This window comes from Neovison vison, chromosome 7 (genome assembly GCF_020171115.1).
Source record: "Neovison vison isolate M4711 chromosome 7, ASM_NN_V1, whole genome shotgun sequence".
In the NCBI taxonomy this organism is placed as follows: Eukaryota; Metazoa; Chordata; class Mammalia; order Carnivora; family Mustelidae; genus Neogale; species Neogale vison.
The window spans coordinates 27,814,949-27,934,789 of NC_058097.1; the positions used below are offsets into that span (position 1 = coordinate 27,814,949).

A 119,841-nucleotide genomic window follows, 5' to 3' on the forward strand; every position below is an offset into this window, starting at 1 on the left:
GAGCCTCCTTCTCAGCAATTAAAACCAGAGGTCTTCCAAGGTCAGGAGCCAAGGAGTCAGACACCTGGTGACAAAGTCAAGTCAGTGAGGACACCGAGGAGAAAAGATGTTTGCCTAACGGGACATAGACTGATCCAACCCTCCATAAACCTACACTGGGTGCCTGATATGTGCCAGGCATATCCCCACTGGGGCTAGAGTGTTGAGTGAGACACGCCCTCCACCAGTGGTAAGCAGACACACCATAAGCCGACATCCACACAAGTGTGTAGTTGGTGACAAATCTGAAAATCTCACTTAGGGAGAGTCAGGTGTTTCATGTAAGTACAACAGGGGAACCTAACTGAGATGGGTATCTTAGGAGATTCTCTCTGGAGAAAGGATGGATTGAAGTTAACCAGATGATAGGTAGGGAGAGTATTGTAATACATCATTTGAAGGAGGCACTTTTACTTTTTTAAAAAGAATTTATATAAATAGATAGTTTTTTAATGTACACATATATATATTTGTTTATTTAATTGAGAGAGAGAGAGAGCTCAAGTAGGCAGAGAAGCAGGCAGAGGGAGAGGGACAAGCAGGTTCCCCACTGAACAAGGAGCCCAATTCTGGGCTTAATCCCAGAGTTGAAGGCAGACACTTAATGGACTGAGCCACCCAGGCGTCCCATAATTTACTTTTTATATCATATTAAAATTTAGTATTTAAGTTAATGTTTATAGAATTATCTATTCATTTATAATATTTATTTAAAATGGTAATATATTTAACATAATCTGATATTTAATTTAATTCATATGATAACTACATAATCCGTATTCTATCCATGTTATTTACCAGGGTAATTAGTTTTTCTTGGTGATTGCTTCAGGATTACATGTGAAGTGCATAGAGTAGGAGAGTTTCTGAAATGTCAGTAATGTGTTTTTCTGGGTCAGAGATCTCCAACTCCTAGCCTCAATGTGGCCCCCAGAAATGCTTTGTTTAGCCCACAGGTGTCAAACATGTTTTGGATTTAGTTTCCAATTAATATAAAATCAGGGGAATTTCACTTTAGAAGCCATGTTTCTAGCCCCTCCAGAGAAAAAGAACGAAAAGGGGAAGAAGAGGAGGAGAGGGGATAGAAGAAATCTGGCAACACTGGAACTGCGTTCCAGCCTGGTAACCAGGGCTTCTGATAGCCCATACATCACCTTCGTACAAATTAGAAAGTATCCTTTCTTCAAAACCTTCTACAGGCATCTTCCAGGAAATCATCATCTCATCATTGATAGAGATCTACATCTGTGATGTGAGCAGTACCTCCTCTGGACTAATGCTCTTGTGCAGTACACAACCTGCACAACTGTTCTCAGTGACCCTGATGGAACAACCTTTAAGAACTGAGTAGTGTCCACCCCTTTAACTTTTTTCACAGTCCTCACTATTCTCCTTTGTGGGAAAGATTTGGTTTGTCTCCAGAGTTTTGTTGGATTTGATTTGATTTAGTGACTCAGGTCTAAGATTGTAAGGGCGGGGGGGAAATTTTCTTTAAAAGTGAAGTTATTTAATTTGTCTTGTGCCTGGGTCCATTTCACTCATTGATATTGCCTGACTCCCAAAGATGTTAAGGTTTGGACCCCTGGCCTCTCATTTTATGGAAACCTATGGAGATGTGAAGGAATTCACTGAAAATCACTCAGCGAATTAGTAGCAAGTCAAACCCAGACCTCGAATCTCTGTCTTTCCAGATCAGGACTCTTTCTGCCATGCTCCCTGTCTCCTTCAGCGTAGGGTCCAAATCTGTTGGAGTGTCTCTGGCTTTGGTGGTTGAGGAAGGGCTGATCAACAGTACTTGGGGCATTTTCTGGCTCTAGGAAGAGGAACCAAGCTACACACAAGCAAGCTGGAAATTCAGTTGCCTCTGCAGCTGCAGAAGGCTAATTTCTACACTGATATTTGGCTAAACTAACAGCTAGAAAACACCACTCAACTCATTTTTTAAAATACTATCATATTAAATGACATTACACTTATTTATATACTGCACGCAGTCCCGGCATCCTCAAATACGGTTCTAATTTTGGTAGGTGTCTTGCAAGAGGGAGCATATTTCCAACGCATCTAGATACAGGGCCCTCTTGCCTTATTCCTGTCCATGTGCCATCAGATGTTGTATTGGGTTAAAGCTGAAATATAAATGCTATTTGGTATCCTGCTTTTTTTTTTCCATTTAATTCAGGGTTTCCTATCAGAGGTGTAAGTAGAGGAATCACCCCAGAGGGCTTTTCCAAAATTCCACTGCTCAAGCTGTTCCCCAGTCCAACCAAACCAGAAACTTTTTGGATTGGACCTAGAAACACATGTTTCCCCTTTTTAGGCATTAGATGCTCCCCCCCCCCTGATTAAGAAGTGCTGAGTAGTCACAGCATGATATATGCATTCCAAGTTGCTGGAGGATCTTCAGAGAATCAGCTTTTCATATCTGTCTGATGTAGATGTATCCCCATCTCCAGCCAGTAGCCTGCTCCTGGGACATTTATGGATAGAATTTGATGAGCAGCTTTGGGAATGAGTACTTTTACTTTGTGAAATTATTCCTGCCATCTGGATCTGCAGAAGATGGACCCAGTCACAGACCATGCCCTTTTTAAATTGCCCTTAAAAAAAAACAACCCAAACTTTATTTGTTTATTTGAGAGAGATTGAGAGAGAGAGAGAGAGAGAGAGAGAGAGAACGCACACACAGAGGGAGAGGGAGAAGCAGGCTCCCTACTGAGTAGAAAGCCCAAAGCAGGGCTTGATCCCAGGACTCCCCAATCATGACCTGAGCCGAAAGCAGACGCTTAACTGACAGAGCCACCCAGGGGCCCCTAAATTGCTCTTCTTATGTTCTACAAATTCACTTCCCCAAAGGGTCCCTTCACTTCTTTCTCATCAACAACACAGATGCATGCATTTCCCACTCACCTCTGTTGTCTCACCACTGTAAAAACAGAAAATACTTATATACTTTCTTATTGTAAATTAAACAACTTCCTTTTTTCCATGCTTCTTTCCCACTCCCCACCCCCCTTACAATCTTGGACCTGAATCCCTAAATCAAATCAAATCCAACAAAACTCTGGAGACAAACCAAATCTTTGTCTGTGAATTCCCTACTGTGCAGCAGAGGGCAGCATTATAAAAGGGGAAAAACTGCTCTCCTCCCCTCTGAGGCTCCTGAGATGCTGGTGACGTGATACTGTACAACTTCGAAGGTTAAAAACAAAAACAACAACAACAAAATGGTTAAATTATAAACCAGTACTACTTATCATCGTTGCTTTTCTCTGTAGCACTTGGAAAAGGGCCAATTCCAGCCCATTACCTGCAAAGTCTGACTCGGATGACTACATTCGCAGGCAGAGCAGAGGTTGGGACCTATAGGCTTTTTTCTTTCCTAATTTTTGTACTTCCCAATTGGGGCCCGAGGAGCCCGCCTGAGATGGGCAGGAAAGGGTCCCTTCCCTGGTGACTCCCTGTGACTGCTCCCCTCCCCTCGAGGGCCCTTTACACTCTGACCTTTCTGGCAGACCACAAAGCCCAGCTCCCCGCCCTTTGACACTACTGCAGGTCCCAGGTGGGCAGAGGTGGGAGAGGGGGTGTATCCACAAAGCAGGTGGTGACAGGTTTCTATCGCTGCTGCGTAGTCATTATTTGTGTGAATATGCCAAAATCTATTCATTCTACTGGTGCTGGGCATTAGGAGAATTTCCAGTTTCAGGTTATTATGAAAAGAGTTGCCACAAATACTTTAGAACATGTCTTTTAATGACTATGTGCATGCATTGCTCTTGGATATTTACCTGGGAGTGGCTTTGCTGGGTCACCAGCACATGTCAACTTTAGTAGGCACTCCACGAGTTTTCCGAAGTGGTCGTGCAGACTTGTACCAGCAGAGTAAGAAATTTCTTGCTCTTCCATGTTGTTGTTGACACTTGATATTTTTCTAAAGGATTCTTTTCACTTTTATCCTTATTTGTTACTTTGTTTCCTTGCTTTATAGTTTGCTATAAAGCAGCAATTGATTTCCAAAAGTTGCATTCCTGTGGACCACTGATGGTCGGTTAGTAATAGAAGGGCAGGGTTAGGTGACCGGCATTGGCTTCATCAAGGGTCACTCTGACTGCGCCATTTCCTTGAACTTCAGGGAACATTTTCCTTTTGACACTCAGATTTCTGGACGGAAACCACACTATGCTGATGTTAGCCAGGCTCTTTAGAGGCTCTGTTGTAATCAAGTGATCGGATTCCCCAGATTCAACCAGATCTGGGACTAGCAGAGGCAGAGCACATGTGGGAACTTTGGTTTGGGGGATAAATCTCAGAAGGGAGAGCTGCACTCCCATGTGCATAATAGGGGGGTAGCTGCACCCCACTTTCACAGGTACCCAGTAGCTTTAAATCCAGAGGGTTTTCTGCTGCCTCCACTGTGAATGTGTTAATCTGAGTGCGTGTGTATGTGTGGGGGGTCCCTCCTCATGCATAGATTTTTCCCTTTTTCTGCTCTAAAGGCAGTTGTCACTCCTCTGTCCACCTTCTCACTTCTAAAATACTGATGTCATTATCATTTCCTCTTCCGTTCTGTATGTACACATGCTTGTGCCTTCCAAGAGTTTATCTTATGGGCTTTTGTGGGGAGAGGGTGGAAAGAAATGCAGTTTCTGGTCCCTCTGTCATAGGAAGTGGCAAAAATGCTTTTTAGGTGAACAAATGAAAAATATATGTGTTTCTCCATGTTTGACAGCAACATAGCTTTCCATAGTTGGAATACTTGATCGCGTATTTGGGCAGTCACTATAGCTGGTCTCTCCAATTACATCACAGTTTTTGCTACTGTCAGTGTCACGGAGGCAGACGTTCTGATGCACACAACTTCGGGCTCATTCAGAATTATTCCTGATTAGAGAATAGTGTGGACAGGAGGCATGCCGCTTGGCAGTGTTTGGATGGATTCTGCCAAAATTGGCCCCAAGAAAGCTTGTCGTAGTTTCTCACTCATAGCGATCATTCTTGTTTTTCCCGTACTCTTGTCCATACTTGGCACAACTGCGAACACAGCAGTAGTAGAAGTCCTTGCCATTTTGATCAGGACCATTTGAGAGTCGGCCTGTAATTTGCATGTCTTGAGGTTGGTGTTTCTTGGTATGTTGAAATGACGTTTTCTTGGTTTGTTGAAACATATGTTTCATATGGTATGTTGAAACATATGGTATGTTGAAACGACATTTTACATGAGAGGCCCCTGGAACTTAGGTGCCGCAGTGAAGGGGGTTGACTGACTCATCCTTCCCTCTACCACTTGCTGGTGTTCACCCCTGATTTGCTCCATAGAAAGACATGTAGGCACAGGAAGGATAGTGACTTGGGGATGAGGTTGCGATGCCCCACCCCAGCTGTCAACCAGTCGTTAGGCATTCTGAAGGTTTCATGGCCCCTCAGGACCTTCTAAAGTGAGAACCGAGAATCAGCCTTGATAGGTCTTCGATTTGGGCAAACCTTTGTGCAGTCCAGCATTTCAGAGAAGCTGATGTCACTGTTCTTGCTGAGAGGCCTGTGGGAGCCTGGTGGGCAAGCTTCCTCAGGCAGAGATCTTAGCTTTCTCTGGAGAGAACTCACCTCCCAGCTCCCAGTGACGATTTAGGAGGAACCCTCTTGACCTCTCCAGTGGCTTGCCTGTTTCTGTCAGATTCTACTTTCGGAAACACCCTTTCTCTCTTGTCACTCCCAGGATTAAAGACTTTCAAGGGCTCCCTATTGTCCAGGGTGAAAGCCAGCTCCCCTTAGATTATCATTCAAGCCTTCTGTCCTCCTTTTGCCCTTCTGGCCCAAGTGACCTCCTCCAGAAGCCTCCAGAACTACCTTGCCCCAGTGCTGACATGCTCTCTTCTTTGCTGTTTCAAATCATGCTCACCTCTTAACGTCTTGCCTAATCAGAAGTCATGGACGGATTGGACATTCATAGACATAAACCCTAACAATGCTCAGCATAAGAAAACACATAAAACTCTTCTCTCATTCAAGGTTACTGTATCACCCAGATGTCTATAATACAATCTATAATAATGATTTGAGTTTGCTGGACCGTTTTCAGAATATAATTCAATCTTAACTTCCTGGGCTTCCATTTTTATGCGTCTTTCTGATTCACCCTTTCTCCTTCTTTACTCTTAAGGGGCTGAAGGAAACCTCTATAGAGTAGCCCAAGCAAGCAGGAACTAGGTTTACAATCAGGCTATCAGAATTTAAATAAAAGAAATATAGATGCTATTGTTTACCAAAGTATAGTACACTTATTCCCGGAGTTCTGCAAGATGATTTCTGATGGTGCACAAATAAACTTTAGAGCATTATATGATGGTTATGTCTTTATTTTGCTAGGTGTTAAGGAAAAAAATCCCTAGTATCTAATTGATGATTTAATGGATATTATTATTTGTGGTAGGCATTGCCATTAAAATCTGTCCAACCTCCTTCGGCGCACAACCAGACCCTGTCTCCTGGCTTTCCTTACAATTATCTTGGCCAGGCTGCTACGTTCTTTCCAATGGACTGTGAGTAGAGGTGAGGAGGGCCACAGCCAGGCCTGGCCCAACCCCCCCCACCCCCACCCCGTTCACTCCTCTGTGCTAATTCCAGCTGACTAGAACTGGCACCCAGGACAACATGAGAAACTATGAGTTAAAGATGGTAAAGCTGCCATGTTCTAGATCAGGAGTCAGCAAACTGGCCCATGGGCCAAATCCAGCGGGCCACCTGTTTTTCAAATAAAGTTTTATTGAAACACAGCCGTGTCCATTTGCCCAGGTGTTATCTATGGCTGCTTTTTGCTACAATAGCAGATTGAACAGTTGCCACAGAGACCATATGACCCACAAAGCCTCAAGTATTTACTACTTGGCCCTTTACAGAAAACCTTGACTGACCCCTTGTTTAGATCATTGGAGGCGCAGCACCACGTTTCTTTACATCAGCCGAAATAAGCCCCTGACATTCTGGGACGGTTTGCTACCACGGGTTACCCAACTCTTACCATGTATTCTTCCTCAGCAGAAGCTAAAGTAGGCAGTCCAGTGGGATTGCCTGATGGGGATGGCATGAATGTTGCCAGCTGGAGATGAGACATCTCCTGTGGTTTGTGCATTGTGCAATGACCCCTTATGTCCATGGCGAGTGAAGCCTCCCCCAGGTCAAACTTTCCCACAGGTGCTCTGCCCCAGTCAATCCTAGGACATGGCTTATAGTTCTCTGAGGGCTTGTTCTAGTAGGTGCTCTCCGTGTGTCTGTTGAGGACTTTGTTGGGGAGGTTTGGGGGGAGTTATTAGACCTCTAATAACTTGGAGGTCTCAGGGATGTCTTCTCCCCTAAGATCTGTCTAAACGCTTGAGAGCAAAGGCCAGTTTCTAGGACTTTACCCCTCAGACCATCTAGCTCCATGTGAGAAGCTGTAGGGAGTTTCCCAGGGGAAAAACAGTTAACGCAGCCAACCACCACGGAAGCAAGAAGAGCTGTGTTATGTACAGAGCTGATGGGATGCAAGCAGACCATATACGTTAAGCAAAACTGAGGTGTGATGGCGTGATCTAATGGCATGGTGAGCTCGAACTTTACCTATTACTCTGCGCAATCATCATGAGCCAGTAATGGGTTTCCAGGCTGCAGCCAGACATGGCAAGGTCTGGGAGTGGCTGCCTCTGTTTGCACAACTGGCTAATGTCTCAAGCAGGTGTGTGATTAAATAGTGGGATCAGGAGAAGAATCCCTTCCTCCTTCTATATTTTGCAAAGACAGCATTCTCCAGGTTTTTTTAGGCTGAGAACCAGGGCTTTGTTCCCAGGCTGCACAGATGAGCTGGTCAGGGCAACAGGTATAATGGTTTTGTGTGTGTGTGTGTGTGTGTGTGTGTGTGTGTTTGGTGTGCTACGTGGTTAGAAACAGTCTCGTCTGCTTAGGAAGACAAGACAGATTGTCCCGTGAAGATAGAGATATGGGGTCTTCTTTCTTAGGGTAGTCTTTATGACTCCTGTTTCTTTCCCAGGTGGAAGGGAGGAGCCCCAGCCCGTGTCATTCAACCAAGCGGTCACCTCTGGGGACTGACTCTAGCACTGTCACTAAGACCTCACCCCTAATCCCAGTGCTCCCCTTACTGGCCTACCACAGTGCAAATGAGTGCAAATTATCCTTTTTTGAAATAAGGTCTCTAGATTCGTTTCATTTCATTTCAGCTCTAACCCATGGCCTTGGCCAAGAACCCATGAGCTTTTCTGAGTGTCATGTGCTTTGTGGCTGCTAGCTGCTCAGTTCTCTTGAATGTTGACATTGCTCTGACCGGACAAGCGCAGGCTTGCCAAAGGACCCCAGGAGAGTAGTTCAAGCGTAGAGAAGGCATAGCTGCCCTTTGATCGCACCAGCCTGGAGACCTGACCTGCCACCCTGCTTCACATCTACTTCCTTTCCACTGACAAAAATACATCTCATGTCTCCAGTTAAAGGTAGAAGGCTTGGGGCCTGTGATACCCGGCCAGCCAGTGACTTCTCTGCCACAAGTCTGTCTCTGCTGGGAGAGGGCCACCATGAAGGCTGAGCCAGCAGCATGTCTAGTCACTCCCTGTCCCAGGAACCCTAGCACTCCCATTTCCATTCATCCTCCCACGCAGCCCAGGGAATGGTCCGGGAGGGGTCAGCTGGGAGGTGTGGGTGCTTTGAAGGGTGGAGATGGAGAGGCACTTAGGGAGAGAAACCATAGGCGCTCACTCACAGGTAAATCGAGCATGCATTTAGGGCACTGACGAAGTCGGTTTGTCAATAAGGTTTGGACAGCACAGCAAACTGGTTAAGAGCGTGGTCTGGGGGGCGCCTGGGTGGCTCAGTGGGTTAAAGCCGCTGCCTTCGGCTCAGGTCATGATCTCAGGGTCCTGGGATCGAGTCCTGCATCGGGCTCCCTGCTCAGCGGGGAGCCTGCTTCCTCCTCTATCTCTGTCTGTCTGCTTGTGATCTCTCTCTGTCAAATAAATACTTTAAAAAAAAAAAAAGAGTATGGTCTGGAATGTTACACAGCATTTGTTCAATTCCCAGCTCTTCCTAAACTTATGTTCTTTGCCTGAGTGAGTCCCAAGAGATAGGGGTATCAATTTACAGGGTTCCTTTGAGAACCGAAGGGAGGGACTGCATACAAAGCACTCTGCCCCTTGTTTGCCACACAGTGAGCCCTCAATAAATATTCATCACACGAATGCCTGAAGGAGTAGAGGTGGAAAATATAAATAAGTAAAAACACAATACGACAGCCAGAAAATGGTTGTAACATAAAATAGATGTATCACCTTCCAGGATTTTTTTTTCTACACAAAGATATGTTTTTACTAAAATGGGATATTATACATGACTGGATTTTTAAGTATTTATTTTATTGAAAGTTAATTCACGGGGCTCCTGAGGGGGCTCAGTCAGTTAATTGTCCAACGCTCAATTTTGGCTCAGGTCCTGTTCTCAGGGTGTTGGGAGTGAGGCCCCCATCAGGCTCCAGGCTCAGGGCAGAGACGGCTTGTCCCTCTCCCTCCCCCTCAACTTCTCCCTCCCACCAATAAATAAATAAATAAATAAAATCTTAAAGATAATGCACATACCATAAATTCATTTTTTAAGTTTTTATTAAGTTAAATATATTTTACTAAGTTAAATTATTGAGTTAAAATTTAACTTAAATTTTTTAAGTGTACAATTCAGTGTTTTTTTGTAATATATTCCCATAATTGCATAACCATCAGTGCAATCTAAGCCCAGAACATCTCACCACTTTCATCACTCATCACTCATCGTCACATGGGTAGGAAGCCTCCTACCCATTATCAGTCATTCCTCATGCCCCTCTTCTGTGCCCCAAGCAACCTCTGATCTTTTTGTCTCCATGCATTTGCTTATTCTGGGCTTTTCATATAAATAAAATCCTATAGCCCGTAGCTTTCTGTGTCTGGTTTCTCTCATTAGTGACCGGTTTTCCTGGCCCATCCATGTTGTAGCAAGTGTCCGTACTTTGTTTCTTTTCACGGCTGAATAATATTCCATTGGGTAGCTAGATCACACTTTGTCTATCCATTCATCAGTTGATGGTCATTTGGGTTGTTCCCACTTTGGGGTATTAGGAATAATGCTGTTATTTGTGTCTTGTTTTTGAATGGCTCTGTTCTTGGTTACCTCAGGTATATACCCAAGAGTGGAATTGCTGAGAATATAGTAACTCTGTGTTTGATTTTTGAGGAACCACTAAACATCTCCTATAAAGCGACCTCAAGTATTTTAGAACCTCCTTTTCTCCCTTCACAAGAGATCATGACTGTCTGTCCTTGTCAGTGAATGGGGTGTTCATCAGTAGTCTGAATGAATGCAGAGTATTCTCTTAGCCAGCTGTACCAGACTGTGTTGAAGGAATTCCCTTCTGTTGGACATTCAGTGATTCTATGAAACAGGCTTTGAGCAGTTTCATCATTCTTGTGCCTCCAGCAGACACATGACACTTTCCCAGGTATACCCAGAGCACTTTGTATACCTCTGTTTTGGGGTTTTGCATTGCGCAGTGGCCCACCACCTGTATACTACATGCTGAGCTCTGTAAGCAGAAGGAATATCCCTTGAGTTCATCTCTGTATCCATACTACGTAGCATCTCGTCAGACACTGGTAAATAGAGAATGAATGAATAAATGGGATATTGAGTACATGGAATGATGGATGGATGATTAGAGCTAGGGACTGTGGAGATCTGGAGTTCATTTGCTGTGAAAATATTCTGTCCAAAGATCCCCGCCTGGAGAAAGAATGCATTCCCTGAACCTGGAGGTGTGTGACAAGAGGCTGAGTGGCTTGGCGGGAATATTGTAAGGTTAATTTAGACATCAAAAGGCAACCGGATAGGGCACCTGGGTGGCTCAGTCAGTTAAGCATCTGACTCTTGGTTTTGGCTCAGGTCATGATCTTTTTGTTCATGGGATCGAGCCCCACATGGGGCTTGAAGATTCTCTCCCTCTGTTCCTCCCCTCACTCATTTTTTTTCTCTCTCTCTCCCCAAAATAAATCATTTTTTTTTTTAAAGGGAGGTGGGGGGATCTGGATGAATTTAAGGTGTTTCCAAACTTGAGAACACAGAACTATATGGAAAAGAAGCCCAAACAGCTGAGACAGATTTGTCCTGAGTTGCCCAGCAGCTGGCGGTTGTTCTAATTTTCAAGCTTGTTCTGAGAACCCTGGACCAAAGCCTCCCCCTCCTGAAAGGCATCGGTCTGGTCCTGCCTGCCGTGGGAAATTCAAAGGGCTCTCAGGTTAGAGTTCTGCAAGGGAGAAGCCTTTATGTAATACGCTGCTGGACCAGTCTGGGGCTCTCCGTAATCAGAAACTCTGGCCTGGCTTTGGAGGAAAAAGGGTAAACTCTGGGTGGGCGTGGCCAAGAGCTGTGGGGCGGTGGCTCACGGAGTAGGGCAATGGGGCGGGACTGAACAGACTCTTTTAAGTGGTGTAAACAGCTTGAAGCGCTGGAGCTGCAGCCTGTTCACGATGTGGCTCTCCGCTCTGGTCCTGACCTCCCTTGCCATTTCCATAGCTTGGGGTGAGTCCTTCTGAAATAAAATAGCGGGGTGTGTTTGGAAATCCTTGCCCAGGCGTGAAGTGGGAGGTGGACGGGAACGAGGTAGGGGAGATGCGTGGAGAGGAAGGGTATGGCGGGTCCAGTTCTGCTGCAGCCAGTGCCCTCTGGACTTCACCCCTTTGGTGCCCAGCCAGTCCCTGTAAACCTGAGAGCCGGGGGAGCACGAACACTCCCAGACTGCAGCTGCGTGCTCCCGGAGCAGGGCAGACAGCTAACCTCATGCTTCCTGGATGGGGATTCTAGAGAGCTCAGTTTGTTTTCTGCCTGATTATTCGTCTGTGCATGGCCAAATCAGGGAGAGTGGCTTAGCAGAATATTAACAGGAGTATCCCAGGCTTTCTGCAAGTGGCATTAGGCCTCTTCACCTTTAGGGAAATCCTGTATTACTATAGTAACGGAAAAGTGAAAGTCCTCCAATTTGTTTGGGCTACAATAACAGGGACTAATGGGGAGGTCTTTCCTAAAAGCAAAGTGGCTTAATGCAACTTGCAGAAAGCCCAGGATATGTTGCTTTGTGCCATTTCGGCTTAGGAAAAGTTTCGTAGGAATGCTCCCCATTCGGATGTCAGGCAGGGGACCTGGATGAACTGTGGACCCAGAGAGTGTAGGTTTGAATCCCAGCCCAGCACTTACTGGCCAGCTGTCCTTAGGCATTGTGCCTAAGGTTTCTGTGCCTTGGTGTCCCCCTCTCTAACATGGGAATGATGGCAGTTGTCATTGGGCTGTTGTAAGGATAAAACAGGTTGTTTCTAAAGAGCGCCTAGTATGGAAAGTGTAAATAAAGAATTTATAAATGAAGGAGTTGTTTTAAAAGGTAGTAGTAGAAAACTTGGTGTGCGGTGAGGCCAACAGATCAGGAGCCAATGGCCAGGACTTGTTACTCACAGCTCCCGGGAGGAGGACGCATGCCCACCACAGTCCTGCACACTGAGGTGATGCTCAAGGTGGGTTAGAAGAGGAGGGAGGAGGGAGGAATTTCGTGCAAGAGCCCTTATTGTGGTTACCTGGGGAAGGAAGAGGTGAGACAGGATATGCAGGTTCAGGACTAGCAAACTAACCAATTTCAGTGAGTTCTAGGGCACGAAGGCTTCTCACAGTTTTTGGGTCTCTGGCCCTGGAGTGATTAGGGCAGGATGGTAGTGGCTTGGCCTGGGATGGCCTGGTAAAGAAGGTGTTTTGGGTACAGGCTCTGCATACTGGAAGGGAAGTTGATTCCTATCACTGGAATTGGCTAACTCCGAGAGGGCAGTCCCTCCAGGGTCATCAAGGCCCCAGAGGTCAAGCGTCAAGTGTACACAAAATAAAGCCCATGATTACTATAAGAGCATAGCAAGGGGCCCCAGAATGCATCTATGCCCCTTTATAGGCAGGCAAACGGACTCAGAGAGGGAAATGGACTTGCCCAAGGTCCACTAAAATCATACTCTAGAATCTGTCTGTGGCTTGTGAATGGACAGCCAGGGCTGGGACCCTCAGAACTGGGAAGGCCCAGGCCACATGTGCACTTCACCTTCTTTCTGATGGTGACTTTGTCAGAAACCTGGGACCGAATGTGAGGGCAGAGTAAGAACCAAAGGAGGAGTGGGTTATTCCCTTACTACCGATTACCCCCTGGCAAGGCTATCCCATTTCCCACTGTAGAAAGTCCATGCTGGCTCTCTCCATTTCCTCAGCTTTCTCATCTATAAAATGGGCATCTTGTGAAGTCGAATTTAAGTGAACCAGAATGCAAATCTGGTGCATAGTCAGTGCTCAGCATTCAAAGCTTACCTGCGTACGGATGTCATGTGGCATAAACATTACGTGTGTGCTTATGTAACACGACAAGTGCGGACTGCTCCTGGAGCCGTGACTGCTCTGCCTCTCACCCCGCCCACCCGCTTCCTCACCCTGGCCCCTTGGGCTCCTGTCCACCCCGTCTCTCCTGCAGGTTACCATTCCATCTCCTTCTGTAAGACTAAATCTGGATCACCCTTTCTTGTTCCGCCCGCACACTTTGGCGGAGAGGTTGACCTTTTGTCTGGGTCCACAAGGGAGCAGCTGGCGTGGTGCCAGGCTAGAAACCATTTCCGATAAGGAACCATACACACAGAGGCTGCCAGGGCAGGATGAGGGAAGACTTGGAGGAGGGCCATGATCGAGAGTCTGAGGGCTCACTTGCACAGCAGGATGAACCAGGACTGGGGTGGAAGGGACAGCCCAGGAGGAAGGGACAGCTCAGTGGGGAAGGACCACCAGCCCCACAAGGATGGGACAGGTGGGAACCAGACCCCCAGGTTCTGTCCCCCGCCCCAGAAGCCCCTGCTCAGAATCCCATAGAGATAATGCATGTCACTCTTGCATACTCTAGGACTGTTAACTGCTATATGTGTACCCCCCAAAGAAAGCCCCAGACCCTAGCCTAGTACTAAGGCCCTTCCCAGACTTGAGCCTCTTTCACAATACAGGCTGCTGTCCGCTCCCCGTTGACTCCCTCTGGCTCCTGTGGGCCCTTCGCTCTTCCTCAGGCCAGCCTTGCATTTTGCTCCCAGAGCCTAGCCTCTGCTCTGCCTCACACCTTTATCCCCCCACCCCCTGCCTTCTACCTCCTGCTGTCAGCTCCCTCCTCCCTCCCACTGCCAGTCCCAGCTCCAAGGGCACCACCTCCACCATGCCACCAATGCGGAGGCCTCCCTGCCTCTTCTGACCCTTGTGGTACTGGTACCTCTCTGGGGACTCCGGCGCCTGCCTTCCCACCCAGTAGGGGCAAGTGTGTTTGTAGCTCATGCTCCCTACATGGTTCAGAAATTCTGAGAGGAGGGACAGCCTCTTATTCATGTTCTACACCAGTGTGCAGCTTAGCACCTGAGGCCTACTGGCCAGTTATTTCCAGAAGCTTCTAGGAGTGACAACCAAATGCCTTGTTCCCCTCAGCAGCTCTCCTTCTTGCATTTCTTTTTAACTTGATGCTATTATACCTCCATTTCCAATTGGCTCCTCTAGATAGCCCCAAGTAAGGAATGACAGTTAACCTCAAGCTTAACTGAGGTCCTGAGGGTTTAGGTGACTCTTTCAAGGTCCCTGCTCAAGGTGGAGACCCACTGGGAGTCCAGGTCAGAACTTTTGGGCTGATGTGTCCTCTTTCCTCTGGATGTCCAGGGGGGCACCCATCCTCACCGCCTGTGGTGGACACTGTGCAAGGCAAGGTCTTGGGCAAGTACGTCAGCTTAGAAGGATTTGCACAGCCTGTGGCCGTCTTCCTGGGAGTCCCTTTTGCCAGGCCTCCTCTGGGGTCCCTGAGATTTGCTCCGCCACAGCCCGCAGAGCCATGGAACTACGTGAAGAACACCACTGCTTACCCTCCCATGTAAGTTGGCGTCTCTCGGGGGGATGCTGGCCTCAAAGTGATGCAGGAAGCGTCCAGGGCAACTTGATGAGTGGCTTTGTTCTGAAATTTTCAAGCTGTTGTAAATCTTTTTTTTTTTTTTTAAGATTTTATTTATTTATTTATTTGACAGAGATCACAAGTAGGCAGAGAGGCAGGCAGAGAGAGAGGGAGAGGCAGGCTCCCCTCTGAGCAGAGAGCCTGATGCGGGGCTCGATCCCAGGACCCCAGGACCATGACCTGAGCTGAAGGCAGAGGCTTTAATCCACTGAGCCACCCAGGCGCCCCATAAATCTTTTAATACCTTCTAGAATAGAGCATTCTAGAGCTCTATTCAACAAACATTTACTGAGCACGTTCTAGGTTTCCTAGGATCCACGAACGAACAGAAAAGTATCCCTACCTTCACGGAGCTTGCATTCTAGCAGGGAGATGGATGGCAAAGAAAAAATATGCAAATCAGTCAATAAATTATGCAATACGTTAGACCATGATAAGTGGGAGAAAATTAGAAGTTGACCAAGTGAGGGACGTAGAAGTAACAATTCTCCTGTCTGGACCTTTGCCAAAGCTGGGGAGCGGGGCTAGACCAAGAGTTGTGTAAGTGGGGAGAGCTTTGGGGAGTTGACTTAAAAGTTCTTAGCTCCCCAGTGTGTCAAAGTACCTAGTCATGAGCAGAGCAATGGCTGGTGTGTCCCAATCACCCTGACCAAGTTGGACAAAGTAGCCAATATCTACCTCCTCCAGATACCTCAGAAGCCTATATATATCCATTATGACCTTATTCACCTCAGCAAGGCATTCTGGAAATTTCTAGGGTCTTACTCCTTGCTGCCTTCCCTTCTTTTCTTCTTCCTCCCTTCCTCCCTCCCTTCCTTCCTTCCTTTTGTTTTAAAAAATAGTGTTTGCTCTTTTTATTTCCTGACTGCCAATGTAATACATACATATTGCAGAAAAGGAGGAAGTACGGGTAAGGAAAGATAAGAAAATGAAAATCACATACAATTCCTCCACCGACAGAGAGAACTGCTGTTCATATTTTAGGTTCTGTTTTTCTAGTCTTTTATCTGTTGGATATTTTCTTCCTTAAAAATAGAATCCATGAGATTTTGCACTCAATTTCAGTGTGTGGGTCCCCCCACACCCCACCAACCACCACCAACCAACACAGAGAAAAAAATCTCCAACACCAGCTGTGTGTCCTACAATTCAACTAATTCCTACACTGCTCTGCCTGGAGATAGAGTCAGATCCTATAGGTTAAGGATTCGACCCCACAAGACACTTTCTGCATCTGATGCCAATTACAAGTCCAAGTTGCTATCTATGCTTGACTTTGGCTATAAGTCAAAGGTTCCTATGACTCCCTCCTTGGGTTCCATTAATTTGCTGAGTCACAGAACTCAGAAAACTGGTTTGTTCACTACATCACCAGTTCATTACAAAGGTTATTAGGGCATATGAATCAAGAGCCAGATGAAGAGATCCATGGGGTAAGGTCCTGAATAAAGGAGCTTCTGTCCTAGAGTTGGGGGTCCTGCACAGTGGCCATGAAAGCTTTCTGGTTCACCAACTTGGAAACTCGCAGCATCCTGTCCTGTGGTTTTTTAAGGAGGCTTTGTTATGTAGCCATGATTGATGAAACCAGGGGCATTGGCCACCATTCAACCCCTAGCCCCATCTTGCTCCCCAGAGGTCAGGGAGGCAGAACTGAAAGTTTACTGGAGGGTTCATGTGGCAACCAGCCCCTAGCCTTAAGTGTGATCAAAAGTCACCTTATTAACATAATAAAGATATCTTTATTGTTTCCTTCACAGAGGAAATTCCACGGATTTTTAGGGATCCTGTGGCCGAAATGGAATGGAGGCTGAATATGTATTTATTATAAATCACAGTATCACATCATACAATACAGATAGTTTGGATGCCTGCTTTGCTCATTTATAAATCTAGCAGGAATATTATTCTATGTCATTAGATATCACAGCTGGACTTGTAATGGCTGTATTACATTGACTCTTGGATTATAATCTATTTACCCCATCTCTTATTTGGGTTCATTAAGTTCTTGATGTTTTTGATAGTACAGATACACTCTGATGAATATCCTGAGTTAAATCTTTATGTACGCCCATGAATATTTTTGGGCAAGTTTGAAGAAATGTCATGAATATGCACCTTCTGTTTACATTTCCCTCCAGAAATGTTCCAGCGACACTCCTTCCATCTGAAAACCTTCACTCCCCAGATCTTTGGCAATGCTTGGGGTTATTAAAAAATGCTTTTTTGGGGCACCTGGGTGGCTCGGTGGGTTAAGCCTCTGCTTTCAGCTCAGGTCATGGTCTCAGGGTCCTGGGATCAAGCCCTACATCAGGCTCTCTGCTTAGCCTGCTTCCCCCTCTCTCGGCCTGCCTCTCTGCCTACTTGTGATCTCTCTCTCTCTGTCAAATAAATAAATGAAATCTTTAAAAAAAATGCTTTTTGGCTATTGGATAGGCAAAACAATAATAATTCTCATTATAATTATGTGTAATTTTGCTATTTATTCCACATTTATTTGAACACTAGTGACCTTGACCTCTTTTCCCCTTTCTTGACATTTGATTTTCTTCTTTTAAGACTGTTAGGCTCCTTGCCCTGGTGATCAGGGGAACGTTCCCTTAGGATGGAAATTAAGGAGTCATTATTGGAGACTCTGATTCTGCCACTTGCCAGCAGAGTGACTCAGTGACCTCATTTACAAACTGGGGGCAGTGATACCTGCATTCTGGTACCTTGAGATCCAGAAATGTTCCTTATAGTGTCCCTTGAAATATCGTGCACTACATAGTATAGATCTTTCTGGCTGTGTGACCTTGGGTAGGTTCTCAAACCTCTCGGTACCTTAGTAAAAATGGGGGTAATTATAGATTCTATATTAGGGAGTGTGCCATGTTGATGAAGTTCTAGAACCTAGGTGAGGTTCGGAGCCGACGGCTAAAGAAAGAATTCTTAAGACGTCTCTGGTGCAAAAAGGTGGTTTATTAGAGCACGGGGACAGAGCACGGGGACAGGACCCGTGGGCAGGCAGAGATGCGGCCGCCCAGGGCCTGTGAGGAGTGTCTGGTTATATACATAGGAGTTGGGTAGGTGAGGACAAAGGGGGTGATGTTAGTCTCTAAGGAATTTTGGAAGCAAGGTCTGCAGGACCTTGAGGGGCTAGTTATTGTTGGGAGAAAGGTTATTTATTACTAGTAATAAAAATCTTCTTGTGAGTCCCTTTAGATGTGTATCAATGGGCCATATGCTTGGGAATGATTCTCGACATTATCTTGGAGATCTAGAGATAAAGCTTCACATTTCTCCTATCAAGTGTCCTAGTTAGTGAGGTTTGGGTTTAGAAGAAATTTAACTTTATTTACATTTCTTTTTACCTCCGCCTCCTTTGGTTTCTTATGGAGGGGAGGGTGGCATTAGGGCTTGAGGAACTGAGTTATGTATCCTTGGAGATTGGGCTACTGATAAGGTAGCTTCTTTGTTTGTAAATCTCAGGGACATTTGCAAACAAAGGGAGACTCCTGCCTTACAGGACTGTGATCTCTGCAATATAACCATTTGTTCTTCTTTCAGGGCAGTCAGGGGTGCCTGAGGAATGTCACACATATTACTAAGGGGAGTGGGTGGAGAGGGGGTGCAAGGCGCCAGCCCCTACTCCCTCCTCAGCCAGCCTCCTGCTCCCTCATCAAAACGACAGACATTTAGGCACTACAAAAGGTCAGGGATGAAATATTTTGTTGGGCAGTATCAGGAGAACTGTGTTCTAGTCCTATCACACTCGCTAATCTTCTGGGTGACCTTGGGTGAATTCCCTGCCTGATTTGGTTTGAATCTGCCAGGTCAGTGTGAGGGAAGTGATTTTTATAAGGGTCATATAGTCCTGACATGCTAAGAATCTACCCATCCCAGGCAAACACTATTGGTTTTCCCAATAACAGACCTTAAAGACCTGACACAGATTAAAACTGGTAAGGTTGGGGTGCCTGGGTGGCTCAGTGGGTTAAGGCCTCTGTCTTCTGCTTGGGTCATGATCCCGGGGTCCTGGGATCAAAGCCCCGACTCGGGCTCTTTGCTCAGCGGGGAGCCTGTTTCCCTTCCTCTCTCTGCCTTCCTCTCTGCTTACTTGTGATCTCTATCAAATAAATAAATAATAATCTTAAAAAAAAATTGGTAAGATTTATGAACCTCCCAACATGCCAGGTACTCTATGTACTAACTTACTTAATCCTCACATTGATGAGGGAGCAGGAGGCTGGCTGAGGAGGGAGTAGGGGCTGGCGCCTTGCACCCCCTCTCCACCCACTCCCCTTAGTAATATGTGTGACATTCCTCAGGCACCCCTGACTGCCCTGAAAGAAGAACAAATGGTTATATTGCAGAGATCACAGTCCTGTAAGGCAGGAGTCTCCCTTTGTTTGCAAATGTCCCTGAGATTTACAAACAAAGAAGCTACCTTATCAGTAGCCCAATCTCCAAGGATACATAACTCAGTTCCTCAAGCCCTAATGCCACCCTCCCCTCCATAAGAAACCAAAGGAGGCGGAGGTAAAAAGAAATGTAAATAAAGTTAAATTTCTTCTAAACCCAAACCTCACTAACTAGGACACTTGATAGGAGAAATGTGAAGCTTTATCTCTAGATCTCCAAGATAATGTCGAGAATCATTCCCAAGCATATGGCCCATTGATACACATCTAAAGGGACTCACAAGAAGATTTTTATTACTAGTAATAAATAACCTTTCTCCCAACAATAACTAGCCCCTCAAGGTCCTGCAGACCTTGCTTCCAAAATTCCTTAGAGACTAACATCACCCCCTTTGTCCTCACCTACCCAACTCCTATGTATATAACCAGACACTCCTCACAGGCCCTGGGCGGCCGCATCTCTGCCTGCCCACGGGTCCTGTCCCCGTGCTCTGTCCCCGTGCTCTAATAAACCACCTTTTTGCACCAGAGACGTCTTAAGAATTCTTTCTTTAGCCGTCGGCTCCGAACCTCACCCCACTGAACCTCACCTAGGTTCGAGAACTTCATCAGTTTGAGTGACTTCCCAGGGATTATGGAAGTCTGCCATGGACTAGAACATGCTGACCTGGTGGCAGACACATTTGCCTGGAACAGAGAGCTGGCGTGTATCAAGGGTATGCAGGAGATAGGCCTCGCCCAGGTGGTTAGCTTATGGGTGGTCTCCTGTCCTTGACCCAGGGCATCTCAAAGGCTCAGGGAAGGGGACAGGTACCAAGCCTTCTTACTATCTAGACACAGCCGTGGGAGACCTTAGTGAGCCTCAGGGTTCCCCCGCTCCAAACCCCACCCATGCACCTAAAAAACCTCCTAACCATCCCAGTATCTCCAGCCTGGTAGGAACAACTCTATTTATCAGCCTGAAGTCCAAGGCCCAGGGCACCGCAGGAGGTATCTTGCTCAGCTCTGAGCCGAACTCAGAACTTCTTCTTTGCCCCTCTCCCCAGGTGCTCCCAGGATGCAATGGGGGGGCAGGTGCTCTCCGAGCTCTTTACCAACAGAAAGGAGAATATTGCTCTCAAGTTTTCTGAAGACTGCCTTTATCTAAATATTTACACTCCCGCTGACTTGACAAAGAAAAGCCGGCTGCCAGTAAGTAGAAGGTTCTAGCACTGAGGGTCTTCTGGTGTAGACTAGAAGGGGGTGAAGACAGCTTGGGTGGGGCGTCATTTCAGAGACCTCAGTGCTTCCTGTTCCCACCACAGCCAGACCTTAGGACCACAAGAAACGCAAGCTTTCCATACCTCAGTTTCCCCTAGGGACAGACCTCCGGGGGAATTTGCTGTACCACTGTCATGCCCACTGTAATTTTTCCAAATCGTTTCTTGATAATAGGAGAACCAAAACGGTGACTTTAGAGATAAGCCATCCTTTACAGGTAGACAGATTGAGGCCCAGAAAGGGGAAGGTGAGATCACACGGTGGGATTGGCAGGACCAGGGCCGAGGCCTTCTGAATTTCAGACCAGTGCCCTTTGACACAGACCAGGAGGTGAGTCTGTGGGAGGCCTTTCCTCAGCACAGTAAGATGCTTCTCTCACAAGCTCCAGGGTCACCTGAGAGATGTTAGGGGCAGAGCCTGGGGCAATCTGAGAAGTTCATTCTTTTGCCTCTGGCCAAATACTTGGGAATTTATCGTAGCTAATTTCCTTCCCTGATTGTCTTTGGCACGACTGATGACCCCATGAGTCAGCATTTCTAGAATAAAGGAAGCCCAGAGATGGGGCAAATTCTAGACTCAAGCTGGGGCTTGGAGATGTCCAGGAAAAGGAGGTGATCCCCAGGGTGGAGAGGTGGGGGGGATGTTTGCACCCAGCCATCTCCTGGCAGGATGCCCAGGAGTGGGGGAGGGCATCTGTGAATCTGTGAGCACTCAGTCCTCTGTTCTCACATTCTTCTGTTACATACTTCCTGCCCCTGTGTGCAGAGCTGCAATTGGGGGTTAAGGCAAAGGAGGGACTTAAAAAACCACCAAAAAACAAAACAAAACAAAACAAGAACAAAATCCACAAAAAAACCCCAAAAAACAAAAAACAAAAAAAAACCATCATCAGATACCCTTGGCTTTGGAGGGCCCTACCATCTGGGATGCTTTCTTCAGGAAGTCATTGCTGACCAACCCTCATCTCAGCCTTCACTCAGATGACTGCTAACTCGGTCCTTCCACCCAGACAGAGGCAGGGACCAGAGGCGGAGGAGGAACAAGGCGAGAACCTCTCCATATGGACACAGGCTCTGGATCTACTGAGTCTGGGCTTACATCCCGGTTCTGCCTTTTACCAGCAAAGGGGCCTGGCTCTGTTTCCAGAACTGGGCTAATCACGCATGAGTACCAGTGATGCGCATCACTTTGCGGGCTTTGTCTCAGTGGCTGGCGAGGGCACAAAGCAAGTACTCCCGAGGCATTAGTTATAGTCAAAGGGAAGATCTTACTCCTCTCCTAACAGCAGTTCCATTGCACCCTGGCCAATGGCTGCAGTGGGCTGGGTGCCTCAGTGGGTGGACTCCAGAGCCAGACTGCATGGGCTCAAGTCCTACTTCCGCGACTTATTAAGCTGCGTGACCTCAGGCAGGTTTCTTGTCTGTTAATGGGGCCGTATTAGTCCCTATGGCGTGGAATGCTACTTGGCACATAGTTTGTATTACAAATTCCCCTTTTTTTAAATGAATAAAATGATTACAGCATAATTATTTTAGCTGCTCTTCCCTCCTGGCTACATGAGCTCTTACAATGCCAGAGCCAAGCGTGATGAATTCCTATATCTACCCTCATCCTCGATTCTAAACACTGTCTTTGGCATAGAGTAGGTCCTCAGATCCTATTAGTGAGATGACTGAAGAATTACTGGAGGAGGTGGCTTTTAGGCTGGGCTTTGGAGGACGGGTGGGCTTTGGGGATGCGGAGGAGGCAGAAAGGACAGCATATTCAAAAGCGATCCCACTGGGGGCACGTGTGCTTCTCAGGAAAGTCCCTCGGGCAGGCGAGCAGTTCAATTCACCGTACAAGGTATCACTAAGATGAAGCCGAAACACGGGGCTGTGGCAGCGGAGGAGGCTGGGCTGTGGGACGGGCTCAGGCATGAGGGCGATGGGAGTGTTGGGGAGAAGATGGCACTCTTTGCCGTGACTGTTCCCATGATGAAGTTCTGAAGCATGAGCTTCACTGGCCTGGCGCTGGGGACCCAGGCGGGGGCAGCCAGGGTGTCCTGGCTGGAGCAGTGGCCTGGGCCCCAGTTGGGAGGAGTGGGGAGAAGAGCAAATGCCTGTTCTAACTTTGCTGGGGACAGGTCACTTCTGGTAATGGCCTCCTTGAGCCACGGCTAAGAGGTCGGCGACCAAACCAGACAACCTCTTGAGGTCCTGCCCAGCGCTGCTTCCCCTCACCAGTACGGTTGCTTCCTTCCTGCCCAGGTGATGGTGTGGATCCACGGAGGGGGTCTGGTGGTGGGCGGAGCGTCAACCTATGATGGGCTGGCCCTCTCTGCCCATGAAAACGTCGTGGTGGTGGTCATTCAGTACCGCCTGGGCATCTGGGGATTCTTCAGGTAAGATTCTGCACAGTCCTCACTGCACCTTGCCCCACCCCCCAATCAAAGTGAGGGTGCTAGATATTCAGCTCTGGCCAGGTCAGCCCTCAAAGGGATCTTTGCCAGGTTCCCTAGGAAAGCACCCAAGTCCTTTCCTCACTGGGCTCTACTTATCTTCTCCATCCCCAGCCACACTGGGCTACTTGCTTTGGAGATTTTGCAGGTCCTCTTCCCTCTACCTGGAATGCCTATTCTACCTGACGAACTCCTATGCATTCTGCAAGGCCCAACCCAAATGTCACCCCCTCTGAAATGCCCCCGTCTTCTTCACTTGTGCTGTTCCAGCATATCGCACACCTTGTGGAGACAGCCTATAGCAGCACTTAGAGACTTATGCATCCGACATGGCGGGAAGGGAAGGAAAGAGCATACTCGGGGCAGGAATTTGGTGCGTTTTTCTGGGTGATGGAACTGGGTGTCTGGAGCTGAAGACTGTCCAGCGGACAGCCCTCCTGGGCACCAGCCGCAGTGCCCCGACCCTGAGATGGCTGCTGGGCTGGATTGGGGGGGGTGGACTTCTCATAGGAAAGACCCCCTCCCCTCCGGCCCCGGGCTGGAGGAGGATTATCCCAAGCGAGTCCTATCTTGGGGCATGGTGCCTTCTTGGGGATACCTCTTCTCTCCCACCTCCAGTCCGTCTCTCTGCTCCCCATTAAGGTAAAAATGCTATATGGCTGCTCCCTGTGGCTCCTGCTCCCAGTTTGTCCTCTGCCCAGTGTCCCAACAGCTTTTGGGCCAACCTTGGGAGCAGCCACACACGATTCCTTGCATGTGATCCTCTGGCGTCTGTGTGCATCTTTCTCCACCTCCGAGGTTCCCTGGGTGACCTCAGGAGCCACGTTCCAAGCTCCCTATTTCAGCCCCTGCTTCGCCTTTGAAACCCAGATGTACCTCATTAACTACCACCTTGTACCTGATGCTACCTCCACTGAACGTCTGAAGGGTACCTCACCCTCCAGGGGGACAGATTTAACCTTTGACTCCCACTGCTCCTTCCCCCAACTTTCCTACTTTGCCAACAGCGCCTCCTGCCGGCTTCTGGCAGACCCCTCGCGCCTGCTTCCAACTGCTCTGGATAGACTTGTGGTCAGCCTTGACTTCTTTTTCTCACCTCATCACATCAGGGTCAGCAAATCCTCTTGGTTCCACCTTTAAAATATATTCAGAATCCAACCACTTCTCACCTCCTCCCTTATGCCCCCTAATCAAAGCCCTCTGTGCCTCTCTCCCAGATGATTGTAAAAACCACCTACTTTTATAACCTGCTAATTTGATGCTGGGTCTCATCTACGCAGCAGCCAGAATGACCACTTAAGACATAAAAGGAATTTTGTCATAGGCCGTGAAATGACTTCCCACATTACTAGCAATGACATCAAAGTTTTTACCAAGGCCCACAGAGTCCTTTAGCTGCTGTACTACACTCACTTTTGTCCACTGGACCACAGGACCTTTGCACTGGCTGTTTCTTCAGCCTGGGATTCCCTTCTTTGGATATTTGCAAGGCTCATATGTTCGTTCATTCAGGTCTCTATTCAAATACTACCACCTCCAAGAGGCCTTTCTTGGTCCTGTTATCTGAAATAGGACCCCAGTCTTTTCCCTTACCCGATTTTATTTTTCCTGGAAGTACTTTCACTACCTGATATTATTTTCTGTATTTATCCATTTGTTTGTAATCTGTAGTGTGAGCCTCTGTATAGTCAGAGATTTGGCATGTTTAGTTCTCAGATGTGCTCCTAGCTCTTAGAACAGTGTTTTGCACAAAGCAGATGCTCAGTAAATAGATGCCGATTGAGTAAATGTAGAACCCTACAACAGAACAATGCCACCAGAACGGAAGACAGAAGAAGACCCTTGTGTCAGGGCTGTAGAAGACTGGTCTTTTTCTAGAAGGCTCACCTAGAGTCCCCCAGCCCCATCTGTGGTCCTGACAACCCTGCCATGTGGTCTATGCTCCCACCCCTTCCCTGTTCCTACAGCACAGGGGACGAACACAGCCGAGGAAACTGGGGTCACTTGGACCAGTTGGCTGCACTTCGTTGGGTCCAGGAGAACATTGCCAACTTTGGAGGGAATCCAGGTTCTGTAACCATATTTGGAGAGTCAGCAGGAGGTGAAAGCGTCTCTGTTCTTGTAAGTGTTCCTGGCCCTGATATATCTGCTGATGGGACCCCTTGGAGCCTTTGGACCAGTTGGCAGCTTGATTTACAAGACCTGGACTCAGGGCTGACCCGGTCTGCACAGCATCAGTTGGTGGAGAGCTAATGGCGGAGCTCTCCTTGGCCCCCAGGAAGCTCAGATCCCAGGCTAGCATCCTAGGGCCTTGAGAATCTCCAGCCACAGCTCCAGCAATGATACACCTCCTCTACCATGGTTGAGTGCATGCTCTCTCGCTCGCGCTCGCTCTCTCTCCTTCCCATCGTTTTAGCATTAGGACTCGCTTCACTTCTCCTAGAGAGTAGGGTGGGTATAGATTATGAGAAAGAGTTGGACAAAGGGTCATTGTTCAGCTGGAAGCCAGATCTGCAAGTCAAGGGACATCGGCACCAAGAACAGGTCAGGGGCCTCCTGTGAGGACAGCTGCCTCTGGGACTGAGAAGTGGGGCTGGGTGGAGGGAGGGACAGGGAGGCCTGGGACAGCAGTGGTGCTGTGAGCACCTGGGGCTCCTGGGGGCCTGGTGTGGGGAGTGCGGCTGGGGGAGCCACTGAGGGCAGCAGAGATGGGAATGGGATGAGGAAGTGCTGGAAGCCAGAAGCTCTCCAGCTCCCTCACTGTTGAGCAGACGGTCAGTGCTATTACTGCTTTTAACGTATGTATTTGTTTCCATGTCCAATACTCAGAGGAAAAAGCTTTTACAGTTTATCAAGTGGAGAAAAAGGAAAAGTGCAGATAAGCCCAAAGACGAAAAGAGTCCTCCATAGTCCCATTACCTAGGGAAGCTCACCACAGACATTTTGAGACTTATTTTTCTAGTGTTTTCCCCATGACTCATTTCTGTCTATTTATCCATCTGTCATCTGTCTACCTGTTTTGAGATTTTTTAAAAAGTGATTTTATTTATTTGAGAGAGAGAGAGAGTCAGAGAGAGCTTGGTAGTGGGGTGAGGAGCAGAGGGAGAAGCAGACTCCGCACTGAGTGGGGAGCCCAATGTGGGACTCCATCCCAGGACTCTGGGCTCATGACCTGAGCTGAAGGCAGACGCTTTAATGACTGAGCCCCCCAGGCGCCCCACCTGTCTTAAGATTCTTTTTAAAAACCTTTCTTAGTGGGACGCCTGGGTGGCTCAGTTGGTTAAGCAGCTGCCTTCGGCCCGGGTCATGATCCCAGCGTCCTGGGATCGAGTCCCACATCGGGCTCCTTGCTCGGCGGGGAGCCTGCTTCTGCCTCTGCCTGCCATTCTGTCTGCCTGTGCTCGCTCGCTCTCCCTCTCTCTCTCTGACAAATAAATAAAAAATCTTAAAAAAAAAAAACAAAAAACCTTTCTTAGCATATCCTATAACAGAAACATTTCCCTAAACATTACTCTTCCATTACTATCATTTTGTTGTAGATTCCATGGTATTCCGTGGTAGAGATCTGCATGGTATTCCACAGCAAAAATGAAAAATCCTTCATTTCCTCAATGTCATAATATTGGAACCTTGGGTTATTTCCAATTATATTATAAACATTATGAGCATTCTTGGAAATCATCATGCATCTCCATGATCACTCTTCTTAGGATAAATCCTGAGTAGTAGAGATGGGGAATCAGAACTGTGTCTTTAAAGGGCAGCTGGCAGTTGCCGCCCTGTCTCGAGACCTCTGATTGTCACAGTGGGCACACGCGCCACGCTTCCCGTGCTTCCCTCGCTCTGTGCTGCTGGCGCCCTCCAGCACGGCTTCTCTTGGAGGAGCGGGCCCCAGCGTCAGCCTGGGAATAGGGCGAGGCCCTGGTGAGGACCTGCCACATTCCCTGGGTGCCTGGGTCTCCAGGGGGACGGTCCAGACCAGAGTTAAGGCTGAGGTGATTCTTGAAACCCCTCCCCATGAGCATAAACTCTCTTCCTGTCCACTGTCCTGCCAGGTGCTGTCTCCCCTGGCCAAGAACCTTTTCCACCGGGCCATCTCGGAGAGCGGCGTGGCCCTCACAGCTGCCCTGGTTAGGAAAGACATGAAGGAAATAGCTCAGGTAGGTCGCACGCAGGACCACTGCCACACCCTTGGCTCTGCTGTTCTGGAATCTTCAGGGGCCTTTCTTGACATGGGATCCGGCAGGCATCCTCAAGGAATCATGGAAGTGACAGCAGTTGAGTGCAAGGGGAAGGAGACACCTCGGCCAGTCTCCCAGTTTTACCAGAGCTGGGACTTGAACACGTGACTCTGGACTGCCAGTGCAGTGCACTGTCCCCTGAGCATTCTACCCAAAGTGCACCTAGGGCAGGGCAGTGGGTGGGGGGCACCAGGCCACATAGTGGGCAGCGGGCTGTCACCGTGGACTGGTCTCTCTCAGGGTCTGAGTTCTGGTTAACCCACTTACAGTATGTGGGCCTGCAGTGGCCCCCCACTTAAGTGTCTCATGGCTGGGCTTGGTTCCGGGAATTCATTCATTTCATTCATTCATCACGTAATTTTGATAAAGCCAGACATCTAGTATCCTCATGAAGTTTCCATTCCATTGGAGGAGACAAATTAATCATTTCATAATCACACAGATTATAAAATCTCAAGTGACAAGAGCAATAAAGCAGAGATATCTGATATCGTAAGGGAATCCACAAGGAGCACTTAATCTTAATGTGAGCATGAGGTTATCATGGAAGGCTTCCTGAAAGGAAATGTGCAAACAGGCAGTGTGTTCTGGATTCAGCGCTCTTAAACCCCACCCCACTCTCCCTCCCTTTCGACTCTCAGCTCTGAGATCATTTTGCCCATTTTACAGAGATACGGTCACAGAGACAGACCTTATTTAATTTGGCACGCCTGGGACGTAGGACTCCCACCTGCTGGTCTAGAGGATGTTCTGCTCCCCTCTGCTGCCCTTAGAAGTGAAGGTTGGGGTAGAATTCCTCTTTATTGATTGGAGGGAAGGGACGTGGCTCTTGAGTTCTGCTCTTGCTTGTGATCTCTACAGCAAATTGCTGTCTTTGCTGGGTGTAAAGCCACCACCTCGGCTGTCCTTGTTCACTGCTTGCGCCAGAAGACGGAAGATGAGCTCTTGGAGACGTCGCTGAAATTGGTAGGCGTATCCACTCTCGGGACCACACAAGCCCCCCACCCTGTGCACTTGGGCCCAGGCTCCATTATTTGGCTGTCCCTTTGCCCCTGCCCTAGAAAACTGTCTGGGACAGTGTTTCTGGCCCCCAGGGAACAGTGTCAGCCTTTGGATCTGAATAGGAATTTCTTTTTTTTTTTTTTTAATATGAAGTATCGCAAACATTTGCGAAGTTGTGAAACAACACAATGAACAAATAGTATAGTGATCTCTCACCTCAACCGAAACTTACTGTTTTCCCATTCTTGTTTCCAAATGTGTGTTAAAGAAATTAAGTATCACATAGTCCCAGAGGTACGTACTATTCTGAATTTTGAGGATAGGATATTATGAACAAAGATTCTAAGGAAGATTGTCATAATATATCTTGCTTAATTTAGAAACTACCTCAGTGATAACCCAGTGGTGGTCCATTTATCTAACTTTTTCTGAGACTGCCTCAGTTGTGGTTCTAGAGTTACTATACATGCACCCACTCATCCAGCCAGTCAGCCATCAGTCCACTCATCATCTTATTATCCATCTGTTCATCTGCCAGGCTATCCAGTTTATCGGTATTCTTTAATCAGTTTAATATCCATCCATCCATAAATTTTATTCAGCCATAACTTCCATTCATTTCCATCATCTGGGTGTCATCCAAACACCGTATATCTTCACCCCATCATTCAACTGTCCAGAATCAATGATCCATCCATCACCCAGTCAGCTAGTTATTATTCATCTGTCTACCAGTCCATCCAGTTCATCCACACTCTGTGTATTGACCAACTCCATCCATCATCTAGCCATCCATCCATCCCTCCCTCCCTCCCTCCATCCATCCATCCATCCATCCATCTATCCTTCCATTCATCCATCCATCCAGTCTTCCTTCCATTCATCCATCCTTCCTTTCATCCATCCATCCATCCCTCCCTCCCTTCCTCCATTCATCCATCCTTCCATCCACCCACCCAGTCACACATCCATCCAACCCTCTCTCCATCCCTCCCTCATCCCTCCACCCATCCACCCAGTCACCCATCCCTCAATCCCTCTATCCATCCCTCCATCCCTCCATCCATCCCTCCATCGATCCTGACATTAATCAGATATAATTTCAGCGGACAAGGAACTATTCAAGGAGGAATGCACTCACAGACTTTGTGGACTAAGAGTGGTGGGAGTATAGAGAGAGGAAATTCCCATAACAGTCAGCAGGAGTGCTTCCTAGAGGTGGCGGCATTTGAGGACTGATGGATGGCTATGACAGTGTGTCATCACAAGGACACCCAGAGAATACAGCAGGAAGGCCCAATGGGAATTTTTCCTTCTCTGGGGAAAGGGTGTGACTGTGAGTTCAGACATATCCTGAGCCCCTGGACACTCTGTTGGGAACCTCGGCTCCTGGAGAGACTCCTGGACCCTGGGGCCAGGCCTCTGGCATTAGCCTCTGCTCAGTTTCCTGGTTGGATTCCAATGTGGACTTGGGCTTGGATCTTGTTTTCTTGGGCTCAAATAAGGTGAGTAGTGCATGCAAAGAATGAAAACACAACCACGTCTGATTCCTTGAAAGAGGCAGGTTTATTTCAGCAATTCTCCATTGGCTTAAGAGGACCAGCTTAGAAGAGTTGGTGATATTGAGGAAAGCCAGAGGACTTAGGGCCATAACCCATAACAAGGAGTGCCCGACTGGTCCCTGGATGCATACCGGCCAGACCTAGTAGCTACAGTGCAATGTTACAATCAGTGCACTCTTCAGCCGATATATAAGAGAACCATAGGACTGGGTGAGTTTCAGTGATCTTGTGTAAGTCAGGACTTACTGATGCAGGATGAGGAAACTCATCTCAAAGTACCTTGAGTGCAAAAAGAAATGTAACAAAATCTTTAGGTAACTAACTGAAAACAAAACTGTGGTTCAGGAGAACATGGTTTTAGGTATGGCTGGATCCAGGTGTACATATGCTACTACTAAAAATGTATCTGCTCCATCCCTCGCCCCCCCCCTTTTTTTTTCTCTCAGTGTTGGCTTCACTCTTGGGCAAATTTGTTCCCAAGGGAGGGTAAAGTCAGTTACAGCATCTAGACTTACCTTCTATCTGTTTAGACACTGTTCACAATAATTCCAGCAGAAATTTTGGGGTAAAGTCTATTGGATTCATGTGGGTGTATGCCAATACCTGAACTAAATCCCTGTGGTCAGGGAGATGGGGCACCACGGGTCACATATAGATGCCTGGATTTGTGAGTGAGACTGGGGGAAAGGGAGGTACCCCAAAGGGTGACTAGTGTCACCCAGGGGGACAAGTAGGGAAGCGGATGGAGGGCAGCACAGGCAGGAACAGCAGACAGATGGCTTCTCCAGCACCCCCACCCCCATCCCACACCTCCACCTGTGCCCCTGCCCAGGGGAGCCAGTATCCTGCCCACTTCCTCTTGGCCCAGCCAGGGTGGCACCGAGAGGGAGAACCTGACACCTTTAGCACTCCGCTCACAAAGACTGGCTTTTGTCCCCGGAAGCCTTCTCACATACACCCTCTCCCTTTGTCTTCACAGAAATTTTTTGCCCTTGATATGTTTGGAGACCCCAGAGAGGTAAGGACAATGGGTTTCTTGATTACAGGTTTTAAGTCCTGACACATTTACGCTCCAGTTAAATATGAATGAAAAAAATCTTCTGTTGGGCTCATGGTAGTAAACACAAGGGTGTTTACTATACTGAGGCCCAGAGAGGGCTGGCTCCTTGCTGGGATAACACAGCCAGGGTGACCAGATGTGAGACTGGAATGGGTTCTCTTGACTCAGCCCAGGGCTTCCAGTTACCAACTCTATGTCCCTTGGGTCCAGCCTACACCCTACTTCTTATTTACATTTCCCATTCCCAAAAAAATCCCTGGGGAAAGGACTGGACTAGAAACTTCCACTATGGGGTGGTGGTGATAGCTGATGAGGAGTTTCTTCAAGAACCTTCCCTGAGGAGCCTAGGACTTTCCTGGGAAACTGCAGGGTTGACAAGCTGTCCAAGCTACATGATTTGGAGGGCCCTCTGGAAAGGGCCGAGAATCTCAGTCCTGAGGACACCACCCCCCAGCCACACCCAGAACCCCAGGAGCCTCCCTATCTCCTTCCTCCTCCTCTCGTGCCTTCCAGCACCTTGACAGATTCTGAGACGTTATCTCTGCCACACCTCACAGTTCTGTGCTCTCTGCTCTGTCCTGGGGATACTGGCACCTACCTTAAAGGGCGTCGTGACAATTCACTGAGATTCATTCAGCAAAGATTTCATTAGCACCTACTGTGTGGGGACCTGATTCAGAAGCTGGGGAAATAGCAATAAAATAGGCAAAACAAAGATAACGCCCTGCCCTCTCGGAGTGAAAGGAGGGTACAGTAACAAACAAGATATGTTGTGTGTTTGGTGATGGTCCTCGCTATGGAGAAAGAGAAAGGAATGGGGATAGGGTTTGCAGTGGTTTGGATTTGCATAGTGAGATCAGGTAATGGCTCAAACAAGAAGGTGACACTGGGACCAAGTTCTGGAGGTGGCGGGGAAGGCAGCTGTCAGGAAAACTGGAGGAAGAGTGTTCCAGGTAGAGGGAACAGTAGTTGCAAAAGTCCTGTGGCAGGAGGTCATTGTGGGTGGTGTGGAAGGAGTTGGGGGAGGGGACAGGCCTGGGAATGAAAAGGAAAGAGAGGTATGGGTGGTCCCTTTAAAGGACTCAGAGTTTGATTTCAAGTGAGATGGGGAGTCTTGGGAGGGTTTTGAACAGAGGAGGGAGTTGACCGTGGGTTTACAAAAGGGCTTTTGATTGCTGCTTGAGATTGAAAGTAGGGAAGGGTAGGGTAGCCCCAGGGAGACCAGCTGTGAGGCCCCTGAGCTGTGGCAGATGGGCCGTGGCAGCCTATGCTGGGCGCATAGCAGGGGGGATGGTGAGACGGGGCCAGAATCTGGGTAATTTTGAAGTCATGGCTGGGGGAGTTTGCTAATGGACAGGATGAGGGGCGGAAGAGAAAGGGGAGGATGGAGCATGGCCCCCGGGGTTTTGATTTCAGCCTGGTGGTGCCTGAGGCCCACCCCCCAGGGCAGCCCCTCGTGAGCACTGTGGAAGGCAGCTGTGGTGTTGCTCTGCGTCTCACGAGTGCCAATCAGCCCCACTGGGTCAGCTCGGGGCTTGTGGTCTCTCTGTGGTGCTTCTACAGTTGGACTCTCTTCTCCTCCCCATCCTTGCCCCATGATGCTGCCAGACTGGACCCTTGTAAGCATAGGTCAGGGCACGTCACCTCCTCGAAAGGCTGGTCTTCCTTACAAGACCAGTGCCCTCGCCCCCAGAACCCAGCTGCGCGGCTGCTGTGTGCTGGGCATCGTGCAGAAAATGCCCTGCACCGCCTGATCCCCCTAGGCCATGCCTAGACCAGAGGAGGCTTTGAGTCAGAGTCACATGATAGAGCTTTTCCTGTGGCCACCAGAAATGGCCCATCATTCATTGGCCCTTGCAGAGTGGACACAAGTCCCTGAAGCCACAGGGGCTCCAAGCCTGGGTGTCATAGGGTTCTACCTGCCATCTGGTGGTGGGAAATAAGGCACATCTGGTGTGTGGAGCTGGGAACATGGCTCGTGGAGCTGGTGTCTAAGTGAGGGCTGGGCAGCACTGCCCACGGGTCCTATCTGACGTGCACGGGGTGACCTCTGGGGCCCAGGTACTGTGCTGAGCGTTCTTTGTGGGTCCAGGCTCTTCATCCCCACAACTACCCACCTTACAGATGATGAACCTGAAGCACAAACAGGTGAAATAAGGTCCCAAGTTACCAGTTAGTCGGTGGCAGAGTCAGGATTCGAGTCCAGACAGGGCGGCTCCCAAACCCACGCTCTTAATAACTACATGCGTGGTCCAGAATGCAGCGTAACCGCACCCAGAGCCCGTGTCCCAGACGCTGTCACAGGAGTCAGGTGCCACTGACTCTGGCCCCATGTGAGTAATTTTCATCGAATTTCACCAAAATGAGGACTTTTTCAGTGTAAGGCGAGACTATCCCTGATGCTTTTATTCATGAGTGATGGGGAACTCACTACCTCCTCGATGCGAACTGTTGTTAATCAGTAGCAGGTTATGTTTAAAGATTTTATTTATTTATTTATTTATGTTAGAGATAGAAAGAGAGAGAGCAAGGACGGGGGAGGAGCAGAGGGAGAAGGACAAGCGGATTCCATGCTGACTGTGGAGCCTGACTTTGGGGCTCAATCCCAGGACCTAATTGGCTTCAGCTGAAATCGAGAGTCAGACGCTTAACCCGCTGAGCCACCCAGGTGCGCCCAGTAGCAGCTTCTGTTTAAATGGAGATCCCTAAATAGAGTCAATCCTTATTGATGGTGAATTCCGAACTGGTGAGTTCATCAGCTCTCTTAAATGTGTGTGTAACCCCAAAATCAATGCTTGTGGCATTTTTGCCAGCATTCACGGGCATGCAGGGAGTGACAAAAAGCGTAGTGACAAAGAGCGTAGGCTCTTGATCAAGATCAAACACGGCCACCCTCTGTTGTCTCCCATCTCACACTATTAACTGGTGTCCTCTTCACAGTCTATGTAGGGCCCCATTTTCCGCACTTTTACGCTTTCTCTTGATGGTTTCACTGTTGAAGATGGCCCATGGGCACAGCACTGAGGTGTTATTCCCTGCAACAAGGCTGTGGTGTGCCTCATGGAGAAAAGTCATGTGTTAGATCAGCCTTATTCAGGGTGGCTCACAGGGCCCTGGGCCGTGAGCTCAGTGGTAATGGGTCGGTGAGGCCACCATGCAGGAAAAGGAAGGGGTAACTTGCCAGTCTAAGGCTTCTTGGGCAAGGGCTAGAGTAACACCTAGTGTGTGAGGAAGCTGCAGGAGATCAGCTACACTTGGGGTTTGTGAGATGACAGCGGATCACGGATAACATGGTCACGAGGCTGAAGGTCAAGGAAGCTCTGTTCACGTTACCCAGGCCCCAGGAAAATGGTGCACCCTTCTCAGCTGGTGTCTTATGAATAAACACTGCACAGGATTCATTGTTTGTGAGCAATGCATGTTACATCAGGTGCCTTGAAACACACATAAAACAGGATTGACAAAAACATGACCAGGTGCTTGCAGGAACCTGACATTATATGTCCCCTAGGAGCCGTGGCTCAGCACCTGCTAATTCAGAGTTCACGGTGGCTTTTATAGAAATGAACTAGCACGGACACCAGAGCTGAATGTAGATACAGAGATCATACAGGCAAACATGTACTTCAAATTGAGATATAGAAATATGTACATATATATTTTATGTTTTTATGTTAAAATCATATAAAATGTATGTTTATAAATTTTAATACTAAAATATATACATATAATTATATATTTTATATATTTATAAATTTTATATATTTAATTTAATGTATACTTATATGTATATAAATATATAGAAATAGGGGCACCTGGGTAGCTCAGTCAGTTAAGTATCTGCCTTTGGCTCGAGTCATGATCCAGGGTTCTGGGATAGAGCCCCACATCAGGCTCCCTGCTCCGTGGGGAGTCTGCTTCTCTCTCTCCCTCTGCTGCTCCCCCTGCTTGTGTGCTCTTTCTGTCAAATAAATAAATAAAATCTTTAAAATATATATATATGAAAATATGTTTATATGTATACTTTCATTTTTTTAGAGAGGGAGCACACAAGGAAGGAGGTGGTGGGGTGGGGCAGAAGGAGTGGGAGAGAGAGAGAATCTTAAGCAAGCTCCATGCCCAGTGCAGAGCCCAGTGCGGGGCTTGATCTCACCACCCTGAGATCATGACCTGAGCTGAAATCAGGAGTCCAATGCCCAACAGACTGAGCCACCCAGACTCCCCTGTGTATTTCAATTTGAGTGAGTTTTGCACCCATCACCTTACCGCTGCTAGTTCCTGAGTCAATGTTCTGCCCTCTGGGGTCACGTACACTTGGTCCCCTTTGTTCGGGAGCTAGAGTTCTGTGGCCACCACCTGTGGCCGTGCAGGTCTGGGATGTTGGCTTCCAGCTCAGACTGTGGAGAAGGGCACATGGATGTGGCCCCTAGAGGGGAAGCCCAGACACCATGATGCCATCCTCCCCAGAGCCATCCCTTCCTGCCCACGGTCGTTGATGGCGTGCTGCTGCCAAAGATGCCTGAAGAGATTCTGGCTGAAAAGAAATTCAACTCCGTGCCCTACATCATCGGAATCAACAAGCATGAGTTTGGCTGGCTTCTTCCAATGGTGAGAACGTGGGGTCCCCTCCATCCTCCTCCTGTGCCCAATGTGTCACCCCCTCATCTCTGCTTCAGGGCTCCTCCTTCTCCGGAGCTGCCCCTGAATCCAGAGCAGCTGTCCCCTTCACGCGAGTTGACATTTCAAAGGGGAGCTTCTCTAAGATGGCCCAAGTGTCACCTGGGGACCCCTGTCCCCACACTATCTATTGTCTTCTGATCTAAATCCCTGATATGTGGGTGCCAGGAGGGCCTGTGGGGATGATTGCCGGGCAGACACATGTCTGTCTGACAGGGTGCGACACAGCGACCCCAGAGTCAGGTCTCCCCACTCCCACAGAACCCGGGAGAGGAAGGAGGCTTCCTGGCTGAATGTCTGCATTTCAAGGAGTGGCTCTCAGGTCCTGGGGGAAATGGTTTGGGTGGTAGATTATATCTCAGAGAGGGAGAAGGATTAGGGATTGCATGCTCTCTAAGGTAGGGGGCTCAGGGACCTTTCAAGCTATTGCCAGGATTTGGCCAGAACAAACAGTAAATTCCCCTGGTTCCAGGCGCTTTCTTAGGCAAGCATTTTAAAGGACACTGGGACATCCTCCCCATCCATCCTAGGGACAAGGCCTTACGCTTCTGGCAGCCAAGCTATCGTTTGGTCAAGTCCCTTAATGTGGAGGCTTGGGTGGAGTGTTTTGTCACAGTCCTGCCGTTCTCACTTCATGGAATTGCAGAGGTTACTGACAGACCAAAGCTATAATGGCAGGATCTGGGCCTTCCTGGGCCATCTGAGACAGGCGGGAGTATCTGCCAGGTCTGTGTCCTTTGCCCTCTGCTTCAACACTAGCCAGGCTTAAACCTTTCCTGGGTGTCACCATGTCCAGGGTAGGGATTCTTGCCTGATACACACACACACACATATGCACACACACACACACACGCACATATACACACACACACACTGCAAAGGCCTGGGATAGCTTCTGTCTACATTGACTGTATCCTTTTGCACGGCTTGAGTTTCTGGTGAAAATAAGCCCATTTGTTTCATTGATTTTGCCCAATGCATCAAGGACCCATGCTTGTCTAAGTCATGACAAAGTGACCTTCAGCCTGCATCGGTCTGGTTGGCTGGTAGGGTTGGTGCCTTCTGCTAGTTGTTGATGCGTTACAAGTGTGTCACTGTTGTTCTAACAGATGATGGGTTACCCACTCTCCGAGGGAAAGCTGGACCAGAAGACGGCTGCATCACTCTTGTGGAGGTCCTACTCCATCGCTGTAAGAGGCCAGGGAACCACAGGAGCTGGCTGAAACCCCAAGAGGGACAGACACTGGCCCCAAATTGCTGAGCACCTAAATGGCAGGGTGAAGCCCAGAGATAGCGGGTTCTGGCCCCGCTTTTCTGCCTTTCCCCCCTCAGCACATGGCGGGGGTGGTTGCATAGGGCTGGAGAGAGTCACCATTCTCACAAGCCACCCCAGGCTCTAGAAGCCGCATCATTCCCAGGGGGGAGGAGGGACAGAGGGTCACTTTTACTTCTGCTCCATTTCAGGGGGTCCCTGAGGAGCTGACTCCACTGGCCACTGAGAAGTATTTAGGAGGGACGGACGACCCCACCCAAAAGAAGGACCTGTTCTTGGACATGATAGCAGATTTGGTATTTGGTGTCCCATCTGTGACTGTGGCCCGTCATCACAGAGGTAAGTCCCAGAGGTTGGACAGGAGAGAGACACCACCCCACTGGCTTCTCTATTTGTCCTGCCCACTTCTCAGCATAGACAGAGGGAAGCCACCAAGGGTCAGGCTTCCAGGACCGATCCCATATGGCCGGGGATAGGAACACCGTCTCACTTTGGGTCCACCAGAAGGCAACTCTGAGAGGAGGACTTGAATGCGAATAGCTTGTTAGGGAGGGGATCCCAGAATACACCAGCAGAGCAGCGGAGAAGTGGCACAGATAGGAGAAGGAAGCCACTGGAGCTGCATAGGAAGCGGGTGGGCACCGTGGACACCTGGAGCCGGTCATATCACGTCCCCTGTCATGTCTCAGGGTGATTCTGTGCGACTGGCAAGGGAGCTTCGGTATTTAGCCTCCCACTCCTGGGAATCATGGGTTGAAGCCTGTTCCCAAGGGGCTGTTAATTTCCAGGAGCTCTGACTTGCCACACACATGGGCAGAACGGTCACTTGGTGGCCAAAGCCTTCAGACCAAGAGTTCTGGATGCCAGAAGTGGAAGTCCGGCTGGTGCGCCCAGAAGCTGGGGGAGGCGATGAGGGACCAGCAGTATCTATCACAGGGGCTTCTCCCCGCGATGTTACTGTGGTCTGTGAGGCCAGAGTGCAAGGCTTAGAAGATATGTCTTGGAAGGTTTCCAAGATCAGAGCTGGGCAAACCAGTTTGTTAACTAGTGGGGCTGGAGGTAGACTGAAGCCAAGCATAAAATCAGGCTGGTCCAAGACCAAAAAAAAAAACCCAAAACAAAAACAAAAAAACAAGAGAAGCGAGTAATGGGAGGTGTGGAGGCAGGTGTTCTAGAGAGTGTCCATTCTACTGATGGCTTCTGTCCATCCTGGTGTGTGGTGGGTCTACCACAGGCCCGTCCAACATTGATCCCAGGCTATGCAGGTAGAGTATGAGGTCAAGGATGGCTAAGCTCATCTAGAGAGGGTGCACCCCTTCTGAGCGTCTGTCTGAGGTCCTCACAGGACCCCTCCTTCACCTGGTCTGCAGGCCAGGAAATGGCTCTTGGTACAGACGTCTCTTCTCTAACCGTGCTGGGAGGGTTTTAAGTTTAGGACTTTCTAGGCATGAGAAAAAGCAGCTGAGCTGACCTGTTCTGTTCCCAAGCCCTCAGTATAGTGAGTACAGGCGCTCCTTCCTCCTCCCAAGGGTCCCGACGAAACTCGTCAGCCAGCGGCCACCGCGTGTCAAATTTGCTCTTGCCTCTGGATAGGTGTCTGATTTGTGATATCTTACTCTGCTTTGTCTGCTGGCCCCAGCCATACTTGGACTTGTGTTTTTTCAATCAGAATTTAGTATCCTGTGACTTTGAATTCAGAGTCTTTTCCCAGGACTGCACAGATTTTACCGATGAGAGTCTTCATTCTGTATTTGTCCCACTCTCTTTTTGAAAGAACTTCTCTGAATATAAAGTTAATATCCTGCACTGGGATATTATGTAGAAACACGTGAAGAGGGAATTCGATACTACTCTGAATTCCTCCACCAAGAAACATCTGCTCTAAATTTTTGATATATTTTTTGAATAATCTTTCCATGCCTAACATATAACTTAGAAATTAATGTTATATCATGTGTTCAATAATCACGTGTTCGATATATCAATAGTGTTCATAAACGCTATTTTGTAAGCCTTTGTTCAAGATTTGTGAAAAGTCTTCATGCTTAGCCTTATGTGCATAAATCTTCAGTCAAGTCTCTAAAGTTTTCTGAGGATTGGTAGCTAGAAGTGAAATTCCTAAGAAGGCCCTAAGAGCATTTTAAAATTCTTGATACATGTTGTGAAATTTCTTTCCACTGTATGAGTAGGATTTCTTAATTCTCTTACTTAGGAAACTCGGATTTAAAAGTAAAGATAATGCTGCCAATGTCATAAGCTTTTCCTTGCCCCACCCCCGAAAAAAAGAAAGAAAGAAAGAAAGAAAGACCATCCCCATGTTTGCAATGGTGTGCTTAGATAACTAACTCTGTCCTCTCTGCCGCTCCTATTTTCCCGTTATCCTAACCTGTGCCCCTACTTTCCTTTGGACACTTGTGTTTGTAGGAATTTTATACACCTCCATGGTTTTAGGCGGAAAGCTAAAGAAAGGGGGGGGAGGAGAATTATCTTTTGTGCAACGCACTGCCCAAAGAAGTTCTCTCCTTCGCAAAAGGTCTTAAGGGGCAAAGTGACAGATCCTTCTCTCGGTGAGTTCTGCTTGACCTTGAAGCAGCTGCTAACAGGCAGATTTCAGACCCATTGACGGTTGCTTCTTCCAGACAGGACCTCTTGCTAAACCAAGAGCACATTGACGGGGGCGGAGAGTGGTAACTCAATAAATTACTCTACGTCCTCATGTGGGGATGGCGTATATGGTTAAGTCATTTTTGGACAAATATTTAATGATATGGAGAAATGATTATCATCTATTTCATAATGACATCTACAACATCATCCCATTTTTATATTCATAGAAGGGATATATGCTAGAATACGAACACGTGTGTCTTTGAGTGGTGGCATCATAAGTGATCTTTTTGTTCATCTGTTGTTTCTGCACTTCCCAAGTTTGTTCTTGTACCCAAGGAGGAAAAAGCTGTGCGATGTCTCCTCCAGCTCCACTGGGGGCCTGGCCGTTCCCCCATCAGAGTCAGTCTGTTGTGGGTGTTAGGGTCTGTGCACAGCACTGAGCTCCCGGGGGTGGCAGCCCTGAAGGAGTGGGTGAAACAACTCTGGGTGAAGCCATCTTCAGGAAAGCTGATCCCCTCTGGGGGCTCAGAGAGAGGACTCCGAGAGCGGGGGCCAGGAAAGCAAGAGCAGCCACCTTTGTCCTCCCTTAGAGACCCCCTTCTCTCTGCTGCCACCCCCTTCTCTGCTGTTAGGAAGCAAGATAGATGATGGAGAAATAGAAAATGCTGGGGTTTGGGATTCTTGTGATGCAAGAGACAGATTGTGCCCTTTCCCCGTGTTCCTACTTAAATATCGGAGCTGTCAGATACTTAAACGCAACCTCAGATTCATGTCACTCCTCCGTAGAACTTAGGTGGGGAAAACACTGCAAACTGCCCAAACTGGGCAGGATAGAAGGCTCCTGTTGGGCTGCAGAGGGCCTGTGAAGGAATCAGACCCGGGCTGTCGGCAGTAGGATGCGGCGGAGTCAGCGGGACGAGCACAGATGTCGTGTGTAGACGGCAGCATCTGTATGACCCCAGGCCCCTGCAGTGATGGTCCTTCTGAATGAGTCTATGCCCCCGGGTCCAATAGCCACTCATTCGACCTGAGCTCACTGAGTCACTCAATACCTGGCTCAAAACCACTTTCGCCTCCACCGACGGTGTGTCTTCAAGTGAATACGGACCTTTCCCGAAGCTCCGGGGGTTTTCTGCAGTGCCAGCCCCGACACTGGGCAATTGCTATTAATGTTGCTGGTGTTTGTACCCCATACCCGGGTGGCCCTCCTGGTCCCTGAGTGCTCAGGGCCCCTGGTGACCTCGGCACCACCCAGGTGGGCGTCTGGTAAAATGACCTGTGCATGACTTCATTTCTCCCCAGATGCCGGAGCCTCCACCTACATGTATGAGTTCCAGTATCATCCAAGCTTCTCGTCAGACATGAAACCCAAGACGGTGGTAGGGGACCATGGGGATGAGCTCTACTCTGTCTTCGGGGCCCCATTTTTGAAAGGTGATGGTCCTTTGGTGACTACAGACTTGTAGTTCGGAGATCCGGGTTTGAGCCTCAGTTTGGGGTGGCCTTGGGCAGGTTCCCCTTTCTCTCTAGTTCTTACCCAAACACACCAGAGTAGGGCTGAACTCCAAAGATTGCCAACCTTTCTGACTCCCACACACGATGGAGAAGGTGTAGCCATGTGTCCCCACTGGTAGTGTCTCTGAGAATTGGGACCTGTCTGATTGTAAGACACCTGGTGGGTCACATGCAGGGCCAGAATGCCACCACTCACTGCCCACTCACCAGAGCATATCAGAATGTGAGTGAGAACAAGGTCAGAATGGCTGGTGACGTTGAATCAGGGCCAATGTACGCCGGTGTGTCTGTCCATTCAACTGTGTATCTACCTAAAACTCATGTCTCTAAACTTAATATATTTAATAATACTTTAGAGACGCCCTCTTGCCAATATCCTCAGTGTCCTAACTAGCAGTGACAGATGACATACATGTGACCTGCCTCAGGGCTGTTTGTGATACGCCAGTGCCTCCGGGCGTGAACTACTTGGGTTATTTTTCAGATTCTGTGCAAATGTGGGTGGGTGAAGGAGACCGAGCAAAGACCCCGGGGAGCACAGTCCTGAGGTGGGGTTGCTGTGGAGGCCCCCCTGGGTGTGGTGCTGGGCCCGCCACAGCTGGGGGGACAGGATATATAGGCCTCGTTGACAGAGGTGGCCAGCTGACAGACTGACCACAGCCCTCCCCTGCATCCTCTATCAGGATCCCCGAAGCTTAATTGCACACAAATTACCCACATCTTCCTGCAATGCGGGTTTTGATGCAGTAGGCCTGGAGTAAGGACTCAGATTCTGGATTTCCCATAAGCTGTCCAGGGCTGTTGACCGTGGCCTTTATTTCTTCCTCTGCGCAGGTGGTGCCTCAGAAGAGGAGATCGGGCTCAGCAAGATGATGATGAAATACTGGGCCAACTTCGCCCGCACTGGGTGAGCTGGGTGACAGAGATAGAGCAAGTCTGGGGGAGGGCCGGACATGTGGGCTGGGACAGGTAGCTTCCAGCCCTATGACCCTGACAATGAGGGTTCTCTGAGAGTGGACAGGCTGCCTAGGATTTGGTGAGCTCTCTGCCTCTGGGGGTGAATGAGCCTCCTGGCAGAAATGAAACCAAGAGGTCTTGCAAATCTCGCAGTGTTGTTGGGGGACCCCACAGTAGTTTTGGGTAATTCTCACTTGATTCTGTTCCCAGGAACCCCAATGGGAAGGGGCTACCCTCTTGGCCAGCTTACGACCAGAAAGAAGGGTACCTGCAGATTGGAGTCACCACTCAGCCAGCCCAGAAGCTGAAGGACGAGGAAGTGGATTTCTGGACTGAGCTCCTGGCCAAGGGGGCGGCAGAAATGCCACCTCGCACAGAACACGTGGAGCTGTGAATGGGAAGCCTGCCTGACCTTGGGGTCCGGGGAGCTCAGACCGGGGTATTCTACAGGTGGTGTTAATGAGCTAAAGAGCAATCTTACTGTGGAGGCTAGGGATTGTCTGGTGGAGGAGGGTGGAGGTCGGAGAGGGGGAACTGTGGCTTCCATTTGGGGAATAAATTCTTTCGGAGACCAAGTCAGTGTTGGTGTCTTGGGCTCCGTGGGCACCATTGTCTGGAAGCCGCCTCTGGTGGGGGCGGCTTGGCCCTGGGAGCTGCCAAAGGGGACTCCGCCTCTGGTCCTCAACAGCTTCCCACTACCAGATGCGGGCGGCCGGAGTGCCCTGTCCCCCGCTCCATGAGGAGCTACCTGTAGGCAGGGAAGGGGCATCGTCTGTGTGCGCACTCGAGGTGGCCGTGAGGGGAGGTGGCGCCGCACCCCTGGGGCACTGTGATGTGGCCCTTACGAACTCTTCCCCAGGCCCAGAGCTTTTCTTCAAAGGACACAGCAGCCTGCTGGGCCCTTCCCTGAGGCCATTCCTTCCATGCAACTTGACTGGGTCCTTTCTGTAGCCTGGGCATCAGGATTTTTTTTTAAAAAACTCCCTATGTTGAGCTGGTATGTAGCCAGCATTGAGAACCACCGACCTGGCCCATGCATTCCTGAAGGCGGGGACCCTTTCTATAGGTCTCTGGGACTCTGGGGCCCTGCACAGTGTGTGCGCTAAATACAGACGGATGGTGGGATGCATAAGCAGGGAGGAAAGGAGTGTTGCTAGGTTCCTGGAGATCTCAAAAAAGGTAGGCCTTCTCAGGTGATGAGATGGACGGACTGATAGATGGTGGTCAGATGGAACTTTACAAGGTCAAAGTGCTCTTCGGCCTTCAGTGATCCATTGATTATACCTTTGACTTCTATAAGAAGAACAGTAACTAAAAGTTACCAAATATTTTCTATGTGTCTTCATAATAAAGTACTTTTCCTATTCATACCATCTTCAGTCACACTTTGAGGTGAAGACTTGCTATCAACCTCATGAACGTTAACATGGGGCCCAAGAAAACTCAACAAGGAAGTGGCAGACAGGACCAAGTACATAATTTTCTGTGTAAAATAAAAATAAGCCTTTATTTTTTTTTAATATTTTATTTATTTATCTGAGAGAGAGAGAGAGAACACAAGCAGGGGGAGTGGGAGAAGGAGAAGCAGGCTTCCCACTGAGCAGGGAGCCTGATGTGGGGCTCGATCTTAGGACCTGAGCTTGAAGGCAGACGCTTAATGACTGAGCCATCCAGGCGCCCCTGAAATAAGCCTTTATCTTAAAAAATTATTAAGAATTTCAAGACGGCAACAGCAGAGCGTTAAAGCAACCATGAGCCTGGGGCTTTGGGTCTCACACCCATGAAGCCCACCCTGCCGAAAGAGCTGGGATAGAAACCTTAGCAGTCTGGTTCTAGAACTTGATGAGCCCACGGAGCAATCCTTCCTTCCTAAACGGAACACTTGAAACATCCTATTCTGAGTCATAGGCTTCCGGCCAAAGGCACCCATTTAACTGGCTGTTCTCTGCTGCCCTCTAGTGGGAAGTGTCCATATAGCCACATGTGCTTCAGGGCTGGATCCAGGACCATAACCCCTGGAAGGGACCCTGGCAATGTTCCCCGGGGGGCGGTGACTGTGCCAGAGCTGACCCTTCCAGGGGTCAGCATTCAGCATTCAGATTGGTCTTTTGCAGCCTCGAGAATCCTAACCATGCAGCAGTAGCTTGGGTAGGCCCTTCCCATGTCTTCCTCCTACTTAACCCTAAGATGAAGTGATTCCTGGCCCTGGTGGTCTCCCCAGCCTCCAATAGGAACTAATCCAGCTCCCGGCACCTCAGAAACATTCAGGAAACTCCACTCATGTGACACTTCTCTGTAAAGGATCTGCGCTTTGCCTCCCACCTGGACGGGTGAACGATTCCCAGTTGGCCTCCATTCCCCTTAGCCTCCGTGCCACGGAGCCAGAGTGATCCATCCGAATGGCCACCCTCGTGTTCACTTTGCTGGAGACAGCCTTGGCATCTGATTTTGAAGCTCTACTCATTAAAGAATCTGGGCTGGCCTCTTCCCTTGCTTTGCCACTAAAATATGGCAGAAGTGATGTTGTGTTTCTAGAGGCCGTGCCACTGCCATGGGAATGAGCCCAGGCCAGTCTGCTGGGAATGAGACACCCCACAGAGGGGAGCCAAGCTGGCCAAGGCCAACGAGGACCAGCCCACCTGACCCTCAGCTGCCGACACGTGGGTGAGCCCGATCAAGTTCAGCTGAGGCCGCCCAGGTTGGCAGGACTTCCCAGGTGGTCCACAGACTCATCAACCAGACACGTGGCTATTGTTTCACATTTTGCGGGTGGTGTGTCACCCAGCAATTACCTCCAGATGCAACACGTAACACCCAAGTATGATCGCATCACTCCACTGACTTAAACCTTTTTAATAACTCCTCATTGCCCTCTGGAAAAAGTTCCATCTCCCTCTCCAGCTTGGGAGGGCCCTCGTCATCTATATTTTACTTTTTGCAGCGGCCCTTCCACGTGGAAATTTCTACTGCATATCTCTGGAGTTTTCCTTGCGTCCGCGCTGTCACTTTCGCTAGTCTCATGACCTGGAATTTTCCCGACTCAGCTCAAGTACCGCCTCTCATGGGAGCCCCTCTCCGATCTCCCCGGTGGGGTTCCATGCATGGTTTCCCTGCCAGGTTCTGAGATGGCTTTGTCTCACTCCCCTCTGTAAATGCAACTATCTAGTGAGGACCAGCCATGTGCCAGAAGCTCATCTAGATACAGGAGAGAGAAATAGAAGTGGTGGCTGCCTTCTGTCCCCAGGCCACTGGTCCCCTGAGAGATCATTTCAACAAATTGTGGCAAGTTTGGTGAGATGGGTAGGTTAGAAAAGGCTTTTTATTATTGTTATTTTTTTAAGGGGACATGAGGGACAGATAAGTGTGGGTTTCAGAGAGATGGGGAAAGGCCAAGGGATGAGGCCCAAGGGGCGAGGACCAGGGGCACGGGGTGTCCTTGGGGACACATCTGCAGCTAGTATGGCATGACTAGAGCAGCGAGGGGGCATGAAATGAAGAAGGAATCTGGATTTACTTTGAAGGTCTTGGGGAGACATCCGTGGGTTACAAATAAGCATGCAGTAAGTGCTCAATATATGTTTCCTTGTCAGCATACCATCTGCGTCCTCCATTAGACTAAGAGTTCTTCAGAGACAAGAGTTACTCCTTCTTTGTCCACCCCAGTTCCTTTCTGGTATGTACTAGGACTAGATACGGTTCTCATCAAAGAATGAATGAGTTAATGAGTAAATACATCCACCCAACATATAACAAAACAAACCAAATGGACCTTTTCATCCAGACAAGAATGACCTTTCACTCCCCTGGCTCGGGAAGGTGTTGAGGAGGTTCCCACAGGCGCTGAGGAGGGTCAGGAGGACAAAGACCCCTGGTTCCTGCCACCCTCTTCCTCCGCCTCTGTGATGCAACAGGAGTGTGCGTTGGCGCCATCTGGTGGCCACGGCCATATTCGGCGTTAATCAGCTTCCTCCGTTGCTAAGGGGCCCTCAGGTCAGAGAAAGTGAGAAGGAAGCTGGAGCAGACGGAAACAGTTCAGCTCAGCATACACACATCCCCACTCGCTCGGCCAGCTTCGAGGGGTCTCTGTGGATGCCAACCGAGGTCTGCCTGTCCTCACCCTGCAAGACCTGAGTCCTGAGTCCCACCGCCCCCCACCCAGGATAGGAACTGATCTCTGCCTATGGGACGAAGAAGCCCTTCAGGATGGCTGCTCCGATCAGGGTGCTTTTCACAAGGGCCCCCGCTGTTCTCAGCAGACGGTGGAATCCTGGGAGAAGGAGCCGGAGGAAAGGAGGCAGTGATCAGGGTCGTCCTAATATCCTTCTTGCCCTCCTCCTAAAAGAACGCTGATTTTGTGCGGGGCTGCAATGTACCCAGCGACAAATTCCATTCCCCTGCCAGCTAGAAATTGCCCTGATACATGGGTCTGGCCAGTGAGACACAGACTGACATCCAGGTGGGGATCCGGGAGACCCGCTCTTCTCCAGAGTAAAGGGTTGCGGTTGCAGTTGGCCTCTGCCTTTTGTCCTTTCTCTGTGTTTCCCTTCTTCCCGCCTGGAAGATAGGCAAATGCAGGTGGATTAGCTTTCTTTTCTCTCTCTCTCTCTCTCTCTCGAGGAGCATGAGAACCATACGCTATGGATGGTGGAATAGAAAACTAGAAGCAGTCCAAATCCTTGATGGCTTTCTTAAGTGTCTCCAGAGCTACCGCAGGCTTCTGGGCACGTCCAAGCAGAGACCCGCTCAGAAGTTCTTCTCTGCGACCAAAGATGCTTCTCGTCTTCTTCCTGCTGAGGAACACACCTCTCCCTGGCCCATTGCCTACTGGACACAAGAGAATGATAAAACCTCATCTGTTCAGGGACCATAGTTAGATGCCTGTTACACTTGTTATCCTAACCTTTAGTGGAGATGGATAGGGAGCCCAAGGGAACCTGTATCTGACATAAAGAAACAGAGAGCATGAGTTTAGGGTATAGCTAGCTTCTCTGGGAGATAGGGAACCTCGTTCAAGGTGAACTCTCTCACAGTGGTGTCCTAGTGCAAGTCATTTGTTTCTGAGCACACTGGAGGCACTTAAATATGTATACATTTACATGCATGTTTATGTTACATGCATGTTACATGTAAATACATGTATACATTTAAGTATGCACGTAAATGCATACATATTTAAGTATGTTAGTTTGTATACAAACATATGTAACACATACATGTAAACTATCTATGTGTGTACGGATTATAGATTGTTTGTGATGAAGAGGGTGTTGGAACTAGTTGAGGACCCACGATCCTACCAGCTGGACAGAGTTGTGCCTGCATGGCCAGGGACCATGGGACCATGGCCAGGGACCAGGGACAATGGCAGATCAGAGCGCTTAAGAACACAGACTCCCTGGGTTCAAACCCCAGTGTCACCAACTGGTACATTGTTTCAACTCTCTGTGTCTCAGTGTCCCCCATTTGTGCATGGGGGATAATAACACTGCTTCATGGTCTCATCAGGAGAATTCAGTGAGATGAAATTTGCAAAGCACTTGGAACAGTAACTGGCACTGGGTAAGCCACTGCGTTGGCTCATTAAATGTCAGTGCAGTGTGTCTGGCCTTGTCCAATGTGCTTATGCTCCTAAGGTCTCAGTCCCCCTGGAACAGCGTTCCATCATGGCTGTTGAGACTGGAAAGGCCCCATTCTCTCTTTAAGAAAGCCAGGAACCCCTTGTCTTTCCCTTCTTGTTCCAAACCTCCAGTGGGGGCCTCTCCAAGTGTAAAAGTCTAGTCAACAGTTCTAATCTTGGCTCCCATGCTCCCTGATCTGACTCTATGGCTAATTTAAAATGTCAGAGTTGCCTTGCCCGTCCTTACCTGGGAAGTGGGAAGACCTCAGATACCGCCCCACCCCCTTATTCTTCTCTACTGATAAGGTATTACTGCATGTGGCTGGAGATGGGGGTCAGGGGAGTGTGGGGGCCTGTCATGCAAGAACAGAAACTTAGCAGGGACCTGGGAATATAGGTCAGGTGGGCAGCAGGTAGGGGCCACGATATTGGGCTGACCATGGCCTCCAGGTCGGCATCCGACTTCCTGTGGCCAGGGGCTGGGCTTGCTTCATGCCCCGCCTCTTCTGATTCAGAGTCAGCCCATCCTCAGCTGTTCCCCTGGACTGGAGACTGAAGCTGGGGAGGGGGGGGAGGGATGGGAGGTGGAGCCTGAAGCTTTGCGGGGTGGGGGGGATGGGGGGGGGGGGCTGTCCCTCCCAGGAAGACTTGCTCTGCTCACCAACAATCCTTTTACGGCTCCTGGGTATGTCCAGGCAATGGACTAGGCTTGGGCCTCCTCTGGAGACAGAGATGGTCTTCCTTGATTTCCTGGAGCCTTCTGGTCCTGTTGGTCTGGCCCAGCTCAGCCCCTCCCACGCCTGAGGCCGACATGGCCACCAGCTGCTAAGCCACCAGCTGCTAAGCCACTTAGTGGCCAGATCATCCGGGAGTCTCCAGTTGCCACACTCCTGTCTGCTCCTCCACTGGGCTGGAGCTGAGGTCAAGTACTGCCTGAGTCGCTGCCCAGCTGGGGGAGCCTCTTCCATACCGCAGCCTAATGGGGGCTGACAGCGGAGGGCTTGTGGGGCCGGCCGGTCCAGCAGAAGGCTGGCTGTTGCCTAGCAAAGCACATGGACCCTGGTATTTCCTGAAGCTTAAACTCCCTGCCCAGGTGGTCATGTGCCCTGGGGCACAGGGAGACTGGGATGTGGCTACCCAGACCCCAGTTCAAACCTCAGTGGCACCAGCCAAAGGAGGGGACAAAGGAACAGAGACACCTTTTCGGCTGCAGGAAAACACAGCAATGACTGGGCTGCCTTTGACATGGGCAGAGGAGGGGGAGGGGGAGGAGATGGACATTCCTCTCAGAGCTGATCTGCTCTAAACACGTAACAACGAGCTTCAGAGGGACAGGCACTGCTCTGAACACGATGTGAACATTTAGTCGCTGTCGGGAAAACCAAGGACATGTTGGATGTAGGATGGATTCAATGGAAACTCAGCATGAATGAGGTGACAGACATTCAGAAATAAGCTCTGTTGTCATCCTCGTTTGGTTGGGGTTGGAGAACAGAGACCGACATCATGTATCACTTGTAAAGAGAGGCCCCCAAAGGCTGTGTGTGTGTGTGTGTGTGTGTGTATCTCCATGAGTCTCAAACACCTGAGAATCTGATGAACATGTGCATTCTCTTTCCCACAGAAGTAGACACAAACTCATCAAAGCCAAAATTCAGAAGGTTCTGGAAGTCTTTGAAGTCCATCCTTAAATAAGTTTTCATAACCCCTGACCCATTATACAGATGAATAAATTGAGGCCCAAAGAGAGCACCTCACACCTATCGGCGCCTGTGGAAGGGGACAGAAACGAAGCTATAGTTCTCCACAAATAGGCCAGGGGTGTGATTCAAGGCGGGAACAGGGAAAAACCTGCCTGTCGCCTCAAGCAAGGCTCACCCGTGCTGGCTTCTTCTGCCACATTTGTCAGCCGAGGGCACTGGGCGGCAGCCAGCAACCCATCGTCCCCAGAATTGCTGCCCTTTCTGCTTCTGGCCCAGCCTCCCTCCTCTACACCCGCCGGGCGGCTTACTCATTAAATGTCAGCACACACAAAGGGAAGGCTGGAAACGGCTAGAAGGGGCTGCCTTTCTTTTGATCCATTATAATAAACCCTAACTCCAATTTTGGACTTCAAACAGAATCATTGGAATCCTAATCCCCTCCCTGGGATGTCGGCCCAATGGCAGCTTGACAGGCCACATCACTCCCCACCTCAAGATCGTTGCCCCAAGTATATCTGCTTCTCCCGAGGCTGCTGCAAGGGGTTGGGCTCATGGCTCTCCACAAAGGAGCTTCATGGAAAGGACTTTAGAGGTTGTGCAACCTCTCTCCCCCACCAATGTAGGGCACCGAGTCCCCTCCATAACCTACCCAAGAGACACTGTGGGCTAACTGCTTGCATATCTCCAGTGATGGGAAGCTCGCCACTTCTAGCCTATTTTCTGTTCTGGTCTAATCTTGTAAGCTCTCTTCTTGGACTTCCTATTATTGTTTTCAATTCAGCCTTTGGGTTCACCACCCAGTTCCTGATAGCAATACCTTGTTTATATTGATGTCACTTTAAAAATAATGAAAAATTAAAACTAATAACAATAAAAATAATAACAATAGTTATTAAAAGTAATAACATTAGTACTTAGCCACAAGAGCTTTGTGTTAATGTATCCTCCTCTCCCCAGAAAAATGCACACATGCATTAGCACACAATTAATTAATTGTGCACTGAATGTAACCCAACTGAAGGTTCTTTTTTTTTTTTTCCAACTGAAGATTCTGATTCCTTTGAACTTCAGCTCCAGAAATGAAAAAGCAAAGCTAGATACCTAACTTGGTGTTACTTGGTATCCATTTTCTATTTAAATAAAAATACGTCTTAAGAAAGAAAACCAATGTAGATATTTTAGTAAGTAGATTGAATGTCAAAAAATTAACAAACGGGGCGCCTGGGTGGCTCAGTGGGTTAAGCCGCTGCCTTCGGCTCAGGTCATGATCTCAGGGTCCTGGGATCGAGTCCCACATCGGGCTCTCTGCTCAGCGGGGAGCCTGCTTCCCCCCCCCCTCTCTCTCTGCCTGCCTCTCTGCCTGCTTGTGATCTGTCTCTGTCAAATAAATAAATAAAGTCTTTAAAAAAAAAATTAACAAACAAAAAATTTTTTAAAGTGTGTCATTCTTAGAGCTGGGATTACAGATTTCACCCCTTCCACGCTCCTGTTCCATGGGTTATACAAAGAGTTATTTGGGTGAGAGGTGGACCACTATGACCAGAAGCTTTTCTTCACCAGCTGGAGGTTGATTGCAGTCACCCTCCTTTGCCTTTCGTTATTTGTAGCATTTTACTTTCATGACAGAAAGAACCCAACTACCAGATACGTGGCACAGGAAATATCCTTTATTACTCTGCACACTTATTTTTCCATGAAGAGAACAGCTTTGGAAATAAATCCACACCAGACAGAGAAACCTGCATGACATTGGAACGGTCCATGACACAGAGAGGGCACCACTGGAACAATCCTTATTTACACAGAAGTAGAGAAGCAGAGGGATGAGGGCGGGTACCCCAAAAACAACTTCACATTCACCAGTGTCTTTGGTGGCAGTAAGGACACCAACGCCCGCACAGCTGTGGATCCCGGGGCTCACAAGGGCGTGACACGTCACCCTTGACATCCTCAAAACAAAAGGGTTGGATTTTTTTGTTTTAAATACCCAGTGTTTCCGGCATCTGTTGAAGACATACCAGAAAAGGAGGAGCTACTGAGTGTCCAGAAAAATCCAAGTTCTGGAGGCCAGACATCAGACATCACTCTACTCCACAGGTTACAAGTTGCCAGATGGTTCTGGAAAGTCCTACAGGAAAGAGTGTGCTTCCCTCACGGTACATCTAGCACAAGAATATCTTCATGGAGACAGGAACATTTTTTTACTGGACGGGACCTTTGATTATGGGATCCAACCCTTGCTTGCAGACAAAGAGCCCTGAAACCCAGAGAGAAAAATCTCCCCTGTCCCCAGGAACCCGGTGAGGCAGCCGTAGACCCAGGTCCCTGCGACTCGAAATGCTGAATGGCGCTCGCTTTTCTCTGTTCTTCCCCAGTCCCTGGCTTCCAAAAGAAATAAGTGAAATGAGCTCAGCGGGCTTCTCTACTAAGAGATGACCTCTTTAGTGAGCATGTTTCTGTTGCACATCACCATGGCTGCGAAACAGGTCCTACACCACGAGACAGCCAATCACCCCCCACCCCCCGGGTGGGGCCGCCGGCCGAGAATTAAGGCAGCTTTGGGGACTTGCATTCAGCAGGACATTTGGCAAGAATTGGCAGCTCCCCTTTCTCCTTTGTCTCCCTTGCATCTAGAATGAGGTCCCCCCCCCCACAGGGGGACATGGAACCACTGGACTCGGAGCAGATGTTAACATGGGGGGGGCGGGTCTTAAACAGATAGTGTACATTTCATGGACAAGAATAATCCTTTAAAAATCTGGGAAAAGGCAAAAGCATCCTATCCAGTACACAGGAGCACCCTCACGTTGGGGAACCTCTGCTATCAAAAAAAGGCCACGAAAAAGAAGTCAAACATGACTCCGGACAAAGGACATACACCCCCGTCCCTTAAGTGTAGTGGGAGGTGAGCCCAGAGCTCTGCCAGCACCTCCACGAGAGCTTCCAAAGGCTTCCAGGGTTCCCCGCCCACCCCCACCACCCCACCCTGGGGAGGGAGGGAGGGTCCCCAGGCTTGCCCCCCTCCCTCGCCCCTCCCCCCAGACTCAGCAGCCCCATCCCGCCACAAGGCTGCACCATGGCTTTGGTCTGGCAACGGGTCAGCTAGCGCCACATCTCCGACTCACCCTTGAGACAAATGTCGAGGCAGAAAGGCCACATGCAGCTGGCAGGTTCCCTCTGTAGGGTGTCCCTGTTCTGATATGCACAGGCTCTCCTGCTCACCCTCATTTCAGCCAGCTGGCCTCAGCGGTCACCCCTCGCTGTTCCCCAGGGCGACCGCGTTCATCAGGAAGGGCACCGCTCCACGATCGCCTCTGCCAACCAGCTCATTGAGAACAGGTGACATCCTCTCCCCTTTCCCTTCATCCAACACACTGTTCTTTTGCTAAGAGACCCTCCCTGGTTGCTCAACTGGGTTTTGTTTATTTTTCATGACAGCCCTGGGTGGGGGGGACCCTAGTGTGCAGGGCATTTCGGAGAGCTCTGGGTTGAGAGTCAGGTGATCTGACCTGAGGGTCTGACTGGGTCCCTCGGTAGCTGACAACACTTGAACCAGAGTGTCTGAAATTCTGGGCCTTGGTGTTCCCATCTGGGAAATGGGGACAGAAACCAGCCCTGTGGTCCGAGCTGGGAGGACAGGAGGTGATGAGGACGCATGCACTCTGTGGAGAACGAGCATAACCCTGAGGGAGGAATTATCCTTCATGGGACCAGATCCCACCCGTGATGGGTCATCCCGCCCTCATCTCCCAGACCCCCCACCCTACTGTTCCACTCCGGGGGATGCTCCGCTCCCAGGCCCCACCTTCCACCGTGGTTCAAGACACCTGCCACCTGGGCTGTCCTCCACTTTGAGCCAGACTTTTTACACGGAAAGATCAAAGGGCTTCTGATTTTCCCTCCTGCCTCCAAAAAATGACCCACGGACACTGACTTAGCAGGGAGATCTCAGGTCCCTGAGAGAGAAAACCATCCCGCTGCGCCCAGCAGGCCCCCACAGAACCATCTTCTGCAAACTGCACGATCCACTGTCAGGCTCAGGGGACACCCCAGTTTTAGGCAAAGCGCCTTCTGGATGTGTGTCTTCCTACCCTCCCAGTAGGAGTGGCCCCTGTATTTATTGACTTCTGGCCCAAGTTTCTTCATCAGGGACTTCCACACTCACAACAAGAACTTCTGAATCTCGAATTCCAGCGAGGGCATAAGAAAAGACTCAAACCATAAACAGAAACCCCAAACAGATGCCACCAACGGAAACTACGAATCCGTTCTCTAAAGGAGCTGGAACTAACCATCACCACCAGGGGGCGCCAAGCGCGAACGTGTAACAGAACTCAAGCAGGACATTCTCTAAAACCGCCAAGGGCTCCGTCAACTCAGAATATTCTCCCTTCAACTTGAGTGACTAGGTTGCTCTGTACTTGGTCCCGCTTTGCCCTCAGGTGCTAAGTCCAGACCACGAAGAGAGACAGAGGGGGTTTTCGGGGCCAACCCCCCCAACCACTTGAACAGCCCTAGGACCGTGCTTGGGTGGGATTCTTGATTCCCCAGGAAGAATGTTCCAGAACACACGCACATCAGACTCAATGTAGCCAGAGTGAAAACTGTGATGGTTTCTGCTCACGATCCCCCAAAACGTCTATCCACAGACCCAAGACAGAGACAAACCAACCCAAGCTCCCTGACCAAGGTTCAGATACAGCGCTGACCGGGTGGCAAGAGGAACCCCGCCCCAGACCCAGGCGGACTTTTTGTTTGGGTTTGGTTTCATGGCGTATGACCAAAAGGAACATCCCCTCTCTGATTTGGCTGACAGGATTTCTTCCGAGACCCAAACTACAAGCAAGAGTTTTGGGGAATTCTGCCCAAGCCACGGAGCTTGGCTTGGGCCAGATCCCAAGCTGCGTGAGACCTTCCCCCAAACAAAAGACGTTCAACAGAAGTCATTCTTCCTGTTCCCTCCCCTCTTCTTGTCCCTTGTCGCTTTCCAATCTAAACTCAAAGCCCACCCCCCCACCCCGGGGCCAGATGGACAGAAGGTGAGTAAAAACCAGGTCGCTAAACCATTTGTAACTGGGAAAAGAGGAAGAGGGATGGAAAGACGTATCTTTCAGGAGAGGATTTTCAAGACTGTGTCTGGGGTGGTAGCGAAGCCTTGGACCTGGACGTGGGTACGGCAGGGCTCCTCCCTGGGGCTGCGGTCAGATGGCCAGCCAGTGCTGCAGCTGTGGAGGAAGACAGCAGGTGTTTAGGCCGAGCTGGGGCGGGCGGGGATGGAGAGCACCAAGGGCCAGTCGGGAAGGGCAGCAGGAAGCACGGGGGAGTGGGGTGCAGAGAACACACCCCTCCCTCCAAAGATCCCGGAAAACAGGCAGGCTGATTACCTGCTTGTCACTTAGGCCCAGAAAAGGTAAAGAAGCTTCCCAAAGTCACACAGCAAGTCTGAAAACAGGGGGCCCACCAGGACCCTCTCCCATACCCCAACCCCAAAGATTTTCAGGGAAAAGGACTTAGGCCAACATGGTATTGATGCACCTGTCGCTCTTCCTCCAAGATAAGAGATCCCCAGCCTAGTGTGATGACCCCTCAGAGAGAGAGAGACTAAAGCTTAGGGAAGACTGGACATTTGGCTTCCCAGGACTGAGGAACAGAGGGCCAGGCAGAAGCTGGCAGACGCAGAGGAGAGGTCCCTCTCCTCCCTTCCTGACACCATAGCCCTGGGACTCCAGCCCACAGCTGCCTGGGGCTTGTGGTATGTGGGTGTGCAGCCAGCATGTGGGGGGTAGCTAGGGCCTGCTCACCCCCCCGCCCCCGGACCTTCCAGCCTGTACATACTTGGAACTGCCTGACGTCCCTCTGGGCCACCAGGTGGTGCTCGTTCTCCGGGGTGATGCCGTAGGCCAGTCTCTGTGAGAAGACAGACACAGGAGGTGGGGGTGTGTGGGGTGTGTGTGTGTGTGTGTGTGTGTTTCAGCCAGACTGAGGGACACCAGCCCAGCAGCCCAGCAGCCACCCCTAGTCACAGGCCACCTCCTGGTTGACCCCGAAGTCCCACAGAAACGGCATGTGAGTTCCATACAAGATACCCCCTGTCCTTGTTTATAGGGTCTGTTCACTTTGAGTTATCTGGGCTGACTACTGTGGTCAGACACTGGGGAGGCCCCCTGGGGTGCAGACACAGGGCGGGGACTTGGGGGGGCTCACTGCGGTCCATGATGGATCACTGCATGGTGGGGAGCCCTCGCTGCTCCCTAAGCGTGAAACATGAAAAGCTCCAAGCAGATCCAGGTTGAGCTCACAAAACACAGGTCCTCGCAGTGACCCAGAGGCTCTGGGACGTGGGATTTCAAGGACAGGAAATGCGTCACAAGGACCTGGGGTGGGGGTGGGGTGGGGGGGACACAGCCCAGCCTGGGACCCTGTTCTCTAAGCCCTCGTTTGGCTCACTTCCTGCCACCCTCATCTGTCTGTCTGTCCCCGGCTTAGAATGTGAGCTCTGGGGAGTTATATCTAGTGTCAGCAGCCTGCCGGGGCCAGGCAGCCTCATGGCAGGGAAGCGAGGCCATGAGGGGATGACGGAATGGAAGCTTCATCTCGCAAAGTAAGGACATGAGGCAGAGGCTGCCACCATGATACATAAAAGAAAGCGCTTTTGAATAACCAATGAGGATAGACCTTCTCTGAGAGGAAAGGCCCTGTTTCCTAAACCCTTCTCTGGGTATCTGCATGTACAACGCACACCGGTAAAAGAAGAAGAGGTATTCTGGAAATCTCTGGTTTTGGCTGGTGGATGTCGGGTTCGGGAAAGAGGCAGGTAAAAGCTGAGGTGGCTAGGTCACGGTCAGCGTAGACTGGAAGATGGGAACATCGGGGTCAGGACAGAACTCAGAAGGGGACAGCAGGTTCATGTCAATAACGGCAGGGACAGCGGCGGGAGCGGAGACGCCTGCCGCACAGAACCTGACAGCAGGGGGCGCGCGCGGACCGCCTCCTGGGGCCGGGCACCGTGCTAAGCGCTACTTTTACCTTTCCAAGGTCCCTATCGCTGAGCGTGAAAACTCGGGCTGGGACGTGGTCATGACTGGGCCATCGCGGTGGCTCTGGTGTCCGCGCCCTCGTGTCTGCCCTCTTTCGGCCCATCAGGGATGCCTGGAGATATCCCCGTCATCCCTGCCTCCCCCCACCTCGCTGGTCCAGCCCCGCCCGCACCGCGACCTCACCTCCCGAAGGGAGCCCCGTATGCTGAAGAACTTGTAGACGCTGTAGGCCGGCACCAGCACCATGGAGGAGAGCGCGATTCCCCACCCGACCCAGTTGGCCCAGAGCGGGAAGACGTAGTCGTCGTAGTTGAGCGGCTTGAAGTTGATGACACTCACCACCACCACAAACTGCGGGGACACCAGGGAGGGACGGAGGGGAGCAGGTGGGAGGGAGGCAGCAGCAGGAGAGAAAAAAAAGAGAGGAGAAGGTTGAGAGGCAGGAAGTGTTCAAGAAGCAAATGGTGACAAGAAAGGAGACAGAGGGAGCAAGAGACACAGAAGAGGCATGGGAAGGTGACACACATTCCCCTGGGGACCCAGCCCCCGCTGGAGACCCGCCAGCGCCAGCGTGGAAGCCTCCCGAGCTCTGAACAGAGCTGGGCATCCCAGCATCCGGTCTGCCTGAGCCCAGGCCCCGCCCCCGCCTGGACCCAGCCCCCGGGGCCCTGGAAGCCCCAGACAGACACCCTGTACACACCAGGAGGAAGGCAGGGCTGACAAACTTCCAGCACAGTCTCCAGTAGAGGCCTGGCTTGAACCCCATCATCTGTTGGATGTCGTTGCTGAACCTGTCCACACCTGGGCACACACAGGGCAGGCCGGTCACACTACCCCCCACCGAAGAGCCCCTGGCCATCCCTCGCAGTCCACCCCTGAGAGTCAGGCCCCAGGAGGGGTGGCCAGGCAGTCAGGCAAGAGGCGGGCACTGTGGCACTTGGGAGATCTGGCCGCGGGCACTTAGTTGGTGCCGAAGATACGCCCCATAGGTGCCTTGTGTGCCGACGACACGGGTGGCCCCAGAGGGCACTGTGCTCAGTGAAGTGAGGCAGTGTCAGAGATACCAATATCGCTTTGCTCATCGGCCGGATCTCAAAAACCAAAGGAATAAAGCAAAAAAAGAGACAAGCGAAAAACCAGACACTTCGAGACACAGAACACATGTGGTGGCCAGAACGGACCCGGGCGGGGGGGTGCAGGAGACTGAGAAAGGAGGGTGAGAGGTACACGCTTCCAGCTTGTAAGTAAATAGGTCTTAGAGCCCAGGAAGGAGAGGGAAGAATACTGTAGGAATAGTGTTCAGGGCCCAGTGGTAATGACACTGTGTGTGGCGAGCACCAAGGAAGGTACAGAGCGTCCCATCGCTATGTTATACACCTGAAGCTAAAACAATACTGCATGTCAACTACTTGTCAAGGAAAAATTTAAAAAAAAATATATATATATGTATATATATAGTATTGCCTTATGTGCCACTCTGATTTATTTTTGCAGAGGGAAAGCCATGCTCCAGGAGTGGCGAGGACCAGCCCCCAGTGACACAGCCGGGCAGCCGGGCTCCTAGAACAGTGACGTCACGGTGCGGAAGAGCCCAGCCTCACACCGATCGACTCTTTGATGTGACTCGTGGGGAAAGAAAGGAGCAGTTGGAACGCATGTGACAATTTGTGACACCTTCTCCCCGTTCAGCTGCAGAATAAGGCTGTCAGAGAGAACGCGAGCTGCCCGGTCCCATCTGGGTTTCAGAGACACAATGGAAGTGATTTTAGTTGAACTACAAGTGCATCCCACATTTGGGATGTACTTTTACTAAAACAGTTACTCATCGTTTATCTGAGGTTCAAGTGTAACTGGGTGTCTTGTATTCTGTTTGCTAAATGTGGCCACCTTACTCTGGAAGGAATTTTATGGCTTGGGGGAATCTGTGTTCCCCAGTAAAAGCTGGCACTGTGCAGCCCTGGGGGGTCCTTGCAGCTTCCTGTGCAAAGGCAAAAATGAACTGGTAGGGCAGGGGGGCTGTGCCTAAGAAGCCGTCTGCTCTGCTCTAGAATCAACAGCAGCTGTCCTGGAAATGGAGAGCCCTTTGCATGTCCGGGTGGTGTCTGAGGCTTTCCCGTGTGCTCTGGGCCCCCCGACATACCGTAGAACCAGGAGACGCCGATGGCTTCCATGAGCACAGCAAACAGAATGGATGTCCCCGCCGCGAAGGTGTCCAGTAGGGTCAGCACATACATCCCGCCCTGGGCGTGGAGGGAGAAAGTCTGAGGCCATCCTACCCAGATATGGCCACCGACTACCACATCCGTCCCAGCCCCCCGTCCCCTGTCCCACTGGCTCAGAACCCTGTTTGCGAAGGCAGGTGTCAATGTCCTGGGCTTATTGTTTTAATGTCGCATATTTGTGCTCTCCCAGAGGGCCGAGGGTGGGTGTTCGAGCCGGTAACAAGTGAGCTGGCTTCCAAAGGGACTTTGGCTTCCCCTCAAACAAATTAGCAGTTTGGAAAAGTCGCCTGGAATCCCTCAGGCTCAGAGGTGGGAGACTGAGGATACTGGGGTGTCGCTCTGGGGAGATCAGGCTGCAGGGCTGATGCCTGTCCCACTGTGGTTCCCCTGAGCTCACCCCGGCACCCTCCCCCATCCCCACCCCACCCCACCTCCACAGGCTGGGAATTCCTGACTGGACTGGATTGAAATGCAGCCTCCAGAGCTCCAGGGTGACCCAGAGCCCAGCCCCTCCTCACCTTGGTGATGCAAAACAGGGCCAGAAGGAAGGTTCCAAAGGTGACCCCAAACGTGAAGAGTTTCCGGTGTCTCTTCAGGACCTGGAAGTCGTCCGCCAGGCCGGTGATGACGGCCTCCATGCCTCCCATCTGCACAGAGCCAGGCGGGGTGAGAAGCAGGTAGGAGGGACGGCCCGCCCACCTGGCTCTGCCCTGCTCTCAAGCCGGCTCAGAACTTGGAACTATGTGGGAGAAGCTGAAGAGAAAAGCCCCGTCTCCCTCTGGACAGCAGGTCTCCGTCTGCTGTCCCACACACTCGCCTGAGCGGGGCCCATGAGCCCAGGAGGGTGCAGCGATGAAATGCCAAACTGCTCGCGCATCTCGCGTATTTGTGTAGGAGTAAGAGTCTTTCTGGAAGCAGCTCTCAGAGTAGAGCTGCCAGCGGTTGGAACTTGAGGCAGCAGTTTGTGACAAGGATTTCTGGCTGCCTTTCCAACTGTCAAGCAAGGGGTCACCTTGCACGCCCCCCTCAGAGTCTGAAAGGCTCTCCCATCCGTACTAATCATGTGCTCACTTAAGGGACACCCCAAGCCTGGGATGGCAGGTGAGAAGCACACATACCCTCCCTCTCTTCCTCTACACCCCCTGGGGCCCCCAGCAGACCGTGTTAACCACGACTGGGATCCTTCCTGTGAGCCTAAAAGTGGCCTCAGAATCCTTCTTAACACAGTGCCCCGGCGGACCTACCGACTGAAAGGAAGAGGCAGCGAGGGGACCCTCTTTCGCCAGCCCTACCCTGAGACTCTGGCAAACTTGCGGAAGTGACGGGCCAGAGGTGGGAGCAGACCTAGAGGTCGGTAAATCGAATGTGGCCTACGTAAAATAAAAGGTTCTAAGAAACCAACGGGACCCTGAGTGTTTGTGGATTTCTGTGATGCCCCTGGGGTTTCTACTGTTCCTTAGCCTGTGCCTAGAGGAGCTCACTTCCTGGTCTGCCTTTAATTAGGACTTCCTGGAAATGACTAGCAATCAGGTGGGCACTTCAGGTTGAGTCGTTGGGGGGTGGGGAAGGACAGGCCCAGGGTGTCCCCCCCCGCCCCTCCCCCCCGGTGTGTGCGGCGCGGTCTCCTGAACAGGGTCACTCACCGAGCTGTCAATTCCCAGAGCCAGGAGCATGATGAAGAACACGACCGCCCAGAATGTGGATCCCGACAAGGTGGAAATGGCTTCTGGGTACAAGATGAAAACCAGGCCAGCTCCTGGAAGAAGCAGGGAGGACGTCCTCAAGGGCTGGGCCACCTGTCTGGGAGGCTGATGGCGGAAGCGTAGCCGAGGCCCCATTCGCCCAGCCGACCCCGCTGCAATATTGGGCTGGTCACCTGGGGCCGAGCAATTCCAGGTTCTGCGATGACAGGTGATGCTGGCCCCGGCTCGCCGTCCGTTATGCCCGGAGGGGGCAGACCTCCAACCCGGATGGCAGCAGGCCACAGGCTGCAGATCCCACGCCTCACATGCCCTCAGAGAACCTCTTACTCTCAAAAGTCCGTGGTCCTCAGGGCCCATGCGAGTTCCCTCCCAGGCCCCAGCTCCTGGCCAGAGCAGGAGCAGCAGTAGGGGAGGGCAGGTTCAAGGTCAGGTTGCTCAGGCTTTGAATGCTGGCACGGCAGCTCACGAGCTGGGTGACCCTGGACCACTCCCATGGCCTGAGTCTCGGCTTTCTCACCTCTAAAGTGGGTCAGTTACCCTTTGTCTCGCAGTCCCATGAGGACTAATGAGGGCATGTCAACGGCTCAGCATAGGGGTTCACAATAGGTCCCACCTAGCCCGACCCATGGGAAGGTTCTGTGCCACAGGCAGAAGCCAGGAGGGCCAGGAACGCCCACTCACAGCCACAGAGAAAGCCCTTGACATGGACCATGTGGAAGGTTCCAGGCCCACCCTCTTGTTCCCTTAGCCACCCCCAGGAAAGCCGCTGGCCAAAGGCACGATGGCTTTCTCAGCCCCTCCCACATCTGCCCACCCACCTTCAGTGGCCACGTCCTCAATGTTGACCTTGTGTTCGTGGGCCATGTAACCGAGGATGGAGAAGATGGCGAACCCAGAGACGAAGCTGGTGACACAGTTGATGGTGCTGGTGAGCAGGGCGTCCCTGGGGGAGAGGAGCACCGTGGGGTCACGTGGCCAGACTCCCCCGCCCTGCTCCCCGAGCCCTTGCACTGTCTATGGGACAGCCACCTCCAACACCAGCCCCTCCTGCTGCTGCAGGGACCCCAGCGCCCCACTGGGTCGGGGCCACTTGGAGATCAAGGGCTGGTGTCCAGCTCTTGTTGGGGAATCTCCCGACTGGCCTCCTTCTTCAGCAAACTGCCCGCAGCTCCCTAGCTCTTCTCGGCATCTCAACCTGGCCTTCAGGAGCTTTGTTGAGATGACCCAACCTTCCTTCCTGGCTTCCTTTCCATGACTCCCCAACACGCAGTCTTGGAACATTCCAGATCGGTCAGCTTGCCGGCCCACCAAAGGCCCACCTCCCTGGCTCCTCTCAGATTTCTCCCCACTGTGCGTGCTGGCTGCCCCAGGTCCACCCATCCCACTCCCAGCGATCCTCCGAGGCTCTCCCCTAACTCCCCTCCCTGCTTCTGCTGAGCCCCTGCTCCTGGCTGATCACCCCGCTTCTCCAGCCTGGCCCCCTGGCATGTGTCCCTCCCCCTCTGTCTCGCTCTAGAGGCGGCATGATTCTGCCTGAAGCTTCGGAGGGAGTGGGCTGCAGGGGTGTCCCTGTCTGACGGCTACACAGCACAGGGCCCACAGTGGGGCAGTGTCACGTGCTGAGTGAGGCCTGAGCTACAACGTGATCTTTTGGCTCTGCTGCCCTGTGCAGACCCCCTCGGCCCACCCTGCGGTCTCCCCTCTGACCCTGCCAGGCCCTCACCTCTTGGCGACCAGCCTTTGCCTGTCGGACATCAGACAGACAGACAGAAAGACAGTGCTCTCTGCTCTCGAAAGCCACACAGCCCTCCTCTGCACCGGTAGCCTGTCCCCACGACCTCCCAGCCACCTCCAGTGGCCTCGACCTTTCCAGGTGAGGACCTCGCATGTTTAAGGGCTGTCCTACACTGAGATACATTGGTTAGGACCCCTCCGCCTCCCTAGAGGTCATGTCAGAGTTCACAGAACTCTGGAGTTCACAGAAGGTCCGCTCTGCCTCATTTCACAGAGGAAGACAGCCAAGAGGGGTTGACTTGCTCTAGATGAGAACCCGTTCTCCCACTCCCCAGGGGTCAGGCCCCAGGATCCAGAGCTTTCCAGAGCCCTGACAAGGATCTCACCTGTAGCAGTTGTTGTCAAATTTATTGTAACTGGCAAAGGCAATCAGGACTCCAAATCCAGCCCCCAAGGAAAAAAATATCTGGGTTGCCGCATCGATCCAGACCTGAAACAGGCACATAAGGGCCATCAACCTCTGCTTCCTAGAGGTCAGGAAGGCTGCTCCAGGAAGGAAGGGGAGCCCCGGGGATGTCTGAGATCTGAGGAAGTGAGGTCCGAACCGGCGATGGGCAGCCACATAATCCCTCCCCAGAAGCCTGCTCGAAGCTTCGGTGGAGAGAGACCCCTCTAGAAGCCCCTGGCTTTGGTGACCAGGAATGAGCTCAGCCTGGACAAACTCACAGGCTCAGTCTGATGTCCAGATTTTCAATGACAGTTAAGAAACACACGGTGCTAGGCTAGGATGCGAATGGAGTGAGGGCTAAAGGGTAGGACCATCTCCGGAGTTACACAGACTGCAGCTTCAGAAAAGGGATGAGGATCCCCAGCAGCTTCCACCAGCCCACAGACAGTGCTGACTTCTCGGGGGAGGAGGGAGGGCACGGGTGATGAAGGCACACATCTGAGGCCCGGAGCTCTGAGCACTGCCCCCACCAGATTCCTAGCCCTGGTCAATTTCACGTGTGCACACATCAGCACGGGGGCCACCGTTATACCCAACCCACTTGGAGCGAGTTGAATTTTCGAGTTTTGCATCACCTGGCTCATGTTATCCTCGGCTTCCCTAGTCTGCGAGCAGAAGGTGGAAAAAGAGAAGCCATCTGATGGGGGAGGAGGGGTCTGCTCCCTGAGGCATCGCACGGGCTCAATTTCTACTCATCCGAAAGACAGGGTGTTTGAACAGGTGGGGAACAAATAGAACTCCAACTTGCTTCATGATTTACAAGACTGTGCGAGTCCTGAGCTCCGTTATCTTTCTGACAGTTCCTAAGGAAACAGGTTTTCCCCTCAGTTATTGGATGAAAACACTGCAGTGTGTTGGGACATCGTAGCTATGGGAGGTGCGTACCGGGACGCCTCCCTCCTAAGCCCATGTTGTTCCCACTGCCAGGATTGCTGTGTGTTCAGAGAGTGTGAAGAAGCCTTCGGGAAGAGTGAGGGGAAATGCTGAGCTGTTGTCAGGGATGCGGGCTTCAGGGAGGATGCGGAAATGACCTCGGCCACGGTTGGAAGATGCTCAAGGCACCGGGTACCTCCACGGCGGTCTCTGATCCCAACCTCATCCCGCTGCCTTGGGCTCCCCTCCATATTCATCCCACCTGCACTTCGTCTGTGTCTCTCACAGGACAGTGGGCTGGAGGAGGCTGGGGCAGCACTGGGGGGGGGGTGCAGGTAGTCAACAGGGTCCAGATCACCCTGTGGTGGCTACTGCTGCTTCTGCTCACATCACGGGGTGGCAGCAGGGGGCAGAGTTGGGGACCAGATATGGAATTAGGGCTGGGGTGGCTGGGGTGGGGGAACTGAGAGGCCATGGCAGGCATCAGGACCCAGGACAGAGCGCTGCTCCCCTTGGAAAGAGGGGTCTGCAGAGGACACCATGTGGGGCCACAGAGTCCTGGGTCATCTGAGCTGGGAGATCATCAGGTGCAAATCAAACGGCATGGGTCAGACTGTGAAGTTGTGGCCCGGAGAGGGAACACTCTGTCCTCCGTCCCAGGCTCTGCCACAGATTTGTGGCCGATCTGGGATCAGATTTCCTGCCATTTCTTGCCCCAAGAACCCTCCCCAACCCCGGCCTGAAGGTGGACGGTCCCAGGCACTGACCGTGGCCTCTTTCAGGCGGTAGAAGTCGATGTGCAGGTAGGCGTTGATGCCGTTAGAGGCGCCAGGCAGCGTGATGCCGTGGACCAGGAGCACGAAGAGCACGAGGTAGGGCAGCGTGGCTGTGATCCACACCACCTGGCAGTGGACAGAGGGCGGGGCCGTGGGGTCAGGTCCTTGCCCAGGAAGCCAGGCGTGCCCTCCCCAAACTTTCCTTCACCCCGTGTGCAAGCCCCAGGCTCCATCCCTCGGCCAGGCCACTCCCTCGAGCAGCCCAGAACAGGTGGGAGTCCACTCACACAGGTGGCCCTGCTCCAGAAGTGAAGGGCAGCCAGGACAGGGACGAGGTTCTCACTACCCCCAACCCCTCCTCTTCTCTGAGCTGCCTCTACTGACACCCTCAGATTGCCCCAGGCAGATCTAAGCATGCCCACCTTTATTTCTCCACCCGCACTCCCTCCCCCGACTCCTCTCTCCACCTCCTATACCTTCCTTCATACATATCCTCCCAACTCATTGCCCAAGAAGGGACTTGTTGTCCAAGAAGGGCTGTGGTGGGGCAGGAAGCAGAGTCTCTGACTCTTCTTTATCTTGGGTCGGATTTAGGACAAAGGCAGACCATCTCTTCCAGAAACCCATACAGAAAGAGATTAGCCCCAGACTTAAAAGCGACATTTTTCTTACCCCCTTGATGAAGGTGGAAGAGACAAGACCAAAAGGAGGGAGAGAGGAAGGTTGTATGGGCTCTGTCGCTGTCCCTGCTCACTCCTGACTACACATTAGAGTACTCTGGGCAAATTTATAGTTTAAAATGTCAAAGTTCAGCTCCTAGTCTCTGGGTTTCTAATTTAATCAGTCCATAGTGAGGCCTGTACTTCGGTAGGTTTTGAAAGCTTCCCCCTTCCCTGGTGATGCAACTGGTCAAGGTCAAGGTCAAACACCACTGCTCTAGGCAGCTGCAGGCCTGGAGAGCCTTGTGGAAAGGAGGCTGCACCTCCAGCAAAAAATCTGCTCGGGCCTGGGTTAGCCAGACTGAAGAAGACTCAGCCAAAACAGAAGAGGACACAGGACTTAAGGACCAGAGGGTCCTTCTTCTCAAAGCCCTGGCACTAGGCAGCCTCTAGAATCTTCACACATCCCTGGGGAGAATATGGAAGCCCTGAAACATGACCAGGGGTAAAATTCTTTCCTGGGCCAGAAAGATATGGGCTCAATACAAAAAGTGAAATGTGAAAAACAAAGTTCTGTTTTCCATATTTACATGGAAGGACTGGGATTATCCTCACTGTCTGGCTTTCCCATTAAACCAGGGGCTCCTTGGAAGCAATATCCCAATATTTTTCAAACTTGTATCATGCACATGACATACATGAGTGTTTATAAAACATTTGTTAGATGGAGGGCTAGATAATTGGATAGATGCATAGATGAATGACTGGATGGTTGGATGCATGGATGGATGGATGGATGGATGACTGGACAGTTGTATAGATGAATGATTGATTGGATGGTTGGACGGGTAGATGGATGGATGGATTATTGGACAGTTACACAGATGAATGATTGGGTAGATGGATGGAGGGATGGATGGATGAATGGATAGATGACTGGACAGTTGTATAGATGAATGATTGGATGGATGGTTGGATGGGTAGATGGATGGATGAATGTTCAGACAGTTACACAGATGAATGATTGGGTAGATGAATGGATGGATGGATGGATGACTGGAGAGTTGTATGGATGAATAATTGCATGTAGGGTTGGATGGGTAGATGGATGGATGGATAATTGGACAGTTACACAGATGAATGGGTAGATGGATGGAGAGATGGATGATTGAACAGTTGTATAGATAAATGATTGGATTGGTGGGTGATTGGATGGCTAGATATACAGTTGGGTAGATAGTTAAATGTAGATGGATGGTTGGGTAAGTAAATTGTTGAGTATATGGATGGGTAGACATATAAGCGAGTCAGTGATATTCTGAGGGTTAGTGGATGACCATGTTAGTCCAAGAACAAATGAAAGAATGAGAAAGTGAATGAATGAGAAAATGATTCAGTAATAATTAAATGTGTCAGTGGTTGCTCAGGTCTTCTGAGGGAACCAGAAGAGGAATCAGGTTCCTCTGTTTCATGTTATCCAGTTGTTCCTCCATCATTCCCCTGCTCTATGCAGGAGGGGGTGGAAGCTTTGTTGGTCTGTTTTCTTACAGAAGTGCAGGAATGGGAGGACAAACTGTCAAAAACAAGTAAGGAGGAAAACATGCCTTGAAAAGCACAGCCATTGCATCTGGTTGATTGGCCTCACATTAATCCTGGATTTATTCTCCTAAACAGGGACCAATAGGTCTAACTCCTTGGTGACAGGCATGGGAGGAGCCCTCATGTACCTTTGCAGTGGGTCCTAACTGTTGTGTTCCCCTGCAACTCCTGACACCAGCTGCAGGCCCCATGGCCAGCCCCACAGGCCAGGTGAGACCATACTCCACCCATCAAAAAGCATCCTCAGGTCTGACTCCAAGGAATCTCCCAAGGGATCCACAGGCAGCACTCATTAGCCATGTCTGAGGCTCGAAAGTGGATTTAACTGGGAACATATCAGGACACAAGAAACATCAGGACATGACTGAGTTGACCCTGAAGGCAGCAAAGCATCAAGAAAGTGGAGCTTGTCTTGTCTATGCACATGTACTGAAAGTGAAACCATCTGGGTCTTATGGAAAGTTCTCGGAATTGTTGGCAGAAGTGAGTTCAGCTGCCTAAAATCTTGTGAAAAAAGGAAGGCCCCTGGATCCTTGGCCAGTCACTAGCTCCTACAAACGCATGCCCAGTATGCACACTGGACAAAGAGAAGGGACGCTTGGGCTCTTGTCATCTCCACCCCAGGCTTTTCTGTTCTCAAAAATTTAAATTTCATTGCATCTCTGGCCACAAGAAGCCAGACTTGGCCAGTCTCTTAGCAGGACATAAAAGGAGGGACGAGCAGCCCATTGTTTAGTCAAGTGTCCTCAGTCCCTAAGGGAGGCCAGTGCTTTCCATCACCTCAAATCCAACTTCTCACCCACTTCCTGTTTCTATGGATAAAGGGCTAAGAAGTTCTTGGTTCCAGGGTGCCAAACTCAAACCAATGGCTGATAATCACAACAAAGAAGATCTAATGAACAGAGCTCCCTGAAGACAGAATGAGTTTCCCATGGAGATGGGGAGATGGTGAGGTCCCCGCCACTGAAGGTGTGCAAATCTCACCAGAGATCCATTCATTAAGCAAAGGATTACCCAGATCTAGGGGAGGCCCATGGACCAGAGGCATCAGCATCACCTAGGAGCCTGTCAGAAAGGCAAACTCCCACTCCACCCCTATGGAATCGGACTATCAAGGTGAGACGCAGCAATCTTGAGTTTTGACAAGACTTCCCTGTGATTCTCATGTGTGTTAAAGGTTGAGAAGCACTGCTTGGGGTCACCACTAAGGTCTCCTCCGACACAGGCATGAAAAATGTCCGTGCTTTATCCCTTCAAAACTGCATTGATTTAACCTCTAATGACTCAGAATGTCTGATCCTCCAAACTGGGTTTTAGGGACATTTGCACAAATAATGAAGACATACAAGATTTGTGGGGTGAGGGGTAATGTACAGATGTTACATTTAAAAAAAAAAAAAAAACCACCAAGCTGTAAATATTTTAGCCTCTTCACTGCTCATAAGCGGATGATAGGCTTCACCATAACTGGGTCTGATTCAGTCATTAAAGACAGGCAGACCAGCTCCCATAGTGCCATCAGGGGGAAGACTTGGATAGAATTACGACTTGAAACTCACAAGGAACAAAATGACCTTTCTATTTAAAAATTCTAAAACTTGAGGTGTTTTTTTTTTTTAAATTGGTCCAGCTTTCTCCCCAACCCCACCCCTCTTTGCTAAAATCTGAGGGATGTTCTGCCTTTTCCCGTCCCCCCAACAGCCCAGAGCCTGGCTGTGCCGCGGGCAGAACACGGTGGCCCAGCTCCCAGCCAGTTCTGTTGTCTTGATTTATCTGTAGGCAGAGGGGAGCTCAAGATTTCTGAAAATTTAGTCCAATATGTAAACAGAGCAGGTAGGAGCCCAGGCCCACCGCTCCCCCAGTTAGAGCGGGCGGCGGAGTGTGTAAACTTCTGAGGCGGGGACAGAACCCTGGAAGTGGGGGCTGCAGGAGGAGTCAAAGGCAGGATGAGGATCCTTTATTGAGCAATTTCCACCTGCCAGCCCTGCACCAAGGACCTCTCCTCCACCCTGCCAGTGGCCACAATTATTAACAGCCCTCAGTAGGGAGCAGCCTTAATTCCAAGGTCATTCAGCAGGAAAGAGTGGTGCCTGGACTCCAACCCAGGTGTCTGGCCACAAAGCCATGTTCTTAATCACTCATTCCACTGTAGATCTGGGAGCCAAGGCCAAGTCCTGGCCGTGTTCAAGACTATAGTTGACACCCTGTGTCCCTCCAGGCCTCGGCCTCCTGGTGTGTACAAGCCACGTGGAATAGATGGCCTCTGTGTGCCTTCCAGTCTGACATTTAGGGGCTCGGTGACCGGGCTTATCATCCAAGAGCCAAGTTCAGCCAAGGACTCCGGAGATGGGGGAGGCAGACAGGACTCCAGGATTGCAAGTCTCAGTGTGCGTGCTGACTCCAACGGACTCTTTGGGGGTAACTAACTTTCCCACTCAGACCTCTGCCCTCAACCCAGAGGTGGTCAGTGGGCTGAGGTCAGCGTGTGCGGTGTGGGGTCACCCCTTTCCCTGATTCAGACTGTGCCCCGCCCCCCACCCTCCCAGCTGCGGAGGTGGAGTCACATCCCCTCCCAGGCACGGAGCCTCCACTTTCCAAGACGGGAAGTGTGAACATTTGCAATTCATTTAGGGCTGCTCCAAGGAGGCTGTGGAAGCCAGCTAAGAAAAACTCCGTCCCGTTCCAGATACAGCCTGGGCAGAAAGAAGCAATGCTCTCGAGTTTCTTGCGAGCCAGTTTATAAAAACAATTCAAGACAGGGCAGCGGAATGTCCTGAGTGAGGTCCCGCATTCTGAAAAGCTCCCTCCCCAGGGGATGCCAGGGGCCCTTCCCCGGTCAGCTGCCAGAACGCTGGGAGATTTACGCAAAATGTGGAACGTGGTTTCCTTTGGGGGGGTTTTACGGGAAATGTAGGCTGTGGCTGCAGTTTGACGCGTTTCCACCTGGGGGGGGGTTCCCAGGGCAACCTTTCCGCCACCTGCCTCTCCTTACACCCCGAAGAGGAGGGCGTGACTCCCTGAAGGAGCATTTGCGCAGAGGAGCTGAGCCTGCTCAGCCCTGCGCCTTCTTATCATGGTCTCCCAGCAGAGAACTCCGGCTCTGCTCCCGAGGAAGGGCTACGGTAGGTGGGACCGGCTGTACCAACTCTGGCGATGGCTACAGGGCATTTCATCTTGAAACAGAGTATCAGGAGCTGTGGGGGCCTCATGCCCAGGCCAGAAGCCCTTCTGCAATTCTGCCACCTGCTCCTGATACCCAGGAAAGGCGCAGAGGGCCTGGACTAGGCTGGCCCGGGGCTTCGGCTCCTCTGTGGCTTTACTTAGGCAGTTCCTCCTACCAAAAACCCTCTCCTTTTGCCTTGTCCCTATACACTCCTGTCCTTAGCGACCTGGACTAAATGCTACCTTCTCTATGGTCCTTAGCTCCAAGAGCAAATGCTGATGCAGGATCTCTCACTTTTTTCACCACGACAACTCATGGTAATAAACCCCTTGCACACTAACACAAAACACATGCAAACACGCGGATTGCTAGAGCTAAAATCCAAACTCCACAAGCCAGCTCTGCCTTGACTAGATGTGTCCAATCCGTCTCCTTGTCAAAAAACGGTGGCGATCGGCTAACTTGATTTAAGGACCGTTGAAACATCCAGTTTGTGCTTCAGTTAAAATGCAACCCGAGTACCTGATATGAAATGACCTCTAAGGGAAGGTAAAAAAATTAAAAAAAAAAAAGAAAAAGCAAGACATAGACTAGTGTGTGTACAGCTTGTGACCATCACTGTTTATGTTGAGGGAGACATACGTGTCTCTAGATGAAGACTCAAGAAACTAGTCCCACAGGGTGACCCATGCCTGTCTGTAATGCCCAGAAGAGGATAAGCCATGGAAGGACCCTGTCTCATCTATTCCTATGCCACTAGTACTAGCATCAAGCCTTGCACATAGTAGGTGTACACAGACACTAAACGTGTTGCACTGAATTCAAAAGAACACTCAGGGAGGCTCCCCAACTTATGATCCATGCACCTCTTTCCTTTCTTTGTACCTTCCCTCTTTTTCTCATGAATCCTTCACTAAATACTTACTGAAGACCTACTACGTGCAAGGTACTGGGACGGTAGCAGTTTTCACCTAGTTTTGCCCTATCTCAGAATTGCTCTCAGCCCTGGTCTGCAATTTTGGGGGGGGGGTCCTCTTTGGGGCAGACACTGTGTCTTCAACATGCCGAGAGGAAGTTCCATGTCAAGTCTTTCTTGACATACTGGCTGCTGGTCTCCTGCAACTATCTTTGTTCTCAACGGCGTGGCCAAGGACTCTAGGAATACCAGGGATCACCCTGACACAGGCCACTTGCCCCATTGTTTGTCAGTGGGGCTTCTCACAAAGTCACACCTCCCTGATTATGGTAGACTGTTGCCTCGTGACCCCCATTGAATCTGCACCTGGGTTAGTCCCCACCCACATGGACTCTGGGCTTCACCACAAGATTTATCTTGGCTGTTGGGCCAACAAGAAGCATGACGCAAGCAGAGATGGGAAGAGCTACTTGCACACTGGGGCTTGTCTGCTTGGAACTGCTCTTGGAACTCGGCCGCCATGCTGTGAGAAGCCCAAGCCATTTGGACAGGTTTTGTGGAAATGACCCAAGACGCTCTGGTTGACGGCTGCAGCCGGGCTCCCAGCCAGCACCAACTACCATCCTTGAGTGTGCACCATCTTGGACATTCCAGCTCAGCCAAGCCCCCAGATAGGGAGCCAAGCCACACACACATGGAGCAGAAGGCCTATTGGATCTCAGTCAACCCCAGCATCACAAGAGGTAACAAAATGGTTCTTTCATATCACTATGTCTTGGGCTGTTTTGTTACACGGCAGTAACTAATCACAGCACTGAAAGAGCAGTTCTCAACTACAGCCTCTTGAGGACAATCAAGCCCCCCATGGACCCCATAGGGTCCAAATGGGGTTGTTCTGACATTCCCGGGCTCAGAATCAATATGGGTCATGAGATGTGTATACTCCCCCCTGAGGGACTGAATCCAGGAACAGGGGGAAGTGTCACCCAGGTCAGAATGTGGACTCTGGCGGCCCCCCTCCCCCTCCCCCCAGGAAACCTAGACCTTCGCAGTCACTCAGAACTGTGCCAGCTGAAGCACATGGATTTGATAGTGAAGGAAATGGTTATATCCCAGAGAAGGATGCAAAAGGGCATCAAATTTTAGACCAGAATTTGTGATTTGTCAAATACATGTTAATAAGTCACTTTAGCTTTTCCCCAAGACCCTTGGGATGTCCCAATCCCTGCAATCTTTGGTAGAGAAGTGTGGAACCCTGCTGCACCCCCTACCCCCGATGTTGGGGAGCCTTGGGCTTTGGGAAGGGAAGGAACTTGTTGCAGGCCTCCCTTAGCCAATGGCTAAGCTGGGCGTGGGGGATGGGGACGAGGCAAAGCCAGGCTCTATATCTCCACTCCCAACCTGGCTTTTTACCAATTATCTAGTGACAGACACAAAAGAACTTCTTTTTCAGGCCAACATCCCAACTTAAATAGAAACAAAGACATTACCTTTCCTGATGTCTTCACACCTTTCCAGAGGCTAAAAAACAGGATGACCACGACGACCATCAGACAGAGTGACAGCTGCCACTGGGGGAGGCCAATGTCATGGATCCCGCTGCTCTCGTGCAGGTGCAGGACGCCACGCCTGCCCGGAGGAGAGGGGAGGGGCCGGGGGAGACGGTGGCGTCAGGCAGGATGACCGAGGCTGTGGCACCACTGGCCAGTCCCCCCAGGCTCCCATTGATGGAGACTGGCCTTGGGCTGCACCAGCCACTGCCCCGCATTGTGTGGGCCTGCTCTGCACAGCGGTGGCCGATGCTGGGGATGGGCCTGCCCTGGTTCAACAGATCATATGTCAAATTCTTCCTGCTCACCTCTGTTTTCAAAACAATAACACAAATCTCTTGAGTGCCACCAGCATGTTGGGGAGATGGTGGGAAATAACAGGAAAGTTCCAGCCTTTCAAGAACTCACAGCTTGGAGCAGTGGTTCTCAATAGGAGCAATGGGGTAACTCTGAACTTACCCCCCCAACCCGGGGGACAATGCTGTGCTCCTGGCATCTGGAGGATTGTGACCGGTATCGTCCTACAACGCTCAGGACAGCCTCTAACAGCAAGGAATCATCCAATCCCAAATGTTCACATGGTTGAGTTTAAACATCGCTGTCTAGGGATGAAGATGAGAACAAATGTTCCTTCTCTTTGGGAAGAACCACTAAAGCTAAAGGTAGGCACATCCCGTGCCCTGGCCACTCCATTCCTGGGTATTCACTTAACAGGAATGTGTACATATGCTCACCAAAACACATATTCTAGAATGTTCATAGCAGCATGAATCACAATCACCTCAAACTGAAAAAATACTCAAATACCCATCCACAGTAGAATGGATGAATCATGACACACTCATAAAACGAGATATCATGAAGCAACAAGTTCTCTATGAATGGACCGATCACACAAAATTCTGTGAGAACTCAAAAGCAAACCCAAAGAAGTTGGTACCTTCTGTCTAATGCCTCTCATATAAACTACAACAGGCAAAACTAACCCCAGGACTTAGAAGTCAGGAAAGGCAGGTGCTCCCTAAGTGGGGGAAAATGGGAAGGGATGCTATGGGAATTTCTGGGACACTAGTCAGTCACGTTTCTAGATATGGGCGCTGGTAATATGGCTGCGATCCATCTGTGGCATTCTGGAACCACCCCTCAGTGATATGCACTTCTTTACAATGTGGTGTCCTTCAATAAGAAGTGAGGTGTTTGAAAGTAAGGAAAACAGACAACTACAAGAAAAATGAGGTTGGAGACTATTGGGATTCCTTATTCGATCAACCATGAAGAAACAATAAATAGAATTGCATAGAAAATGACCAACTGCTAATTAGAATCTAATCTAAGTCATTAGGATCTACCTGAAGGTCAAGTTAGACCAAATGAAAAAATAGTAGACCAGGTCCCAGGGGATGGAGGTTCCCCGCCCCCCAATTCCACATCCTTACAAGACAAAGAAGGCAGAACTGTTTCCATGGAAGAGAGGACAGCTTGGGAAGATGTTCTTCCTGCCCCCAGATCATTTGTCCCTCAGTGAGGGTCCTCTGGGGGCAGGTTCATTCTGGGCCTCACCAGCACACGATGCCTTGTGTGTGGTTGGGGCAGGGGCTTACATTCTAGCACCAGTGACAGGATTACAAGCACAGTCACAATAAAGTGTGACCAGGGTTGGGAGCTGAGAGAGCTTCAAGGGCACCCAGAACTCGTCCCTGCCATCCTCCACTGCACTCCACACTCAGAGGCTACAAACCACCAATACCCTTCAAGGCCTTCTCCAATGTCACCTCCTCTGGGAGGCCTCCATGATCACCTCTGGCATGGATCTTTCAATCCTTCCATTTCCCATGGCTCTTGGTTCATTTCCCAAGCCATGCCTGCTCTTGCCACAGGAGGGCTGGCTGCCTACAAGGCTCTCCCTGGGGTGAGGAGGTGGATGGGCCATCTCTGGGTCACCAGTGCTAAACCCGGGCCTCACAGGTAGACCTGTTAACTCAGAGAATATTATTGGATCAAGAGCAACTGCTTACAATCTTTCTTGCTAAACCCAATAACCCATCTTCTAAAAAATGAGACCCAGGACCTACCCAAGAGGAACCAGGGAGCCCAGAGGGTCAGCCTCCCACAGGCCCTCACTTCTCTCGGCAGCTCCTCCCCCAACCTGGAGGGGTCCTCACCCTTCTGTCCAGGTCCCTTACACCGTCCAGGGCCACTCATGTTAAAAGCTAAATGTATCTTGATATATTGTCCTTCCCTAGAGGAGTGCTTTAACTCAAAAGGAGGACACACTAATGGCAAAAGTTTGCACGACCACAGTGGATAAATGGGGGGCGGGATGTCAATTGTCTCTGTGCCTGTCTGTATCTCTGTCTCTCTCTCTCTCCCCTCCTTCCTTCCCTCCTCTTTCTCCTCTACTCCCTCCACTCCCCCCAAAAGAGAAATTCAAGGTATGGAGAATGTCACTTGGAGGCCTAGCAAATTCTTACCCTGCACATTTGAATCAGGCAGAGATCTTTTTAACGAGTCCTGATGTCTGGGCCCTGCTCTCAACCAACTAACTTAGAACCCATGGGGGAATGGGCCTGGGCACCAGCATCTTTTAAATTCCCCGGGAGATTCTCCTGGGCAGCCAAAGCTGAGACCACCCCCCGCCCCCACCCTACAAAGAGGTCTGTCTAAATTATAGGTTTTCTTTAGAGCAAGCTTGAGTCTTCTAGAAACTGTCTTTACTTTCCTGGCAAAACAAAACTGGTTTTCTGTGCCTACGGGGGGCGGGGGTGGGGAAGGCTCAGAGAAGTTCAGAAAACGTGAGCTTGGAATATTTGGTATGCTTGAGTGTCAGAGGGGCCCACAGAATCAGAGGCAGATGGCTGGGCTCGCTGGGACCAGTGCATTAGACCCTGAAGGTGCTGCACTTGTGGGGAAAATGCACCCAAGTCTGGAAACTTTGTTAGCGTCCTTGGGCAGGAGACGGCATTTGAGGAGGCCACTACTGTCCCTGTGCGTGAACTCACGCATTCGTTTATTCATCCCTTCCAAACTGATGTCTATTATTTGCAAGAACGTGAAGGCAAACAGACCGGGGCCCAGAACGGGGGTCAGAGAGACCTGGGCTCCCGCCCTGGTCCTGCCACCAGCGACAGGAGGCCTGAATCTGTCCTCTGATTGTGCAAACTCATTCTATACATTTGCGGTGAGACAGGCAGTGCCGGGATCTGGGGACACGGCTGTGGACAAGCAGGTGTCGGCTCCCGCCACATGGAGCTCCCATGGGACTGGAGGGTGGGCACAGGAGCTGGTGCAGACATTCCCCACCTTGAGCTCATTCCCTTCTTAGGAAAGTGCTTCTCATGGGGATGAAATCACAGATGAGACAGTGGCGTCTAGAACTCAGGGAACTCAGAAAATGCTCCACGAATGGTAATTGTAACTATCATGAGACCGTCCCAGCCTTCAAGGAGCGGCAAAGGAGCTAAGGGGTGCCCCCAAACTGGCTGAGGGAGCTAGCCTTAGGAAGTCAGCCGGCGGGGGGGGCTCCCCTCTGCTGCGGGCATGGCTGGTACCTTCTCTGCTGGGCGTGGGGGAGCAGGTGAGCTGAGAGGAGGGGCAGAGCTGCAGCAGAGGGAGAGAGGGACAGAGGGGGCATGGATGGACGCATGAGTCTGCAGGCGAGCAAGTGTGAGTGAGTGAGCACAGCTGTGTGACCCACAAAAGCCCACGTACCCCCGCCCTAGATGGCTCCCATCCCTGAGGCCCCCAGGCCAGACGCTGTGGCTTTAAACTCCTCCACATCAGCTGCCCCATGCAATCAGGTTCTGTGTGTGGCCCCCCCAATCCTGCCTCCTGGTCTTCTACCAACATCCCCACCCTTGCAGCCGTGTCCCAGACCAGACGCACATTCTCTTCCCCCTGGACTGGTACAGATGTCTCCCCACCTCCCCACTACCCAGTCTCTCTGCGACCCCTTAATACAGTCTGGACTGCTATAGAACCTTCGGTCAGACGTGTCCTTCTAATCTGTCACTCTCCCAAACCCTGAGTCCTCAAACGGTCCCTATCACCTCTAACAGCGGTTATCCTCACTGGGGGCAGTTTTGGCCCCGCCTCCCCAGGGCTGCTCGGCAATGTCTGGGTTGTCCCATCTGGAGTGGAGGGAGATGCTGCTCCTGTCTCATGGGCAGAGGCCAGAGATGTTACCAAACATCCCAAGTGCACAGGACAGCTCTGCCCCAACAGAGAATTTCCTGTTAAAACTGTGGTGGTTATGAAATCCTGGTCCAAAGGATAAAAACATAAGCCTTCCAGAACCTGAGGCCTTTCCTAATTGTCCCCTGCCTAGCGCATCCCCTGTCTCACCACACCCTGCCCTGGGCTCCTGGCCATGGCCAGTCACTGTCATTTCTCCGCCATCTGAAGCTCTTGTTGCTCTGGGGCTTGGAACTTTCTGTTCCCTTTCATCTAGAACACACTTCCTGACCCAATTTGTCTGCCTGGCTAGTGTCAGCTCAAAATGATGCCCTGACAGGCTCTTGTCCTATGCTCTGAGAGAAAGACAGAAAGATAGAAGGAGGGGGAGAGAAGGAGGGGGAGAAGGAAGGGGAGGAGCAGGGTGAGGGGGAGGAGGAGGAAGAGCTGGGGGAGGGGGAAGAGGAAGGAGAAGAGAAGGAGGAGGAGGAGTTGAACAGAGGGTGGGCCTATCCAAAAAGACAGAGAACCTAGACCAGGTGATGAACCCGCCCAAATCTTCATTCTGCTTTTTCATTGTTTTATGGGCTGAGGGTTGAATGGTGGCACCAACCATTTGGCCCATTTGACTATTAAAATGATGATAAAAAGGGGTGCCTGGGTGGCTCAGTGGGTTAAAGCCTCTGCCTTCCGCTCAGGTCATGATCTCAGGGTCCTGGGATCAAGCCCCACATCGGTCTCCCTGCTCAGCGGGGAGCCTGCTTCCCCCTCTATCTCTGCCTGCCTCTCCACCTACTTGTGATCTCTGTCAAATAAACAAATAAATAAAATCTTTTTAAAAAAATGATGATAAAAGGGACTGGACCAACTCTACTTGGCCTGAAATGTGCTAAAATGATGCCAGTGTCCAGCTGGAGGGACAGTGTCCCGTCGGAAGGCCCCCACGTGCATGTGAAGTCCACATTCAGGTTTTCGGGGCTTGTTTAGATATTTGCCAGGGAAAAGGCCAGACTCTTGAGCTGATTCCCAGGAAAGGAAATGTGAACCCAGGCTCTCCCCAGCAGGCCCAAGCCTCAGGGGTTAGCACAAGGAACTAGGGTTTGTTGTACTTTTCCAGCAGTTTAATGAAAATGAATCATCGTAAAGTATATGGTCCAGACTTTCCGAAGTCAGTGGGCCAAATGGGCTCAGTTTCTTCCTTGACATTTGAGCCCAGAGGGTTAGCCCCAGGAGCGGATGGGGACTTCTCTGCCCCACAGGGACAGGCAGGGGGTAGACGTTTTCTGTCTCCCGAGCACGTTCACCAGGAGTGCCCTTTTACAGGTAAAGTTAGAGCATCGGGCTTTCTTTTTAGCCGGATGCTTGGCTTCAGGCCTGCGGCCTGGGGAAAGTATCAGTTTTGTTCCCTTGGATGGTGTTTTCAATCCATCGGCCTAAATGAGTGCAAGATGACAACCAAATCGGCCAGCAGGCTCTGGGGAAAGAAAAAAAAGGACCTGGCCTCCTCAGGGTTGGCAGTGGGAGTCCTCCTCGCTGCCTCTCCAGCCTGAGATGGGCCAACTCTTACGAAGCAGAAACACTGAGACAAAAGGGCCATGTGCCATTAAAAAAAAAAAAAAAAAAATCCAGTAGCAGCTCCTGCCTCAGTGACTTCGAGGTGCACAGAAGGCAGTTAGAGGTGAGAAAGGTGAGCCTTGGAACTTGAGACAGTGAGTTCCGTAAGTTCTAGACACCACTGTCTCATGTTCTGTCCGGAGAGATTTCCGCACGCACATCCTGAACGGATGGAGGAGAAAGACAGGAGAGCCTTGGCCCAGACCCCATGGGCTGGGATCCCAGCTCTGCCGCTTCCCTAAAAACCTGACCTGCCACCTTCTTATCTATGAGACAGGCATAATTTCCACCTCCACCGTGTCTGCAAACCAAGTGGGGCTTGGGTGGGAAGAGAGCCTGGCATGCACTGTGCAGGGAAGCTTGCAGGGGTAGGACCCAGGGGTGAGTCCTGCAGAGCACAGAGCTGCCAAAAGAGTCCCAGAGGCTGCTCCCTACTGCAGGCCTCCTGTCCCCAAGCCCCGCTCATGGAAGAACACCATCTTCCTCCACGGTAACCTGTTCACAGCTGAGCCACGCCTGGAAGAAGTCTAGGGCTGTGGCTGAAGTGATCCAGGTCTCAAAACCCAACTGGCCTCTCTCCCTCCTGCTGGGCCGGGGTGGGGGGTCGGGTCTCTGCTGGGGCTGATGTGCTGGCCACTTAGACGCATGCCGCAGAGGAACCAAATAATGACTAGATTGGAGCCCACCGACACTATCCTTTTCCATTTTAATTTACAAGGAGGAGGATGGCCAAGAGCAAAAAGAAAAATCATGCCTTTCTCTTCGCACGAGATGGCAATGGGCAGAGCGAGGAGCCGGTGGCCTGTATCTGCAGCACCCTCAGCCCATCCTCCTCAGCTGCCTCCTGGTCCAAACCGCACTCATGAACTACAGGCGCCTAACACCTCCACCCGCAAGCTTCCGGAAGGTTCTGGAATTTTCTGAGGCCCCACTCCTCAGAAGAAGTCCAAAGGAGGTCCTCGATGTCCCACGATAGGACACTGTTGGGATGTCAGCCTGAACCGGGAAGACTCTTGCTCTGTCTGAGACAGGAAGGCAGAGTGGCTCTGATATCAGAGGCTCCCCAGGAGCTGTTCATAAGAGTCCCCAGGCCCTGGCTGCACCCAGACCCACGAAATCAGGGCCTCTGGGTGCAAGGTCGAGGCATCTGTGTGTTTTAAAGCTCTCCGCGTGGTTCTGAATCACTGTCCTGGATGGGGAACTTGGCCTTTCCTTCCACTTTGGATGCCAGCTGTAATGTGCATGACCCTGGCCAAGTCATTTCCTGCGTGGGCCTGTTCCCTCATGTGCAGAACAAGAACAATTCCAGACCACAGTGCTCCGGATGAAAAGCCTCAGCATGCAACAACGGGGGGCATAATTGAAACCAGACAAATGTGAGTTGTGACTAGGACGACGTTTCTGAATGAAAATGACCGTTGATAATGGCGAGAATGCAGAACAAGCCAGCGATGAGGAGAATGGCGGGCCGTGGGTTTCACTGACTGGCAAGGTAAGGGCTGGGGTGCACTGAGGGGAAGAGTCACAGAAACCTCATGGGGTGGAGGTGAGGCTTCCCCCGAAGTCATGCATACAAGGAAGTCAGCAGAAAGCTGAACGTGTGTGGGGAGCAATGAGCTGTTCATGGGACATTGAGGGAGACAGGAAGGATGTAGCAGCAAGGCTTTGAATCTGACGACCATGATGGACTCTATCCCCCCAAATTCTGAAACCTATATAGTTTTGCATGTACCAGCTGGAAATCCATAGGAAACACAGAGGGAGAGAGGATGCAGGGCAGGGACCCTTAGCAAATTTGCTGTGAGAACTCATGGAGGGTCAGTTTGGGTCCCGAGCCCCTAATTCTCCTGAGCCCCAGAAGGCAGCAGACTTTCCAGAGGCCCCTTTTAACCAAACCGTATCTCCTTGGCTTCACCGTCCTGAGATCGCAGGGATGGAAACTGGCCCAAAGGGCCAGTCTCCAGATAAATGGGACTCACTCCCAGGAACTTGGGGTAGAGAATCCGTCAGACTGACAGATGCTGGTCCTAGTGTTTTGTCTTTTATGAAGCTATCTTTTCTCATCCTCTGGACCTCAACTGCCCAAGGTGATAGCCGCCAGCCTCGTGCAGCTCTTTAAAGGTAAGTTGACAAAAATTACATAGCATTTAAAAATGTAACTTTTCGGTCACACTGGTCACATTTCCACGGCTCCGCTGGCCACAAGTGGCTCCTTCACTGAACTACACAGATAGAGAACCTCTCTAGAGCAGGAGTCAGCAAACCACAGCCTCCAAGCCGAATCCAAGAATGGTTTTTATCTTTTGGAAGGCTAAAAGGAAGCAAAGCAGAATAGGCAAGAGACATAGAAGGCCCTCAAATTCCCAAATATTTGCCATCTGGTCTTTCATAGAACAGTTTGCCACACCTATTCCAGACCACGTACACCCTGAGTGAGATCCCAGTGGCATTTCCCTATCCCATGCCATGGCTTGTAACAGGATTTCCCACCTACCTGCTGACTTTCGCGTCGAGATTGCTAAAGCAGGCCTCCCTCCCAGCCCCCCGCCCAGGAATAAACACAGTCCATGTGCTCCATTCCCAAGAGCCCGCCATGCAAACATTGTCCACTGGGTGGCCTAAGACAGGCCTCAAGACGTAAAAGGATGGATGAGAGGAATACAGGATTCAAGGGAACCACAAGATAAATGTTGACGGTTCTGGATATAAAATAAAATGAAAAAATAATAAAAATTAAAATAACCACCCATGAGTCCATACAGACAGAAATGAGTGAATGAGGACACGCAGATCCAACCCACCACGAGCTCTCAGAACCTCATTCCTGCTAGAGTGACCACTATCAAAAAATAAGACGTTACAAGAGCTGGTGAGCCTGGAGAGAAGGAAGCCCTTGTGCCCTGCGGGAGGGGACACAAACGGGTGCAGCCACTGTGGGAAACAGTACAGAGACTCCTCAAAAAGTTAAAAACAGGGGTGCCTGGTAGGCTCGGTCGGTGAAGCATCTGGCTTCGGCTCGGGTCATGATTCTGGAGTCCTGGATGGTCTCCCTTTGACCCTCCCTTTGCTCATGCTCTGTCTCTCTCTGTCAAATAAATAAAATCTTTTTTTATAAAAAGCTAAAAATAGAACTATCCTATGACCCAGCAATTCCACTGCTGGGTACTTATCTGGAGGCAGTGGAAACACTAAGTCAGAAAGATACCTACGCCCCTATGCTCACTGCAGCTCTGTTTATGAGAGTCAAGACATGGAAACAAGACATCCACGGACATGTGAATGTATAAGAATGATGGAGTGTGTGTGCGTGCGTGTGTGTGTGTGTGTCCACGTGCGGGGGCAGGGAGAGAAAGTCACACATGCATGCACACACACACACACACACACACACACTATGGTATCTCTATACACAATATTCAGCCATGAAAAGGAAGGAAATCCTACCATTTGGGACAATGTGGACAGACCTTGAAGGCATTCTGCTAAGTGAAATAAGTCAGGGGGCGCCTGGGTGGTTCAGTGGGTTAAAGCCTCTGCTTTCGGCTCCGGTCATGATCCCAGGATACTGGGATCGAGTCCCACATCGGGTTCTCTGCTCAGCGGGGAGCCTGCTTCCCCCTCTCTCTGCCTGCCTCTCTGCCTACTTGTGATCTCTGTCTGTCAAATAAATACGTAAAGTATTTTTTTAAAAAAAGAGAAATAATTCAGGCAGAGAAAGACAAATGCCATATGATTCCACTTATATGTGGAATCTACATTTAAAAAAAAAAAAAAAAACAGGGCTGCCTGGGTGGCTCAGTCGGTTAAGCCGCTGCCTTCGGCTCAGGTCATGATCCCAGGATCCTGGAATCGAGCCCTGCATCCCGCTCCTTGTCCAACAGGGAGCCTGCTTCTTTCTCTGCCTCTGCCTGCCACTCTGTGTGCTTCTGGTTGCTCTCACTGACAAATAAATAAATAAAATCTTAAGACACACACACACACACACACACACACACACACACAAAACCCCAAACCCATAGATAAAGAAGATGAACTAGTAGTTGCCAGAGGCCGGGGGTGGGGGGTGGGGGGTGGGGGGGGCAAACAGGGTGGGGTGAGTCAAAAGAGACAAAGTTCCAATTCTAAAATAGGTAAGTCCTGGGGATGCCACACACAGCGTAGGGAATCCGGTTAACAGCATTGTCCTGTAAATTTGAAAGTTGCCAAGAGAGTAGATCTTAACAGGTTCTCATCACAAAGGAAAAAAAAAATTGTAATTATGTGCGGTGATGGATGTCCACTGAACTTACTATAGTCATCATTTTGCAATGTATACATGTTTCAAATTGCTATATACCTGAAATTCACATAATGTTTTATGTTCATGGTATCTCAGAACAAAAAGAATTTGTAAGTGATCTAATGAATGAATACAGAGGGGAAAAAGGATAACTTCCTTACAGAAGAATTCCAACCCATTAATCTAGACGGAATGATGGGAATAGAAAAATCGCAATGAGACCAACGGTCTCATAACCATCTTTGCTTGCAAGAATCACTGAGGGGTGCTTGAGAATTGTGTGTCGGAGGATGACGAGAAACAAGATATTTGGATAACCTCAAGTGGCTTGGGGAAGACACTTGTGGATGACAAAAGAAATAATGCTGTCTCCACCCAGAAGGAAGCTGGCTGCTCCCATCTTAGCCAAGCAATCACGGTTAACGTCCCTGATAAGGAGAGACTGGCATCACGTACCCCCACGCCGCCCCAGCATTCAGCTCCGGGAAGGACGCAGCATCTTCCCTCCGGGATTCTCGTCCAAAATGCCTAAGCTCAGTTGAACCAGGAGAAAACAGCAAACCAGTCTACACGGAGGGCGCCTTTATAGAATCACTGACCGCTACTCTTCATAAGGGTCATGGTCACGACACTCAAGGAAAGACCAAAGAATTCCCACAGTCTGGAGACTAAGGGGAAGCAGATCCTGGGCTAGAAAAGGACACGAGTGGGAAAACGGATGAATTAAAAAAAAAAAAAAAGTTCTGTAGCAGGTGAATTAATAGCACAGGAACATTCATTTTCTGATTTCACTCCCGTCATTCTGGTTCTATAAGGTGTCAGGTCGGTGGAGGGCATAGGAGAGTTTCAGGGGTTACTTTTATAACTTTTTGTGTCTAAAATGATGTCAGTATCTAAAGTGACTTTTAAAAAAAGATGTTCTGTCTTCTATCACCAGTCAGTGACTCTCATGCACACACGGTCCAAATGCTTCCCCCAAGCTGCTCACGGTTGACTTGCCTCCCGCCTCCCAAATTTCACACACCAGCTCCAGCTCCTGGCCCGGCCGGAATCCCCAAGTGACAGCTTCGGGATCCGTTCCACTGGGGTTCGAGCTACAGCGCCATCGGCTGAGCCTTTTTAGATGTTCCCTTGGCTGGCTTCATCTGTTCTCTTGTCACCTCCTCAGAGAAGCCCTCCCAGACCACAGGAGCAAATGCTCCTTCCCCTTCACCTCCCCAACCATCTCTGTTTACCACATACCTGGTTTTGGTTCCTTAAGAGCACTTACACTCCCGAAAATGTGTTTCATTTCCCGAAGGGCACATCGACTCTCTCAAACTTTCTTGCTTTCCTGCCTGCCGACCTGGGCACTTCTCCCCAGCCCTGCTGTCCCCTGCCAGAACCCAGGGTCGGTCACTGTCCCGTCCATGGCCGGATCCTCAGCTCCCAGCAGGTGCTGGCTGCCCAACGCATCCCACACACCACGGCTGGGGTGTCCCCTTCTGTCTCAGGGTGTTTCCTTAGCCTTGGGCCCAGGTCCGGCCCAGTACAGGGGTTGGTGTGCCCGTGTGAGTAGGACACGCGGCCGATGACTTACTCATAGAACTCTGCTGCGGGCGTGAACTTGTACTTGGAGTACTTGGTGTGGTTGCCCAGCACGGAGCTGTTGAGGAGCTTGGGGTCGGTGCAATTGGGGCTGTTCCAGGAATGGCCGCAGTCAGTCCAAGGCAGCTTGAGGGTGAAGGAGGAGAAGAGGTAGTAGAGCGACCAAGCGATGATGACGTTGTAGTAGAAACCAACGTAGATGGCGATGAGGATCACGGCATAGCCCACTCCTGTGGGGGGGGCACAGCGAGGTCAAGAGGGGGCTGCCCCTGGCCCCGTCCCAGAGCCACTCACATCTCCTGGAGAGCCAGCTCCAACCACGGCATGACCCAACCCCTCTGCCTCTCCTTCTCGGCAGCCTCACCCATACACCCTGGGAACCCACCAGCCCTTCGCCCGAGTGCTCTCTCTTGCCCCAGGGCCCCTCGGCTTCCTCATCAGGCCGGCCAGGAGTGCCAGGTCCTCGTTGCCCCCAGGGAGCAGCCAGAGTGTAAGTACTGGAGTGGACAGAGGTATTGGAGTGTGAGTACCCCGGGTCCCTCACCCCTGGGGCGGAGTAACAGTGAGATCCGCTAATACTCTCTCCCCATGGGGTGAGCCGCTGGTGCACAGTGGAACTGGCTTGATGACACACCCTTTATTGGCTGACTCGCATTCTCTGTGCCCTAACAGTCCTTCCTAGAATCACCTCCCAAAATAACTCCCTACACAAATCCTTGTCTCAGGACCTGCTTCTGGGGAACCCCAAACAATCTCCCTGATTAGTACTGGCCCTACTTTCAACCATCTGCTTCGTGCATGTGCCAATGCCACCCTCCTAAATGTATCAAAGCTCCCCGTGGGCTAGCTAGTTCTACGCTTTTGCCTAGGGCAGAGTTTCTTTTTCTGTCTGTGCAGCATTGCTTTAAGGAAGTTGCCTTAAGCATTCTTAGTATGTGAGGTTTGGGTTGAGGCTAATCCCTCACATCCTTGGCTTAGCTATAGGCACATGCCTCAGACCTGGCCATTCAGAGTTCTGCTAGCCCAGAGCCACAAGGATGAGTTGATAGATGGGTCTATGACTCAAGTAAAACCAATGAGAGTCCTCTCTGTGAACTTTAAAGATGATAGAATGTGTTTTTTATTTATTGTGTCACTGTTAAACTTGGTAGGAGGTCAAATTGTTGCTGATGGCCAGTTTTGCTGGTACCCGAGAAGAATATGCCTGAGATGGATGCTAATGCTGACTTCAAATGGACAGAGGTGGAGAGAAATTCCAGATAATCTTATTCAAGCACTTGGATCAAGCTGCACCTGAAGCTGGAACAAAACTCTTAGACTTTACTGTATCATAAGCCAATTAGTTCTCTTCTACATTAAAGTCATTTTGAGTGGGATTTCTGGAAACTAAATAATACTAACCAATACACATGTCTTACAAGCCTCTTGCACCAACCTGTGTCTGGGAAGGGGGTTCGAGACACATATAAACTGAGAAGAGGTGTATGGGAACCATACCGGCCTTAATGTCGTCTGGGCCCTGGTCACTAATCAGTGCTTGGGAGGCGCTAGTTCTGACTCCATGCCCTTCTCATCAAGGTACAGGAGCCAAGAAAGGCCAGTTGTTACGGCTACTTTCTCCAGATGTGCTCCAAGTCCCAAATGCAAGCAGGCCTCCTCCCCTCTCCCAGCTGTGATCAGTCAGGGGTGGCTGCTGGATCCAAGATGGTGTGACAGGTTTCTAGCTGAGCCTGGAAAGGCCCACGAGCAGCTTACCACATCTCTCCCATGAGAGCATGAGTGGAGAGGAGCTGGGTACTTGTGACTTTCCATAAAAATTTCCCACGTGGAAAACAGACACCCCCTGCCCACTCAGCAGTAGAAGTGGGACTGGTCCCCAAGAGTCTAGACTTTCTAGGCTAAGCTCTTCCTGACACACCCAAGGCTCTCCCTATAACACTGAACAGTGGGTGCCCTTGACCTCCCTGCCTACTGGCCTCAGAGAGCCGCTCTACTTCAGATCCCACCTCTGGAGCAGTTTCTCCAAGGGCCCCCAGGGCAATCTTGTGGATGATCTTGAACTCCCCCAGACCCACGCTTTACCTTTGAAGAATGGGCATATCTTCCACACCGTGGCCGCTCCTTCTCGGTTGTACTGGCCCAGGGCCAATTCCATGTAGAACAGAGGCATCCCGGCGATGATGAGGAACAGTGTGTATGGAATCAGAAAGGCACCTGGAGGACACAGAGGCAGCATGTGACTTCCCCGGAGCCCTGCCCAGCCTTACGCCTGCCCCTCAGGGTGCCTGGATCCACATTTCCAGAACTCAGGGTTCTTGTTTCCCAGGTCCCTGGCCACTTCCCCAGGGATGCTTGGCACATAAATACAGTGACACAGAGCCACGGATACAGATCGTCACACTGATGGCAACTGTGGGGGCACCAAGAAGAACCATCAGTCATGCTAATGAGGTTCTGTGGGCTGAGCAGTAAAATCTGGCTTCATCAAAGTGGAATGGGCTTGTTTCTTGCAGGATTCTTCCAGCCTTTGATACCCATGCACAGAGTGTGCCATGAGGATGCTAAGAGGTACAGCCTTTACCCAATTCCTGCAACCGCAGAACATCTCCTTGCCCAAACCGTTGCTCTGGGGGAGGCCAATCGCCCCAAAGCCTCCTGGGAGAGGTCAGAAAATGGCAATCAGAGAGGGAGAGAGACGTGCCCACCTATGACTGAGTTTCTAATTTGTCTCATTTTCAGTTCCCAGGGGGCTTTCCCAAACACAATCTCACTGGATTCTTAGTTTCACTATGAGACATCATCAGACAGGGTCACTATGTCACTATGTCAGAGGAAACTGAGGGCAGAGTTGAAACAGGTCTTGTTGGCGTTGCTGGTCAGTGACAGAAGCAGGATTCGCATTCAGGTCTTTCGGACCCATGAGGCTCACTCCCCCTGTGACAGGCAGCTGAGGGGAACCAAACCCCGGAGCAAGTCTCTGACCAGGGAAGGAGCCCACCTGGGGCACAGCAGAAACTAGATGGGGGCCCCTGCCAAGGAAGGGGCAACGACTCATCCCTGGGAGAGTTCCCAGTGGGATGAGCCACAGTCGAGTTTCAGAGATGACCCTCCACGAGGTGAGCTCACGGGTCTCTGACGCCGTGAGGTGACTCACCGGGATACGCGCCATGTCAGCCCCAGCTACAAGCGGGACCGATGCAAAATGCCAACTCCTTTTCCTGACGCAGCTGGAGGTGGATGGGCCAGATCCACACTCGTCCCCGCCTCTGGCCTTTGGCTGAGATGCCGTAACCTTGGAAACGAAACGCTCTCTGGCCCACCCACACTAGCAAAGTGCAGAAACTGGGAAATATTTCCTGACGGTAGCATGAGGACTAGAACGTCCTGGGCTGCGTTCCAGGCACTTTCCAGGCAAGGTCTTATTCCATCTTCACACCAGCGCTAAGCTGCAGAGATGATTACCATCTCGATTTTACAGAGGATTACGGCAAAGTCACATGGCACCCCGGGTCAAACGCGCCCAGTGACTCAGACTGTCATTCTCCACTTTCTTCCCAGGGTTTCTCCTGAGGAAGCCCAGGGCTCTAGAGGACAAAGCACGAAGTGCTGTAGCAAGAGATGGCCCAGCATGGTGGGCACAGGAAAGAAACTGCCAGAAAGTGAGTACCTCCTATGTATCGAGTCGGCACTGGGCATTGGACATATGGGATCCCATCTACCTTACCCAGAAAAATCTGAGGTGGCACCTAGGGAAATCAAGTGACTTGACCAAAGTCACCCAGCCAGTCAGGGGTGGATCTGGGGTTCGGGTCAAGGTCTGCCTGCCTTCAGAGCTCCAGAGCCATTCCCAAGATATTTTGCAGATTCCAGAACATTCCAGCCTCAGCGAAGACCATGAGTCTGAACAGGGTCTTCTTAGAGGGGAGTGTTCTGTGTTCTGACCCTGGGGGTCTGGAGCCAGCTTAGACCATCTAGTCTGTTGGTCATACCCACCCTCTCTCCCCTGCTCCACGCCTGACTTCCCTGCAATGCCCAGACGCCCACCTCTCTCGTGCCCTGCTCAGTCCCTACTGTCGAACTCTACCCCTGCCCCTCTCCCACACAAAGAGGGCTGATCTAGCACCTGAGCTCACATCTGTCCACGGTGGGACAACAATCCCAGTGGGGGCAGTGATGCTGATGGCGGTAGCTGGTGACAGTGACACTGGTGAGCACCTGTCATCTGTAAGCCACATACTAATTATTCACGTAAAGCCATCCCTGAGAGAGTCACCAGTATCTTGTCCAGACTAGGAAATAGGCAGCTGGCCTTCCAACCTGGATCTCTTTGTGCCCCGCTCTGCCTGTGGCCACCCGCTACTGCCCTTGGGAGACCGCAGCCAGAGAGGAGGGGAAATAGAGCTACCCGACAGCTGAACAGGGCAGGTCTGAAGACCACAGTCAGTGGCCCACGGGACAGTGGGGAAGGAAAAAGTTGGGAATCACAGCTTAGATCTCCGCCCTGTGGTTTGCTGCTGACAACAAGACATTCTTTTCTATAACAAAAGGGAACAAGCAATGTCAGCCAGATAACCAGGTGTCTCACCTGGGAGAGTTTTCTCAACTCTTAAACCTCTGGGTGGCACCTGCCAACGAGATTGCCTAGGCTGGGATGTGTTTTCTCTTGTGCTTGGCTGGGAATCTAGCAAGAGAGAGAAGGAGGGAAGATGATGGGTCTGCACTGACCCGAGGCTCCTCTCTGAATGTGTCTAATGTGGACCAGTCACTGAGTTGGGAGCAAACAGCCCGAGAACACTCCAGAATGATGGAACAGCTGAGTGTGGCTAAAACCCAGAAAGCTGCCTAGTGGCTGGTACGTTCTTCTCCAAGAAGACACTGACCAGCTCGATGACCCAAACCCCTTTGCAGAAGGATCCGGAGGCAGCTGGGGCAGAGCTGAAAAGCGGGAAAGGGATTTCCAGGGTGACTGAGGTAAGCTGAGGAGGCCTTTCTTAGAAATAGGCCTGCAGCAGCTCCTGGGAAACTGAGGCTGGATTGCACGTTTTCTAGAAGTTACTGTCCTGCAAGGTCTATGCCACTACACTCCCACAGGCCTGCTACACACTCATATATGGTACTATCCGCAGCAAACAGCCTTGCACGAGGCCCCAAGAGCAGAGAACCTCAGGGACCACAAGCCCACAATCCTGTCTTGATTCTTGAATGCTCTTTGCAGGTACTGGTGTGCAGACCTGGAGAAATGCCTACAGGGCATGCCTCCTGAGCCTTCAGCACCTATGCATGGACACAGATGCACACCTGTGTACACTCACGAGCTTCCTTCGCACTGACACCCACAAACACATGGGGAAAATAACTGTCAGCTGTAAACAGGTCATCTGGCCTTCGGATGAATTTCGTAAGGAAAACATCTGCCCCATCACCTCTAGCCCAGTGCACACTCCCTGACACTCCACCACTACATAGGAAACCCTACTGGTCACAGAGAGGCTCTGGAATCTTCTGTGCCAATGAAAAGTCCTCAGGTAGGGAAGCCCCATGGTCACTAAGTTCCGAGTGGGAAGCACTGGGGCTGATGAGGAGGGCAAATGAGGAGGAGCTCAGGAAAGTGGAGAGAATGCCTACAGGGGGCTCAGCTAGAGGTGGGAGGGCTCAGGTTTGCTGGGGATTTGGAGTAGGGTGGGGAAAGTGTGATAAGGGGGGTTGCTGCAGGAAGGAGAGGAGGGCCCTCTAAGACCTAGCTGAATCTACTTCCCAGCCTGCTGGGGGCCAGATTCCTCCAACTCTGCCTTCTGGCCACACCTTGATATACCAAGAAGTGAAAACCCACAAACCTATTTCCCGGGTGCCTGTAGCCCAGATAAGGATGGTCACTGCCTGTAGCTCTTACCAGATCTGCATGAAAACCCTGGTCCATGCCAAGACTTAGATTTGTGCCCCTTTCCCAAACAGCTGAAAGGCATAGCAAACATAAGGTGTGAGAGAGGGTGAGATTTCTATAGGAGACTGTTCTGCTCCCTACTGGTGCATGGGTGGGGTCGGGGGCAAGAGTATACATGGAGATCTATACCCACATGTATAGATCACATGGGTATAGATCAACACGACACATCAGGCCATGCCTTTTAAATCAAACATGCTCTGTCTCCACAGCTAGACTTTCATGACGGTTCTATTACAAGGCTCCTCTGCCCTCCTATAGCTCTGCAAGGTGCGTGATAACATAGGGGGAGCCGCATTTGCCCGCGCCCTCCTTCTTCTCCCCCTCAGCACTGTCCAATGACATGCAAGACCTTTTGCACACACATGTGGACTCCTGCATCCACATGTCTAAGCTCTGTCCACACTCCTGCAGACAACGGGTCCCCCGGCCTCCCCTGGAACCTGGGCCCTGTGCCTCTGCAGCAAGACAACACAACAGGAGAGAGCTAGGAGGTCCACGAAGACCCAGAAGGGGGTTGGGGCATTTTTACAGGGAAATCCAGGGTCTGGGTACCTGGAGTGGTGGGATGGGGGGAGGATCTCTCAGCCCTGGCCTCAGTGAGAAGGAGAGGAGGGCCAAATGGGGCTCTCTGAAGCACAGGGCCCAGGGCAGACCCCCTGTGACATAAGGTATTTGGTCTCTGCTCCAGGTTCCTGACACAGAGCTCTTAAAAACTTCTCAGTTTTCTGCGGGGAGGGGGGGCAAAGGCGGGGGAGGATGACAGGAATGCCTTACACGGAGCTCCTAAATCCCTTGGAGTTTTTCCGGGTGATAGGAGGACCTTTGGTTCTAATGAGACAATTTTTGGGGAGCTCCTGGGTGGGGCCTGGTCCCCAGGAAGGCCAGACCCTGATTACAAGCTTGGAACTTTCAGCCTCCCTCAGCCTCCAACCTCTGGGACAGAAAGCGGAGCTAGAGATGAAGCGTCATATCAATGACACTCCTGTGATGAAGTTTCCATAAAGATCTCTGAGCTACAGAACTCAGAAAACCTGCGGGTTGATGAACACACGCACGTGCCAGGAGGATGGCCCATCCCAACTCCGGGAGGGCAGAAACTCCTGGAAACTCTTTCAGACCTCGCCCCTCGGACCTCCTCATCGGGCTTCTCCCTGGCACCCTTTCGCATACCCGTTGTCACAGGCTGGAGAACGTATGTCAATGCTTCCCAGAGTTCTAGGAGCTGCGTAGCCGATGACTGCACCTGACCAGAGAACCAGGTGACAGCAGAAGTGGCATCGGCAGGCATCGGAAGTGGGAGGGGTCTTATGGGACTGAGCCTGAACCCGGGGGGTCTGCTAACTCCAGGTGGGCCCCCAGCTGGGGTCTGGAGAGTTGGAGTCCTGGCCCATATGGGAAAGCACGGAGGACAGGCTACGTGTCACCCGTTTGCTGGGATAACTGGCGATGATGGAGGAGAAGCAAGTACCTGGCACTTAGGGGGTGCTCTGAGCATGCGAATCGTGCCCTGCCATCACTCAGGGCCACACATGCGCAACGCCCCTCTGCAAATCGGAAATCGCATAGACCATCACCCGTGGGAGTTGAGGGTCCTTCCCAGAGCACAACCTTGAATGCCTGCCTGCTGGAGGCTCCCCAGCACTGAGGGGCTTTGAGGCAGTCCCTTGGCGCCTCGTGTCCCCGTCCCAAGGGAGGCTGGCTGCTCCCCTGCACTCAAACAAGAGTGTGGTCCACAAGCAGGAATGGGGTTCAAGGGGTTCAAGGGTTCTCCCAGGCCACCGCCAGCGCATGACCACAAAGGGCTCCCACAGAAGCCCCTCAGAAATGAGGGACCTGCTCCCCCACGGCTAGCACTGCTCAGCCCTCAGGCATCAGGCCCCTGGCAAGTGCCTCAGTTGAAGACAGCCACTGTACCCAAGGCCATGTCCCCTTCCCAAAGCACCTGTATCCACTAACCAGCTGCCGTTGGGACATAGTCCTGGCCTCCTCACCTCAACTCAGGACAAGTCCGGGGGGGGGGCATCTTGGTCTCCGAGTTCCCCCACGGTCAGCTGAGGCTTTGCTGAACCTGGTGGTCAACCTCTCCATCTGGCCAGCACTGCTTTTTCCCTTTCCCTCAATCCCTACCCCACAGCCTCCCCTTTCCGCCTTCCTTCTGGCCTGAGAGCCACCAAGAACAAAACAGATTGGTCTTGTCTAAAGCGATGCTTTGCGCACCGGGTGTTCGCCTGAACATCCCCTCTGAGCCTTTGCCAGCTAAACAGCTGGCTTCGTGTGGTCACTCCTCTAGGGAAAACCTCCAGTTCTTATACTAAACCAAGCCCAGATCTTCAAGTTTGTCAACACAGACACCGTCCAGGGTAGGGTATTGGAACCATGGGGTGACGCCTTGTGGTTCCTCCTTCCCCAGACTTATCTTCTCTTTAGGGGCCTTAAGGACCACTGTAGGCCCTTTCCCACTGGCCTCAGGATCCCCCAGTGGAGTCTTGCAGCCCTGGACTCCTGCCTTTCAGGCGGGAGCATGGGTGCACACACCTGCAGACGCTCCTGCCGCTCCAGGATCAGGCTCCCCGCAGAGCGATCTACACATTCCAGCTGATCTCTGAGCTGACCTTGGCTCTGAGACCAGGGGACACCCCCCAGCAAGGAAACATGCCCACATCCTGATAGATGGACACCACTGGCCCCTTTCAGGAGGGCTCTGGGGGGTGCAATTCAGGAAACCTGGAGTTGGGGCTACTCCTCCCCATATGAAATTTCTCCTTCCGCTATCACCTTTACAGGATCTGACCTGGTTTTTATTAATGAAGCTGGGCTTTCCCTAGAGCTCCTTGAAGGTTGAGGTTTCCCAGTCTCGGTCCTGGTCTCTTGAAAATGAACAAAAAAGGATGCTGGATGCTGGATGCTGAGAACTACATTCTGGAAGGAAATGCTGCCCACAAAGAACAGTGGAACTCATCTCCCCCATTTGGGATATAAGACTTCCAATAACAGAATCCAAGATGACGTTGACTTCTAGGATAGCTGCCCTAGACTATGGGGAATTGTCTTTCGCTCATCTCTGTGTTCCCGGCATATGGTGGGCATGTTGGAAATGCTTTCTCGTGCAGAAAGTGGCTCCCAGCGGTGATTCATGTGGAGGGTGCAGCTAATGAAAGCCTCAGGGCCTTCCTCCACTTGTACTGTGACCTAATCCTTACTTGGGCAGTTGGGTCTGGGACCACAGGAAAGGGTGTAACATTTATCCCCGTGAAATCCCATCTTACTAGAAACAGCTTCTTCTTTAGACCTTTTTGGCTAGATCAGAGCAATGAGCCTCATTCATGCTGATGACCCCAGGTTCCAGACTCAGCTCTAGTCCCTAATGAGAACCAACTAGTAGGCCCCGTGCACTTGAGCTGAACGATCCGTGCCAGGCTTGGCAAGCCCAGGGTGTAGGTGGACTCCTGTAGGCAGGCTGGATGTGAGGGCACCGAGTTTACAAACCTCTGACCTCAGCACCAGCCACCATTTCACATTCATCCTCCAGAAGCCCAGATATTTTGGCCAAGAGGGTTCCCACTCCCATATAAGCTATGGGTACCTGAGACCCTCAGTGTACTAAGGAAGGGAGAAGAACCCTATTCGGGACCAGAACAACATGTCCAGTGCAGAAATGTTAATCCCCATCTTCCAGGTGAGCAAAGAACAGTGGGGGGAGGTTACACTCTCAGAACCCAGAGCGGAGCCTGGCTCTTGATTCTTGATTCCCTGGGCTGAGGCGTGCCTGCTGTCCAGCCTGAATCCCCTTCCTTAATCTCCTCCTAGAATCGATTCTGTTCCTTCAAAACTCAGGACCATACCGTACTCCCGGGTCTAGCCTGTAGTTAAAAATCAACAAACACTACCAACAACAGGAAGAGGTCCATTTACTGGCCCCTTCTATGTGCCAGACACTATTTTGAGAGTTTTGCTTATGTCATGGACATCATCATCCTGCCGGAAGGTAGACGCTTTCTCCTTCTCTGCACAAGGAAACTGAGGCCTGGAGAGGATGAGTCCAGGGCTCCATTTCCAGGAAGTGTTGGGCTCAGATTCAAACCTGGGTGTGTCTGAGCCCAGAGACCATGTGTGACAGCACAGGACTCATCTCAAACAGAAGCAGCCTTTGCAAGACCCCTTTCCTGGCAAGGAAGGCTGACGCAGAGACCCAGACAGTCTGTCCACACCTCCCCGGGGACCAGCTCAGGCCAGGCCCAAGACCACAGGTGCAGGGGAGATTCTAGCCCCCTGAAAATAGCCCCCATGTCCTCACACTGTCTCTCTGAGAATTTCCAAGACTGGCTTCCCCTGTTGGTAGCCTCCCACACGTGTGCGTCCCTGCAGCTGGCCTCTGGGAAGATGTTCAGACAGGCTGATCGTTCCCAGGAATTTATTCAGAAAGTATTAGCCGGGGGCCGAAACAATTGGCACCTTTGTCATTTCACAATATGCTCCAATGTATGCCAGCGTGCACAGCCAAATGTGGAGGTTACCATGTTCAGACTGGCACCAGAAGATCACCTGGGCTAGTAAATAACAGAGCAGGGGGCATCCTGGCTTGGGTGTAATGCTGAGCCAGGTCATCGCAGAAGGATAGGTCTTGGGGGGGGGGGTCATCGAGGCTCCTCTCCCTCTGTAATGGGGAACTTGGGCTGAGAGAGGGGCTGGGCCACACCCAGGAAACAGAGCTGGGATTCAAACTTGGGTCTTTGGGCTGCTTCCACAATAACAGGAGACCCACCTGCCAACCTGCTGGCCCATCTCTGAATTATGGTTAAGAACGGATGCCCAAGGAGCAGCCAGGAGAGCTCAGAAGGGATGAAACTCCAAAGGGGCCAAGCTGAGCTCCCCCAGAGGGCTAGGAGGTAGTTGAGAAGAGGAGCTGCCATCGAGTCTGAAATGGAGGGAGAGGCTGCACGGCTTCCTTGGGTCAACCATGGACATGGTGGCCAGTAATGGAAATTCACTGGTACAACTTTCCCACCCCTTAGTCTGGCACTCAAGGTCTCCAGGGCTGGGCCCTGGCATGCCTCTCTGCCCTTATCTCTGCTGGCTTGCCCTCCTGCCAGCCCGCACTCCTAGTCTCTGAGATGATCTCATGTGCATTCTCGAACAACAAGGATGCCTCCTACTGTCTCAAGGCTTATCCATGCACTTCCCATTCCGCGGGGCTGAGCTCTGAGGACTGTCCACCTCCCTGGCTTTCCCAAGCAGCCCCTCCTCAGGCCTTTAGAGCACTTGTCACCTCTCCCATCCGTTTCCCACATCATCAAACTGTGGTTAAGGAACAGCAGAAGCTACCTTTACCAGGGGCCATCCTCCCTGTCCAGCTCTCCACGAGCCTTGTATCACACGATCCTGTCCTCACCCTCTGAGGTGAAAACCATTCTTTCCACTTGACAGATGAAGACACTGAGGCAGGAGAGGTCACCCCAAGCCCGGCTGGCAGAAGTCGGAACCTGGGACTCCACAGTCAAGGTCCCTGGACCTCTAGCCTGCCGGCCCCATCCGACCAGCATGAACTCCCTCTCTTGGTCAGTTACTGCCAGCGGGAGTTCCCGCTGTCTGATCATTCCATTCATTTACTCATTCAATAGAAGTCTGTTGGGTACCTTCTACCACATTCCTAGGATCTGGACCTTATTTTGAGCCTTTGGAATAGAAGCAGGAAAAAGCCAGTCTATGCTCTCGGTGTGCCCTGACCCCCCATCTGTTTGGGTGACAACCACACAGAGCGATAAATAACTGAACAGCTCAGGTGCGTGCTACGCAGGGTTAGCGGACCAAGGAGAGGGAGATTCCCACCCAGTTTGCCTAAAAATTGGAACCTGTGGCAAAGTGGCTGAGTTTGTGTGCTCCCCCCTCCCCGTGTATCACCGTGCATGCAGCAGGCGTTCACAGCTGGTGGCAATGGCTGCGGGAGTGCAGTGTCAGTGGAAGTTCAAGAATATTCATCTAACCGATGTGTCCAACTGACCATTTGGGGGACTTTTAGTTTCAACCAACACTTATAATGGGAAATGGCGTGTAGTGGCACGACACTTTAGATAACGAAAGCCCCTGGCAGGCAGAAGTGGTGAGGAATACATGTAGGGGGTCCCTATGGAACCGAGCACTGTGCTTCACGTCGGGAAGAAGCCAAGAATTATTGCTGATGCATGAGAGGGCCTCCTGCTGTGTAGGGACACACAGTCTTGGATGGCCCCTGAGGACATGCCGGATGGTTCATCTCAGAGTCCATCTTTCATTCGTCATCTCTCCACCCACTAAAAACACACAGAATCTGCCTTTCCTCCCTCCCTGGGTCCAAAGGGCCTGAATTCTCTTAGCCAACCAGAGACTCTGGAAAGTCTACAGTAGCCAACCATGGAAGAGCATTACCCTTTCCCACGTCTCCACCAGAGTGAAGGTCCAGAGCAAACGCTGAAGCCAACAGCTGGCTCCCAGACTCGATGGGACCGGTCACGAGCTTTCCCTCTACCTGGCTCCAAACCCTCCCCCTGCCTGCCTCTGGCCATTCAGAGTCATGAGCTAGAGCTCCCACCAGGCAGGATGACCCCGTGGATAGAGAGAAGTTTCCAGAGCGGGACCCTCTTTGCCAACTTCTTCCTCCCGATCATTTTCCCAGGGAACGCCTGAACTCATTCTAGCAAGGGACACAGGACTGGGGTGGTTTGGGCACTAAGCAGGAGCTGGGGTCTTAAGACCTTGTGTCCTGCCCCCCCAGTCCCCCTTTTCCAGGGCTCTGCCCTTGGACTGGGCCATCTTGACTTGCATCCCAGGCAGGTAGGTTATCTGTCACTGGGCTCAGGATGGGGAAAGAGCCTGACTGTTTCCACTGGAGTTTTCTCCAGGCCCCTCTTCCACTCCACCCTTCATCATGGCCAGGACTCCAGGAGGTAAAGGTTTCATCCATATCAGCGGGGCGTCCTGCCTCGAGGATCAGGCCATACTACCTAGTCTGTGCACTCTGGTGCCTCCAGCAACACAACCCCCATCCTGAGAGAGGAGTTCCTTCTGACACTAGCTTCTCTATGTGTGTCTCTGTTCTAGAGTCTTTGTCCCCAAGAGTGCAGGGCCCCCCCCCCAGGGGCCTTCAGAGAGCCCCCATCCTCTCTTCCCTTTTGGCCCAGAGGTCCCTGTCCCAAGGGTCAGAGTGCTGGAATTAGGGTCCCTGTGTGCCTGGTTGTCACATTCCGTGCACTTCTGGTGCCCCTTCCAGAGCTCTCCAGATCTCTGCCTCTCTTCCTGTGAACCATCAAAAGATCAATGCTTCTCACCCAATGTAGGGTCCCAGTTTCTGTCCTTCCACCCATGCGTCTATTACTGTCCAGCAGCAAGCCTCCACTTCCCTTTTCCACCGGGAACTGCACTACTTTTTCCAGGAGCCCTGACCAGACCCTTGCTGCGCTCCAGGCTCGCTCGCGTGCTGCCTCTACTCCCGCGCGTCCCAGCTCCTCCATCCCGGCCCCTCTCCCAGCCACCGCTGAGGACAGGGAGCCTCCCAAGTCCACACCCCCAGCCCATCAAGGGGCTCACCACCACCGTTCTTGTAGCAGAGGTAGGGGAAGCGCCACACGTTGGCGAGGTCCACCGCGAAGCCTATCACCGACAGCAGGAAGTCGATCTTCTTGCCCCAGGTCTCCCGGGGCTGCTCGTCGCCAGCGCGGGACGCCAGGAGACACTGGACGCCGTTGCGCTCTTTCACCACCAGCAGCTCCGCGGCTTTGCGCCCTTGCATGGGCTGCTCGGGCCCCGGGTCCGCCCCGCTGCTCTCAGGCTGCACCTGCGGCTTCATCCGCGCCAAAAGCATGAGTGCGGTTGGCGAGGGGAACGTCAACGGCACTGGGAGCACGCCGAGGCTCTGCGCGGATGGAAGGAAAAGATGCGGTCACTAGGCCATCCCGCCCTGCTTGCGCCTCCTGAGACCTCCCGGGAGCGCGGAGACACAGCGGCCAGCGCACACTGGGAGGACGCGGGGTTCTCCAAAACGGGAGCGCGTCTGTTGGGGAAAAAATTGAAACAGTAGGAGTGGTGCGAGGAGCTGAGACGGTACTGAAGGTGGAGACTGACCCTGTCCGCCCCCTGGGTCCGGCCCAGGACCCCGCAGCGCTTCCCTCATTCGCCCGCTCCCTCTCGCCCCTAAATGATGGGGCTGGGACACGCGGAGGCTGAGGTTTCCCAGGGGCGGGGACCCTACAAGTGCCGTTTGCAGCTTCCTGTCCCCCAGCTCGGATGGGTGCCGCCTCCAGCAGCCCCAGGAGCCTCCCCGGACACTCACCTCTCTGCACGTCAAACTCGCGGGCGCTCTCGCTCTGCGCACGCAGCCGGGGCCTCCCCGGAACACCTCGGCCAGACGGCGCGCAGGGCTCACTCACGTGTCCGGCAGCGCAGCGATCCCGGGTGCCCCGCCTGGCCGCCGCGGGCTGTGGGGCGCGGGCCGGGGCTGGGCTCCGCCGCGTGGCGCTCGGGCGCGGCCCGGGTAGCGCGGGAGGCACGGGGCGGCCGGCGGGGCGCGGGCTGGCTGGTTCTGTCCGCGCCGGGTGGGGGCCGGGCTGGTAATGTAGCCTGCGCCCCAGGTAACGCGCCTATTGCATTAAGCCCGCGCGGAGCCCGCTCTGTCTGGAGCCTGTTAGCGCTAATGCGGACTGACAGCGCGGCCGGGGCTGGGCAGGGGCGGGGGCGCGGCGCGGGCTCGGGGGGCGACTCGGGGACCCGGGCGCCCGCTGTCTTCCCAGCACGCACCCGCGCGCCAGACACAGCTCCCGGGGGCACCGGGCTCTGACTTCCCAAAACGGGAAGAGAGGGAGACGCCCAGAACTGGGGTCAGAGTCGCGTCTGAGAGGGGCCCGGGAAAAGACCAGGGAGAGCAAATGACCGGAGTCGGTACCAGCTCTGTCATCTGCCACAGGCCACTTAAACTACCCTGCGGAGTTTCTCCATCAACAAAGTGGGCATGTTCTGCTTGATGCCTACCTAGGTCAGCAAACCTGCTGGGGGCCCCTTGGCTGGCTGGGGACTGGAAGGTCACACCCCAGCCCTGACCTCCTCGGTTTGTTACACAGATTTGCAGGTGTGACTCCTGTTCCATAAGGCTGAGAACTTTACTAATTTACCCATGCGTCCATATGCCTGCTATGTGCCAGCCACTGCTTTAGGCTCTTAGGAGACTTTCTGCACAATTTATGGAAAAATCCCTGGCAGGATGGACTTTGCATTCCGTCCTGCGGGAAAACAAGAAGCATAATAAATAAACACATTGTAGGGTGTGTGGGATGGGGATATGGGCAAAGAGAAAAGTGAGCCTGGGAAAGTGTTGTGGGGTGGTGTGTTGGGGGGAAAGGGGGAAGCAGTTTGGTCAGGGAATTTGAGAAGGCAGCATTTAAGCAAGTAAAGGAGTGAGCCATTTGGGCCTGGTATTCATGCATTTCTTCACTTGTTTGTCTGTTGGTTAATTTCTTCATTCATCAAATGACCACCTGCTGTGTGCAGAAACAGTGGGGGCTCCTGGAGCCATGGAGATAGTTCCTGCTGTCAAAGAGTTAGTGGTCCGGTGTGTAAAGAGTCCATCAACACCCAGTGTGGTCAGGATTGGTTGCAACTACAGGGGTATGAAAACTGGTTGGAGCTGAATTAGCAGGTAAAGGATGGGGGTGGAGAGGTAATCCAAGAAGGCATCACGGAGGTGACAACAGGTAAAGGGGATGGGCAGAAATTTTGACAAACCCAGACATGCTGACCTTTCTGTTCTTTAAACAGTCCAAGCTCAAACCCGCCCCAGGACCTTGACACTTGCTGGTTCCTCTGCCTGAGTTGTTCAGATCTTAGTTTAGTGGTCCCTTTCTGACCACTCAAATCTAAAATACACCCCTACTTTCTAACACATCACCCTATTTTATTCCCTTCATTACACCAGAATACAAATGCATTTATTTGTTTATTATATGTCTCCTCTTGGAGTAGTGTATGAGCTCTGTGAGTGCAGGAACCTTGACTATCCTAAACACCTCTGTGTTCCTAACACCTGGAACATACTAAGGCACCAATTAGTAGAGACACTGAATGCATTCATGCTGGTGCATGGGGGCACTGAAAGCATTTTTGCCAGAAGGACCAGCATGACAAGTATCTTCTGTGAAAGATATAGAAAAGAAGGGAAAATTAGTGGATGATGAGTCTGCCCTGGCCTTCTGGGGGTTGATGAAGAGAGGCAGAAGTCAGGGGAAGGATTGGGCTAAGTTTCAGGAGAGCCTGGAGCCATGGATTCCCATCCATCAAGGTTGTCAATTTCCTTTGACCAGCAGCAACGCCCCCCCCCCGCCCCCTGGGCTATTTTGACAAGCCTGTAAGAGAGAGAAATGAAATCATCTTTCCATTTTTCAGGTCAGGGAACCGTGTCTCTGAGGATTCAGGGGAACTGCGAGAGGTCCCACGGGTTGGAAATGACAAAGTTGAAATGAGAACCCAGGTCTCCCAGCTCCCAGCTCCTGCCCTTTCCACCAATTGGTGAGTCAAGACACTCAGAATCTCTCTAGGGATCATGATTCCCTCCTCTGCTTTGACCCCACCCAACTGGCCCCAAGTCTCCCACCTCTGAACACCACAGGAAGCCCCAGCCTTCTCTGCCGCGCCTCCCTCCGCCCCCCAACCCCCCACCATTGCAGCATCCCCAGCCCCTCACTGCAACAACTTTCCTCTCACATCCAGTATCTTTCCAGCCGCGTGATGGTCACCAGCTGCCAGAGCTCTTTCTAAAACTCCAGACTGATCACCTCACTCTTCGGCCTCCTCTTCTGTCTCCCCCAAGAGACAACACACCGATGTGATTTCATTAACCCTGGATTTAAGGTAATTTTATTTTCTTCTTTATACTTCTCTTTATCGGCCAACTTGTCTACAATGAGCATTTGATATTATACAATCAGAAAAAGATAATGCACAATTTCTTAAAACACCCTGATCTTTTCAGGATAGTATCTAAACACCTTCAGCAGTATGGACAAGATTCTGCCTGTCTATTCAATCACATCTCTTGCTATTCTAATTCTCTCCTCATTCTCCCTACAAACACTTTACTTGATACAAAAATATACTTTGTTCTCTAGCAACATGGGAGATACTCAACAACTAGTGGTATCCTCGATATCTTGTGCATTTTCACATCTCTGGATTTTTAACTATGCTGTCCCCATAGTCTGCTTGTCTACCTGGAGAGCTCCTATTCATCCTTCAAAACCTCAGATGTCACCTCCATTGTAAAACTCCCTGATAACCACCGCCTCCCCACCTCCTCTTCTTTATATTGCTTTGTATATTTGTCTAGTACAGTTACCTGTGTGATTTCCCTTCTAGGGATAAGGACGGAACCCAGTAGATCCTGTCACATAGGTTGTGCTCTAGAAATGTGTACAAAACAGAACTAGAACAGATCTCAGTCATTGGCTGGGTTTGCTGTCTTTGGTTGGTGTTGTTAATGTTGAATTCCTCCAGAAGCAGAATCTGAAAGAAAGATTCGAATTCAAGTAGTTTATTTAGGAGGTAATTCCTGGAGGAATTATATAGGAGTGGGGCAGGAGGCAAGAAAGGAAAAGGAACCAGCAGAGAGGACGTGAAGGAGCAGTTACAGCCGTGGGCTGTTGGTGTTCAGCCCTGCCGGGGACCTCTGGGAGACTGCATAGAGCCCGCCTCTGTTGTCCCATTCCTGGGCAAGGAGGTTAGAATATTTATCCATTAAGTCTGTGCCGGGGGTGCTAACTTGCCAGCATTTCCAGCCTGCCTGGTGTGTGGGCTGAGCATGCTCCCGTTGCCAGGAAAAGGCTTCTAGCAGCATCCCAGGTACTGGCAGTAGGAAGCTGGTGGTGGGGCCTGCATTGGCAGGAACAGTGTGGGCGGGGCATTGGAAGTGTCTGCTACAGGGATGGAGGGAGGCATCCCCCAACTCCTGCACGCCATCAGAGTACCAATCAGCAAGCCCAGAGAGTTCCACCGGGTGCTTTCCGAGACTTCTGGGGAACAGCAGTGGAACCACCAGGCTGGGCCTGGACTGAAGGGCATGGCGTCTCCCTCCCTTTCTGGCCCAGACTCCCTGCCCCTCGCTCCAAGAGCCATGGGGCCATGTGGCTTCTCTCCATACCCTGCATTCTGCCCTTCCAGGTGGCCTGAGGGCAAGTGGGTGGGCAGACAGCTGGAGCATTATCAGAGCTAACTTGATCTCTGGGGAGGCGTCACTTCCACTTACCATGGCACTTGGTGACACAGGCCATGGGCACAAGGTGATGGTTGGTGCTGTCAGTCCAGCTCTGGACGTCTCCCGGCCAACGCCAAGACCCTGACACACAAAGGATACGCTGGGGGACATTTGGAATCGAAAGGGTTGGGTACCGAGGGTGTCTTGAGGATACTATCTGAACCTGTGCTATGTTGCCCTGATGGGGGAACTAAGGTCAGAGAAGAGGAGAGGTTTGTCTATAGATTTCCTCCCTCCCTCCCTTCCTGTCTTCCTCTCTCCCCTTGTTCTTCTCTTTTCTTTTCTCTATTTTCTTGCAGCTGACCTGGTATAACTTCTATTGCATTTACAAATAGCGTAACAGTCCCCTCAATAAAAGACCCTCATAGGCTGAACTCCCCTGAAAAAGCCCCCTGGTCCTTGAGGCTACCAGCTTACCCAGAGGCGGCTCAGGCTTTAGAGTCCTTTCTGCTGAGCTCCTGCCCTAACAAACCACAAATCAGGCTCCAGCATTAAGGGCATCCAACCTTCACTGACCTGCACATTCACATCCTGGGTCCATCCACACACTGCACGTCTCTACCCAGTGATAAAAGGTATCTGGAACTTACTGTGTCCAAAACAGACTTCTTAAGCTCCCCTTCCTGACCTCCCCACAAATGTACTCCTCCTAGTTCTCCCTCATTCCCAGTGATGGCATCTTCTTTCTAGCTCCTCAAGCCAGAAACCTTGGAGTTGACCTCGACTCCTCTTTTTCATACTTTCATGTCCAATGCTACTGCAAACTCTGTGGGTCGGAGCCACCTCACTTCTCCCCATCTCCATGGAGCCTGGCCTGCTACCATCTCTCACCTGGATCACTGCACAGTCTCTGAGGGTCGTCCAACTCTCCCCTTGCCTCTGAAGGTCAAGCTCTATGCAACTGCTAGAACTTTTGGGAATGAGTTCAGATCCTGTGCCTCTCTCTCATGTTCTCATCTCATTCAGCATAAAACTGAATACATGCATCCTTTTATAGACTTGCCTACGCAAGCCCAACAAAGCCTTGTGGCCCCCGGGAGACGGGAATCAGGCAAGGACAGAGGGGCTGGGTGAGAACAGGAGGGGCAAGTGGTGTAGCCGAAACAGCCCTGGGCTGGGAGTCAGCACCCAGGGTCCTGACCCCTGCTGTGCTTGTTTCAGGCTTTGGGGTCATGGGCAAGTTCAATGGCGACATGGGGATGGACCCCAGGAAGAAGAAGGCAGGTCAGGAGAGGAGCTGGGGAGGGAGAAATGGAAGGAGGGGTACAAGATGAAGGGATTCAGTCTCTTAGGAGGAAAGAGGGCCCTCCCTCCACTGTAGGAGCACCTTAATACATCCTTCGGCCTTAAGGTGGTCACGTGAGGTACAGCAGAAGGGCACTCACACTTAGTTTGTATCTATCTCCGGGGCAGAGGGGACTAGGGAGCAGCTGACCAGGAGAACCATAGTCGGGTTGGCCCAACCCCAAGTCGGGTTGGCCCATTTGCAGTTATATTGCAAATATCTTTAATTGGTAGTATTATGTCTTTTCTCTATGTATATGAATAAAGGTTATTCATTTTCATGTGACTTAGTGTGATCTTACTTTAACTTTTATTTGGCATATGTATTTATGCTTTGTTTAAGAAATCCTTCCCTGCCTGATACTCTGCTTCTCTGGGGAATATCAGAGCAGGGGGGATTCCCCCCCCAGAAACCTGTATGCCCAGGTGCCCTCTGATAGAAAACCAGGTACTCCTTAGATAATCTGATGAAACTTGGATTCTCCCAGAAATAGGCACATACATGTTGCATTTTTAATTTCATGTGAAATTTATCATGCTTTTTTTTTTAAGATTTTTATTTATTTATTTGACAGATCACAAGTAGGCAGAGAGGCAGGCAGAGAGACAGGAGGAAGCAGGCTCCCCACTGAGCAGAGAGCCTGATGTGGGGCTCGATCCCAGGACCCTGGGATCATGACCTGAGCCAAAGGCAGAGGTTTTAACCCACTGAGCCACCCAGGTGCCCCGAAATTTATCATGCTTAAAGAAGTAAGCAGGTAGGACCAGTTTCCAGTTTATATAATATTAATGACATGAACGTGTAAGAACCCACCTTGTGGGGTAAGAAATAGAGCATTTCCTGTACCCTACCAGGCCTTGGGTCTCCCTTCCTCAACACACTCCTTCACCGCTCTCCCCAACTCCAAGGTTACCACTACCCTGTGCTCAGCAACTAATCATTTCTTTGTCTTCCTTTACCACCTATCAATACTTCCCTAACAATACATAATTTTGTCCTTCTTTGAACTTTATATAAAAGGAAACACACTATGGATAGTTTTGCGACTTCTTTGGCTGCATGTGATGTTTTGGGGACCCACCCATGATAGTGGCATTCATTCATTTTCATGGCTGCATATATTCTTTCTATTTTATGAGTAATAACTAATTCATGTATTTATTCAATGGTTGAACATTTAGATTATTTCCAGTTATTTTATATTTGAACAACACCGCCTATAAAATTGCATACAGATAGTTCCTCTGCATGTAGGCAAGAGTTTCTAGAGCTTCTGTGCTTAACAAATTGCTGGTTTGTAGGGTATGTGTTTGGTTAGCTTTATCAAGGAATGTCAAGCTCTTTTCTAAGATGGTCGAACCAATTAAAAATCTCCCCATAGAGTTATTTCTTCACTTCCAATTTCTTTAGATCTTTACATCTTCCCTAACGCTTGGTGTTATTTAAACTTTTAATTTTTGTGCTCCTTTGGTTGTGACTTTAAGGTAGTTTTTCCTGACTTCTTGTGACATAGAGCGTTTTTTCATATACATATTGGCCAATTGTATTTCTTTATCTCCTGTAAAATGGTAATGTGTTGTTTGTGTAATTTTTAAAAATTTTTTTTAATTTTAATTTTTTAAAGATTTTATTTATTTGAGGGGGCAGAGAGAGAGAGCAGGAGCAAGTGGGAGGGGCAGAGGGAGAGGGAGACTCAGACCCCCTGCTGAGCAAGGAGCCTGATGCGGGACGTGATCCTAGGACCCTGGGATCATGATCTGAACCAAAGGCAGACACTTCACTGACTGAGCCACCCAGGAGCCCCTTGTTCAACTTTTCTTATTGCCCAGAATTTCTTAATATTCTGGGCATGACTATTTGTCAGTTATATTGCAAATATCTTTAATTGGTAGTATTATGTCTTTTCTCTATGTATATGAATAAAGGTTATTCATTTTCATGTGACTTAGTGTGATCTTACTTTAACTTTTATTTGGCATATGTATTTATGCTTTGTTTAAGAAATCCTTCCCTGCCTGATACTTTTCTAAATTACAACTTAAAACTTGACAGTTTTTCCCTTCATATTTCCCTTCAATGTTTTAACTAATGTTGCTTTCTAGATCCCAACTTTCAATTATTAGATGCATAAGTTCTGGGGATCCAAAGTACAGACGGGTGGCCAGCGTTAACAACAGTGTAATACATATTTGAAATTTGCGAAGGGAGTAGGTCTTGTTCTCACACAAAAAGGAAACCCTATATGAGGTAATGGATATGTTAATTAACCTAATTATGATAACCATATCGGGATGTGTATGTACATCAAATGAACACATTTACACTTTCAATATATACAATTTTGTCTATTATACTTCAACAAAGCTGGGAAAACAAATAGTGTTGATTTAAAACATGTTTTTCTAACTGATGGGGCAAGATTCTCCAGCTCCTTTTCTTCAGGAGTGTCTTGGTGGGGGCACCTGGGTGGCTCAGTGGGTTAAGCCTCTGCCTTCGGCTTAGGTCATGATCTCAGGGTTCTGGGATCGAGCCCCACGTCGGGCACCCTGCTCAGTGGGGAGTCTGCTTCTTCCTCTTCCCCGCTTGTGTTTTCTCTTACTCTCTTTCTCTGAAATAAATAAATTAAATCTTTAAAAAAAGAAAAAAAAAAGAAAGGAGTGTCTTGGCAATGTTATTCCTTACAGATTTTAGAATCGGCTTGCTGGGTTCCTTGAAAAATCCCATTGGAATTTCAGCTGTGATTACACTACATCTACTGATCTGTTTAGGGAGAACTGACACGTCTACTGTATTCAGTCTTTCTATCCACATAGCTCCTTATATTTTCCATCTTTAGTAGACACAGCATTTTAAATAGACCATAGGAGGATTTGCAGATTCCCGCATGAAACCCATCCCAGAATCCCTCAACATTACTGCCTGTTGGCCTCTCTGCTCTCTTTTCCAATAATACATAAGAGCCCAATCTCGAAGCTACCTCCCACCTCCCTCCCGCTCCTCCTTCTGGCCCTCTGATATCCATTCCTGGGAAACTGACCAAGTTCAGCTTTTTCAGCAGCCTGGAGATGCCGAATAGTAAACTCTCTAAACGCATTGATTTAGGGCCCCACGACATGAGCACTAATCCTGGTTCCACCACTTACTGTCTGTGAAATCTTGGCCACGTTCCCCCACTTCTCTGTGTGTCTCAGTTTCTTCATCTGTAAAATGGGTACAATGGTGATGGCAACAGCGCCCGCCAACAGAACTGTCAAGAAGATTAAAGGAATAGATATATGCAGAGCACTTAGAGCAGAGATTACTGCATAATGGGTAATCTCTTCTTGCTGTTGTTTCAAAAAGTTTAATTTCTCTATGTCTGTGGGAGGTAAGGTTCTTCTCCAGAATTTTAAGTTAAGTTTATCAGACTTCCCATTCCAGGACTGGGATGGCAGAGCAGATACAGCTTGATATAACAATTATGAGTACAGAATGGGAAATTGTTTTTAGAAAGAGTTGGGTGGGTTCAAACCTGGCCTCACCCCGTGCGTGCTGAGGGACTTTGGTTTCTGAGCCTCAGTTTTTCCATCTGTAAAATGGAGGTGACACACCTGACCAGTAAAAGAACCAACAACAAGCACTTTGAGAACACTATTGGAAGAGACTTGTTTATCAGGATTCCGTGATGCCAGCTGTAGCCAGGTCCCCGAAGTTCACTGCTTCTTCCTAGAGGCTGATCCTCTCTGCCCCCTTTCCCAGATCGCAGATCACACTAGTCTAGCCGATTGCTCAAAGGGCAGATTCCTTGGTCCCATCCCAGAAATTTGGATTCAGTCCATCTACAGTGAGGACCCAGGATCTGCATCTTTATAGCGTGTTTAATTCCTATTTTTTTAAAAAATAGAATTCTAGGGCCAGTGGCATGTTTCATGACCACCGCCCCAGGCTGAGCGTGACACACGTAATTTGCCTGGCCCGAGTGCCTTCTTTGTCTCACACTGGTATGCCTTCCTTTTGCTCCGGCCACACTTAGCAAACAGCGCACAGCTGCTTCCAGGCAGAGCTGCCTGTTCCCCGGGAGGGGTGAACGGGCGCCCTCTAGGGATGGAAAGGAGAAAAGCTGCTTCATGCTCAGCTTTGGGGTGACAGTTGTGGAATTACTAGGAACAGCCACAAAGCCCCCAGAGCAGGTGGGATAGGGATGGGCAAGGGGACAGAGGTGGGAACAGCACTCTCATCAAAGTGGTCATTGTGAGGCCTCATCGTGGGGTTGTCCACCGCGAAGCTAAGGGTTCTGGTCTTTCTCTGCGTTTGTGCCCAGGAACCTGAAGGCAGTTAGTGTTGGCAGTGCAGGCCATAGTTCACGTACAGAGTACACCTGTCCTCCTCCTTCTCTACCCTCTACCCCCAAGGTGAAAGCTGGACGGTCTTAGGGAAAGGGCAGGGGAACTAGGGAGCCTGGCTCAGGGCGGTGACTTTCTCCCCCTCTTCATGGTAAATGCCATCACTGTCCCCTTCTACTTTTTCTTTTTTTAAAGATTTTATTTACTTATTTGAGAGAGAGAGAGGAGAGAGAGCACCCACGAGTCAGGGAGGGACAGAAGCAGAGGGACAAGCAGACGCCCTGCTGAGCAGGGAGCCCAACAACACCCTGAGTCCCAGGACACTGAGATCATGACCCGACCTTGAACAACTGAGCCACCCAGGTGCCCCACCTTCTAGTTTTTTAGGAGATGGCCAATCCCTGGCCTCTGAAATAAAATAAACCAGCACAGGGACACTCAACTTTCACACTAACTGAGTGGGGCTTCAGATCCTGGCCCTGTTGCCCTCTCGCTGTGTCCCCATGGGCTGACATGCACCTGTCTTCTCTTCTACAATGGAGGCCACCATAGTATTTACACCACAGGGTAGCTGAAAGGCATGACAGCATCAGGACGGTAAAGTCGGTCAGCAGTGTCTGCACAGACTGAAGACACATGGGTACTTGCTCCAATTTGACAATCCTTCCTTCCCCAGGCATGTCCTGGTCCTAAATACCACATACTAGTTCGTATGATACTTGCCATCATTATCCCCATTTTTAATGCCCCCCATGGTTAGAGGTCTTGTGCATGGCACATGGGGAGGATGGGACAGAAGATGGGATTTGAACCCAGGTCTGGGCTGGCTCTAAGGCACACGCTCTCGATCACTGTTCTTTCTGGTGGCTCAGTCTCTCTTTCTCTGGTCCCCCACCTTCTTTGTCCTCCCCACCTCCTGGCTGCCCCCTCCCCATGTGGGCTCCCCATCTCAGCAGGGCCTTGCCCCCTTTGAGATGCAGTCTGCACCCCAGCACTGTCTGTCATAACCACTGTCTTCTCCAGTCCTTCTTCCCAGTCCCCGACTCCCACCCCACCCACCACCCTGTCTCGGTCCCGTTTTGCTTCTCTCCGCCCCCACCCCATGCCCCTCCCACCTGTCCAAGCTACCCCTCCTTAGCCCTGTAGCCTGCTTACCTCCTCTCTTCCTGAGGCTCAAAGGAGAACCCTTCTTTTGCTGCCTCCGTGTAGCCTCCCCTACTTCCCAAGTCACACAGGTTGGTGGCAGAACAAGAACCCAGACCCTGGGTCCTGACACAGGGTCCAGGGCTCTTCTCACAGCCCACAGCCCCTCTGTGGAGTGTTTATCAGACCGGACACACCCTGAGGGCTTGCGACAGGGGACAGGGAAGCTGTGATGGGGACGCTGGCCAAGAAGGTCCAGACCGGCTGGATCCGGGTGCTGACAGAGTCCAAGAGAGGTCAGCATTAGGCCATTCTTTCTTGTTCCAAGGGGCGCAAAAACATACTTGCTAACCCTACAATGTGCCACTCTCCCGGTGAGGTGACTCCGTGGCCCGTCCACACGGCCCACAGGTAGGAGTGGGCGGTGGCTTCGTTCAGCCCCGACTCTGCCCCACCCCTCCCACTGAACCCCTTCCGTGTGCGTGTATGTCGGGGGTGAGCTGAGGTGACGGGGAAGGGACTTGCGAGGGCCTGAGCCGCTGGCCTCAAGGGAGGACATCCATGGGAGAGGGAAGCCTGTACTTCTGTGTAGTTCAAGGGCAGGGCCGAGCCCAAAACACCTGCTGCGGGGCCTCCAATCCAGCTCACAGAAGCACAGGGAAGTGTGGAAAGTTATGTCAGGGATGGATTCCGCCACCCTCTGAGGCCTGAGTCCGTGCTACCCTGGTCTGTGGCAACAAATCCCAGTGTGGGGCCTGTCAGCCTAACAGCTTTGCAAGCAGTCACGAGGCTGGGCAAGGGGCCACGGGAGTGGAGGACGCTCTTCCTCAAGGTTTTCCAAATTCCGCCAATCATGGCTAAACATTCTGCTAATAATAGGCCCTCCTGTTTTTCTCCCTGTCCACCCCACTCCTAACAGGACTCCCCTCCCCCTTCCCAGATCCCCAAAACACTTAGAGGCTGGAGCTTAGAGGGGCCTCCCCACCCCTTCCTAAAGCCAAGCAGCGGGGCTAGTCCATGAGAGGGCCTGTGCTTGAGGCCTGCACCAGCCCCACTTTAAGGGACCTAGAATCAGATAGAGGGAGAGTCTGCCTCGATTTCCCTGTCCCTTTAACCCTGACTGTTGAAGAAACAAGTTTCAGTCTGGTCTCATAGGTCTGATCCCCCTTTCACCAGAGGGAAACTGGCTTGGCGGGAGGGTGGGGGGTGCTGGGGGGGGCAAGAGAGGGGGGTCATCCACTTGCCCAAAAAGTGTCCAATACAATTGAAGGACAGCATTTTCTTCTCACTTTACTTTTACATTTACCATCTAATTATGTCAGTGACCTTGGTTTTCCATTTATGATCATGATCTCAAGTTTCTCGAATTATTCATGACTCTTGACTCAAAGATTTTCAAAACTGTGGAATAGTTCAGCCTTTCGTAAAAAGATAGACATTGCCTAACAAACAGCTCACTAGCTTAAGAGACAAAAACACAAGCAGTATGATTGAGGTCCCTGTGCACTCCTCCCCAGGTGTGTCTCTGTCCTCCCTCCCTGGCCAACCACTGTCCTCACGTAGTGCTGATTATTCCCAAGCGTGGATCTGTGCTTTCACTGGGTAGACAGACAGATACAGAGATACAGAGATACATACGGGTCTATACACAAAGAGATACACATATATGCCTAAAATTATAAATGTGTATTCCTAAAATGTTGTGTCTTGATAGCTGACCCTCTAACAATACAAATTTGTATTTTCAGGTCCAGTTACCTGCAGATTTTTTTTTAAATTTCTTTTCAGCGTAACAGAATTCATTGTTTTTGCCCCACACCCAGTGTTCCATGCAATCCGTGCCCTCTCTAATACCCACCACCTGGTTCCCCCAACCTCCCACCCCCTGCCCCTTCAAAACCCTCGGATTGTTTTTCAGAGTCCATAGTCTCTCATGGTCACCTCCCCTTCCAATTTCCTCCAACTCCCTTCTCCTCTCCATCTCCCCATGTCCTCCGTGTTATTTGTTATGCTCTGCAAATAAGTGAAACCATATGATAATTGACTCTCTCTGCTTGACTTATTTCACTCAGCATAATCTCTTCCAGTCCTGTCCATGTTGCTACAAAAGTTGGGTATTTATCCTTTCTGATGGAGGCATCATACTCCATAGGGTATATGGACCACATCTTCCTTATCCATTCGTCCGTTGAAGGGCAATCTTGGTTCTTTCCACAGTTTGGTGCCCGTGGCCATTGCTGCTATGAACATTGGGGTACAGATGGCCCTTCTTTTCAGTACATCTGTATCTTTGGGGTAAATACCCAGTACTGCAATACCTGAAGATGTTTTTAAAACATTTCTGAGCCTCATTTTTTTTTTTAAGATTTTATTTATTTGACAGAAGGAGACACAAGCAGGGGGAGTTGGAGAGGGAGAAGCAGGCTTCCCGCTGAGCAGGGAGCCTGATTCGGGGCTGATCTCAGGACCCTGGGATCATGACCTGAGCCAAAGGCAGACACTTAACCGACTGAGCCACCCAGATGCCCCATCCTGCAGATATTTTGTAGTACAGTTCTGTGAATATTTTTTTCTTCCTTAGAATTTTCTTAAAATCACATTCTTTTCTCTAGCTTGCTTTATTGTAAGAACACAGTCTAGAAAACCTATACCATACAAAACATGTCTTAGTCGACTGTTGATTGGATCAGTAATGCTTCTGATCCATGCTTGGCTATTAGTGTTGGTCAAGATCAACCGTCTTTCTGTGTGTGCCTGCAAGGCTTAACACACTGAGAAAAACGCATCAATCCTCATAAATACGTCCATAAAATCGTTACTCAGACCACTACAAAAAATGACCAGCGCCCCAGAAATCCCCCTGTCCCTCCCCTAGTTACTGTCTGTCTCCTCCCATCTCCCAAAGTAGCCACTCCCTTGACCTCTAATAGCCCAGAATCCCTGTGCCTGTCTAAACAATAGAAAATACCATTTTGTGCATGTTTCAATTTTATACAAATGGCATCATTCTGCACGAATCTTTCTGCAAATGTTCTTGAGATTTTTCCATGTTGATACTTGAGCTTCCTTTTAAAAACAAATGTATTTAATTAAGAAGAGTGAGTTGATTTCAAGGAAAACCCTGAGGGCATCCTAGGACAAGCTGAGCACGGGTGTCAGCGTTGAGAAAACATGGGTTCTGACTCCACTCTCTTCCCCTTTTACAGGTATGAACACTGAGTCCAGGGAGCTAAGAGCCAGGCCCCCCTACCCCCACCCCCACCGGGTCAGTCAGCGAGTTCAAGTTCCAGCTGGGACAAGGGCCTTGGCTTCAAAATGCCTGAGGCCAGAGATCTTTTCCACTACGTCAAGCTGGCAAGAAACATCTCCCTCCACCCAACCCCACTGCGACAGATAGCAACTGCGTTTCCTAGCCAAGGTTAGTTCTTGACTTTGAACTGCAGAAAGTAAACTGTTTTCATTGAATTGTTTTAGGGCGAAGCCTGGGATGGGAGCGGTATGGCATTGTGGGGACACGGCAGCTGTCCGGCCTTCAAAGTTATGACAAGTCTTCTACTTGGCAGCCCACCTCGGTGACCTATATTTTAATATGTGCTATTAGATTATTGCTAATGAGACATTTTAAGGATAAAAGAATTATGCTCGCCGCCAGGGCCTCAGTAAAAGTACAATTGAATTAAGGGCTGAAATTGTTTAGGACTCTGCTAGACAACCTGTCCCCCAGGCTGGGCCTGAATGGAGAGATTAAGCTTTAGAAATTACACAGGAAAAATAAGTATAATTGATCTAAGGTAACTTCACTCGTCTAAATTAAATAATGTGATTGTTACAGGCAGAAAGGATCGAGATGAGGAGCCGGACGGAAAAGGCTCGCTATCTGCAAACAAAGTTAGAAGTGAAAGCCCCAGGGAATTGACTTTTTCCTGACTAGGCTGAACACCCTCTGGATGGCTTTGAGAGTCTGCTGGGGGGTTAGCAGGGACTGGACCCCGTCTGAGCGTCCTAGAATCTGAGGTTTGGCAGGGACAGCCCAGGGCTGTCCTTACCAGCCTCTACCTAACACATGAGCCCTTCTAGCTCTTTCCAGCACCCCCAGGGTCAGGATGGGGGTACGGTGGGGCGAGGTGGAGGAGAACTCTTGCTCCCCATCCCTTAGGCAGGCTGTCCAGTGTCATTGTTACTCTTGATTAGAAGATATGACTCTGCAGTTGGCTGGCCAGCTGCTTTGGGGTAGCTTGTGCCCACCCCCCATGAGTCCTGTCCCCTGGAACACCAAAGATCAGGTCTATCCTGATCTTTGGGAGCAAGGTCCCACCTCTCCCGTGCCGACATCTGCCATGCATAGTTAGTTATGTGTGACCAGATCTCAAGTGGGGGCTGTGCATTTGCATGACGGCAGAAGACCCAAGGCTGACCTCCAGGGAACCCATACAACCTCCCCCCAAATATGGCTGCATCTAATGCCTTCAAGCCCATAGTTGACCCTTTAATTAAAAAAAATGCCGGTTGACATCATGTGTTACATTAGTTGCAGGTATAAAATATAGGGATTCAGCACTTCTATACAGAACTCAATGCCCATCATCATAAATGTGTTCTTGACCCCATCACCCTCTGAAACCACCAGTTTGTTCCCTGTACTTAAGCGTCTGGTGTTTTGTTTCATTGGTGGGTTATTATTATTTTTTTTTGGTCTTTTTTTTTCTTTGTTCTCTTTCTTGGATTCCACATACAAGTGAAATCATACGATATTTGTCTTCAGCTGACTGATTTCACTTAGCCCAATTACTCTCTAGCTCCCCCCATGTTGCAAATGGCAAGATTTCCCTCTTTCTGACGGCTGAGTCATAGTCCATGGTGTGTGTGTGCCACAACTTCTTTATTGAGCTTCTTCTGTATCTTGGCTATTGTACACTGTGCTGCAATAGACATGGGGTACATGTATTTTTCAGATTAGTGTTTTCTTATCTGTTGGGTAAATACCTGAAGTGGAATTCCTGGGTCATAATAGGGTAGCCCTATTTTTAACTTTTGGAGGACCCTCTGCACTGTTTTCTAGAGCGGCCGCACCAACGTGCACCAGCAGTGCGGGAGGGCTCCCCTTTCTCCGCATCCTCGCCAGCCCCTGCTGTTTCTTGCGTTGGTGATGTTAGCCATCCTGACCGGTGGGAGGTGTATCTCAGTGTGGTTTTGATCGGCTTTTCCCTGATGATGAGTGATGTTGAGCATTTTTTCATGTGTCTGTTGATGATCTGGAAGTCTTCTTTGGAAAAATGTCTCTACATGTCTTCTGCCCATTTTTAACTGGATTATTTGCACTTTTGGTGTTGAGTTGTACCATTTCTTTATATATTTTAGATACTAACCCTTTCTAAGGTACGTCATTTGCAAACACTTTCTCCTACTCCGTAGGCTGCCTTTTTGTATTATGGATGGTTTCCTCTATGTCACCCACCAACCTGCCCTTTTTTTCTTCTCTCCACCTCCCTCCCTCCCTTCCTGAGCAACTACAGTATGTCAGGGACAGAGCTATGGCACGGAACTACAGCGGTAAACAAGACAGCAAAGTCTCCTGCTTAAAATCAAGGAGAAGCTGAAGGCTAAAACACATTAACTAAGCAAATAAATTAGATATCAGGGGATCCTGGCAAGGGCTTGAAAACCACACCAGAGTGTGGGCTAACTCAGAAAGCCTGGGGAGGGCCGTGGGCTGGGAAGGCTCTCAGGGAAGCCTCTCCAGGCCTCCCAAGAGAGAACGGAGGATGAGACGGGCTCAGCCCTCCAGAGAGCAGGGAGGGGAGACAGGCCGAGAAAGAACCGGCAGAGGTCGGAGTGGCAGAACAGCAGGAAAGGCAATGCCTTCCAGAGGAGATGGTGGGGAGCAAGGGAGGAGGCAGGCAATGGCCTGATTTTAAGGCACCTGTTGTCCACCGTGGGAAGGACGGCATGTACGGAGGAAGCCACTGCCGATGGCTGAAAAGGGGGAGTGCACGACTGAGGTTGTATTCAAAGGGTCTGTCCGGCCAGCGTGTGCAAAGTGGAACCTGGCCAGAAGTTCTGGAGTCACCAGGGGAGACGAGGGTCTGTAAAGAAGAACAGCTGAGACCCCCTCCTAGGCAGGAGAAGCCTGAGGAATGCAGGCAAGAACAGTCTGGAGACACTGTCCGATTCTGAAAAAAACATCAAGAGACCCTTAGAGACTACATTCTCTCTAGTTCTTTAGAGATATGACTGTCCTGGCCCAGAGAACTGCCCACCTTGCCCAGTCCTGCTGGGAAACCATCTTGGGGCTCTTCCCTGTCTTTCAAAGTGGGACAAACAGGGTCAGCTTCAAAGGCTGCGGACCCTTGGAGCCCTGGGGGGGTCTGGGGTGGGGTGGGGAGAGCCCAAGCTTCGGGCGGGCCGGTGCACAGGGTAGAACACAGATGTTGACTGCTCTGAAGTACGTCGTCTGTTAACAAAAAGGTGCCTTTCAGTTTGTGGAACAGGAGAGATCTCTGTTCCTCAAAGCCCGTTATTGAGTGGGAGAGAATCCTGTACTAATTCCCAGAGAAAAATGTCCTTTAAAGCAAAAGGACACGCTGGAACTTGAGTGGCATGAACTTCTTTCTCTGTGAATTCAGGAAGGAGAAAGAATGGACTCTTGCACACATCAGTCCTCCCCATCGCACTTGGCACAGGGTCCGTTCCTCAGGCCTCAGTTTTCCCTTCTGTATAATGGGTGAGATGATTGCCAATATTCACTTGTGTCTGATATCTCCGTCCTCACTGAGAGGGAGGGGTGTGTGGTGAAATGAGGGGCGCTGCAACCCGGAGCAAGTGGACAATTTTGAGCAAATGGGGGGCCCTCTGCCCATCTAGTCATGTCCTGGGATAGGGCAGGGGGCTGCCCGGGACCGGGTAAGAATCAGATGAGCAGGGCAGGCCGGGGGCAGGATGGGCTGACTGCTACCGAGGGCTTCATGTCAGTGTGTAATTACATTTTCCCGACTTCTGTTGTTTTGGTCACCTGGGGTCTTTGCAAAACTTTCATTACTTTTCCATTGTCTGCTTTTCCTTTTTCGTTTTCTTTTAATTTTTTTTTTCCTGTTCAGACATTGAAATTAGCTTAGTGACTCAGTCATTTGACTTCTTATGAATTCCAGGCTCCCGTGTCCAGGCTGCCCATTCTCCGTCCTGTCTCTCAGGAGCCCGCTTACGCTTTGGCTCTTCGCGGGCTGAGAAGGCTGTCGATGACCCCCTGCTCACTTGTTCTCCCAAGTGCCATGGTTCTGCAGGTTGCCTTCCACTTGTCACACTTCCTGAGCCGACGGCTCCAAGTCCCATTTCCGGAGTAGAAAGAGAATTCTGAAGTTGCTGCATATTTTCTAAAATAACACCAAGACCTCCAAATAAAGCAGATCAGCTGAATGTCATAAGATAAATCACAAGATTTCTAGGATGGGGCGGGGTGGGGGGGACGGGACTCCAGAGTTCATCCAAAAGCAGCATTCCCTTTCCACTGTGTCACCCCTAAGCTCTGGCCGTTTAGCGTGCTTGCATGCCTCCCATGATGGAGTGCTTACTTCTTGTAAAGGCAACGAACTCCCCCTTCAGACCACGCTGGTTCTTCAGGAGTCCTTTGGTTAAGCTTTGGTTAAGGCCCTGAATTTAGCCCATGGAGCCACACAAAGGAAGGTGACTCCATGCTTCTAGACAACAACCCAGCAGATGTCGGAGGACGGGGATAATGAGTCTGCCTCCCCACCCCCAACACCACCCTCTCCCCACCCCCCACCCCCACCTTGGATTCTCTGTTCTCGGGGCCAGGCATCCAGCCCAGCTGCCTTTAAGTATTAAGAGACTTGATTCCAAATCACAACTCCCAGAATCGCCTTTGGAATTCAGCGGCTGCCAGGAACATCAAGGCTAATTGCCCAAGAGGCCGTGGGGACACAGCTCTTCCCCTCCCCAGTCATTGACTTTCTCAGGTCGCGTTGATCTGGTTTGTATCGATTGCATCACAGTGAAACACGAAACATTCGCACAGCTTCACTGCCTCGGGGAGACCCGCCTGTCATCTCCAGCGGAGGACAGGCTCTAACCGGTTGTGATCACTCACACAGGTGCCGAGGGTCACTAAAGCAGCTGTGGCATCGACCAGCCATCAGGGTCCATGGTGGGAGGAGCTACCTGTTTCAGGAAGCTCTGTCTGGCCACCCTGAGTTCTGGAGAAGGCATGAGCTTTCCAGTCGACCCCAGACCCCTTCCTTCTTGTCGGCCCAACTCACTTAGCTTTCAGCTGAGTTTGCAGTCCCTGTCCTGGCACTTCTGCCTCTCTGGTCCCCATGCGGCCTCTGTGGTGGTTGTGTTTTCCTTTGCAAGTGGACCGAGGGCTGTCCATGCATGTCCACCTCCCTAGCCACTGCTAGCCCTCCACCGGCACTCCTGCCACGTGAGCATTGCTGTGTGTTTCCTGACCAGGTCAAGTGCCTTTGGCCCTCCTGGTCTTCGCACATGCCATGCCCTCTGCGTGACCCTCCCCGCCCCGCTGCCTTTGTCTGCTAAACCTGCATCCACCTTGTGTGATTGGCTTTGAATGAGGTCCCTTTCTCTGAGTGCAGGCACCATACCGACCCTCTCTTCTCCAAACCGTCCTTGGCCAAGAGGTGGGTTCGAGTTTGCACTTCTCCCACGTGGGAAGCGAGAAAAAAATCACAGACTGAGCACGCCACAGAACTTAGCGTCTGCTTGGATCTCAGTTCCAAACTCGTGCAAGAGATCTGATAAAATCATTGTTATTATTACCCTTAAAGGACTTGAGAGTTTGGGTTTTTTAAAAAAATTTTATTTATTTATTTGACAGACAGATATCACAAGTAGGCAGAACAGCAGTCAGAGAGAGAGGGGGGGAAGCAGGCTCCCTGCTGAGCAGAGAGCCCGATGCGGGGCTCGATCCCAAGACCCTAAGATCATGACCCAAGCCGAAGGCAGAAGCTTAACCCACTGAGCCACCCAGGTACCCAGACTTGAGAGTTTTAATGTGTGTTTCATATCATGCCGGGGTGAAGTGGAGAAGCAATTGAGAAAAAGTAAGGCAGACAGCAAAACCAGAGTGAGACCCCAGCGTGATGCCCCTCTGGGGAGGACGACCGTCCAGCTCAGGGCCTGGCCCCGTGTTCCAGGGTGGTGAAGGCAGACAGGGCTAACCCAGCTCAGCACACCCTGATTCCTGAAAAGCCAGGCCGGAGTGGCCTAGCAGGTGTGGCGACACCCAGCCCAGGCTGGGGCCTCTGCCCCCGGTGGGGGGATGCCCAGAGCAACCCAGGCCAACCTTGGGAGTACTTGGCAACAGGTAGATTTTCCACATTTATAAGCTGGGGACGGGGGACAAACCCAGATCTGCCAGCAGGCTCTTTATGCTGCCAGAGGAGGAAGGGGTGTCATGGAAGTGTGGCCTCTATCATTTTGGGGGCAAACAGCAGTTTCTGTGAGCTGAGGCTGGGAGGGGGGTGGCCTTTCTCCTTGGGCCTGACCCACTCTTTGCTCTAAGTGGGAGCACATTAACTATTCTTTTTTTTTTTTTAAGATTTTATTTATTTATTTGAGAGAGAGCAAGAGAGAGCGAGGGCATGGATGGGGGGAGGGCAGAGGGAGAGGGAGAAGCAGACCCCCTGCCGAGCAAGGAGCCCAACTCGGGGCTCGATCCCAGGGCACTGAGGTCATGATTTGAGCCAAAGACAGATGCTTAACTGACTGAGCCACCCAGGCGTCCACATTTTGGCTATTCCTGATCTCACCGATGCAAAGTGAGCCCCATTGTTCTTAGGATGAACCAGTGAGGAAACACAAACACAGAGGGTCACGGTTGAGAGAGGTCCACAGAAATGGGTGTTGCCCGACAAGATCTCACCCTGGTAGACTGACTGTTTTCCCCCTAAATACTGAAGAAGTGAAGTTGCTGACTCTTGCTTTTAGGCATTTTCTCACAAGATTACAGGAGCAGAAGGCTTCCCCATCCAGCAGCCCCTTCTCCAAGCACACACATCAAGAGTCTGTTGGCCACATCTTGTCTCTCCCTCATGCTGGAGGAGGGCCTCTGGAAGGAACGGCACTCAGCTGGGAGCAGCATTCCCTGACCTTCTCTAAAGGACAAGAGCCAGGTTTGGGAGAACTGTGGGGACTCATGGGATGGTCTGGCCCAGGCTGCAAGGGATGAACCCCTAAATGAGCCAGCGGCTCCCATCGGCAGCCCGGGTGACTTTCAGCGGGGAGGGGGAGTGCTCCTCCTCCCTCCGGGCTCCCGAGGAGAATGCCGGGAGTTGCAGGCCCCCCTGAGAGGGAGAGAACCAGCCCACTGCGGCACCTGTGCCCAGAAAGTTCCGTAAGTGCAGAAGGACCTCCTGAGAGAAGAAGCATGGATGCCAGTTTGGAGTGTTGGTTTTCTGCACTTGGATTCCCTCCTCAAAGCCTCGAGATCTCACCGTGTCTGGTCAAACACTGCCATCTTGGCATGAAGCATGCTTTGAGGAACCGGGAAATGGTGGTGTCCACTCCTGGGTGAAGAGCCTAGAGACAGGGCAGTAGCTCTGGGGAATGAAGGAGCAGGGTGGTGGCCAGGAGGGAGGGGTGACAGGGGACAGGAAGGATAGATGGGTGGGATATGTACCCCCACCTCGGGGTTTCTCAGAAAGACTGTGGCTGGGGCCTCTGGGTGGCTCAGTGGGTTAAAGCTTCTGCCTTCGGCTCAGGTCATGATCTTGGAGTCCTGGGATCGAGCCCCGCATCGGGCTCTCTGCTCAGCAGGGAGCCTGCTTCCCCCCTCTCTCTCTCTCTCTGCCTGCCTCTCTGCCTACTTGTGATCTCTGTCTAATAAATAAATAAAATCTTAAAAAAAAAAAGTAAAGAAAAAAGAAAGACCGTGGCTCCAACCTCCCAAGAAATGTGGGCTTTTCATAGTTGCCGAAGATCAAGGCTTAAACCATCATAGTTTGCTTTCCCAGCCTGTGACGCAGATTTGGCCCCGGGTGGTTATATCTGGGAGGTGACTGCAGGCAGCAGGAGGGAAGGAAGAGGACAAGCGACCCAGGGAAGGAAGAAAGACCAAC

General features: G+C 50.9%; 2 protein-coding genes and 1 long non-coding RNA gene across 4 annotated transcripts; 1 reads left to right on the plus strand and 2 right to left on the minus strand.

The window, feature by feature from the left end:
• The first annotated feature begins 11,508 nt into the window (after positions 1-11,508).
• Positions 11,509-42,657, plus strand: CES1 (carboxylesterase 1). Its single transcript, XM_044256121.1, has 14 exons — positions 11,509-11,619; positions 14,797-15,004; positions 20,532-20,676; positions 22,995-23,128; positions 25,153-25,306; positions 27,241-27,345; positions 28,288-28,392; positions 30,970-31,008; positions 35,518-35,658; positions 36,837-36,917; positions 37,192-37,339; positions 40,913-41,044; positions 41,960-42,032; positions 42,293-42,657. The coding sequence occupies exons 1-14, from the start codon at positions 11,568-11,570 to the stop codon at positions 42,474-42,476; spliced, it is 1,701 nt and encodes a 566-aa protein (XP_044112056.1). The 5' UTR covers positions 11,509-11,567; the 3' UTR covers positions 42,477-42,657.
• An 11,831-nt stretch (positions 42,658-54,488) lies between these two features.
• SLC6A2 (solute carrier family 6 member 2) lies at positions 54,489-97,643 on the minus strand. Its single transcript, XM_044260418.1, has 14 exons — positions 97,297-97,643; positions 85,875-86,006; positions 83,785-84,022; positions 72,083-72,221; positions 64,247-64,381; positions 62,485-62,588; positions 61,183-61,307; positions 60,305-60,417; positions 59,180-59,308; positions 58,580-58,679; positions 57,140-57,240; positions 56,623-56,790; positions 55,238-55,309; positions 54,489-54,627 (listed from the first exon to the last, which is right to left on the minus strand). Exons 1-14 carry the CDS (start codon positions 97,568-97,570, stop codon positions 54,604-54,606), a joined length of 1,854 nt encoding a protein of 617 aa, XP_044116353.1. The 5' UTR covers positions 97,571-97,643; the 3' UTR covers positions 54,489-54,603.
• Positions 97,644-100,594: 2,951 nt separating this feature from the next.
• LOC122913789 lies at positions 100,595-108,952 on the minus strand. Of its 2 annotated transcripts, XR_006385741.1 has the most exons (5): positions 108,767-108,952; positions 106,433-106,536; positions 101,996-102,085; positions 101,090-101,256; positions 100,595-100,651 (listed from the first exon to the last, which is right to left on the minus strand). It is a non-coding gene; the product is annotated as an uncharacterized LOC122913789 (long non-coding RNA). The 2 variants fall into 2 exon arrangements; XR_006385742.1 differs by having other exon boundaries at positions 100,595-101,256.
• Between the last annotated feature and the right edge of the window lie 10,889 nt (positions 108,953-119,841).

Excerpts from the sequence above, each read along its gene's own strand:
- SLC6A2 (XM_044260418.1), bottom strand. The coding sequence starts at position 97,570 with ATGCTTTTGGCGCGGATGAAGCCGCAGGTGCAGCCTGAGAGCAGCGGG. Across the intron at positions 60,418-61,182 it reads TGAGGACGTGGCCACTGAAG|GAGCTGGCCTGGTTTTCATC; the intron begins GTGGGTGGGCAG and ends TGCTTCTTCCAG. Across the intron at positions 55,310-56,622 it reads TACGGGGCTCCCTTCGGGAG|AGACTGGCCTACGGCATCAC; the intron begins GTGAGGTCGCGG and ends GTCTTCTCACAG.
- CES1 (XM_044256121.1), top strand. The coding sequence starts at position 11,568 with ATGTGGCTCTCCGCTCTGGTCCTGACCTCCCTTGCCATTTCCATAGCT. Across the intron at positions 28,393-30,969 it reads TGGAGACGTCGCTGAAATTG|AAATTTTTTGCCCTTGATAT; the intron begins GTAGGCGTATCC and ends TTGTCTTCACAG. Across the intron at positions 31,009-35,517 it reads TGTTTGGAGACCCCAGAGAG|AGCCATCCCTTCCTGCCCAC; the intron begins GTAAGGACAATG and ends CATCCTCCCCAG.